Source organism: Rutidosis leptorrhynchoides, chromosome 10 (genome assembly GCF_046630445.1).
Source record: "Rutidosis leptorrhynchoides isolate AG116_Rl617_1_P2 chromosome 10, CSIRO_AGI_Rlap_v1, whole genome shotgun sequence".
Taxonomy (NCBI): Eukaryota; Viridiplantae; Streptophyta; class Magnoliopsida; order Asterales; family Asteraceae; genus Rutidosis; species Rutidosis leptorrhynchoides.
In genome coordinates this window covers 146,033,141-146,177,319 of record NC_092342.1, presented here as the reverse complement: position 1 = coordinate 146,177,319, position 144,179 = coordinate 146,033,141, and the positions used below count along the sequence as shown (strand labels likewise).

At 34.5% G+C, this 144,179-nt stretch overlaps 1 long non-coding RNA gene across 3 annotated transcripts; it reads left to right on the top strand.

Annotated features, from left to right (window-relative positions):
• Window positions 1-23,416: 23,416 nt before the first annotated feature.
• Window positions 23,417-24,986, top strand: LOC139873406 (uncharacterized). Of its 3 annotated transcripts, XR_011767334.1 has the most exons (5): window positions 23,417-23,693; window positions 24,237-24,287; window positions 24,384-24,426; window positions 24,542-24,624; window positions 24,726-24,986. It is a non-coding gene; the product is annotated as an uncharacterized lncRNA (long non-coding RNA). The 3 variants fall into 3 exon arrangements; XR_011767333.1 differs by lacking the exon at window positions 24,237-24,287; XR_011767332.1 differs by lacking the exons at window positions 24,237-24,287; window positions 24,384-24,426.
• The last annotated feature ends 119,193 nt before the right edge of the window (window positions 24,987-144,179 follow it).

Genomic DNA, 144,179 nt, shown 5'->3' with positions numbered 1-144,179 from the left:
CGGCTATGTTTGAAGCTAGAAAAGTACGGAATTCCTCTTCATTCATATTCACGGTGTGTCGAGTAGTCGGTGCCATTTCCTTCAAAATAGTTAAATGGAACAAGTTAATCATACAGAATATTAAGAGTAGTTAATAGTATTTCGTAGCATAATATGAACTCATTTATAAAAGCTTTTTCTTCATATTAGCGTTTTATAAGTTTAAATTCGGGTAGTACCTACCCGTTAAGTTCATACTTAGTAGCTAATATACAATTCAACTACTACAATTCTATATGAAAAACTGATTATAATAATATTTCGCGTTCAAACTTTTACACAATATTTTACAAACTTACAATACCGCTTATTTTACATATAGCATGAAATATAGCACACAATAAATTTGATACAAGATGGTTGTGAAGATAATTCTAGCTAGTACACAAGTCATTCAGCAAAGGCAATAAAGACACGTAATTCATACGTCCAGAAACAAGTCATGCATTCTGGTTTTACTAGGACTACTTCCCATCCTTGGTCTTGTGGAACATAACCGTTATGGCCGTTGATAAGACAGCGTGTTGTAACGTCGTCAAAGGGACGAGGGTTACGTAATGTCCAACAGTCCCGTAATAATCTAAAAACCTCATTTCTTACCCCAATTACCGACTTCGTCACTTGTGGAAACGTTTTGTTTAATAGTTGTAGCCCGATGTTCTTGTTCTCACTTTGGTGAGAAGCGAACATTACTAATCCGTAAGCATAACATGCTTCTTTATGTTGCATGTTAGCCGCTTTTTCTAAATCACGAAGTCCAATATTCGGATATATTGAGTCGAAATAATTTCTTAACCCGTTGCGTAAAATAGCATTTGGGTTCCCCGCAATATATGTGTCAAAGTAAACACATCGTAACTTATGGGTTTCCCAATGTGATATCCCCCATCTTTCAAACGAAAGTCTCTTATAAACCAAGACATTCTTGGAACGTTCTTCGAATGTCTTACAAACTGATCTCGCCTTAAATAGTTGTGCCAAGGAATTCTGGCCGACTCTAGACAAGATTTCATCAATCATGTCTCCGGGTAGGTCTCTTAAAATATTGGGTTGTCTATCCATTTTGTGTTTTTAAACTGTAAAATAGACAAGAGTTAGATTCATAAAATACTTATTAATACAAGCAATTTTTACATATATCATAAAGCATAAGAACACTATATTACATATATTACACTACACGAATACAACTAGCTTATTCTGACTCGCTCGTTTCTTCTTCTTCGGTTTTGGTTCGTTTTGCCAAGTTTCTAGGGATATATGATGTTCCCCTAATACGAGCCGTCGTTATCCACATTGGTTTAGAAAAACCTGGTGGTTTAGAGGTTCCCGGGTCTTTGTTACAACTTAAGGACTTCGGGGGTTGACGATACATATAAATTTCATCGGGGTTGGAATTAGATTTCTCTATTTTTATGCCCTTTCCCTTATTATTTTCTTTTGCCTTTTTAAATTCAGTTGGGGTAATTTCTATAACATCATCGGAATTCTCGTCGGAATCCGATTCATCGGAGAATTGGTAATCCTCCCAATATTTTGCTTCCTTGGCGGAAACACCATTGACCATAATTAACCTTGGTCGGTTGGTTGAGGATTTTCTTTTACTTAACCGTTTTATTATTTCCCCCACCGGTTCTATTTCTTCATCCGGTTCCGATTCTTCTTCCGTTTCCGATTCTTCTTCCGGTTCCGACTCTTCTTCCGGTTCCTCTTCGGGAACTTGTGAATCAGTCCACGAATCATTCCAATTTACATTTGACTCTTCATTATTATTAGGTGAGTCAATGGGACTTGTTCTAGAGGTAGACATCTATCACATAATATCAAACGCGTTAAGAGATTAATATATCACATAATATTCACATGTTAAAAATATATAGTTTCCAACAAAATTTGTTAAGCAATCATTTTTCAAGTAAACACGGTCGAAGTCCAGACTCACTAATGCATCCTAACAAACTCGATAAGACACACTAATGCAAAATTCTAGTTCTCTAAGACCAACGCTCTGATACCAACTGAAATGTCCCGTTCTTATTGATTAAAAACGTTCCATATTAATTGATTTCGTTACGAGGTTTTGACCTCTATATGAGACGTTTTTCAAAGACTGCATTCATTTTTAAAACAAATCATAACCTTTATTTCATAAATAAATGTTTAAAAAGCTTTACGTAGATTATCAAATAATGATAATCTAAAATATCCTATTACATAATGGTTTACAATACAAATATGTTACATCGAAATCAGTTTCTTGAATGCAGTTTTTACACAATATTATACAAACATGGACTCCAAATCTTGTCCTTATTTTAGTATGCAACAGCGGAAGCTCTTAATATTCACCTGAGAATAAACATGCTTTAAACGTCAACAAAAATGTTGGTGAGTTATAGGTTTAACCTATATATATCAAATCGTAACAATAGACCACAAGATTTCATATTTCAATACACATCCCATACATAGAGATAAAAATCATTCATATGGTGAACACCTGGTAACCGACATTAACAAGATGCATATATAAGAATATCCCCATCATTCCGGGACACCCTTCGGATATGATATGAATTTCGAAGTACTAAAGCATCCGGTACTTTGGATGTGGTTTGTTAGGCCCAATAGATCTATCTTTAGGATTCGCGTCAATTAGGGTGTCTGTTCCCTAATTCTTAGATTACCAGACTTAATAAAAAGGGGCATATTCGATTTCGATAATTCAACCATAGAATGTAGTTTCACGTACTTGTGTCTATTTTGTAAATCATTTATAAAACCTGCATGTATTCTCATCCCAAAAATATTAGATTTTAAAAGTGGGACTATAACTCACTTTCACAGATTTTTACTTCGTCGGAAAGTAAGACTTGGCCACTGGTTGATTCACGAACCTATAACAATATATACATATATATCAAAGTATGTTCAAAATATATTTACAACACTTTTAATATATTTTGATGTTTTAAGTTTATTAAGTCAGCTGTCCTCGTTAGTAACCTACAACTAGTTGTTCATAGTTAGATGTACAGAAATAAATCGATAAATATTATCTTGAATCAATCCACGACCCAGTGTATACGTATCTCAGTATTGATCACAACTCAAACTATATATATTTTGGAATCAACCTCAACCCTGTATAGCTAACTCCAACATTCACATATAGAGTGTCTATGGTTGTTCCGAAATATATATAGATGTGTCGACATGATAGATCGAAACATTGTATACGTGTCTATGGTATCTCAAGATTACATAATATACAATACAAGTTGATTAAGTTATGGTTGGAATAGCTTTGTTACCAATTTTCACGTAGCTAAAATGAGAAAAATTATCCAATCTTGTTTTACCCATAACTTCTTCATTTTAAATCCGTTTTGAGTGAATCAAATTGCTATGGTTTCATATTGAACTCTATTTTATGAATCTAAACAGAAAAAGTATAGGTTTATTGTCAGAAAAATAAGTTACAAGTCGTTTTTGTAAAGGTAGTCATTTCAGTCGAAAGAACGACGTCTAGATGACCATTTTAGAAAACATACTTCCACTTTGAGTTTAACCATAATTTTTGGATATAGTTTCATGTTCATAATAAAAATCATTTTCTCAGAATAACAACTTTTAAATCAAAGTTTATCATAGTTTTTAATTAACTAACCCAAAACAGCCCGCGGTGTTACTACGACGGCGTAAATCCGGTTTTACGGTGTTTTTCGTGTTTCCAGGTTTTAAATCATTAAGTTAGCATATCATATAGATATAGAACATGTGTTTAGTTGATTTTAAAAGTCAAGTTAGAAGGATTAACTTTTGTTTGCGAACAAGTTTAGAATTAACTAAACTATGTTCTAGTGATTACGAGTTTAAACCATCGAATAAGATAGTTTTATATATATGAATCGAATGATGTTATGAACATCATTACTACCTCAAGTTTATTAGGTAAACCTACTGGAAGTAACAAGAAATGATCTAGCTTCAAAGAATCTTGGATGGCTCGAAAGTTCTTGAAGTAGGATCATGACACAAAAACAAGTTCAAGTAAGATTTTTACTCGAATTAAGATAGTTTATAGTTATAGAAATTGAATCAAAGTTTGAATATGAATATTACCTTGAATAAGAAAGATAACCTACTATATATAACAAAGGTTTCTTGATCTTAGATGATTACTTGGAATGGATTAGAAAGCTTGGAAGTAAATTAGTAAACTTGAAGGGATTTTTGAAGTGTTCTTGAAGTGTTCTTCCTATGATGATTATAGCTTGATTATTGAAGTGATTTTTGATGAAGATGATGATTAACTACTGGAAAAATACGTTCATAATAGTGTATGTGTGTTGAGAGAGAATTAGAAAGAGAATTGGAAGTGAAATGGAGTGAATGATGAGTGGTAATTGGTGAGTGGTGAGTGGGGTTAAAAGGAGTTCTAGTTAGTTGACTAGCTCATGGTAGAAGTTAAAATTGATTAGTCATACATGAAATAATCAAGAGTGGAATCCCATGCTAGTTCCTATTGGTATATACACATAGTAAGTACGTTTTGAAACTGTGTATAATACGGGTAAGAATACGACTAGAATTCTTGATGAAAGAAAAGAATGGGAAAGTAACTGTAACCATTTTCGTTAAGTATGAGTGTTTTGATATATGTCTTGAAGTCTTCCAAAAGTATTTTAATACATCTAAATACACTACATGTATATACATTTTAACTGAGTCGTTAAGTCATCGTTAGTCGTTACATGTAAGTGTTGTTTTGAAACCTTTAAGTTAACGATCTAAATTAATGTTGTTAACCCATTGTTTATTATATCTAATGAGATGTTAAATTATTATATTATCATGATATTATGATATATTAATATATCTTAATATGATATATATACATTTAAATGTCGTTACAACGATAATCGTTACATATATGTCTCGTTTCGAAATCCTTAAGTTAGTAGTCTTGTTTATATGTATATAACTCATTGTTAATATACTTATGGAGATACTTACTTATCATAATCTCATGTTAACCATATATATATATCCATATATATATCGTCATGTCATTTTTACAAGTTTTAACGTTCGTGAATCGCCTGTCAACTTGGGTGGTCAATTGTCTATATGAAACATATTTCAATTAATCAAGTCTTAACAAGTTTGATTGCTTAACATGTTGGAAACATTTAATCATGTAAATATCAATCTCAATTAATATATATAAACATGGAAAAGTTCGGGTCACTACATATGAAATCAAAGGACAAATTCTACACATGGTGACTAATCAATGCCAATTTAGTGGTGCGCCGAAGGAAGATCCAAATGAACATCTTCGTACCTTTAATAAGATCTGCACTCTATTTAAAATCTGAGAAGTGGAGGATGAACAGATATATCTCATGTTATTTCCCTGGACTTTAAAGGGAGAAGCCAAAGATTGGTTGGAATCGTTACCTGAAGGGGCGATTGATACATGGGATGTTTTAGTTGAAAAATTTCTTAAACAATTCTTTCCGGCATCTAAAGTCGTAAGACTTCAAGCAGAAATTGTTACGTTTACACAGAAACCGAATGAAACTCTATATGAGGCGTGGACAAGATTTGGAAAGTTATTGAGAGGATGTCCGCAACATGGTTTAGACACCTGTCAAATAGTACAAATATTCTACCAAGGATGCGACATCACTACAAGGAAAGACATAGATATAGCAGCTGGTGGTTCTATTATGAAGAAAACCGAAACTGATGCTTACAAAATTATTGATAACACTGCTTCCCACTCACATGAGTGGCACCAAGAAAAAGATATCGTTAGATCATCTAAAGCAGCTAGAGCCGATTCTAGCCATGACTTAGATTCCATTTCCGCAAAGATAGATGCTGTCAAGAGACGAATGGAAAAGATGACTAAGGATATTCACTCAATACGAATTAGTTGTGAGCAGTGTGGAGGACCACATTTGATAAAAGATTGTCTCAGTATTGAATTAACAATGGAACAAAGAGAAAATATTTCATACATAAACCAAAGGCCTGGAAATAATTATCAGAATAATTATCAACCGCCAAGACCGATTTACAATCAAAACCAGAACTATAACCGAAATATTCCATACAACAACCAACAAGGTCCTAGCAATCAACAAGTATCTAACAATACTTACAACCAGCAAAGACCTAATTTTCAAAACAAACCACCACAACAAACCGATGATAAAAAGCCGAATTTAGAAGATATGATGACGAAGCTAGTTAAAACTCAAACGCAGTTTTTCACATCTCAAAAACAAACCAATGAACAAAATGCTCAAGCATTTAGAAATCAACAAGCTTCTATTCAAAATCTGGAACAAGAAGTAAGTAACCTAGCAAGGTTAATAGGTGAAAGAAAACCGGGAAGTCTACCTAGTGATACAAATGCTAACCCCCGGAATGAAATAGCTAAAGCCATTACCACAAGAAGTGGTACAACACTTAAACCACCTGAAATACCTGTAACTTCTGATGAAGCTATTCCTACTCCACAAGAACCACAACCTGATCAAGATAAGGAAAAAGAACCGGTAGTTGAGAAGGTTAATGAAGATAACACAGTTAAGGCTAAACCTTATGTTAAACCATACCAACCACCACTTCCTTACCCGAGTAAAATGAAGAAAGAGAAACTTGAAGCCGAGCAATCCAAATTCTTGGATATGTTTAAACAGATAAATGTAAATCTTCCTTTCATTGATGTAATTTCAGGAATGCCTAGATATGCTAAATTCTTGAAAGATCTAATCTCGAATAGAAAGAAAATGGAAGAACTCTCGGCTGTTACTATGAACGCTAATTGTTCAGCAGTGCTGTTGAATAAGATACCAGAAAAATTATCTGATCCAGGAAGTTTCACAATTCCATGTTTTCTGGGTAGTCTTAGTTCAATAGAAGCATTGGCAGACTTAGGTGCTAGTATAAATCTAATGCCGTATTCACTATACGCTAAACTAGACCTTGGAGAATTGAAACCAACAAGAATAAGCATACAACTAGCCGATCGATCAATAAAATATCCTAGAGGGATAATGGAGAACATGCTAGTTAAAGTTGGTACTTTAGTATTTCCAGTAGATTTTGTTGTTCTGGACATGGAAGAAGATTCTCAAGTTCCTCTCATATTAGGAAGACCATTCTTAAACACGGCTAAAGCAATGATAGACGTGTTCGGTAAGAAATTGACCCTAAGTATAGAGGACGAGAGTGTTACCTTTTCAGTTGATAGAGCAATGCAACAACCACAATCTGCAGATGATACATGTTATTATATTCAAACTATAGATTCACATGCAGAATTGTTAGAAGAATTTCCAGAATTACAAGGAACAGGAGAATGTTCTTTAGGAGAAGGTAATGAACCAATTGATGAAGCTGAAATGTTAGCTACACTTATAGCTAATGGATATGAACCAACAATAGAAGAAATTCAAATGCTAAAAGAAGAAGACAGATATCGATACAAATCATCGAGAGAAGAACCTCCGAAATTAGAGTTAAAGCCACTTCCAAACTATTTGGAATACGCTTATTTACATGGTGAATCTGAATTACCTGTAATAATATCGTCTTCTCTTACTGAAAATGAGAAATCACAACTCATTTCTGTATTGAAAGCTCATAAACCAGCCATTTCATGGAAGATTCATGATATTAAAGGAATAAGTCCTTCATATTGCACACATAAAATCCTTATGGAAGAATGTCATAAAACGTATGTGCAACGCCAACGAAGACTAAATCCGAATATGCAAGATGTAGTTAAAAAAGAAATTATTAAACTGCTAGACGCAGGTCTAATTTATCCAATTTCTGATAGTCCATGGGTAAGCCCAGTTCAATGCGTGCCTAAGAAGGGTGGCATGACTGTCATTACAAATGAAAAAATGAGCTTATTCCTACTAGGACTGTAACAGGATGGCGTGTATGTATTGATTATAGAAAATTAAATGACGCCACCAGAAAAGATCACTTTCCCTTACCTTTCATTGATCAAATGTTGGAAAGATTAGTCGAAAATAGTTACTATTGTTTTTTAGATGGATTTTCCGGATATTTTCAAATTCCAATAGCACCCGAAGATCAAGAGAAAACCACATTCACGTGCCCTTATGGTACTTTTGCTTACAAACGCATGCCATTTGGACTTTGCAACGCCCCTGCAACCTTTCAAAGGTGCATGATGGCGATTTTTCACGACGTGATAGAAGAATGCATTGAAGTTTTCATGGATGACTTTTCAGTCTTCGGTGATACATTTGAATCATGTCTAGTTAATCTGGAACGAATGCTTATTAGATGCGAACAATTAAATCTAGTACTTAATTGGGAGAAATGCCATTTCATGGTTAAAGAAGGCATCGTTCTTGGACATAAAATTTCAAAAGAAGGAATTGAAGTGGATAGAGCTAAAGTAGATGTAATTGCTAAACTTCCACATCCCACCAATGTTAGAGGAGTTAGGAGTTTTCTAGGGCATGCCGGTTTTTACCGACGTTTCATAAAAGATTTTTCTAAAATTGCCACTCCTACGAATAAACTCCTAGAAAAGGATGCTCCATTCATCTTTTCAGATGAATGTATCAAATCTTTTAATATTTTTAAAGAGAAACTCACTAATGCACCGATCATGATAACACCAAATTGGAATCTACCGTTTGAACTAATGTGCGATGCAAGTGATTTTGCAATGGGACCCGTTTTAGGACAAAGGATTGAAAAACGATTTCAACCTATATATTATGCTAGTAAGACGTTACAAGGAGTACAAACGAACTATACAACTACTGAAAAAGAACTCCTTGCTATTGTCTTTGCTTTTGACAAATTTCGTTCATATCTCGTTCTAGCAAAAACGGTGGTCTATACCGACCATTCTGCTCTTAGATACCTATTTTCAAAACAAGATGCCAAACCAAGATTAATCCGTTGGATCTTACTCTTACAAGAGTTTGATATTGAAATCCGAGATAAAAGAGGAGCAGAAAATCTCGCCGCTGATCATCTTTCTCGTCTTGAAAATCCCGAATTAGAAGTTCTAAATGAATCGGCCATACAAGACAACTTTCCTGATGAATATCTATTGAAGATAGATTATAATGAAATTCCATAGTTTGCAGACTATGCAAACTATTTAGTATGTGGATTCCTTGAAAAAGGATTATCGTACCAAAAACGAAAGAAATTCTTCAGTGGTATAAAACACTATTTCTGGGAAGATCCACATCTGTTTAAAAGTTGTCCCGATGGAATAATACGCTGATGTGTATTTGGAGATGAAGCTAGTAAAATTTTAAACCATTGTCACACAGGACCAACAGGAGGGCATTATGGGCCTCAACTAACAGCAAGAAAAGTTTACGATGCTGGATTTTATTGGCCTACAATTTACAAAGACGCACACCTTCTTTGCAAATCCTGTGATGCATGTCAAAGGGCCGGAAAAATAAGTCAACGTGATGAAATGCCACAAAATGTCATACAAGTATGTGAAGTATTTGACATTTGGGGTATTGAATTTATGGGTCCATTTCCAAAATCTCATAATAATCTCTGCATTCTTGTTGCCATTGATTATGTATCTAAATGGGCGAAAGCACAAGCTCTCCCAACTAACGATGCACGAGTTGTAGTCAACTTTTTAAAACGTCTTTTTGCAAGGTTTGGAACACCGAAAGCTTTAATAAGTGATCGGGGAACTCATTTCTGTAATAATCAACTTGAGAAAGTTCTTAAAAGATATGGAGTAACTCATAAAATCTCCACCGCATATCATCCACAAACAAGTGGACAAGTTGAAAATACCAACCGAGCTTTAAAACGTATTCTAGAGAAAACTGTAGGATCAAATCCGAAGGAATGGTCCATTAAATTGGAGGATGCACTCTGGGCTTTTAGAACAGCCTATAAAACTCCAATTGGAACCACACCTTTTAGACTTGTTTATAGAAAAGCATGTCATCTTCCAGTAGAAATTGAACACAAAGCATTTTGGGCTTTGAAGACATGTAATCTTGATATACATGAAGCTGGACGTCTACGATTAAGTTAACTAAATGAATTAGAAGAGTTAATACATGAAGCATACGAAAATTCATTAATCTATAAAGAAAGAACGAAGAAACGGCATGATAAAAGAATCAGAAGTTTAAAAGAATTTAAAGAAGGAGACAGAGTTCTTCTTTTCAATTCACGATTCAAGCTATTTCCTGGAAAATTGAAATCAAGATGGTCTGGACCATTCATAGTCAAAAGAATTTTCCCATACGGAACGATAGAATTAATAAATTCAAATGGGATTGAATTTAAAGTTAATGGTCACAGAGTTAAACACTACATAGATAGTCCAATGGAATTCGACAATGAAGTTAATCACAATTTCGATACCACAGCTAACTAAGTGTGGGCAGAATCAAGTCTTTAAAAGATAATATGTATTTCTGTTAGAGTTAGATTGTCTGTTTTCGTGTAGTTCTCGAAAATGGAACTCGAATGGTCTTTCCCTAGCTGACCCTAAAGAACTAGTCTTCTCCCCCCATTCTGAATTTTTATTTTTTTAGGTTTTTACGAAATGAAGACTGCCTGTGAACTAAACCATGGTCTAATGCTACACGCTTTGATCACTAAACGTAATAATGACACACTACCGAGTGAAATAGTATCAGTAATCAGAGAAAGATTGGACGGAGTAAGAAAAGAATCCATATGCGAAGATAATAAGTTACAATTTGGTAAAGGAAAATCAAAATCCGCAGCGAAAAGAAGAGCACGACACCTAGAAAGATGTCACAAATGCGAAAAATGGTCACATGGAGGTAAATGTTCAAATAATCAAACCTATTCAAACACCGAATTTGTTACTTTATGCAGAGACGGACCATTCATATGTTTAGAAGAAAAAACACTGAATGCTCGAGGTTACGCCTATGTAGCCATGGAAAACCAATTAAACCGACTATCTTATGAATGGGATAGATCATATAACTAAGAATACTATCTCACAGGTAAGTCTGTACAGTTTTTATTTTTATTTTTATTTTTAACCTTTTGATAATAAACGCTAATTTGTTCGCTATAAAGTATTAAATTGGTATTAAATAAAATTAGGTTTGGCGACCGAAATTATTGATATCATTCAAAAATTTATTACATCACTACAAAATTTAACGTTTATTCTTAAGGTATAAATATCTTTAATCAATCAACACAAAATATTTCAAAAATTCGTCATGAGTTAAATTAGGTCATGGAACCGAAATTACTTTACCGAAAAGATGGGCGTATATTTTTGATAATATTTGATTGATTAAAGTGGGATAAAAGCCAAAAAGATTTTTAATTTTAATTTTACCATGTTTTTAAAATTAATATATAAATCTTAAATTAATATTGTAAACTTTGTAAGAATAATATATTTAAAATTGTAAATATTTGAAAAATTAATATAAGTTTGGTGTAATTTTATAATTTGAATTTTTAAATTAAGTTTGGTGTGAATTTTTAATTTTTAAAATATGAATTTTTAATCTTATGCATTTCAAATTTTAAGTTTGGTGTGAATTTTTAATATTAATTTTGAATTTTATGTATTTTTTTAAGTTTGGTGTGAATTTAAAAACAAAAATTTACTTTATCTCATTAAGCTAAAAATATGATTTTTAAAATTCGTCGTAAGTTGAAGACTAGGTCTTTGAACCGAATTTGCTTTACCCGAGGGAGGGACGAGAACTTTTATTATCATTATTTTTAATCTTATTGAATTAAAGTATGACAAAAACATTAAAAAAACCCAAAAATCTTTACTTTTAAAAAACCGCACTTTGATTTGACAAATTTAAAAATTTTGTCGAGGGACAGACTAGGACAACGATCCGAAACGCCCTCGCTCCTAAAGGAAAACAAAATTTTTAAAATTTAATTAATTATAAGTTTTATAAAGTATAAGATTTTATAAAAAAAATAATAAAAAAAAATAAAAAAAATAAAAAACTGAAAGTATTGTAGCCGGCACCCCATGCGATCGCATGGGGTTTGCACTTGGACCCCATGCGATCGCATGGGGACCAAATGCAGGCCTGATACATACAGCCTATCTGTTCTGCCTCACACCAACACACACACAAAACATACGAAAATACTCCCAAATCACCTCTAAAATTCGCCATTTTTCACCGTAATTCGTCATTTTCTTGCTCTAATCATGCCTAGATTCTAATTCTTCAGCAAATTGGTAAAAATTACACCCCTAAACTCTATAAATTCCTAGTTTTTGTGATAATTACTAATTTTTTTACCTAATGCAATTTTGTTAATTTCTAGTGTAATTAGTGTTAAATTGTTAGTATTTTATGCATATATAACCTAGATTGATGCTATTTAACATGATTTGAAGCCAAAAACTTCAAAAATTTTAGAAATCTAGGGTTTGTGTTCTTGAGCAATTTGGGGCTTTTTGATATAAACAGGTTATGGCCGATTTTTGTCATGAATTATTGCTAAATTGAGTAGTGTAACATGTTTAGATAGTTAAATGATCCAAACATTGAACCTAAACATGATTTTTGGAGATTAAAGTGGACTTTTTAAGTCCAAAATTCATGAACTTGATTAATTTGATGTAATTGCCATTTGAGACTTGTTTAATTATTAGTAATGACTATTTTGACATGTTATTTGAGTTAAATGCTTATGAACTTTGTATACATTTTCATATGTGCTTATTTGAAAAGTGTAGAATTGTGAAAAATTGTGAAAATGTGTATAAGTTTAATTTTGATTTAACATGTTATAGTGATTGTTTTAAGTCGTTATTTTGCTAACACTAATGCATATTTGGATGCACAAATTTTGTGTTTAATGTGTTTTGCAGAAAGCCGATACTGGAGGTTCAGGAGCATCATCATCTAGACGACCAGCACCAGCACCAGCACCAGAACCAGAACCAGAAATGCAACACGAACAGGAATCACAACAGGAACAACAACAACAGCCTGATCAGCACATACCTTATTATGATCCGGTACAGTTTGTTGATTAATTCATAGTATTCCCAATGAGGCCGCCAGTAGAATTCCCAACGATTCCTGAGCACACTATGTATCCTAATCTGAGATTTGATAGGAGATGGAGAGATTACGAGACATATCAAAGGAACAAATTCAAATTGGTAACAAAAAATGTAGAGGTGCCAAGGGTAATCGATTGGGCCCCTTTGGAAACGGTCCATCTAGCTGACAGTGTTAGACAACTTTTAGTTCAAAGGTATGGCAGTTCTTCTTTTACAGATTGGGAACGTCTTTTCACCATTCGTAGACCTGTAAATAAGGAATGGTGTGTTGAGTTGATGAGTACTGTATCACTTGATACAAATATAGTTAGAATAGATGATAGAAGATTTCTTAGGTTTATCCTTGGCGGTAGGATGTACAGAATTTCCATGCTGGACATGGCCAGGGTCTTAAGATATATACTCCTGGTGAGTTGCTATTAACCGATTGTACAAATTTGATTCATTATGGTGAAAGGGTAGATAGTAACTTTGACGCTGACGCCATTTGGAGGCGTATGTCACATTTTGATGTTTTTACACGAGCAGGGGGACACTCCTATACACATATTGACAGAGCCGAACTTCGTATTACCTTACATGATTTATTCTACCTAAAGTGTATTCGGAATCCTAGAAGCTTTGTCAATATCCCTTACTGTGTTGCTTTTTATTTATCTAAAATGGTAGAGGGAATGCAGGACGGGAGTATAATAGGAGGAGGTATTTTTGTTACTCTCATTGGAGAGTATTTAGGTGTTGATAGGAACCAAGGGGGTCCATTACAGCTTTGTAGAGAATAGATTAAGCCCTTAGGATTGAAAGCTTATGTGGGTGCTAAGGTATTAAAAAGTAGACGTAACCAGGCAGTACCCTATGAGGGATCTCATCCTCAGGTAGAGAGAGGCTCAGACGAGGAAATGGAGGAGGCGGAAGACATTAGGGATGTCTTTTGAGATGCTATTCTTGACGTCCACGTTCGTATAGATGAGGAAGCAATGACGAAAGCGGCCAGACATAGTATGTATGAGCAGTGGAACTCTGAGCGAGTATACGAGGATTATAGGTGACGCCAACACGATAGCTGGTTAGTTCATCAGCACCAAATCATGAGCCAGCTATCATATCAGGTACCAAATAACTATGTACCTACTCGACCTGCTCATTTTCCGCCACATAGCCCTGATATCCGACCACCCTTTAACCGGTATGACTATAACCAAGCCTATCAAAACACCTATAACCAACAATGGAACCCACCTGAAGAGATGAACTGGAACCCATATCCAGACTGATTTAGTTCCATTTGGTTATTTATATGATTTTTATGTTTTTATCTTTTTACTTATTCATGTTTAAACTTATGTTATTGAATATACTTATGTAATCTTTATCATTTTTATTATTATTGTGTACTAATATTTCACATTTAGGATTTGAAAGTGGGATATTAAGTCCCATTTCAAATTGCCATGCATGTTTATATTTGTATGTATGTATATTGTAAATTGTACAAAACAGGGTAAAACAGCGCATTTTCAAAGACTGGCATTAAGTTCAGCAAAAGCTACTAATTTTGACGACAAGATAACAAATAAATGTGATGTAACAACAGACGAAATGAACAAATGATATGCACCATTTATCATTCAGCAACCAAACGCCAATATGTTTGGAAACTTTGGTAAAATTTAATCATTTTTACGCTAATCACCCTCAATAATTTAAATTGTTACTGATTTCTTGCAAATAAGGACATTGCAAGATCTTAAGTGTGGGAAGGGGTTAAATTCTTTCAGATTTTTAAAATTTTTATCTTAAACACTTGGTTACCATTAAAAATACTAGTAACGTAGTAGTTGTATTAGAATCTAGTGCTCCTTGATGATAAAGAACAGCCCTAGTCTTATATACTGACTACCCAATTCTAGTAAAATTTTTCAAAAATTTTCAATTAAATGAACTCAAAATCATGTTTATACATATTTATGAACGATAAAACTAGGTGTTAACACCGAAATTATTGTTACCTCAGAAAGGACATAAATTGAGAAACAAACCAAAATCTTAAAATTCATTTAAAATGGAATAGAGGACAATAAAAAGGAAAATAAAAGCCAAGTGTGGGAAATATTACCAAGTTATCTTAAACATATGTCACATATTTCTGTAACAAATAACTGAAAATACTTTTGCTTTGGACAAAACTAAACTATTTTACCCGATAAAAGAAAAGAAGAGATTGATCTACACGATGAATCAATTCCATCATTAAAAGGAAGTAAAGTCTTCCGAAAAAGAAACGCGCTTCTTGATTTAGGTCATGAAGTTGTCGTCCAGACCAGCTGTAGGTTGACGAAAAACCTAGAAAAGTCATCACTAAAATCAGCAGGAAATCTACGGACCTCAGCATTAAACAGAGTCGCCAAGTGGTCAGATTTATCCTAACCTTGAGAAGGATTTATCTCATAAAATGGGGGGGCACCATGCAAATTAGCTGGATAAGACTAATGAATCAGATCCCCAGAAAGGATAATCTCCTTAAAGATTAAAAATCAGCTTTTAAGACTGATATTACTCAATCCTAGAGATTGACCTTAAAGATTGAGAATTCAAACTCATGGAATTCAATGATATCTAAACTCGAGCTTGAACGAGAAAATATTTTGATAAAATTATAAACCGATTTGTTTTCTGAAAACCCATTTTCAATGCGTTCATTACCATTGAACGTAAAATCCTAGGAATTCACCTGAAATTCATTAGGTCATCTGAACCAAATCGGGTGTCAACCGTAAGAACGGTGTTTGCATAGCATGGTCGAACACAGGACCTTGTGCCAGACCTAAAAATCATAAGGGTGAGCTTTACTATTGCTCCTACAAAGGATAGTAATTGCGTCCGACACGTTATAGACCATAATTAAAAGCATGTCAGGGGACATTGCCTTAACAGTTGCTTGTTCAACGCTTTCCTTTATAACCGGACGGTAGTTTACCGAAAGGTAATATACGGAGCAAGTATACTGGATGTGTTGCTTTCCTAATACAAGGTTAGCAAGTGGGTGACACAAAACCACAAGTTTTGAGCTAAAATTTTCAAATCTGAAACCCACCAAGCCCACAAAAATATTTTGCAAACACCGGTGAAGGATTATTCCGGAAAACTTATCTAGGGTAAAAAACTAGATTTAATTTTCAAATGATCAAATGTTTTCATAAAGATCCAATTTCCTTAATGGATCTAAATTTTATAGTCATGTGGGACTGTAAACCACATCGTTACTACCATTGTTTATACCGCCGTATTGAAATCACTGATGTACAAAGTGTGAAGAATAAAGAAGTGATTCTTATATCTCAAGACTATATTGCTTGAGGACAAGCAACGCTCAAGTGTGGGAATATTTGATAATGCTAAAAACGAACATATATTTCATAGCATTATTCCTCAAGAAAGACAAGCTTTTAGTTGCAACTGTTCTATTTACAAGTGATATTCGTTTAAATAATAAAAGGTGAAGACAAAAGACAGATTCGACGAATTGAAGATGCAAACGACCAAAAATCTCAAAAGTACAAAATACAATCAATGAGGTTCCAATTATTGATAAGAAACGTCTCAAAATTACAAGAGTACAAGATTCAAAACGCAAAGTACAAGATATTAAATTGTACGCAAGGACGTTCAAAAATTCGGAACCGGGACCAGAGTCAACTCTCAACGCTCGACGCAACGGACTAAAAATTACAAGTTAACTATGCACATAAATAAAATATAATATTTAAATAATTCTTATAATTATTTATATATTATATTATTATTTATAAACGTCGGCAAGAAAGAAAACAAAGATATGTGACTTCTCCCAGCTGGCCATGCGATCGCATGGCCTGGAGGCACAAAAGCCATGCGATCGCATGGCTCTGAAATCCAGCCCAGGTCCTATAAATTCAACGCGTTTTGGCCAAAATAAGCACATCTTTTTCTTCTTCACTCAACGTAATATTTATATTTATATTTATATTTTAATTTTAAATTTAATTTTAAATCCTAATAATAAGGGTATGTTAGCGAATGTTGTAAGGGTGTAAGTCGAAATTCTGTCCGTGTAACGCTACGCTATTTTTAATCATTGTAAGTTATGTTCAACCTTTTTAATTTAATGTCTCGTAGCTAAGTTATTATTATGCTTATTTAGTCCGAAGTAATCATGATGTTGGGCTAAAAATATTAAAATTGGGTAATTGGGCTTTGTACCATAATTGGGGTTTGGACAAAAGAAAGACACTTGTGGAAATTAGACTATGAGCTATTAATGGGCTTTATATTTGTTTAACTAAATGATAGTTTGTTAATGTTAATATAAAGATTTACAATTGGACGTCCCTATAAATAACCATATACACTCAATCGGACACGATGGGCGGGATATTTATATGTACGAATAATCGTTCATTTAACCGGACACGGGAATGGATTAATAGCCACTAGAATTATTAAAACAGGGGTGAAATTATGTACAAGGACACTTGGCATAATTGTTAACAAAGTATTAAAACCTTGAGTTACACTCAGTCGACATCCTGGTGTAATTATTAAACAAAGTAATAAAACCTTGTTACAGTTTAAGTCCCCAATTAGTTGGAATATTTAACTTCGGGTATAAGGATAATTTGAAGAGGACACTCGCACTTTATATTTATGACTGATGGACTGTTATGGACAAAAACTAGACGAACATATTAAATAATCCAGGACAAAGGACAATTAACCCATGGGTATAAAACTAAAATCAACACGTCAAACATCATGATTACGGAAGTTTAAATAAGCATAATTCTTTTATTTCATATTTAATTTCCTTTATTTCATATTTAATTGCACTTCTAATTATAGCACTTTTATTTATTGTTATTGTATTTAATTTTACTTTTAATTATCGTACTTTTTAATTATCGCAAGTTTATTTTATCGCACTTTTATTATTCATAATTTCATTATCGTTATTTACTTTACACTTTAAATTAAGTCTTTTATTTAATATTTTACATTTGGTTTTAACTGCGACTGAAGAATTAGAATCGACAAACCGGTCATTAAACGGTAAAAACCCCCCTTTATAATAATAATATTACTTATATATACATTTATATTTTTATAAAAGTAAACTAATATAGCGTTAAGCTTTGTTTAAAGATTTTCCCTGTGGAACGAACCGGACTTACTAAAAACTACACTACTGTACGATTAGGTACACTGCCTATAAGTGTTGTAGCAAGGTTTAAGTATATCCATTCTCTAAATAAATAAATATCTTGTGTAAAATTGTATCGTATTTAATAGTATTTCCCTGGTAAAATTTAAGCTATTTTATATACACCTCGCATAACATCAGTATTATAATTATTTTATCATCTTAAATAATATTTCGTATTACTAAAATACTGTTTTAACAAACGAATAATATAAATATATTTATTTCATATAACATAACAAAAATTTATACCTTTATTTAAAACAAACAAAATGAAAATATAATGAAGTAAATAAGTTATTGATATAAATATTATATCAATAATAATAATATATCAAAAGTACGATTATATGTATTAATATATATACAAATGATATAGGTTCGTGAATCCGAGGCCAACCCTGCATTGTTCAATTGTTCAATATAGTCATATGTATTTTTACTACAAAATACATTAGGTGAGTTTCATTTGCTCCCCTTTTACTCTTTACATTTTTGGGGCTGAGAATACATGCAACTGTTTTATTAACTGTTTTACAATATTTATATGCGTGAGTTTCATTTGCTCCCCTTTTACTCTTTAAATTTTTGGGGCTGAGAATACATGCAACTGTTTTATTAACTGTTTTACAATATTTATATGCGTGAGTTTCATTTGCTCCCTTTTTACTCATTACATTTTTGGGCTGAGAATACATGCAAATGCTTTATTAACTGTTTTACAATATTTATATGCGTGAGTTCATTTGCTCCCTTTTTACTCATTACATTTTTGGGCTGAGAATACATATAAATGCTTTATTAACTGTTTTAAAATATTTATATGCGTGAGTTCATTTGCTCCCTTTTTACTCATTACATTTTTGGGCTGAGAATACATGCAAATGCTTTATTAACTGTTTTACAATATTTATATGCGTGAGTTTCATTACTCCCCTTTTTAATGCTTTTGCAATATATATTTTTTGGACTGAGAATGCATGCGCTTTTATAAATGTTTTACGAAATAGACACAAGTAATCGAAACTACATTATATGGTTGAATGATTGAAATCAAATATGCCCCATTTTATTAAGTCTGGTAATCTAAGAATTAGGGAACAGACACCCTAATTGACGCGAACTCTAAAGATAGATCTATCGGGCTCAACAAGCCCCATCCAAAGTACCGGATATTTTAGTACTTTGAAATTTATATCATGTCCGAAGGAGGATCCCGGAATGATGGGGATATTCTTATATGCATATTGTGAATGTCGGTTACCAGGTGTTCAATCCATATGAATGATTTTCGTCTCTATGCATGGAACGTATATTTATGAGAAATGGAAATGAAATTCTTGTGGTCTATTAAAATGATGGAAATAATTATTTATGTTAAACTAATGAACTCACTAACCTTTTGGTTGACACTTTAAAGCATGTTTATTCTCAGGTATGAAAGAAATCTTCCGCTGTGCATTTGCTCATCTTAGAGATATTACTTGGAGTCATTCATGACATATTTCAAAAGACGTTGCATTCGAGTCATTGAGTTCATCAAGATTATTATTAAGTCAATTATAGTAATATATATGGCGAAGTGGTATGTATGTTGTCAACTTTCGATGTAATTAAAGATTGTCTTTTCAAAAACGAATGCAATGTTTGTAAAATGTATCATATAGAGGTCAAGTACCTCGCGATGTAATCAACTGTTGCGAATCATTTATAATCGATATGGACTTCGTCCGGATGGATTAGGACGGGTCTTCACATTGGTGACCATCCTAAATATATCTAAGTGTATTCTAGGATTACAAGTCTTTACTAGTTACATTTGAAAGTATTGTTCTTCATTTAGCCTTAATTAATCACAAAGTCATCTTTGATTGTAATTATTATTCTAGTGACATTAGCTTAAGTGTGTTGGTACTTGGTGATCATACAAAGGATATCTAGATAAGTTTTAAGATCACAAGTTATTGATTAACACTTATGTGTTATGCCTAATCTTGGTTAATTTGTCATTAAGATGTAATTAAGCGTAATTAACCAGGATTAGTGTTTTTATGACCAAAACTCAATTGAGTATGGAAAGGACATCTATTCTAAGCGTATTGAAAAAGGTTTCATGAATTATAGATATCGGGAACTAGTCAAACTAAATTTGATCAAAAATGGTGAAAGAGAAAACTGCGGTCGCACTGCGGTTGACCGTGGTGGCGACCATGCAACTAGTTTTCACAAAACTGCATTGCAATTCAGTCTGGGCTTCTACGACTGGGTATGCGGTCGACCGTACCTTAACCGTGTATTTTACTGACCTTTATTTTCATTCTTTAAGTTTTGTTTGACTTGATCATTTGCAAGATCAAGTATGGATTAGTGACCTTGCTTGTTTTATGTTAAGATGTCGATCATCACTTATGCATATGTATGTGTCATCATCAAAACATATTCTTTGGTTAAGTATCATACTTAACTTTGTCGTTTAGTCCATTAACCAACATTCAACCAACATCATTGATTACCGTTAATTGAAAAAAGTGACGATCAGAAACCGTTATTCATTACCACAGATTGATGATTTATTTGATCAACTCCAAGGAGCAAGATTTTCTCAAAAATTGACTTGCACTCCGGGTTTCATCAAGTGAGGTTCTTGGAAGAAGATATAGAGAAGACAATGTTTCGTACTCGATATGGGCATTATGAATAAGTAGTGATGCCCTTTGGGCTTACGAATGCGCCGACATCATTTATGGACATAATTAATCGGGTATGCCAACCTATGTTATATCGGTTGGTTATTGTATTCATTGATGATATTCTTATTTATTCTTGCAATGAAGCGCAATATGCGAAGCATTTATAGGAAGTTTAGGAGACTTTGCGTGTGGAGAAATTTTATGCGAAATTCTCGAAGTGAGAATTTTGGCTAAGAAGGGTTCAATTTCTCGTCTCATATTGTGATGGTCGCGGGTACTCAAGTAGACCCCGAGAAGATTTCAACAATTGAGAGATGGGAATGTCAGACCACACCGACATAAATTCGTAGTTTCCTAGGTTTGGCTGGGTACTTTCGAAGATTTATTCAAGACTTCTCTAAAATTGGTTCCCCTTTCACTAAGTTGACTCATTAAAACGTGAATTTTGTGTGGGTAAGTGAACAAGAGATGGTGTTTCGGATTTTGAAAGAGAAGTTGAGTAGTTGATAGTACCGGAATTATACATATTTTTATACCCTTTTACGGAGCTATCTTCCTCAAATTCGCACAACTATGACCTATTCCTTTGCCTATTGGAGGGAAAATGACCAAAGGCTACTAACCGTGTGAAAAAGTTGTTTTTGATCTTTACAGGTACAATTATGGAAAAAATAAGCCTAAAATACAATAAAATGAAGAAGTCAAAGAATACCTGAGAAACTGCCTAGGACGGCGGCCTTATCTCCCAGGCCGGTGGCCTCACTAAAGTCAAACGAAAGTCAATTTAAATTCAAAAACAGCAACAGAATAATTCCCGTGCAAAGCTCAATACGACGGCGTAGATCACCAACACGACGGCCAAATTAAATAACAGATATTCAGGTTTAATGAAAAAAGTTCTTGAAGTAGCTCAGGATGGCGGCCAAGAAGTCAAAGCCAACGAGGTTATTTACGAAAAAGATTTACGCGTCTCAGTAAAAATGGAAAGCATCTCTTAGGACGGCGGCCTTGATTATTAAGTCGCCGGCTGAGCGTGCTAGTTAACATACAGAATACATTTTCCATAACTGAAGACGACGCCCATCAAATTCAAGATTTCGGCTTTAGTCCCACCGCCATTCCAGACTGACGGCGTGCTAAGCTAGGTCGACGCCCATATAAAGAGACCTCGATTCTATTTTTCAGATAGCAAAAGATTTAATGTGTTTTAGATTAGGTTTAGTTTCTGTCAAAATTATGTTCTAGTTTCTATTCAATTTACATTATCAAAGTTATTTTCAAGTATTCTTATTTGATGATTCAAGTTATTTTTCGGTGCAAAACCGAGTTTTGTACTTTTCATTCAAGACTATTAAAGTTATTTTCCAGCTTATCTCCTTTGGTCATCTTTATTTAAGGTAGAATTCTCGTTTACTTATTATTGCTCTTAATGAATACTTTGTTTTTTTGCTTTATTAACTGTTTTCATTTAATGAGTAGCTAAACACTCTTAAGGTGTTATTTTGAGTGAAAAGGGGATAAACTGTAAACCAGATTTGACACTTAGCTGGGTAGGGCCGGCGACCTGAATGACGAGGCCAGCGGACCAGGACCTTTAAATTAGAAAACTATTTTGAACACTGTCTATGATAATTAGAACTAGTTTCTGTCTATGAACAATCCAAGTCTGCGGCTGTCTATGTCTAGCTGGTGGCAGAACTAAAGAACAATAAGTTACAAAAGTATGGTAAAGGCTTGGTTGAGCCGGCGGATGTCTATGGCCAGCCGGAGACAGGATAACAATAGCCGGCGGCCTGGTCTGGACCAAAGACTGATACTCTTTTTTTAAAATCTTTTTGTTAAGAACTCTTACGGGCTTAGTTAAATAGACCCACTATTCTAAATTGATCCCTTAGATTGGCTTAGAATCGTGATAATGGTCCATTAACGAATTGGACCACTTAATGTATTCGGTATGCGCGGGTGCAACTACAGGTTTAAGTCTCGTAGTGTAATCATATGTTTAACCTTAGTGGCACTTATGTGACACTTAGGTACATTTCGCGAATAGAGGGATTACCGACCTCGATGTTCATGTTCAAACACTCAAAGACATTTGAAAAGACGCTCTTAAATAAGATCTGTTTACATATAAAATCCCCAACCGAACCAGCATCCTTTCTTTCCTTTATTTGACGTAAATCCACATTATCTATTGCTCTTGCAATACAAAACCCCCATTTAACACACACACACACACACACACATATATATATATATATATATATATATATATATATATATATATATATATATATATTAAAGATCAAGCGCTAAGCAGGTGTCTTGGAGCTTAGCGGATATGTAATCATCCAGCCACACATCTCAGTCATCAACCTCCGCTCCACCTTCTTCCCCACCTTCTTCCTCTGGTCTGCGATGTATTCTGTTTACTCGGAATAAGGGTATTCTGGTCATTTTTTACTAGTTAACTTGCGTATCTTCTCTGACTCTCATAGAATTCATCGATTATCACCGCTACAAATCCTCATCTACAGTTAATAACCTAATTCTCGTGCCCACTCTTTTATGATTCATCGATTCTTATTTTTGAAATCAAGTTCATTATCAATTCCAGGTTAGTGAATTTCTAATTGCTACAAAACTGATTTCTATGGCTTCCTCCATTCAATATCACACGCCTTCTCAAACAATCAATTGTGCACTAATTATTAGCACCATTATTGTATGTAATAATTAAACTCAAGTTTGATATTTATTTGTTGGTGTTTCTGATCCTTTATTGATAATACTCTCTCTATTGCATCTATTATTACCGACCTTAGAGCTAGCATATAAATTAAAATTTATACTCATTCATATTATTAGGTTTATGTATTATGTATGTATGTTTTAAAAATATAAGGGTTTGTCTGAGTACAAATTGTGAGTATATTTTCTTATTTAAGTAAATCGAGATTTATGAATGCATTTATCCATATTATATGCAGTTTATGCTTGAAAAATATTGTGTTAAATTAAATCACTAGATTATAATATCCGTCCTAAGTTTTTTCTCATTGTGCTTTAAGTTTTTTCTCATTGTGCTTATGATTTGATCAGCTTGCATCAGCTTGCATTTTTTGCTTAGCATGTATTTGTTTTTTGCTGTTATGTCCAGATTGACTTACTAGTTTTGACATTTGCATTATTCTGCATCAATGTATCTTAAGTCAGTTTTGTAACTTTAAATGCTTGTTGTACTTACGGACAAACTCTGAATCGAGCTTGAGCATTTTGTTTTTGATTGGTTGATTATTGTTGATAGGTAATAGGTAATTTCTAGTTTGCTTCAGAAGCTTTAACATAAGGTATATATAGCTATGTATTCTTATATTGGTGTACTTTATGTTTCTTGATCTTGTTGGATTTGTTAAAGATGACAAGTTATAATTCTCACGGCATATACTTTATATATGGTCTTAGCCAAAAACTTGTTAGTTGCAAGATTGTACGTCATGTTGAGAAGAAGATGGTTGCTCCCCTGCTGTTATCTGGTTCAAACAATGGTATGCTCCCCTCCATCTTACTTATGTTTTAATCTAGATTTCGCATTACACAATTAGGGCAAATTTGATTTAAAATACTAGGTTTGGGATTTGATTCGTAGGCTATAATTGAAGGAGCATAAAATTGTGAAGTCAGAGGCGGCTGCATACCAGAAGCTTCTTGCGAGTAGGTTGAAGGAACAAATGGAAAAGTGAAGTGAGAGCTTGGCTAAAAAGAGGTCTAACTGCTTCTAAGCCATCTATTATTGCTTAGGCTGCAACAGAATGGAATTGCATTATTATGATGCTTATTTCTTCAGTATTTTATTGTTTAATGTATGTTGCATTTTTTATTTGCTATTATCATAATGATGAATGATGAATGATGAATGATGAATGATAATTGTTTTTCAATCACCAGGTGTTTACACATGTTAATACATATAGTTAGTATTTTATTCTAATTTCTTATTATCCCGTTACAATTTGTGTTTCAATTATTAGGTGTTTGTACATGTTGATTCATACAGTTAGTTTTTCTTCTAATTTATTATAGTTAGTGTCATAGTCAAAGATGTATTCAGATGAGGTCTTTTTTGTTGTGTTGATCTTGATTTTGTCGTCTTTGACGTTCGAAAACATACGTTTGAAGACGAACGATAACATACATTCGACGAAGGATAACATACATTTGAAGATGAATGATAATATACATTCAACGAAAGGTAACGTACATTCGACGGATAGTAATACATTTCATGAATGCTAACATACATTCGACGAACGATAACAAGAATGATAACATACATTCGACGAACGGTAACATACATTGGATGAACGGTAACATACATTCGATGAAGGGTAACATAAATTCGGCAAACGGTAACATACTTTCGTTGAACCGTAACATCGATTTGACGAGTGGTAACATGCATTCGACGAGCGGTAACATACATTCGGCGAACGATAACATACATTCGGCGAACGCTAACATACATTCGGCGGACGATAACATACATTCGGCGAGCGATAACATACATTCGGCTAGCGATTACATACATTCGACGAAGGATAACATACATTTGAAGATGAATGATAATATACATTCAACGAAAGGTAACGTACATTCGACGGATAGTAATACATTTCATGAATGCTAACATACATTCGACGAACGATAACACGAATGATAACATACATGCGACGAACGGTAACATACATTCGACAAACGGTAACATACATTTAGCAAACGGTAACATACATTCGATAAAGGGTAACATACATTCGATGAAGGGTAACATATCTGCAAACGATAACATACATTCGTTGAACCGTAACATCGATTTGACGAGCGTTAACATGCATTCGACGAGCGGTAACATACATTCGGCGAACGATAACATACATTCGGCGAACGCTAACTTACATTCGGCGAACGCTATTCTACATGTCTCTCTAAATGAGTGTTTAATTTTTAAATGCCAAGGTTGCATGATTAACAACCAAGACCAATAGTAAAATCTCTCAAATGTACATACGATAGTAAAAGTATTGATATTAAAATGTAAGGAGATTTAGCTTTTATACTAGCTATAATGGCAATTGCAAAACTGTTTTGAATTACAAACTGATCTTGTATTGAATTGAAAATATTTGATACAATTGAATTGGTCTTTTTACATGCTGCTATGAGTGTTTTTAAACACCTAAACTACAACAGCTATTTCTACTTTAAGTAGGCTCCATAACACTTTTTGGAACCACTTTTGTATAAAAGGAAAAGATGCTGTTTTGTGGTCAGATTTGTATCCGTTGGTCCAGCTGTAGATGTTCCTTGTGAATTACTAATTTGGGAGATGATGAAGTTTGCAGCTTCTGATCCTAAAGTCAAATTACCTAAAAAAGGTAATTTGACCTTGTTGACTTTTGATGCTACATTCTAACACTCCCCTTCAAGTTGAATAGTGGGATTTCCAATATTCAACTTGCCAAGTACTTCACTGAAGAGTCTCCCATTGACAGATTTGGTGAGGATGTCAGCTAGCTGATCTTCTGTTCTGATTGATGGAAGAGAAATGATTTCGTCATCTAATTTTTGTCTGATAAAATGTCGATCAATTTCAACATGCTTAGTTCGATCATGTTGAACAAGGTTCTCTGAAATAGCGATTGCTGCTTCATTGTCACACAGGATTTGAATAGCTTCTTGTGGTGGGAAACCAATCTCTGTCAGTAGCTTTTTGATCCATAAGGCCTCCACTACCCCTTTTGCTATTCCTCTGAATTCGGATTCTGCACTTGAAAGACTAACAACCTTTTGTTTCTTACTTCTCCATGCAACCAAGTTACCCCCGACAATTGTGAAGAATCCGGATGTAGATTTTTTGTCCCCTTTTTCTCCACCCCAACTTGCATCTGTATATATTTTAGTCTTCAGGTGCCCATGCCTCTTAAAAACAACTCCATGGTCTGCTGTTTTCTTCAAATATCTGAGAATTCTCATTACAGCCTCCATGTGATGGACCTGTGGTTGGTGCATGAATTGACTCACAACTCCAACTGCATGTGCTATATCAGGTCGAGTGTGAGCAAGATAGATTAATTTTCCCACTATTCTTTGGTATTGCCCTTTATCAGCCAGATCACCTTCTTCTTCCATATATAGTTTTTGATTTGGAATCATTGGTGTATCGGCTGGTTTGCAATCAATCATACCTGTTTCTGCAAGAAAATCGAGAACATACTTCTTTTGACAGATAAATATTCCCTGTTGGGATCGTAAAACCTCAATTCCCAAAAAGTATTTAAGTCTGCCCAAGTCTTTCATTTCGAATTCTTTAAATAAGTTCAATTTTAAGTTTGAAATTTCTTCTTTGTCATTTCCTGTTATTATCATGTCATCAACGTAAATGATTAAACATGTAATCAGATTTTCTTTTCGTTTAAAAAAGAGAGTATGATCCGAGTTACTTTGTTTAAAATCGTATTTTTTCATAAATAACGTAAATCTCCCAAACCAAGTCCGTGGGGATTGTTTTAGCCCATATAAAGATTTTTTAAGACGACAAGCTTCCCCATTTTTTAAGTTTCCGGAGAATCCTGGAGGAGCTTCCATATAGACTTCTTCTTTTAATTCACCATGTAGAAAGGCATTCTTTACATCAAATTGGTAAAGTGGCCATTCTTTATTTGCAGCAACTGAGAAAAGAACCCTGATGGTATCAATCTTCGCAACTGGAGAGAAAGTCTCGGAGTAATCTATTCCATATGTTTGAGTATAACCCTTGGCAACTAACCGAGCTTTGTATCTTTCAATGGTACCATCTGGTTTGTATTTTATTGTAAACACCCATCGATTCCCTACTGGTTTTTTTCCTTGAGGAATGACACATTTTTCCCATGTATCACTTTTCTTGAGTGCTTCCATTTCTTCTTCCATCGCCTTCCTCCATTTTTCAGATTTTAACGCTTGTTCAACCGTGTTTGGGATTTTTTCAGAGTATAGGACAGAGTTGAATTTTTGTGCTTCACTTGATAGGTTTCCTAGTACTATATTGGCAATAGGATACCTTGATCTTTGATTTTCTTTTTCCGGAGAGTAACGTTTAGGTGGGACACCTCTATTTATTCGTTGTGGTAAAACATATCTTTCGGTGGTTTCAGCGGAAGTGGATTCATTATTGAGTGGTGTGTCATTAGTCTGAATATCTTCCTCATCATTTGAGGGAATTCCATTAGGTTCAATTCCATTAGGTTCAATGTTTGGTGATTCGGGACTTGGATTGGGTGATTCGGGACTCGGATTGGATGATTCGGGAGTAGAGTTAGGTGATTCGGGATTAGGATTAGGTGATTTAGGTGATTCGGGACTAGGATTAGGTGATTCAGTTTGGATATTGTGGGGCTTAGGTGTCCATGTTACCCAACTTAGAGTGTCATTACTCTCTTTCTCCCCCTCACTCGTAGGTTGGGTGTTATAAAAATATTCAGTTTCGATAAAGTCACAGTTCATTGTAGTGAAGACGTGACGCTTCCTTGGACTATAACATCGATATCCTTTTTGGTTTACTCCATAACCAACCATAACACATTTTTCAGCACAGGGGTCAAGCTTAGTGCGTTCAGTCTTTGGAATGTGAACAAAAACCGAGCACCCAAAAATACGTGGTTCGATGCTTAGAGAGGTTGGTAGGGTGTGAAATTGAGATAGGGTATCTCTAGGGGTTTTTGTGCCCAAAACTTTTGTAGGTAATCGGTTAATAAGATAGGTAGCGGAAGCAAGAGCTTCAGGCCAAAAACTTTTTGGAACTTTAGATTCAATTAATAAGGCTCTTGTCATTTCTAAAAGTAACCGATTTTTCCGTTCGGCTACTCCATTTTGTTCGGGAGTATGGGCACAAGATGTTTGGTGAATAATACCATTACTTTCGCAAAAAAGTTTCATGGAAGTATTGACAAACTCACCTCCATTATCAGATCGTAAAATTTGTATGTTTTTATTAAACTGGGTTTGTATCATTTTATAAAATTGAGAAAAATTTTCAAACACTTCAGATTTATGAGTCAAAAAATAAATCCATGTCATTCTTGTATGGTCATCAATAAATATCACAAAATACCGAAGGTTTTTTCCCCCATTAACTGGAGCTGGACCCCATACATCAGAATGAATAAGAGCAAAAGGCACATCTTTCCTAGTATTACTAGGTTTAAAAGTACTGCGGTGGCTCTTAGCCAAAATACAAGTTTCACAGTTCAAAACAATATTTGATGGAAATAAACTAGGAAATAAAGCATGTAAATATCCGGCTGACGGGTGCCCCAATCTCCTATGCCATAACCAGGCTTCTCTCGTAGGTGTTCCGTGAGCTAGTCACACGGTACCTTGTTGAGAAACCTCGTCCACATAGTACAATCCTCCCTGTTCAGTGCCACGTCCAATCAACAGTCCTGTCCGGATATCCTGCAAGATGCAGAACGTCGGATACATGAGGACTTTACAGTTTAATTCTTTTGTAATATGACTTACCGATAACAGCTTATGAGACAAAGCTGGAATATATAGACAATTAGGTAATTTAATAGTTGGTGAAATCTCAATAGTACCCCCACTTTTAACTTGAATAATTTCCCCGTTAGCCGTTTGAATTTTATTTTTCCTAGGTTTTGTTTTAAAACTAATATCTTTTTCGTCAAAAGTCATCGTGTCGGTTGCTCCACAATCTAGAATCCAAGATTTAGACTTCAAACTGTTTGAAATGATATTTGTTTCGGAAAGGTCGGTTGGTATTTTAGTTAAAAACGAGTACTTATTTTGACATGAAATAGGGTTATTAAATTTTGTTACATCTTTTGGCCTATTTAATAAACTGCCTGACCCACTAACATTTTTAACCAATTTTGGGCTGCCTAGCCCAATACACATTTGATCAGATTTATGTGTTGGGCCTTTTTTAACCTTGATCCACCCATCCCTTGTGGGCTTATTATTTTTTTTCGGCTCAATTTTAACATCCTTAAGTGGGTAACCCATATATCCATTCAATTTATTCGGTGTTAGATGAAAGGGATATCCTTTCCCTTTTTTCCAGTAATCTCCACCCACTTTTTTATTTTCCCAAAAAATCTCTTTTGATTTTGGATATCCTTTCCCTTTTACCCGGTTCCCTCTTACCCAGTTATCACCACCCACCTTTTTATTATCCCAAAAAATCTCTTTTGATTCTCTCACCGTTTCATGATCTCTATGTGTTTTCATCGGTTTATCAACTCTATGATTTATTATGCTTTCTATGTTTGAAAACAGAGAGATACACGGTTTTAGTGTTGTACCTGTGGTGGTTGCTATACCACCGAAGCCTTGATCCGTGGTGGTAGCAGTAGCTTGATCGGCGGTGATGGTGGTGGTTGGCTTGTCCACGGCTGCCGCCGCCTTTCCAGGTTTAATCCACCACTCCGGATACCCTTTGATCTCAAAACATTGTTCTATGGTGTGTCTCATCTTTCCACACCTTGAGCATTTAAGTTTTGATTTATCTATTCTTTGCAAGTTACTGTTCCGATTGGCATGGGTTAGATGATGAGGGTGTCTTTTGCCGTCATTTGCAACTAAACCAGTTGCAATATCTTGACCGGTTGAAGGACCACCCGATGATAACCCCAAGATTTGCCTGTGGGCGGCCTCTTTTCGCACAGCAGCATATGCCTCCTCCGCCGTCGGTAACGGCGTTAAACGGAGGAGTTCTCTTTTGATGGCATCATGCTTTTTGTCAAGTGCATTTAAAAATTGAAAAAGCTTGTGTTCAGCACGAATTTTGTTGTACCTTGTGATGTCGGCTGCACATTCCATGGGATTTGGATCTTTGATTTCGAGGTCTCCCCAGATTCCTTGCAACCGTATCCAAAGTTCTTCGAGATTCATGTTGCCTTGCTTGATTTCGGTAGCTTTAACATATAAATCATATATTTGTAGCTTGTCACCACCGCTACTATATGTTGTAATAAGAGCATCCCACAATAGTTTTGCTGTTGAGAAGGATGTTAGGTTGCTAGCAAGATTTGGTTCAATGTTTTGAATCAACCATGAAAAAACGATTAAATCTTCCTGTTCCCACTGTTCATAAGTTTCATGGTTGTTTTCAGGTGGGTTATGTGTCAAATGAGCAAGGAGAGCCTTGGATTTGCCTCCAATGGCTACCTTCATCATTCTTGACCATAGAGAATAGTTGGAACTGTTTAAATTCAGGCTAATTTTCAGGGTGTCTGAGATTTTGGGTTGTTGGAAACTCATATTGTTTCTCAACAAGCTAGCAAGTTGACTTGTAAGATCATTGATTTGGCTTGTGTGGGTGGATTGGACAGATGGTGGGCTGCCGCCTTCATTAGGCATGGAAGTCATTTAAATTTTGGTAGATGATTGAGCTTTTAAGAGTGTATGCTATGATCCCAGATCAGCAACACCGCTCTGATACCATGTTTTGAATTACAAACTGATCTTGTATTGAATTGAAAATATTTGATACAATTGAATTGGTCTTTTTACATGCTGCTATGAGTGTTTTTAAACACCTAAACTACAACAGCTATTTCTACTTTAAGTAGGCTCCATAACACTTTTTGGAACCACTTTCGTATAAAAGGAAAAGATGCTCTTTTGTGGTCAGATTTGTATCCGTTGGTCCAGCTGTAGATGTTCCTTGTGAATTACTAATTTGGGAGATGATGAAGTTTGCAGCTTCTGATCCTAAAGTCAAATTACCTAAAAAAGGTAATTTGACCTTGTTGACTTTTGATGCTACATTCTAACAAAAACAAGATATATAAACTCTATATGACGATATCTATAATCTGGTGTGATCCTCAAACTTAAGACAACTTTATGGTACACAGAGGATATATTCAGTAAGTAATAAATTATAAAAGAAGTGACTACCCATCAAGAAACCATGAAGCAATTAAAAGTTTTTGACCAACCATTTGATAAATCAAATGAAACAAACAATATTATAATGAATTAATGATAATCGCTCTTACCAAAACATGACTGATTATTGCAACTTTGAGGGCCAACAATAAGCTTAAATGCCTAGCCAACTGTCCCTGTGTGAGATTGTAAGCCAAAATCCATCTTGGATGATCCAATTATGACCCAAATTAAGACCACTAAGCAAAACTACTTTGCTTTCTTATCCCATTTTCGCATCATCTGTGCTTATACATGGTTCAACCTTTTTCTATAATTCACATATATGTTATAATATTAAATACTAACATCTATCATGAATGTTGCAAAACCACACTAATATTATTCTACATTTGCATTTTAATTCCCTGCATCTATGATTATGATTTCAAAAATCATTCTTACTAAAATTTTAAAATTGCTCAGCACTGACTTTTATTAAAAGGAAAGCTAGATTTAAACCTGAAAAATCCATGCATAAAATATAAAAATACAGTCTATAGTTCATATATCAACAACTACACAATCTCTTAAGTGTATGTATATGTGAATGTGTAATTACCTCAATAACACCGACATAATAATCATCTTCACTCAATCTTCAAACTGAATTCAAATTGAATCTTGACAAACTGAATGTTCAAACCCAAGGATCACAGTTTGAATTGATTTCGTAGGGCAAACTGAATTCAAATCCCCATAACGTTTGCAGCCATTTATATATCAAATCATATTCTTTATCTATTTGTTTATTGTTCCGTTTATTGCTTATCAATGATTCTTCCTACGTTCAGTTGAATTTTACGAGAACATTCGATGATCGCTGACTTTAATGATGCTTTAGATCCAACATTTTGATAAAAAACCCTAACACCTGAATGAACCAAATCATCGCACCAAAGATGAATCTTCCTTCATTTTTCAGTCGAAATTAGCTTTTTCTCAAAGATAGATGAATATTCTGCATTGAACGATGAATTTGATGATGTTTTGCGAATCCGTTTTTGGATTTGAACCCTAATTTCTCTATGGCTGTAAGGTTGATTTTGTAACACCTGTCCTCTCGGGCTCTATGTCTAAGCGTAAATTTACATCGTTGTACAGCGGAAGCACTAAAAAATTACATTTTTATTTAAATACAATCATCTCTACAAATATATGATTTCTAAACTCTTCTTTCTTGTCCTTAAGGCATCTCTTCGACTTAAGTTCTCGAACATTTAAACATGAGATATATGCAATAACTGTAAGCCTAATGCTTAGTGAGCACGTGAGTTTTGCTATAAAAATAACACATACATAATGACATGACAATACTCTTTCATATGAAAATGCATACTGAGATCTATAAGTTAATGTGTAACCGAACCGTAACTATTTCTCTGTATTTGGACCAAATCTTAAAGATATGGATCCCATTCTCTGAACAACGTGTAGCCTGACGCTAATACGTGTTAAACTGTATACTTTCGTATCGTACCGGTCGATACACATCAACTATTCATAATACATATACATATATCACATGTATAAAAATGTAATATAAATGCATACAAACATTTCTAGCATCTCTTATACAACATTTAGCATATAACATACATACTAGCATATATCTCAGTTCTCTTAAATAACACGGTACTCACAATGATTTTTAGCATATTAACAATTGAAGATGATGCTTCATTGACTTGTACTATAAGCATTTTAAGATATACCATTAACCCTTTAACTCTTAGATTCTCGTTCACAATAAAACTTCACGTCCTTTACATTTTGGCATTCATGAATTTTTGTCTAACAATTTGAATATTTACTCTTGAAGTATAATAACACTTGCTTCCACAATTACACAAACTTAACCATATGAAGAGGTGTTGGAATGGAGGTATGAACTAACGAAATATAACGACACTTGATCGATGTGGTTATATTACGATAAGTCATACCAAAGTCCCAATGGCTCAAAATGATGGTGGGTAAAGAATTCAAAATCTATTTAATACCTCTAGACCTAGAAAACTTCGATGTAATTTAGTGTGGATTGGCCAGCCAAGGCTAAATCCAACGTCCCTTGTGATCTCAAAACCATTCGTATCCCTATCGAGACCGGTGAACCCTTGATCGTTTATAGCAAAAAGTTGCACCGGGCTCCACCTCATTTCATGCCTCAACGTTGAAAAATACCTTCGTATGGGTTGTTTTGCGATTCTAGCTCACGTTAAGAAAGTCGAGACCGATGAGAAGCATGTCGATGATGTGCCAATTGGTAGTGACTTTTTCCGAGGTATTTCTCGAAGAATTTCTGAGTCTTCCACCTCATAGGCCGTTAAATTCCAAATCGATCTTATCCCGGGAGCCGTACCCGTAGCACGTGCACCTTATAGACTCGCTCCCTTCGAAATGCAAGAAGTACAAAGTCAACTCGAAGAAATACTCGACCGTGGTTTTATCCAACCTAGCCATCCACCATGGGTAGCCCCGATCATATTCGTTAAGAAGAAGAATGGTTCCCAGAGAATGTGTATCGATTATCGTGAACTAAATAAATTATCGATTAAGAACCGATATCCTCTTCCCCGTATCGATGACCTCTTGATCAATTACAAGGATCTCGTGTGTATTCCAAAAATTGACCTCCATTCCGTTTATCATCAATTGAGGGTTAAGGGAGAAGGTGTCTCCAAAACCTTTTTCCGAACACGCTACGGTAGTTATGAATTTTTTTTAGTGTCGTTCAGTTTAACTAATACCTCGGCCGTATTCATGGATCTTATGAATCGCGTATGCAAGCCTTATTTAGATAACTTCGTCATCGTATTCCTCCACGACATCCTAATATACTCCGAAAGAGAAAAGAACACGAACAACGTCTTGGTCTTACGCTCGAGCTCTTGAGAAAAGAGCAACTCTATGCCAAATTCTCCAAGTGTGAATTTTTGGTTAAACGAAGTCCAATTTCTAGGCCATGTTGTTGCTGGTCAAAGTAGTAAGTCGGTCCCGCAAAAATCGAAGCCGTTAGTAAATGTGAAATGTGACAACCCGGAAATTTCCAACCAAATTTAAACTTTAATCTTTATATGTTTCCGACACAATAAGCAATATTTGTTAAGTTAAATTGCAAGAATTTTAAACTATGTTCATACATTCATTCAACCTCGACCAAGTTCCAACTATTCACGAACCATTAAACGAATATGATTATATATGTATATGTGTATATATATTATAACATGAAACGTAAAAAAAAATATTAGATTAAATACTTTATATGATTGTATCTGTTTCAAAATGTTTATCCATGGAATTAGAAGATAAGATCAAATGATTGAATTATCAGATATATTGAATTATGATTACAAGTCTCGGTTGAAAGGCCCACGTTGATTTGAGAAATCTTTCCATTTTAACAATATTCGGAAAATGGTAAAGTGATTTATAAATAAGAACAAATTGTCAATCATTGAGAACTAGACAAAAGATAGTGGAAGATTGAATCTCATAAAGACTCGATTGATCTATTTAGTTTCAAACGTACAAAAACGTTTTCAGTTTAAAAAGAACTTTATTATTAAAACGTATATAACTTTTATAAATATCTAGAACCATTTTTGACAACTCATTACTTAACTAGTATGATAAAGATAACGATATTTATATTTTATTTTATTAAATATATATAACGATTTAAATTAATATTATATATATTTATACGCGTATTATACGTACATAGTTTTATACTTTTACTATACTTAAACTTTACCTTTACTTTATTTTTACTTTACTTTAACTTTAATAATTCACTTTAATAATTCATACTTTAATAATTCACTTTAATAATTCATACTTTAATAATTTACTTTAATAATTCATACTTTAATAATTCACTTTAATAATTCATACTTTAATAATTCACTTTAATAATTCATACTTTAATAATTCACTTTAATAATTCAAAAATCTATTATAAATAGAATTCAATAGGTTTCATTATTTCATAGAAACTTGAAAATATTTTTCTCTAAACTCTCTCAATCGATTTACATATATATATTTACTCCGTATTATTTCAAGATATTATTAGTATACATAAAATATTACGTCAGAGTGCTGTCCGAGTGATTTTGAAATTGTTTTTAGAGTGGGATTGGATTAAGGAAATTATGGGTTATAGCTATGGAGGTGATTGGGTATGGTTCATGGGTATGCTCGTGAGGTCAATATAGTGTTTATCATCTCCGTTGTGTCTACGTACCTTTCCTGCAATATTGAATCTCAATATTGATACGTGAGTACTCATAATTTAACTTTTACATACTAATAGTGTATCCTTGACTAGTGCTCGAGTATATAGGATTATGCATATTTGTACTTTTGATATTGCCTTTAGTTAGGTTATGTTGAATCCTGAATTAGTTATATATGCGACTGAGATAAGGTATAAGATATGCATGTCGTTGGAAAGCTAACGAAAAATTAAGAACTTTTCATTTAGATATCGAATGATTTCGATGAACGGATTTGAAGTTATAGTCCATCGAATTTTTGTATTATTATTAAAAATGATTATTATTATCGTCGTTATTATCGTCGTTCTAGTTTTATCTTATTATTATTATTATTATCTTTATCAATAAAAGGATTTATCATTAAAAAAATTGTTATTTTTTATTATTATTACTATCGTTATTATCGTTAAAGTTATAATTAGTATTATTATTATTATCCAATTATTATTATTATTATTATTATTATTGGTATTATTATTATTATTATTATTATTATTATTATTATCATTATTAATATATATATCATTATTCAAAAATGGTTATTGTTATTGTTAATATTATTATTACTATATTATCATTAAGATAATTCTTAGTATTATCGTTAATAATGTTATAGTGACTATCATTATTAATATTAGTGTAATTAAAACAAATATTTGTAACACCTAATTATTTTGATTACTATTATTATCATTATTACGAACACGATATAAAAGACGATTAAAAGCAATTAAACGAAACTATTATGAAATAATGGGTAAGAGTATCATGATGAAATTAAAATATTATAAGATATTGATTTAGATAAAATTATCGTTCTTATTATTTTTATCATTACTATTATTATTAAAATTATCGTTAGTATTAAAACTATCATTTTAACAAAAATTATCATTTTAATAGAAATGTCATTGTTACTATAAAATATCATTATTATTATTATTTTAAATAGAATTATTATTTTAAAGATAATATTAAAAATTATCGTAAATATTAAAGTTATCATAATTAGAATTATCGTTTATCATAATGTCATCTTAGTAATTATAAATATTGATATTTTTATAATAATAATTATTATTACAAAATAATACAACTTTTACTTACTATCATTATAGATATTATTTTATCAAATAAATATTTGATACAAGCATATTTTACTACGTGTAATAACTTACTTTAATAATACCTATCATATTATCTTTATAATATTAAATGAACCCTATAAATTTTATTACTTAATATATATAAAAGTATATTTTATTATATAAATATAATATAAAATTTTATTTATTAATAAATAAATTATATTATTTACTCTAATAAATCTTTTAAAAATATTTAAAATATAAAACGACGATATTTAAACTATATATTAGTTATGTATAGATTTTTAGAAACTATTTTGAGTCAAATTTACTTTTGTTGACTTTTGCATATTAGTCTCGAGCATTAGGATTGTGGTACACTATGACTTGACCTAATTTGTTAGACAAATATTGACCAACACATAAATATATATAATTAATTTAGGTTCGTGAATCCGAGGCCAACCTTGCACTTGTTCAATGACGTTATATGTATTTTTACTACGAAATACAGTATGGTGAGTTTCATTTGCCTTTTTACCCTTTATATTTTTGGGACTGAGAATACATGCGCTTTTATAAATGTTTGACGAAATAGACACAAGTAATTGAAACTACATTCTATGGTTGAATTATCGAAATCGAATATGCCCCTTTTTATTAAAGTCTGGTAATCTAAGAATTAGGGAACAGACACCCTAATTGACGCGAATCCTAAAGATAGATCTATTGGGCCTAACAAACCCCATCCAAAGTACCGGATGCTTTAGTACTTCGAAATTTATATCATGTCCGAAGGAGGATCCCAGAATGATAGGGGATATTCTTATATGTATCTAGTTAATGTCGGTTACCAGGTGTTCACCATATGAATGATTATTTTTTTGTCTCTATGCATGGGACGTATATTTATGAGAACTGGAAATGAAATTCTTGTGGTCTATTAAAATGATGGAAATAAATGATTATGATAAACTAATGAACTCACCAACCTTTTGGTTGACACTTTAAAGCATGTTTATTCTCAGGTGTTAAAGAAATCTTCCGCTGTGCATTTGCTCATTTTAAAGATATTACTTGGAGTCTTTCATAGCATATTTCGAAGAACGTTGCATTCGAGTCATTGAGTTCATCAAAGATTATTATTAAATCAATTTATAGTTGGATAGTGAATATTATGAAATGGTATGCATGCCTGTCAATTTTTGATGTAAAGAAAGATTGTCTTTTAAAAACGAATGCAATGTTTGTAAAATGTATCATATAGAGGTCAAATACCTCGCAATGTAATCAACTATTGTGAATCGTTTATAATGTATATGAACGGGTTCTTTCATGAAACCCCCACTACTCCTATTCATATTCGTCAAATTTTGGATCTCACTGATTATTACCGAAGATTCATTTTCGACTCTTCTCGTATTGCTCGTTATTTAACCTCGTTAACTCATAAGGAAAGAAATTCGTTTGGTCCTCCGAAGAAGAGTCGGCACTCAAATCTTAAAGAAAAAGTTAACCACTGCATCGATCTTATCTCCTTCCGAAGGCGCTGATGATTTTGTTGCATATTGTGACGCCTCCAAACAAGGTTTTGGGTGTGTGTTAATACAACGAAAGAAAGTTATCACTTACATTTTTCGACAATTGAAATTTCACGAACGAGGCTACACGACACACGATCTCGAACTTGGAGCCGTTGTCTTTGCACTTAAAATGTGGATACACTATCCTTATGGAACCAAAAGTACCGTTCTCACTAACCACAAAAGCCTCCAACACATTTTCGATTAAAAACAACCTAACACGAGACAACGACGGTGGACTGAAACGTTGAATTATTATGATTGTAAACTTCGTTACCATCCGGGCAAGACAAATGTTGTAGCCGAAGCCTTGAGCCAAAAGGAAAGAATTAAACCTCTCCGTGTTCGAACCTTAAACGTGATTATCCACACCAACCTCGCTAGCCAAATTCGTGCAGCACAAAATAGAACTCAAATATGAAAATATTTCTAAGTGAACACCTGAAAGGCATCCTCTCTTGACTCGAAATCAAGGAAACTGAGATTCGTTATTTTTTCTGGAAGAATTGGGGTACCTAATTATGGGCCCGATCAACTTTCTCATCACCACGTACCATGTTACATAACTCTATTATTTTCACCGTTGCCATCTGATATTACTGGGACCCAAGATAACACACAACCCAAGGATACCTCTTCCTTCATTGACTTACCATCCTTATGCTTCCGATAAATGGCCAATTACTACTCAACTCCAAAACATATATAACTACGTGTACTATCTCGCTTCGCAAAGTTTTATCGACGAACTACAAAATGCTTGATATGCTCACATCGAGGCGGAAACTTCTCTCGCATTACACTCGTACTTCCGTATGAGGAAATCTTTTATCTAAATTCTCAATGGAGAGAGAGACTCTTCACGTTATACTAGTATTCACCACGAGGGTGAATAGTCCTAACAAACGTTTTCAGAAACCGACATGACGGGAAAAACTTGTACAACTATACATTATAGGAATTCTATCTCGACACGGTGTGCAATTGCCATTTAATTCGGATCGAGATGCTCGTTTCACTTCTGGACTTACAAGAAGTCTTGGGGACACGTTTAAACATGAGTACCGCGTACCATTCACAAACTGACGGATCAAGCAAACGTATGATACAAACCTTGGAAGACGTATTACGAACTTGTATTGTTTCTTTAGCCGATTCTTCATACAATGATAGTTATCATTCGAGTATTAATGCCGCAACCTCCGAAATTTTATATGACTGAAAACGTCGTTCTCCTTTTATCAAACCAAGTAAATGATAATCAATTCACCGAGCCCGAGATTAGTCATGAATGACCGAGAAAATTTATTCATATTCAAGAAAGACCCAAAACGACCCGTAGTCATCGAATGAACTAGGCCGATGATTAGACGTAAACCTCTCAAATTCCAAGTGGGTGACCGCGTAATGTTAAAAGTCGCACCTTGAAAAGGTGTAATCCGTTTCGAGAAAACGTAAAAAGCTAAATCCGCGATATTTTGATCCTTTTGAAATCTTGGAGCGTATTGGACCCGTTGCTTACCGTTTCAAACTCCCAACTCAATCGAATTTCGTTCATCCTACATTCCATGTATCGAACTTAAAGAAGTGTCTTGCGGAACAAGAACTTGTTATTCCTTTCGATGATCTTACTATTGATGAAAAACTCCACTTCATGGGAAAACTAGTTGGAATTATAAATCGTGAAACCAAACTTTAAAACAACGTAAAATCCCGATTTTCAAAGTTTGTGGGAATACCAAAAGGAGGACCCGAGTTTACGTTGGAAAGGCAAGATCAAATATAAACGAAGTACCCTCACTTATTCGTAGAATTGGCAACGCAAGGTCTCGAGGAAGAAACAACTACTACTTCCAACTGAATTTCGGGACGAAATTTCTTTTAAGGAGTGGGTAATGTGACAACCCGACTTTTTTCGTTAACTCATTTTAACGCCCGTCTTTTTTTTTAAATAATCTTTCGTCATCTATATTCGTACCTTTCGTTAACTAACATTCTTAACATTCCCGTTATTGGATTATAACATCTTCCGTTTACTCTCGCGTGTTTAAAATAATTCGTTCGGTTAACTCCCGCACCCGACTCCAAACTTGAGGGACTAATCTTGTCACTTGGCCAAATTTGGTTAACTAGTCACCCACCCCCACCACCACCACTCATTCATTCATCGCCTCCTCATCTCTCATTACTTCCAATTTTCCTCTCAAACCCCAACATCAAAGAATCATCATCTAAATTCAATTTAGGAAGCTCATCACAAAACAAATTGCAAATTTGAAATCCTCTCTTCATCCTCTACAACTTGATACCAATTTCATCTCGTTTGGGTAACTTTTCTAAAACTCTAGATTTCTTGTTCTTGATGTTTTGACTTAAAAGTGTGTTAATTAGTGTCTATGGCTCATTGTGATGTCGTGTATGTAATTTGTATGCTCGATCTTGTTATTTGACATAACTAGCATGAACTTGAAAAAATGTTTGTTTAATCCTTGGTTTTGATTGATTAAATGTTGTTATATGTTAAAAGTTCATGTATTAAATGTGTTACTAGCATCATTAGCTTCAATTTGATGTGTAGGTTGATTTGTAAAACTTCACTAACATGATTATTGATTTTGTGATTTTTGGTTAGGGTTTGATAGAATTAAAAAATGAACTTTTGATGCCTTGAATGCTATGAGATGTTAGTGGTATGTGTTTAGTTGTATTGTATGCGAAATTACCTACGAAACGCCATATCATATGTGTGCATTCATTTCCCGAATCATCAAATTGCAAAAATGAACTTGGAACGTTAATAATGAACATTAAATGATCATTCGATGAGGATTCGGTTATTATAAATGATGTTTTTGTTTGATGAAATGTGTTTAGTTATATTCCTCATTAAATTACCTTTTTAACGATATAAGATACGTGTTTTGAATGTTTACGGTTCATAAATTGTGTTGATTGAAGTTTGGCTCGACACTTAGAAAATTTTCAGCATTCAGCAACCCAGGTGTTTTTGGACGCCTTCCAACGCCTTGGACGCCGTCCAGGCCTTCTTTACTGGACGCCGTCCAGCCAGCCTGTCAGGGACTGTCCAAATTTGCGTTTTCACATTTAATTCTAACTATGCTACGCACCTCCGATTAACATGAAACTTGGACAACATGTTTATATATGACTACTAATCAAAGAAAAATTGTAGGATACCCGACCCGACCCCGTTGACTATGACTTTGACCAAGTTTGACTTTTAGTCAAACTTAATCAAATACTTATGCAATCGTTCCAACGTGCTTTTATACTTATATCTTGCATGAAACTTGACAATTTGATTCACATGCTATATTAATCGAATCGTAACGAGCCATAGGACTAATTGAACACATTTCGACTGACCTTGTGTCGTAATCGGTAATTGATACGACTTGTTTGTTTAGGTCAAGGCTAAGCAATTTTCATTTGCACAACATTTAATTTCAAGTACTTTGGCATGCAACTACGGTGAGATCATAGTTCTACCTTTTCAACAACTTTTACGCTTTAAATTATTCGACGAGAAACATATACGTATCATACTTTTATGCTTTGAATACAAGTACAAAAACAAACATTCCACGTGGGGTTAGAACAAAAAGCCTCAATTCAATTATCATTAGTTACACTTGCAGGGTGTAAATGTGAACTTATGTTATGTGATCACATGGGGTTGACGAGCCCTCATTCGGACGGTTCGCTACCGTTAGCTGATGAAATATATTTTCGGGTATAGGGTAGGTTCTAACACTATGATAACGGGGTTCGTATACAGTCAAGTCTTGATAATTGGGTGCTCCACAAACGTACAACAACTTTAGAATGCAAACGATTTGGATAATCAAACTATACAAAATCTTGTGGTTTAAAAACAACGATTACAAATACACCTATGACTTTTCACCAATGTTTTTCGTTGACAGTTTTCTATATGTTTCTCAGGTTCATACTTGGCTACTTGATACATTCTTCCGCACAGTTTGATTACTTGCTTGGGGTCAAGTATACATGCATACGCTAGTGATAGCACCTTTAGATTCAAACTTAATGTTTACATGCATACGCTATTGATAGCATTCGTGATTTCAACTTATATTATGTCGCAAGTTATTTCATTTATACTTTATAACTTTTGTAAACTTAAACTCTTTGTCAAACCATTTGGTAACCTAAAACTTGCAAGTCATACACGTTTCAAATGAATGCGACATAATTTTGGTCAAACGCGTCTCATTTAGGGACTATGACCACGTAACGGGACCTAAGTTAACGGCGCCGTCAATGGAGATTTCGACGGGTCGTTACAGTATTATTCTTTTCCATACTCAATAGTACATGCGCCGATCTAAGAACTTCAAACTCATGGAACTATTATCCGATGCCGACAAGATCATACGTATTGAAAACATGATCTTGAATGTAATGTGGTCAAGTTATATCTTACGCATCAAGATAACTTAAGGAAAATGAAAAGCATTACCCCACTCATGATCTTGAATTGACGGCGGTGGTGAACACGTTGAATATCTGTTGCCATTATTTGTATGGTGTTAAATGAAAAATCTAGACCGACCAAAAGAGTTTAAGGTATTTCTTCGATCAAAGAGATTTGAACAATCATCAACATAGATGGTTGGATCTTCTAAAGGATTATGATTGTGAGATAATTTATCATCCGGGTATAGCGAATGTGATGGTGGATGCATTGCAGAAGAGTAGGTATCCAAGTATTTAGATTGAATCACTATGGTTGATAATTGCCAACTATTTTATTTGAAAGGTTTAGAAGGCTCAAGCCCAAGCCGTATGGACATGAAGTATTAATGATGAATGTATGAAAGGTCAAGGTGAACCTCTCATGGAGAATGAGAGTGGTTTGTTAGCCATGCATGAAAGAGTGTGGATTCCACGGGATAGTGAAATATAGCAACACTTGCTTGATGAGGCTCACAAATCTAAATATTCTATTCATCCCGGTACTACCAAATTATATCATGATCTTAAGGAGGAGTGTTGGTAGCTGGGTATGAAGTAGGATATTGCAAGTTATGTGGAGAAGTGTGTGACTTGTTTGCAAGTGAAATCCGAGCATCAAAAGCCGTTTGGTACGTTGCAACCAGTAGAGATCCCTACATAGAAGTGGGAACAGATTAACATGAATTTCATTACAAAGTTACCAAGAACGGCAATAACCCAATTTGACACTATTTGGGTTCGTGGATTGATTGACAAAAAGTGCATTATTTCTTCATATCTGAAAAACGACTTCGTTGGGGTCATTGGCCAAATTGTTTATGGAAGAGGTAATTGAGAGCATGGAGTTCCGGTATCGAATATCTCGCATATAGACACTCGTTTCACATCTCGATTTTGGAGTGAATTTCATGAATACATAGGTACACAATGAAAGTTGAGTAGCACTTATCATCCTCAATCGGATGCTTAAAGTGAATTCAAACTTTAGAGGATATGTTATGTGCGTGCGTGATTGACTTTGGCGGGAGTTGGGATGAGCATTTCCCTTGCTGGACTTCTCGAATAATATTAGTTATCGTGTGATATGGTCAAGATGGATTGTTTTATTTATACGGTGTCGTTAGGTCGCAAAACGTCAGAATTAGTTACCAAAAGAGAGTAATGGTTTTATTATTTATAATTAGCTGGGTTTCCTAGCTATAATTCACCTACTTATCTTCTTTTTAATGAGTAAGTGGTAAGTATAACTCAGGTTCGTATTTTTGTATGTTTGCTCAGTAATGTGGGATAAAAGTGCCTAAATAGTTAACCCTAGTTACAAGTGGTGATAAATTAAGATTAACTAAAGGTAAAACAAACTATAAAGATAAAAAAGGATATGTATGAAGAATAGAATAATGATGGGGAACTATTCAAGAGTTCAACTTCCTAGAATAAACACTAAACCTCAATCAACTGGGCTATGATCCAAATCGATTTGTCACTAAGAGTTTAGGCTTTGAAGATTCTGCTAAGACGGATATCCCTACTCCCAACGTTAACCATAGAAGGCTTAAACGACCTTGTGGATAGAATACTAGGTACATGAATAAAGTGGTATATCAATAAAGGAAAGTCTCAACTTTTCTTAATCCCAGTTAGTTTAACTATAGTAACGTTCGGCCACTTAATACTACACTATGCCTTAACATCAACAAATGTGCAATCTTAGATATTCTAAGGTACTGCTAATTGGATTAGAGGTCTCTCCTTTGCGATCACTTACTCAACCCCGGATCATCTTACAACATCTGAAGAATGTTGCTTCTGATGCGAATCAGGCTTTTGAGTAAGCCAGTGTTCACTGAGCTCTATATTTCCTCCTCTAATCATAGCCTAAATGGGTAGCTTTTCTTTGACGGGCAAATGATTAACCGTACGTAGGTATTATTGTGGCGTTAAGCACACATAACTACTTACCTCGTATCCTAGGGTTGATCAGGTCCTAATACTAGGTTATAGCCACATGAATAAGTGGAAAGGGTGATCCGTAAATTAGACTTCTAAACCGTCAAGGTTTTAGCATAACAATAGCATAAGTTTCAAACAAAATATTTAACGTATAATAAACATTTGCAACGGATAGATAAGCATGCAAGGTGAAAGCAACTTAAAGTAAAAAGATAACTTTATTATAGTAAGGAAGGCGTTCACCATTTACAGACGAGATCTGGACCATTACAAGTGTTGACATCCTCTAGACGGCTCCTAGTACAATCTTCGGCGTTCGCCTCCAGTTATTTAATTTCCCGCTCGGAGGTGAGAATGCCTTGAAAGCTCTAGTGTGATAAAGTGTATTGTAGTGAGTGAGTGAAAAGAGGTGTGTTGAAAATGAATGACAAAAAGCCTTTAAATAGAGTTGAAATTGGCCTGTATACGGCTGGCAAGCCGTATGGCAGGCCGTTTTTGAAGGCCGTTTGCACTGGTCAGCCGTTTTTCCTGGCCGTTTGCCTGGGCCGTATGGCAGGCCGTTTTCCCTACTGGCAGGCCGTATGGCAAGCGGTATGGCCTGCTCGGGTTTTCTGATTTTACTGGATCGTAACTTGATTTCCTTGATCGTAGGTTGGTTTTTTTGTCTTTCACCGTTTTCGCTCTAGAATTTTTGTTTTAGCTCCGATTCTCTCGATTCTTTTTGTATCGTCTTTGTAATCACATAATTTATAAAATTAATCGAAAAAGTGATTATTTTCACGACAAAGTTTGGAACTTTATGGTTTTGTGTAACGACCCGGCGTTTTCGACTTGCTTTTGTGCTTTGTGTTTTCACGAAACTGCGTATATGTGCGTACTGAGCTAGTTTTGCTTTGGGATCTTATTTAATGATTGGTTACTTTCATTAATACCTTACAACGTACTATTAAGTGTGTAATCACTTAACTTGATCCCCGAAAGCCTTTATGACCGTTAGTGTCACTTGAGGTTTTGAACGAACTGCGTACTGTGTACACGTTTAACTTTTGTCGTAACCGGAATATTACGACTACGAAACACTAATTGTTATTTTATAATAACAATTACTTGGGTTTTTGGATGCTTAATTACGCTTAGTAATTTACTAGAGCACACTAGTTAGTCTTGTTGGACTTTCTACCTTGTTGGACCTTAGCCCACCCTACACTAGCTAGTGGACTATTTAATTAGCCCAATTATAATAAGTTAGTGACCCATAATAATGAAAGACAAATGCCCATTTATTAGAGGGAACATACTAGCATTTTTGTTAAGCATTATCCTTAATGTTGCATGGGATTCTAACATAATCACCAACTTTAGACAACCATTAACCAAAAAGCAAAAGTTTGTCCCCCTTGTCCCCCTTGAAAATCAAGGCCACACCACCACCATCCCACTATAAATACCAAGCAAACCTCACCTATTTTACACTTGATCTCATTCACAATTTACACAAACTTACTCTCTAATTCTCTCTCTAGTCTTTCTCACTCTAAAAAGTGTAAGTTTTAAAGTTTCTTCTTCTTCTTCTTCTTCTTCTTCTTCTCTTATCATTTTCGACATCATCATCATCATTTTATGGATCTAGCTTTTAGCTTCTGATCTTGTTATACCTTATAGATTCAAACTTGGGTTTGAATCCTTCAAAGAACATGGAAGAATCAAGCTTTCTAGCTTTGAATCTTCACTTATTTTGTAGATCTAAATCTTTTTAGCTTTAATCTTGTTATTTTGTTATAAAGATTCAAACTTGTGTTTGTAAACTTCATGTATCTTAAAGATCCAAGCTTTATGTTTCAAGATCTTCAAGAACACTAAAGATCCAAGCTTTTAGCTTAGGGTTTCATTATTATGTTAAAGATCTTAGCTTTTTAGCTTATGGTCTCATTACTTTCATTATTTTGTTAAAGATCTTTGCTTTCTAGCTTATGGTCTCATTAATCTTGTAAAGATCCAAGCTTTCTAGCTTAGGGTTTTCTTAATACTTGAGATCTAAGTTATTATTGTAGATCTCACTTACTTGGAACCTTTTTGTGTTTGTTATGATGATAAAGATCAAGCCTTCATCATCACATATGATATAGATGCATGAACTTGTGTAACGTTGTGCTGAAATTTCTGACCTACTCGCACTTAAACCTTTGCCACGGTCAAACGAAGACTAGTTAGGTTCTGAAAATTGGTCAGCGGTTAGAGGACTCACATACGGAGCCATAGTCACTGACTACGCGTCTTTTCGATTTGTATAGAGGTCATAACAGCTGTCTGAAGTCAGCCTTTTGTTTCGATCTCTATTCTTGTTAAACTTACCTTAGTATTGATGAATGATGATGATAATGATGATGTCGATGATGACACTTAAACTTAATTTATTCACTTTTAACCTTTTGGGACAACATACTGTCCTAGTGACCTTTGACTTAGGTTGACGACCTTTCGGACCGACTTACTACCTGCATACGTTTCGTATCGACTTTTACTGCTTATTCACTGTGAGTTATAGCTCCCCTTTTTACTCATACTATTTTTGGGACTGAGAATACATGTGCTTTTAATGTTTTACTTACTTTACACGAGTACTTAAACTTTACATATGTGTGGGTTATATAACGGCATAAACATTCCCCTTAGCACGGTAACTTTTAATCATTGGTTTTAAACCAGTGAACGCGAATATTAGATATGGATCCATAGGGTTTGATATCCCCACTCGGGCTAGTCGCGCTAGTATTTAACGGGTGTTTGATACTTCGAGGACATACGCACTCGCCAAGTGTACTTTTAGGGGGTATTACTATTACGTTAAGTTAGTTACCGGGTGCCCACTGATAAACATATACTTTATCATACTGATTTGAATTACTGATTTAAACTGCTGGTTGAAGCACTGAAATCTCGTGGTCTACATTACATTACTGATTAAAAAACAAACTATAGCTCACCAACATTCGTGTTCACTTTTTAAGCGTGTATTTCTCAGGTGCTTAGACGATGTTGCTTCTGCTGATAGAATTGCTGTCTTGGTATTATAGACTTGCTGTTATGGACCTGCTGTGTTAGATTTCCGCTGCATTACTTAGAGATGTCTCAATCATGGAACTTTTATCTTGCATTCGTAACTTATGTTATTTTCAAATAATGACTTTGTACCGACCTTTGTGTCACGTTATCTTTTGTAAACGCTGTCTTTTTATGAATGCAAAACTGGTTTTCAAAGAGCATGTAGTATTTGACCATGTAAAGATCATGTTGTTGATGAATCGTATACAATGGTTTTGTACGGGGCGTCTCTTTTTGGGGCTCAATATCAGGGGTAAAAACGTGACTTTTTAGCCGATATCAAATATCCTACACTAAACTTTGCTTTTCCTCAAGAAAACTTTCGATCTTTTAGCACAGAAGATTTCTATTCGCAGTGATCAAGCGATCTTTGTTTCGCAAGACATAAGAGCGAAAAATCAGTTTTATTCCTCTTGTTATTCTCGAACCTTTTTCAGCAAGCATGAGAGGAGGTTACATAACTGAGGCTATCTCATTCGGGTCACGCAATTCACTAAAGTGTATCGGGTGTCCTATAGTTCTAAGAAATGAAATCCCTCATAGCCAGTCATGTTTGCACTCTTCGTCATAGGCTTGATCAAGACTCAAATCTCCATCACTTATTTGAGAGAATATTAAGTTTTAGACTCAGCTTATATCGTGAAGATATGGTGATTTAGAGGTTTGGGGGTGTAAAAGGGTTTGGATAGATATGAGTTCTTTTAAAGATCTATTTTGATGATCCTTTCGGATTTTTGTTGGAATTTCAGGACGAGCATCCTTCTTTTTGACTGCCAGGAGTTCTTTTCTAGAATCTTTCTGGTTCCGCTCCTTTTCTTAGAACCTTTATTCATCAATTTTTTCTTTTTGGCAAGCATTTTTTGCTTTTCTCTTCGAGGTCTCCCTTTTTTGGCGGTCTCCTTGATACTTGACTCGGATGCTCGCATTTTTCTATTGCGGTTTTATAGAGGATTTTCGGGAAATTATGATTTCTTTGGGATTTTATTTCTTTATATATGAAGCGAATGAAACGAATAGGTAGAAAATCTGACAACCCGGAAATTTCCGACCAAATTTAAACTTTAATCTTTTTATGTTTTCAACACGATAAGCAAAGTTTGTTAAGTTAAATCTTAAGAATTTTAAACTATGTTCATACATTCATTTAGCCTTGACCGGATTCTGACGATTCACGAACCATTATATAAATAGATATAATTATATAGATATGTATATACTATAACTTGAGAATATTAACAAAGAATTAAACGTATAATACTTTACATGAACGTATTTGTTTCAATATGTTCATCGATGGAATTAGAAGATAATATCAAATGATTGATTTATCAGATACATTGAATTATGATTATGAGTCTCTGTTGAGAGGTCCACATTGATTTGAGAAATATTTCCATTTTAACATTATCCGAAAAAATGGTGAAGTGATTTACAAATAAGAACAAATAGGTCAATTAACGATAACTGGACAAAGATTAGTAGAGATTAACTTTCAACACAATGATTTCCTCGAGTCTTTTGATAAAATAATTATTAGTTTTCATAATATTGAAAACGTTTTATGACATAGTTGAAATCATTTAAGGAATGAATTTGAATATATACAATAGGTCGAAACGTTAATTGTTAGAACTAATTGTATATAAATAACTTGCAACGTGTATTTAAAACGTGTTCATTAAATATATATGTTTTCAAATTAGTTAAGTACTCGATAGTAACACTCGCTTAGTGATGCGATGGATATTTAAAACGTTAGTACATAAATAAATTGTATCTATTTAAGTTTTAAAATGAGAACGTTACGTGTTATAATATTTTTCTAAGTGATTTTAAAACAAACTTTAAAATATAATTAGTTTGAAAAACTAAATATTATATTATTAAATAAATATTTCAAATACATACAATACGTACAAATTTATATTTTTAATGAATATATATATATTTTACAAAATGATAGATATAATATTAACTTGGTCATAAAACGTTAATTTAAAATATACATTTTGACAAACAACGAAACATTGATTTATAGAAGCAAATGACCACAACACTCAAATGAAAAGATTATACTTTAGATAATATAATCTATCGAGGTTTAAGTCTATTTATTTTTAAAGGTACACGTCGCGAAACATAAAGTACTAGTTTTCTAAGCGTACGAAAATGCGTTCGAGAAATCGGAACTAGGACATAAGTCGAGCATAAACGTACGAGTTAGTGGAACTAAAATTACAATTTAACAATGCACTTAAATATAATATAATATATAATTAATTATATAAATTAAATATATTATATATAGTATTATATAAATCGTCGGCAGCCTTGAAATCATTGGGAATGAGCTGGACAGGGGACCTCCGCGATCGAGAAGCATATGGCCAAGATGGGCGGTTTTATATATGCGGTGTCGTTAGGTTACAAAACGTCAAAATTAGTTACCAAAAGAGAGTAATGGTTTTATTATTTATATTTAGCTGGGTTTCCTAGCTATATTTCACCTACTTATCTTCCTTTTAATGAGTAAGTGGTAAGTATAACTCAGGTTCGTATTTTTGTATGTTAACCCTAGTGACAAGTGGTGATGGATTAAGATTAAGTAAAGGTAAAACAAACTATAAAGATAAAAAGGGATAGGTATAAAGAATAGAATACTGATGGAGAACTATTCAAGAGTTTAATTTCCTAGAATAAACACTAAACCTCAATCAACTAGGCTATGATCCTAATCGATTTGTCACTAAGAGTTTAGGCTTTGAAGATTCTGGCTAAGACGGATATCCCTACTCCCACCGTTAACCTTAAAGGGTTTAAATGACCTTGTAGATAGAATCCTAGGTACATGAATAAAGTGGTATATCCCTAAAGGAAAGTCTCATCTTTTCTTAATCATAGTTAGTTTAACTATAGTAATGTTCTGCCACTTAATACTACGCTATGCCTTAACATTAACAGATGTGCAATCTTAGATATTCTAAGGCACTGCTAATTGGTGTAGAGGTCACTCCTTTGCGATCACTTACTCAACCCTGGATCATCTTACAATCTCAAGAACGTTGCTTCTGACGCGAATCATGCTTTTGAGTAATCCAATGTTCATTGAACTCTATATTGCCTACTCCAATCACAACCTAAATGGGTAGCTCTTCTTTACCGGTTAAATGATTAACCGCACGTAGGTACTATATCCCTATTGCGACATTAAGCACACATAACTACTTACCTCATATCCTAGGGTTGATCAGGTTCTAATACTAGGTTATAGCCACGTGAATAAGTGGAAAGGGTGATCTGTAAATTAGACTTCTAAATTGTCAAGGTTTTAGTATAACAATAGCATAAGTTTCAGATAAAATATTCAACATATAATAAACATTTACAGCGGATAGATAAGCATGCAAGGTGAAAGCAACTTAAAGTAAAAAAGATAACTTTATTAAATTAAAGAAGGCGTTCACTGTTTACAGACGAGATCTGGACCATTATAAGTGCTGACATCCTCTAGACCGCTCCTAGTACAATCTTCGGCGTTCGCCTCCGGGTACTTAATTTCCCGCTCAGAGGTGAGAAGGCCTTGAAAGCCCTAGTGTGAGAAAGTGTATTGTAGTAAGAGAGTGAAAAGAGGTGTGTTGTTAATGGATGACAAAAAGCCTTTAAATAGAGTTGAAATTGGCCTGCATACAGCTGGCATGCCGTTCTTTACAGGCCGTTTGCACTGGTCAGCCATTTTGCCTGGCCGTTTGCCTGGGCCGTATGGCAGACCGTTTTTCCTACTGGCAGGCCGCAGGACAAGCTGTATGGCAAGGCGTATAGCCTGCTCAGGTTTTCTAATTTTACTGGATCGTAACTTGGTTTCCTTGATCGTAGCTCGGTTTCCTTGTCTTTCATCGTTTTCGCTCTGAAATCTTCGTTTTAGCTCCGATTCTCTCGATTCTTTTTACATCGTCTTTTTAATCACTTAATCTACAAAATTAATGAAAAAGCAATTACTTTGCCGATAAAGTTTGGAACTTTATGGTTTTGGGGCTCAATATCAAGGGTAAAAACGTGACTTTTTAGCCAATATCATGGTGCTAGTATTGAAATGCCACCATACGATTAAAAATGGCCTAAGATAAGCACAGGTCATATATGCATAAGCGAAGAAGACCGATTGAGTTTGAAGAAGGGATATGGTGATGCTTAAAGTCTCACCATGGAAGGTTCAGATATGGTTCTGGAAACGAGTCAAGCTTGGTCCTTGGTTTATTGGACATTTTAGATTCTAGCTTGAGTTGGTGAAGTTGCATACCTTTTAGAGTTACCCGAAGAGCTTGCGGGCATCCATAGCACATTCCTTGTTTCCTATCTTTGCAAGTGTCTTGCGGATGACTCGATGTGGGTGCCATTGGAAGATATTTCTCTAAATGATAAATTGGAGTATGTGGAGGAATCGATGGCGATTTTGAATGAGAAAGTGAAGGAGATCCGAAATAAGCATATAAAAACCTGTAAGGTGCAATTGTGAAATCAAAAGGGTTCGGAGTTCACATGGGAATCAAGAGTTTGTAATGAAATATCTTCTTTCTTTTTATTCGTCTTGGTTTGCGAGGATGCGAGTCAGTTCAGGTGGGAGAGAGTTGTAATGCCCATTGGTCTTTCTACCAGTGTTCCCATGGGCCGCACATTAATTTTGCGCCGTGCGCAACATAACTGGTACTTACGACAGATTTTGTCAGCTTTTTTGTAACTCGAGGGGATTATGTGTAAATATGATATGAACGTGTTTAAGACCAAAAAGGGGGTCTAGAACTTCATTCTTCTTCTGAAAAGTTCCAGAGAGCTCTCACCTAATTAGTAAGAAAAACCTTAGAGAAAGAAAGCTCAAATTAAATAAGAAGTTAGTGATTTCAACCCTTTTTGGTTTGCATCTTTGTGACTCCAGCTACTAGAATCTATTTTGTTTTTAGGTGAACCCTAAATTCGAATTTTAAATTAGTAGTTATGTTAGGGTTTGGGTTGGGATGTTAATAAACCTTTATATCTTAAAGATTTAGGTTTATTGGGCCTAGTAATTGGGTAAGTAAACCTTGAATATGGGTTATGGGTTGGATGATTGATTTTTGGTCTTGTACTTATGTAATTGGTGGGATTCTCATATGCATTTGGGTGTTTGACAATCAAGGTATTCATAAGAACTTGTTGTTGGTCAAAATCCAAATGTTGACATTGAAATGTGTCAAAATAGGGTTTGAGTCTAGTTTTGATGTATTGGGATATAGTACTTAGATTTATGATGATTATTGTGTCAAGTGTGTTTTTGAAAGCATTATAACTAATTCACCAGTGATTATGGGTAACCCTAGGTTGGTTATTTGGTGTCAATTGTAAATGAGTCAAATTTTCTCTTAAAAGAGTTATGGGATGTAAGAGTTGGTTGAATAGCTAACTTGTTTAATTTAGTTTGATATTGGGTTAATTCAATAGGTCCATTACATTGATGACTTGTGAAATTCGGGAATTTTTTGCTAGAGGAGATAAAGTGAGTGTAATAATTGTATATGTATGTGTGCATAAATTGTATGTGTGATGTGTGGATAAACCGGTGAATATTTGTCAACATGGAGAAGTGCCTGTGTGATCGGTGCACTATATTGTCGTTCGTCGACGGATATACGGTGATTATGGCTAACCATGGATGTCGTGATTGAACTATTATTCAATTAACGTGAAGCGTGACTTCGTGATTGATCTAATGTTCAATTATCTTCTCGGTCTTTACTATGGTATTTCATGTTCGACATGATCTTATTGATTGATGGTTAGTGTGCTTGTTTTTATATGCGGTATATGTATAATTCATGTGTACATATTTATCATTATTATCCTTACTAAGTGTTAGCTTACATTCTGTAGATTCGGCAACAAGCAAAGAGAAAGGTAAGCTTAGCGATTAGCTTATGTGTTGATGATGCTTTTGAGACTAGGGGAACACTCTTGCTTTGGGATGATACTTTAGAAGGGTAGTAGTCCCGGTCATCATGTTTATACCGTGGTGTCTATTGTTAAAAGCGTTTTGGTTGAAATTAGCACTTGGCTATTTAGCGGGTCGTGTAATACCCGATATTTATAAACTCGTATATTTACATTGTTATGTTAGTTGATATTGCATTATCTCAAAATAGGTTTCAGTGATATGAAGTAAAATGCTTGATTTGTTAAAGATTTGGAATGGTGTCAAAATGTTTTCAAAGTGTAGGTCTGGAGCAGCGTTACAATGTGTCACGCAGTATATCAGTTTTCAGAGATGGACTGCATATGTGCCTGTTTTACTTTGTGTTGCACGCCGTTCAAGGACATGGGCGAAGCACATGATGTTGTAGAAAAAAATGGTCATTTTCTTAAAACAGTTCAAGGTTAATTTCAAATCCTCAGAATGAGTAGATCGTGTTCCAAATGGTCCTATAGACGAGGGCTATATATAGGACCATAGAGCTCCTTAGTTAGTGTTGATAGCCATAACTTTATATAATGTCCAAGAGAGCCTTGGAATATAGTTTGACTATTTGAGTTATGCTCTCTACATAATTTATGGTTATTCATCCACATTCATCGACGTTCTTGCATATTGGGTCCTAAAAATTGGTATTAGAGCTTGACCTTCGACGAACCGAAGGAGATCCTTATGAATATCGATAAATGCTCACCATATATCTTCAAACCTTCATCCGTCTGAATATTCACATCCGTCCAAAACTCTAAAACATATTTTCAAACAACAAAACTAAAAATAATAACACAAAATCATATTAACAACGCACTTCACTGATTCTTATCTTTATCATTTCAGAATTGGAAAACAAAAATTACAATTTCATATTGATGAGCTCAAATTACATTTTCAACAATTGATTATTGTTAACATGAATTAACTGTAGATTTGTGATCCTAAACTGAATCATAATCTTTGAAATCAGTAAGATTCGATCAACACTTACATATTTTGGGAGATTAATCTCGTGTTCATCATTTAAGCGAAAAGTCAATGATATTTGGCCTCCGGATTAATCTGAGATGAATTGGCGAAAAGTAAAAAGCATAAGTGTTTAAATTCATCTCGTGAATCTATCTGCAAATTTTAGGATCTAACGCTTGGTATTAGAGCCAGGTTCGTAATGATAAATGTTAACTCGAAGAATCAAGCTCGAATTCGAAGGTCAAAATTCGTATTCAAAAGTCAACAGAATTTTCAATTATCAAATTCGGACGTTGTGATCAGTTAACTTGATAAAATCAGTTGATGAGTGTTAATTTTTGGATGTTCAACAAGTTTTTTTTAAGAATGTATGGACTAATAACACCTAGATCTTGATTTTGATGTTTGGGTCAAAGATATCAAAGTCACTACCTATCCTTCATACCATCTGGAATTTTTAATCATATATTTGTTGCTATGTCTCACCAATACATGTTCAATGATGATACAGAAAGAGACTACAATCGGTTTCAAGATTCTTTCATTCAAAATTGATCGAATTAAAATTTTGAAATCCATTAGATAAAGATTTCGGACAGTCACTGCCATACGGATTTGATTGCAGTTGTTGTTTCTAGATTTTGATTTTCGAACATGAATGTTGTTTACAGTTGAAGCTCCAAATTTCAGTACGTTGAAATACCATATTTGCAGTCAGATCCTTGCTTCAATTTGTTTCCCGAATTTCGTGTTGAACCTAGATACGATTGCAAGTTGAAGAAGATACAATTTGTCCGATTTTGCATATGAACGTTTTCTGATGATACATTTCTTATTTTAAATCCAGGTTACACTACTCGAAAATTGGATTACTCCAAGCCTTGTTCGAAATTAGGCTATTCAACCTTATGTCCAAAAATGGGCTGTCCGAAAAAGGCCTTAGCCTGCCCTCAAATGGACTTGTCTGAGAGTTATAGGCCTGCCCTCAAATGGGCTCATTGTTATATCTAATTCGGTAAATAGCAACCGAATCTCTTAGTCACCGGATTATTTTTTGAATTTGGAGATATTGCTACCAGATTTGTATTACGCGATTAGTCTCGACTTTTCTATACACGATGATTTACACACATTTTGGGTTTGCCGACTACATCAACCACATTTGCGATGACGTTTTATTTAAACATCATTGAGGGGGGATATATGGATATGGTTGATATATGTACGAGTTATTATTTGATTCGAAGAGAAGCAAAGGAGAATTCAAAGAAAGGCCCGCATCTTATAGTGACTTAAAGATAAAGATTGGTTTACTCTCCCCTTACAATCTTTGAGCTTTGAACATTAAGCCCATATACTTTGAGATGGGAGTTTCTAGAATTCAACGGAGTTTCATATTCAAGTCAAGTGATAATATTATTACGACTTCTATACATGTACGATATAGGACTCGAACTTCAAAGAAATAATTGCTTTGATGTGATTCAATGGAGTTCCTGAAGTGATTGTTGTGAATACTTGAGGAAGACAACAATATTATATGGGGAAATATTCGGATCACACTATCAAATCCAATAGCCACTGATTCAGGTCATGCTATAAAACCAATAGCTACTGATCGAGACTTTAATCTGAGCCCATGTACTTTGTGAGGGAGCTACACGAGATACAAAATGACTTCTCAAATACAAGCAATATATATAGCTCACCATAATGGATATCTAGGGAGGAATTGTCTAGAAATTAACATAGATGAACTTTGGTGAAAGCTCGATACATATCACAACTACTTCAAGGGGGAGGTTATTGTATAGAAATCAAAGGTGACGAAGTTAGTGATGTGATCTACAAAGACCATTGAAGATCAAAGAAGTTCAAGATTCGAGATCTACTTCAATGGCACATACATGATTCGTGAGGGGAGTTAGTTAGCGATAGAAAATTCCATTTCATGTTATTTTGTATGTTTTTCACTAGAAAGCTACTTTTGAAACACAATCAACTCATAGGGAAGATTGTTAGAACCCTTAGAATGAGTAAATCGTGTTCCAAAGGGTCTCATAGGTGAGGGCTATATATTGGACCATATAGCTTGATAATTAGTGTTGATAGCCTTAGATTTGTAATATGTCTAAGAGAGCCGTGGAATATAGTTTGACTATTTGACTTATGTTCTCTACATTTATTATGGTTATTCATCCATATTCATCGGTGTTCATGCATATTGGGTCCTAATAGTTACAAGGACTCGGGGATAACTTAATAAATGGAGTGTATCGTGGGTTTAGTGTTACAACATGTAAGGGATGGAAAACGGTTGAAATAGAAGTCACGTGACATGCATGTCCTATAACTTAACCCAGCAAACTAACGATTGTTATCTATAAGGACTATCATTGATGAGTTTTCAAACCATAGGAGATAGGACTATCATTACTGGGAAAAAAAAAGTTGAAGGACTAGCAGTAATTTTTTATACAAACCACAAAGACTATCTTTGTTGTTATAGACTATCTTTGATGTTATGTTATAATCCTTTTCATGATGGACACTATATAACTTAACTTAAGAATCTCAATAGTCAAAAATAAGTCGCAATTAAAATTGTAATTTTATGAATTGTGAGCATAAAAATATCATAGAAGAGATAGATGTTGAACTCAAGTCTGTGGCGTCGGGTGCTAGTTGAGATTTTTGGGTCTGACATTGGAATTAAACATGCGCATCCCACTGGGTCAGGGTGTATTGGATGATATTGCTAGATCCTTAAGTTGGGTAGATGATAAAAACTTATCAGGTGGAATACTTTATAAAATAATTGGTGATGGGAGAAATACTAAGTTTTAGAAAGATCTATGTCTAGGTGATGTTCCTTTATGTGATAATTACAACCGGTTGTATCACCTCAAAACTAATAATTTTTTTTTTGAAAAGCCTCAAAACTAATAATTACTGGGTGTGTGGGACATCCGGAAGGAATTAAGTGGAACTCGATAATTTAGTGAACGATTTAGATGGTTTTGTTGAGTCAAATAGAGAAGACGAATGTATATGGAGATTGTCTAGCGATGGAGCATTTTCAGCAAAAGAAACAAGGTGGCATCATGATGATAAACTGTTTTCGACAACGAACATATATGCTAGATGGAATAATATGTTTCCATTGATAACAACATCATTATATGGAGATTAGCGCAAGATGAATTGCCTCATAGATTTAATCTTACGTTAAAAGGTGTGGAGATGCTTGATATTGTAACATCCTATTTTTTTATAAGTATTATTTTATATTGGTGGGTGTAGTTAACTTGACTATGTTAAAAAGATGGACTAGTCATGCAATAGAATAGGGACCGGGGGCAGGGTTAAAAGCGTAATTATGTGTTAAATTCACTTCCTTAAAAAAATTGAACAGCGGCTCATTTCTATCAAATGCTGAAAAATTAAGAGTGCAAGTGTGTGGAGGGAGAATGGCGATTTTTGAAGAAGAAGCTCAAAACTCTTGAATCTCTAGCATGCAACTTGATCTAGGAGTATTATCTACATCACTAACACTTGCTAGTATCATAGGAAGCTTTGTTTCTTCATCTTTTCTTCACCTCTATTGTGTTAAATTGGGGGTTTCTAACCCTAATTAAAGGTATGAACTAATTGTCCTTAAAACTTGAATTAATATTGTAAGATAGTGTTATTATTGTGGAAATCAAGAGTTTTGATTCCCTTAAAACCCTAATTCGAAAATTAGGGCTATGGTTCATCAAATTGAGGATTGTAAAGAGGATGAACTAGTCAAAATTTAAATTAGTAAATGGTGATGTGTTGATTAAGTCAAGAAACTAATTTTATTATGTTGTCTAGGTGTAAGTGATTTTATAAGTTATGAAAGTTTTAAGTTTTTGAAATTGTGTTGAAAGACTTATGTAAATAAGTCTTGGTTTTGGTTAAAGTGGGTGTCATAATGGTGATTTAGGGGTCTAGTAGAGTTGTAGCTAGACTTGTTAATTTTGTATAATCTAAAGTCAAATGAGAAGGTTTGTAATTTTCTTGAATGTTACTTTAATGAACATTTAGTAATTGAGATTTTAGATTTGGTAAGGACTGAAGACATAAGTCTTGTGTTTCGTCAAAATGGGTTTTGTGTGTTATAATGAGTTTAGTAACTAAACTTGTCAAATTGAGTTTAAAAAAGACTTATGATTATACATATAGGTCTTGAAACTGAAAGGACCCGTTCATATCGATTATAAACGATTCACAATAGTTGATTACATTGCGAGGTATTGACCTCTATATGATACGTTTTACAAACATTGCATTCGTTTAAAAGACAAACTCAATTCAAAACATATCCATTTGATACAAATAACATATGATTCCCATGATATGATTGACTAATCTGTCATTGACTTATTAACAGTCTTTATGAACTCAAACGACTTAAATGCAACGTCTTTTGAAATATGCCATGAATGAATCCAAGTAATATCTTTAATATGAGCAAATGCACAGCGAAAGATTTCTTTCATACCTGAGAATAAACATGCTTAAAAGTGTCAACCAAAAGGTTGGTGAGTTCATTAGTTTATCATAATTTTAATAGACCACAAGATTTCAATAATAAATTGTACACATAACCTGTGTACAAAAATCATTCATATAGTGAACACCTGATAACCCATATTAACAAAATGTATCAAAAATATCCCCAAGGATAAACAGAACCACTCGTCTGTGGAGTATAGATCGACAGAACAACTCGTCTGTAGAGATTTGATTGACAGAACCACTCGTCTGTAGAGAATTGATCTATCTTTAAGATCCATGTAAATTAGTGGCAATTATAATAAACACTAATTTTTATGTTACCAAACTACTAGGGTTGATATCCGGTATAATAATCCAAATATAGAATGTAGTTTCATGTACTTGTGTCTATTTTGTAAAACATTTATAAAAGTAGCGCATGTATTCTTAGCCCAAAAATATATATAAAAAGGGAGTAATGAAGCTCACAATACTGTATTTCATAGCAATAATGTAAATGACGGCACTGAACAAGTGCAGGGTTGGCATCGGATTCACGAACCTATATCAAGTATATGTATATATATGTTGGTCATTATCTGTCTAACAAATTAGGTCAAGTCATAGTGTATCACAATCCTAATGCTCGAGACCGATATGCAAAAGTCAACAAAAGTCAATTTGACCCAAAATGACTTCCAAAATTTATACATGTTTATTATATAACTTAAATATAGTCGTTTTATATATTTAAATATATTTATCAGATTTTATTAGAGTAAATAATACAAGTTATTTATTAATAAATAAAAAATTTATATTAAAATTTATTTATGATAAAAATATACTTTTATATGTCTCAAGTAGTAAAATTTATACAGTTCACTCAATATCATAAAATATAGTGGTATGTTTTATTAATGTAATTATATTACGTGTGGTAAAAATATCTTTGTATCACATATTTATTTGATAAAATAATATTGATAATAATAATAATGAGTAAAAGTTGTATTATTTTGTAATAATAATAATAATTATTATTCTACTACTACTAATAATAACAATATTTATTTACTAATGATGATATTAATTATGATAAAATGATAATTCTAATCATGATAATTTTAATAATAATGATACTTTTTAATATTAACTGTAATAATAATATAAAATAATAATTCTATTCAAAATAATAATTTTTAATAATAATACTAAGATGATAATAATAATAATGATATTTTATAATAACAATGATATTTCTAATAAAAATGATAATTTCAATAAAAATGATAGTTTTAATATTAATGATACTTTTAATAATAATAATAATGATAAAAATAATAAAAATAATAAAAATGATATTTTTTTCTAATTCAATATCTTACGATATTTTAATTTCATTATGATATTTATACTTATTATTTCCTAATCGATTTGTTTAATAGTTTTTAGTTCTCTTTTATAATGCATTCATAATAATGATAATAATAGTAATCATAAATATTAGATGACACTAATATTAGTTTTAATGATAATGATACTAATAACAATAATTATAATAATACTAATGATAATACTAATAATTATTATAATGATAATAATAATGATAATAATAATAATAATAATAATAATAATAATAATAATAATAATAATAATAATAATAATAATAATAACCTTAGTGATAATAACGATAGTATTAATAATAACAATAACAATTTTAATGATAATACTTATATTGATAACGATAATGATAATAATAATAATAACTATTAGATAATAATAATAATGATGATAACAATAACGACGATAGTAATAATAATAATAATAATAATAATAATAATAATAATAATAATAATAATAATATTAGAATTAATGATAATTCAGTTGACTATATCTTTTAATTTGTTCATCGAAACCACATGATTTCTAAATGAAAAGTTATCAATTTTTCACCAGCTTTCCAACGATATGCATATCATTTATACTCAAGCACTAGTCAGGGTTACACTATTAATTTATAAATGATAAGATATGAATGCTCACGTATCAATATTGTGATTTAATATTGCAGGAAAGTACGTAGACGCAACGGAGATGATAAACACTAGTTTGACCTCACGAGCAATACCCATAACCTCCTTAGCTATAACTCGTAATCTCTATAGCTTAAACCCAATCGAAAACCCATTTTGTAAATACTCGAACAGCACTCCGTCGTAGTATTTTATGTATAATACTATTAATAATAATACTACTAATATTAATAATAAGATTAATAATAATATTAATCTTAATAATATTAATAATTATTATTATAATTTATGTATATATATATTTTGAGAGAAATCGAGAGACAGCGGAGGAATGAAATGAATCAGAAGCAGAAATCGATCAATTTAAAGGAAGTGATCTGCACCTAACCCTCATGCGATCGCATGGGGTTTACTCCTTGTAACCATGCGATCGCATGGTGCTATTTTTTTTAGACAAACAACACCTCTGCGATCATGGGGTGTTTGAGGGTATAGGCTCCGCGATCGCGGAGCAGTCTCCTCTAGCTCACTCCCAATTAAAACGTGGGCTGCCGATGGTTTTTAATATATAATAATATATTTATTTAATTTATATAATTATATATATATATATATATATATATATATATATATATATATATATATATATATATTATATTCTCGTGCATAGTTAACTTGTACTTATAGTTCCGATGACTTGTACATTGATGCTCGACTAATGTCCCGGTTTCCCTAACGTCCTTTCGTACTCTGAGAAAATTTGTACTTTATGTTTCGTGACGCGTACCTTTATAAATAAATAGACTTAAATTTCCAATAATCTATATTACTCTAAATGTAACTTGAACGTTCGAGTGTTTTGGCCATTTGCTTCATTAAATCATCATCTTGTTATATATATATATATATATATATATATATATATATATATATATATATATATATATATATATATATATATATATATATATATATATATATATATATATATATATATATATTAGTATTCTTTGAAATCAAAACGTTTTATATCTGGTTAATATTATATTTAATCACTTTGTAAAATATATATCTATATATATATATCTTCATTTAAAAATATAAATTTGTACATATTATTGAAATATTCATTTAATAATATAATATTTAGTTTTTCAAAGCTAATTATATTTCAAAGTTTATTATATGATTTAAATTCTTTTTGAAATTATTATTTAGTGATGCTTTTACCTTTATGAAAATATGTTTGCAAATTTATAATACAAAGCTTTAATTAAGTTCTTCAAAATTCATAAATAAATTATCTTATAAAATGTTTTAATAATCAAGTTCTTTTTAAACTGAAAAAGTTTTGTACGTTTGAAACTAAATCAAATAAATATAATAATTTTGTTTTCCAAAACTAAATACAATTAAGAATCATTTTGTTAAAAGGTTAAAATAATGAAAATCGTTTTATAATAAAATATTTTAGAAAATAAAAATATATATACTCATAATAAGTTTCAAGTTTTCAAATTACCGTTTGATGATGAAGCGTGGGATAAAGTCCAATGGTTAAATAAGCGCATAAAATCATTTTAATGTAAAATGTTAATTTACTTAGCTTGTCGATATCCAACATCTAAGTTAATTACATTCCACGTTCTTACTTTCTCATTAAATAAAATGAAAGCTAAAATATTTATCTTATCAAAGTTACGATGAAAATATTGTAAAGCATAAATTGGAAATTAAACAGGAATCTCCACTAACCCTTGTCTAGTTCCCGTTAATCGACACATTTGTTCTTACATGTAAATCACTTTACCATTTTCCGAATAATGATAAAAAGGACAGATTTTCTTAAATCATAATGGACCTCTCAACAGAGACCCGTAATCATATCCCAATGTAACTAATAATTCAATCATTTGATATTATCTTATACTTCCATTGATAAATATATTAAAACAAATACGTTCCTATAAAGTATTATACATCTAATACTTTGTTAACATTTTCAAGTTAATATATATATATATATATATATATATATATATATATATATATATATATATATATATATATATACATATATACATATATATATATATATATATATATATATATATATATATACACATATATATATACATCTATATTCATATCCAATTATATAATGGTTCGTGAATCGTTGGAATCTGGTCGAGGTTAAATGAATGTATGAATACAGTTTAAAATTTTTGAGTTTCAACTTAACAAACTTTGCTTATCGTGTCGGAATAATATAAAGATAAAGTTTAAATTTAGTCGGAAATTTCTGGGTTGTCACAGAAACTAGTCATATGATGTTAGAAATGTGTTGTTTAGGGTTAGGAGTGAACCCTAGGCGTAGTTGATCTTGTTTGACCAAAAGTGAATGTGTTGTGATATATATATATATATATATATATATATATGTGTTGTATGCCTAATTGTTTAGGTGAATTTGTGCTTGATGACGGTTGCGTTGACTTCATGATTGGAAGTGCTAATTGAATGGCTTGCTTGGAATTTGATTGTGGACGTTGATGTTTATTTCCTTGGATGTGTTTGCTCATTTTGTAATTGATTTCTCAATCAAGGTGAGTACAATAAATATGTATATGTATGTGTATGCGTTTAGGGCGTCCGGGACGCCGGGTATATTGTTTGATTGTGGAGGAGTCCTTAGGACAATGGTTACCTATTTAACGTTATGCATTAAGTTTGAGGTCATGCATCCGGGATGCAGGTGAGGCCTTTAGGTGTGCTCGGTATGGGGCACACTAGAGTGTCCAATTTGTTAATTTGATGTATTATTGGAAGTCTCTATATTAGTGCTCGGTACGGGGCACTTCTGGAGCCGGCATCCGGGATGCTGAGGGGGTGTGTATCATGATGATATGGTCAAACCTCGGGATGACATAAGTTATCCTTGGTTGATGTATGAGATGGATTGATTGTGGTTGACGATATACATACACATATATATTTGTTGTATTCACTAAGCGTTTCGCTTACTCGTTGTTGTTTAACCATTTTATAGGTTTGCTTGAGGATAAGGGTGTGATAAGATAAATTATTAGCTTGATGATGCAAATGTATGCTTTGTGATGCGGAAATGTTTGATTTGCTTGTTATGGATACTTATTGCTTTTGGGTAATTGCCTTTGGGTGGGATAGGTATATCCCGGAGACCATGCTTATGAACTTGTTGTCATTTTGTTAATTGGTCAAAAGCTTGACACATGATGTGGTAACTAGTCGGTTGAATATTAAATATTGTAGATTGTGATGTAAACTTGTCGAAGAGTAAGCTTAAATGTATTAGAAATGAAATGTGTTTTGGTTAAACAACAGGTGTCGAATTGAATCTTGAAAACGGGTCAAAAAGTTGAAAACTGGTCTGGGTGAAGTGTGCATCGCGCACATGCATGTGTGCAGCGTGCACAACCAAAGAAAATTCGGACAGAATGTGGGACAGCATGCTGCGCGCCGTGCACCCCCTGCCTGCACGCCGTGCGGTTAAATTTTGTGGGACCGTGTTTGATGTTATGACCCGAACTTGTCATTGTATTTTGTGTGGCTTGATAAAAGCTTAATACATGTGGGATATAGGTAAGTAACTAGCATGCTTATGTGATGATTGTTTACATGGTTTTGTATGCATGTAATTGTGTTTGATCTTGAGGATGGGTAGGAAGTGAATGCCTATAGCGATTAAGTAGATTGACGAGGAATGACATGCTGATATGTGTCATTCGAATATCATTTGTTGACAATGTATGTGTGAATATGTATGCATGTAATTGTGGATGTGAAATTATATGTGTAGATTTGTGTAAAGGATTGGGTGAATGTCACCTTACTCCACGTAAATTACTTCTTACGTCATGTAAATATGATAAAGTACATGTTTGTAATAATGACTGATCAACATTATTACAATCGTGTATCTTGTCACATGAACACGATATATTGAGTATCGAATGGAGGAACGTGGCATGGTTAGGAGTGGTCATGATGACTAGAGAATCACGTAGGGATTCCTTGTTCGAGATGATTTTGTGAGGTAATATACTAGCGGAATCGTTGGATCCTAGAAAATTCTTTAGAGTGGAGTTCGTTTGACGAAGAGAGTTGTAATTCGAGATTTTAGTAATGAGTCTTGTAAGGACTCGCCATCACCCTTATGGGTTTGAATTTTGAGGACGGTGGGCGTCAATTGAGATAAGTTCATGGAAAATGCCCGTCTCGGGGTCATATGAAGAGGAGAGATGCATGTCTGAGGACATGTATTGAATATAGGGGAGTGAATTAACGCAGTAGTACGTCTCTAGTGATGAGCTTGTTGTGCTCATCTGCCGGACGAGACCGATAACTAGCAAGTGAGTGTATGTTAGATCATTGTTAGTGAGTAAGTCCTTCCGTCTTAAGCAATGATGGTCGTAAACAAAATCCAATACGTAAATGAAGACTTGGTAAAAATAAGGTTGGATGAAGACGTCTGTTGACATTACAACAAATCTGACGTATTGCGATATCCATTGATGTTGAGAAGACTTGTGTTATCCATGTCTTCAAATGTGTAAATTTTGAGAACAGCTAAGACGTTCTGAAGAGACAACGAGGAAGGTACCATTGTTCTAAGTGGGGAAGTGGGGAAGTTAGGAACCTCGGGAAGTGTGGACTGAAGACCGAGTTCCTTAAGTGACACTAGATGGTAGGGGTCAACATGATGTGGCGTCAGGTGCCTCACTAAACCAGCTCACGTATTTTTCGACTCTGGTTACATTAAGTTAATTGCGGTGTTATCCGTTGGCATGCAAGTGAATATGTAAGGGTGTTGTCAAAACCCTTTGTAGTAGCAATAACTAACAATGTGCTGATGATTGTTAGTGTTTTATCATAGAGTAGAAGATGTCAAAACAAATGAAGGGGCAATAATAATTCGATAAGTGGCGATGGAAAGAAATATGACTTAATGTCATGTGCAATTGTTAGTGTACGATCACTAGGTGATGAAAGCTTGAGTGGATATGGTGAATTAAGGAGACGTGTAAATCTCGTTAATCTTATATGCCTGGGAACATCAACAGAGTGAACCTTTGGTGAATAAAATAGGCTGGGTAGACTAATGGTCATGAATTATATAAGTAGAGGAATTATGTGGGGCAATGAAGAAAGACCATACTTTATGACTTTAGTGAGAAGGTGTTAGGACTAACGTGAGATTCGGTCACATGTTACAATGAGAAACTGACATTGTGAGAGATACGTCTATTGTTAGTGAATAAATGCCAGACTCCGTAATAGATTATTAATTGTTGGAGTTAGGTCAGTTGAGTTGATGCAAAACATAGAATTGTTACAGACCTTGGTGCAAAGTGACACTTTAAATATCAAACTGTGGATCGATGTTTCAAGGGTCAGTCGTGAAAGTGGCTGGCCTAACAATGTCAATGACTTGTCTTAATAAATTTGACAGATACCATGCCAGTTGACGTTGAGTATGATGGTAGTCGTGTAATCACTGCCACCTTGTTCATGACACTGGTGGGGAGAATCGTGCATTCTTCTATGTAGAGGTCGATCTACACCTTACGCTTAGATTTACCTGAGAATGAGGAAGATACATCGGTGTAATGTATCTTTTCCGAATATAATCGATGAAAGCTGAGACAAGTTACCCCAGTCCTAAGAGTGATTCAGTGGTAATGGTACTTGCTTTAATGATATGATATCATTGCGTATGTAAAGCAATGTGTGTTACTTGAAATAACTGTATAAGCTTGAAGTAATTCTTGATCATGAAGATCTGTGTAACTACACGCGGGGGTGGCAAGGTTTTCTGTAAATCAATGATCGTGAAACGCTTTACCATTTGGGTAAGGAAAATGTTGTGGCAGATGCGCTGAGCAGAAGATTCGACAAGACGATCAACTTTGGGGTCCTTATGAGTTTCAAATGGTCGTTTCATATAACTATCTTGACTAGATGTGTGTAGCTTGAGTTAGAGCTTGGTTAGTGGAAGGTGGAAGGACGGATAAGTAAAGGACTCCGTGTAAGAATCGAGAAAATTATTATAATAATATGTTAGAATGTAGAATTCGAATTTCTAAGTAAGGCTAAACGCGACTAGCTTGGGGAGGAATGTAAGCCTTAGGACTTAAATTGTTTGGGTACAACCTAAATGTACCATGCGCTGGAAAAAAAAATTTCTATGTAGGATCAATGGAAGGAGGTATTGAGAAGTATGGTGTATCGCGTGTCGCATACTTGAGAGTAAGAACTATAAGGGGTTACGACTGCCTAAATTTTAAGTGTAGAAATTGAAGCACGTGAGCTCAATATGACACCATTTGGATGAATGGAGATTTAATGACTAGCGCTAAGTTATTCAGATCAACTTGGGAAAGATCCGTGTCTAAATCATTAATGGAAATCTAGTGTAAAGAGGAGATCGCGAAGCGTAGTGTTAATTTCAATTTTTCATGGGTAGAATAGACTGAATTATTTCAGAACAGTTCGAAGTGGCTCAAGATAGACGAAAGTCTTATGAAAATGAGCAATTACGACTGATTGAGTTTTGTATGTTTAATAGTGGTGTATAAAGTATCACGTGGAAAAAATTTCTTTTCAATTTAAAGTTGAGAAGGTTTGGTTCCTGTTATGTCGATAAAAATCTGATTGATGTTTTGGAAGTGTGTAACGACTCCAAAACCGTTTACTAGAAAACACACATTTTTTTAACAACAAACAGATTCCTGTCTGACCATATGTGCGACGCGCGTATGGGTGCGCGGCACGCGCTATAACGTAAAACCAAATCAGAAGTTGACAACTGACCTGAACACCAGCAATTGCCCGTTTGCGTGGCGCGCAGGCCTATGCGCGGCGCAAGTTTCAACTGAAAAATAGGGTCAGCCCCTTTATGACACAAAACAAACCATTTCTCACCCAACCCAAGTTTCGTTAGCCCAAAACCATATTCGACACTTTTTAAACATTATACAAACGGGTATTAACGACATAAGTGTAATATGACCCTTGAGGCTCCAACGACCCATAATTACATGAACATGACAATATCGACTTGTTTCGTTTAAACACAACAAAAGACCGAGCATGGTGATTGGGATTGCACTACCCAATCCTAATTCTTATCCAAAAGCAAAGTCTTCTAAAGCAACCCGTTCCCACGCTTACCCGAACCACCTCCTTGCGAACCTATAAAAATAATATCAACGAGAGGGTAAGCTAATGTTTAGTGAATGCAACGGTATTATATACATACATATGCATAAAATGAACACGGATTAATAACATAAGTAATAAACACATACCACATTCCAAGTATAACTAAGCAAAGCTATACATAACATACCACTAAGCCAAAACCGTAAGATTAGCTACAACACAACAGTATATATACATAGATATATGTGTCTACCCAAAATCCCAAGGTTAACCCCTTAACCTCAAACTCATGAAGGCCGGTCAAAACCACACGCGCCCAGTGAATCCGAAACCACACGCGATTCACCACCTTCAGCTCAACGACGATAAGGTTGGCCGAAACTACACGCGCCCCAGTGAATCCGAAACTACACGCAATTCACTACCTTAAGTCAACAACAATGGGAATGTCCGAAACCACACGTGACATCGTGAATCCAAAACCACACGTGATTCACTAGTGAAGCCGAAACTACACGCGAATCACTACCCACTCATCTCAATAACATCAACGGGGTTGACCTACTTGTCAATGTGAATTCTTAACTCCCGAGATTCACTACCCCATGGGTGGTAACCCAAACGCACAACCGTGCCACAAGGACCCAAAACTTATAGAGTCCATCATCTCATACACATGTAAAGTGAATCCGAGCGTCAAGGATCACTCTACCCCACCCGCACCCATCCTATGCATACATACGGATATAATAAAATTACACTCACCTTAGCACCTTGATGAATGCGACCCAAATCCACAACACGTCAATGGAAAGTGCCTATTCCATTTATAACATAACAAACAACACAATTAGGGTGGATTACAAACCATCCCAAATTGACACTTAGTGCAATATTGACCCAAATGCACTTCCAAGCACAAACTGTGCCCAAACTAACCAATAATCACTAACACTAGTGAAAATGGTCCTAATACATCAATTAAACCAATTCATAAGTGTTAAAAACTCGTCTTCCCCAATTTGACTCATAAACCCTAATTTTGACCCATTTCAAAATTAGTCTTTCAAACACACCCAAATGGGTTCCAATACATCCATAATTACTAATCATAGTGATTAAACCCACTTTACAAGTATTAAACATGTCCAAGTCGGTTTCCAACCCAAAACCCACCAACAACGACATTAAACCCGATTATAAGCATCAATAAACTCACTTCATAAATTTAAATGGGTTACTCAACAAATCAAGTTCAAACCCTATCTTTGAATATTAAATCAAACAATGAAATTCGGAGTTAGAGCTTACCACCACTACCAAAATGTAGCCAAGAACGAGATGAGCAACTTTAACACTTGGACTGTGGTGAGAATCCAACTCCTTCTTCTTCAATCAAGCTCTCTCTCTCTCTCTCTCTCTCTCTCTCTCTAAGCTCTTATCTCTCTCTAGATGAAAGTGTGTGAAAAGAGGTGCAATGAGGATAGGATAAGCATTGGGTAAGTTTTGTGGCTCAAAAACTGACCCTCAAGTGAAAAGACCCAAATGCCCCTTTTAAAATGTGAAAATCATGAATGGGTCTGCCAGCTCGATTTGTGTGGCGCGCACTACAACATAAAATGAAGACAGCACAGTTTTTAGAAATACTGAAACTGTCAGATTCTGATTCTGATGTAAAATCTGAAAATGCATAAGTGTTAGTTTCACTTTTAGTGGCACTTCTGAAAACACTCTCTGGTGACACTTTCTAGTGACACTTTCTGATGTATTAAAATTCAGGGTGTTACAACTCTCCCCCACTTAAACTGGATCGCGTCCTCGCGATCTAAACCCCATCGTGAACAAGGAAGGTACATATTCCTCTATTTTTTGAGTTCTCGCACAACCTGGACCCTTCGATGTCGCCATTGCATCCTATAAGTCCCACTTTTTCGGAACGTAATGTTCTATCCACACAACGATCCTTCCACGATTTCGTGGCACACCCTAATTTACAACTTAGAGTATCCTCGCCAACCGTCAACTAATTTGGGTCATCCACACCACGCACATGGTAATGGAACTTCTCGTAACCTTTCGGTAACTCCAACCGACACGCAACTTGCACAATTCACCACTCGTCCACCATTACCCTTTGAACATTGCTTCAACCGTCCATTAAGGATGATCTTATCACAATTCGCACGTACAAGTCCTCAATACTCTAGAGAACTCACTCTTGAACGCACTCTACACTAACATATCCCTACACGAGACAGTCAAAATCCACACTTTACCTCCTGAGTTCGCTCACCAAACGGGACGACTTCTGACAAATCGCTCGAACACGCCTACCACACCGAGGCAACACCGTACCCTCCGGGTACATACTCCCCCACTTAGGGTCTTAACCTCATACTATTACCTCTAAGATGATAACATCCTGCGGAATTTCAACATTCCGCAATACACATGACCGGTCTCAACGTTGGTCATACACAACAATTCTTCGTGGACTTACAACAAGGTATTCGAACCTCGACCTTTCAAATCTGTTAAACGTTAACGCCACTAAACACCACCATAAACCACCATTGTATCTTCGGGTTTCTCACCGGTACCCAAGTACAAAGTAATCACACCATCGGAGTCAAACATTACACTAGCAGGTATAAGGAGGCACCTGACGCAGTGCTATGTAATTCTCCCACTACTACCACCGAGACTCCACACTTGACCCTCACGGGGACTACTCCCGGTATCACACGTCACCTGACTACTCAAAGTCACACCAATCTAGTGAACCTTACGGCTCACGCCCACAACTTTCTAGTGACACCCGCTAGTCACCATCCACCCAGGCCGCACAACTAGCCTATTTACCTTTCAACACATCACTAAGGAGATGCTTGGGATCACCAAGACTTACACCCTTCTAACTTCATCATAACCATTAACAAGGTTACCTACACACCTCAAAGATAGTCAACAACCATGACTCTACTCGTACACGTACGTGGCCGACGAAAGCGCCTCCCAAAATGGCACTACCACGCATACACTCACGAAAAAGTGGTCAAAAAAGAGTGAACAACACTCACCACATAACTCACACGCAAAAGTGGCCGACGTAGAGTGAACAACACTCGCCACACACACATTAACCGCAATCGTGGTCAATCGAAGAGTGAAATATCACGGAATCACTCACCACACTACATCAAGTGGCCAACGAAGAGCGAATCCTTACGCCAGGATGTCACTCGCCACGTAACTCACAATGAGCATCAAAACACAACACTCTAGATAAGATGATCACACGTCACGTACCCTCTCATGGTGATAAAACACCCGGTACACACTAACCCAATAACACGCGCACACAAGGGAACGATACTCGCACAATGACCGAAAGTGTACATACACCTTGTAACACTAACCCTTAAAGTGGTCATGCTCACTTGCTGCAAAGTAACCGATAAATCGATCACACCCACCTATTACACACACACACCGTCATGGTGCCACCGGCTCCGTAGTTCATACCATATGCAATTGTCAAGATGCTACCGGCTTCGTGGTTCACATCATAACTCGAGTCATACTCACGTTAAGGCGCTACCGGCTTCATGGTTCACACCTTAGCAACTCGTGCTATAGTGCTACCAGTTCCGTGGTTCACACTACAACATACGTACCATGATGCTACCAGCTCCGAGGTTCACATCATAGCACACTCGCACATGCTATGGCACTACCTGCTCTGTGGTTCATATCATAACACAACAACACACGCTCTTTTGGCCTCAATCACAACGAGTAGTGTAACATCGCGCACTGCTACACCATAGTGAATCCTGACAGATAACACTAACCGTCAACATCGCGAACAATTTAAATTTCATACATGTACGCAAAATCGTTCCACTCACTAGGACACTATCGCCTCCAATGTCCTACGGGTCTCACTCAAGCGAGTTTAACGACCCTAGCACCTCCCAAATGCCTAAACAATAAGAGACTCGCACAATAGAGTCAAGACACAACACCCTAATTATACATTCTACCGAGTGCAACATGAAACCGCAAACGTAAGCCGACCGCTCGCCATAAATTATCTCTAACGGAGAATAAAGTCTAGCCAAGGCTTACACGCATACCGCATGCTATAAAATAATGTACAATATACGAATACCACATTAAAGTACCTGAATGTCTCCACGCGACGCCCTCCCCTGCTAGCTTGGGACACTCCACCTTGCGATGTCTTTCTTTACGAAAATTGAAACACACAACGCCATTACCTCTCGATACCGGGCACTCCCAGCACTCGTGCCCTCTTTCTCCACAATTGAAACATCCGAGGCACTAGTATCCGACATCCTTTCCTCCCGCTGCCCGTGCTCTCAATAGCACTTCTAGCTTTCTTGCTCGGAGCACCATCCAAGTTAACCCTTCTCTCACCCGAAGTACCACCAACCATCGTAGAAGTATACGATTCATAACCCTTAGCAACGGCAAATAACTTAGCAAAAGAGATCACTTGCCCAATGCTAATTTTCCCACGCAAATCATCATTCAAAGTGTTAAAGAAGTCCTCCATCAGCATCCTATCGTTATTATTATACTCGGGGCAAAATCGAGTCTTAGACAAAAAGGTATCCCTAAGAGTATTTAGGTCCATAGACCCTTGTCGCAAACTTCGTAACTCATTACGCATCCGCGACAAATCGGCTTGCGTCCGGAACTCCTCAAAGAATTCCTTCTTAAAATCGTCCCACGACAACCTCATGAATGGTTCTTCGCCAACGATATCAATCTTACCATCCAACCAATTCTTCGCATTACCCCCAACAAACTAGTAGCGAGTCTTGTTTTCTTGTCCGGAGGACATTCACTTATACGAAAACACCCTTCGACATCCGAGATCCAATAGGTACTCACTAACGGATCGGGATCTCTGTAGTACATGGGAGGTTTAGTCACTCGAAAGTTCTTGTAACTAAACTCCTTTTCACCATCACCTCAAGGTTTGAGAAACCCCCTTTCAAACTCTTCTCGACGCGCACTTATTCGCTCCATAACCGCGGCTTCAATCCCAGCCGTCATCTCGTCATCGTCACTTCATTCTCCATTTGAAGTCCCGCTTCTCATAGTCATTCTAAACAAATAATGAAACGCAAATAAACCACACATAACACCGCCACATCTTGCTAAACACCCATCATACATCACTTGTTAGACACAATTTGCACTCGTAACAATGGTAGCTAGTCATTATTACGTGCACACGCCATCTCAACTCATTAGTACAACGACTATCTTGCTCGATGATATACACAAACACAAACTCCACGCGATATAAACACATGCAAGTATAATATCACAACACAATTACAATCCTAGTTAGTTCACCTACATGTTAAGGCACTAACCAAATCCCCATCTGACCCGTACTCTTACAAGTCCCGCAACAATTAAGCACACACAAAAGTCTAAATCTAGGTACCTATCTCAAGTCACCTAAATCCCATAGGCCATGCTCTGATACCACTTGTAATGACCCAAAACCGTTTACTAGAAAACATACATTTTTTTAAACAACAAACAGATTCCTGTCTGACCATATGCGAGGCGCGCATATGGGTGCGCGGCGTGCGCTATAATGTAAAACCAAATTAGAAGTTGACAACTGACCTGAACACCAGCAATTTCCCGTTTACGCAGCGCGTAGGCCTATGCGCGACGCGCGTTTCAACTAAAAACAGGGTCAGTCCCTTTATGACACAAAACAAACCATTTCTCACCCAACCCAAGTTTCGTTAGCCCAAAACCAAATTCGACACTTTTCAAACATTATACAAACGGGTATTAATGACATAAGTGTAATATGACCCTTGGGACTCCAACGACCCATAATTACATGAACATGACAATTTTGACTCGTTTCGTTTAAACATAACAAAAGACCGAGCATGGTGATTAGGATTGCACTACCCAATCCTAAGTCTAATCCAAAAGAAAAGTCTTCTAAAGCAACCCGCAAAGCAACTAGTTCTTATGCTTACCCGAACCACCTCCTTGTGAACCTATAAAAATAATATCAATGAGAGGATAAGCTAATACTTAGTGAATGCAACGGTATTATATACATACATATGCATAAAATGAACACGGATTACTAACACAAGTAATAAACACATACCGCATTTCAAGTATAACTAAGCAAAGCTATACATAACGTACCACCAAGCCAAAACCGCAAGATTAGCTACAACATGTAATGACCCGGAATTTTCTGACCAAATTATACTTATGAGATTAATATTTACATAAATTAAACCATACCAACATGATAAGCAATCCAAATTGTTGAGACTTGTGTTTTTGAAAAGAGTTTTACACAACGTTTGACCGTCCAATATGACCGATGATATCACGAACTATATAACATACGATAATTATATGTTTTTGTATGTATATGTATTTATATATATTTAACATGATCTAAGGATGGTTTAACATCTCATTGTGTACTAATGACAATGAGTTATAAGTATATTTTGAAACTACTAACTTAAGTTTTTCAAAACGATAACTATACGTAACATTCTTTGATATATATACTTATAATCTATAATGCTTATACATGTGTTGTATATATAATGTATTTAATCACTTTTTAAGGACTTAAATACATAAAACAATATAAGTATATTCACAAAAGATAGCTATATTTGAATTCTCGTTCCGTTTCCTCAAGATTTCTATACGTATATCTAGGGTATATGTACCCGTATCATACACAGCTTCTATACATATTTACTATTGGTATATACACATCAAATCAACATTCTAATCAACATTATTACTGCCCTAGATATGAGGTAACTAGAATTTGTCAAGTAGTATGAATTATTAGTAAGAAAACAAAATTAGAAATCCTTTTCTTTCTTTATAAACTAAAAACATTTTTATAAATGAACACCATTTCTTCACTCCATTTTCTCATACCTACACCCTCATTTCTCTCTCAAAATACTCCTAACTTCATACTTGATCATCTCCAAGCATTTTCTCCATCATTTAGCTTCAATTACAAGCCTTAAACACCATAAGAAAACTCTTTCAAGAACATATCAAAATAACCACCCATTTGAAGAAGTTTACTTCCAACCTTTTGATCTAACTCCACCACTCTTTGATTCTAAGATTATTTCTTATCTTTTGTAGTAACTTTGTCCAAGTAACTTGAGGTAGTAACCTTGTTCATAATCTTATTCAATTCATATTCATATAGCTATCTTATTTTGTGGTATAAAATTTTAACAATAAGAACATAGTTTGAATGATTTCAAACTTGTTCGCAAACTAAATAGATCCTTATAACTTGACTTTTAAAACACTTCAAGACCTGTAATATATCATAATGATATGCTAACCTAACAAGATATAACTTGGTTTTACAAAGAACATCTTAAAAACTGAATCTACGTCGTCGGAGTGCAACCGGGGGCTGTTTTGGGTTGGATAATTAAAAACCATCTTGAACTTTGAATTGGAAGTTCATGTTCTGGAAAAATGATATTTCTTATGAATATGTTAACACATAAAAATTTTATGGTTTAACTCAAAGTGTAAGTATTTTTAGAAAAATGATCATTAAATGTTGTTTTTATGATGGAAAATGATCACTTTCATAAGTTTCACCAAAGTTTGACCTATAATCTATGATTTTGAATACAAACTAAGGTATTTTCAGTTCATATTCTTAAAATTTGACTCGATCCAAGGAAGTGGCATGTTGAACCAATAAAAACGGAGTTGTAATGAAGAAACTACGACTAAAACAAGATTGAGTATCCGAAGCTAGTTTAGCTACGAAAATATTTGGAGAAAAAGTAAATTAATCATATCTTTTCTAATTAATATGATATTTTATATATAATTATTTATGATTTGATTTTTTTTTTCAGGACCACCCGTAAACAACACGAGAAGATTAATCATAAGACCTCATGATTGTACGAAACACGTCATTTGACAACACGGTACTTTATGTACGCAACACGTCATTTGACAACATGGTACCATGGGTCGAGATTAATTCTGATCAATACGAATACGATGGGGTCTTTATTTATTTTATTTAAGCAACTAATTGTGGACCACTAACATCGGACTGCTAACTACGGACTAAGAAAATATTAAAAGTATTAAAAGTATATATATATGTAACGATTACTTAAAAAGAAAATATGTTGATATATTATATATATGGTTAGGTTCGTGATATCTATCGGAGACCAAGTCGAATTAAATACCTTTAAGGCAAAAGTGAGTTTCATTTGCTCCCTTTTTAATTGCTTTTGCAATATATATTTTTGGGCTGAGAATACATGCGCTGCTTTTATAAATGTTTACAAAATAGACACAAGTACTTAAAAATATATTCTACGTTGAGTTGTTCCACTGGCATAATTCCCTGTAGCTTGGTAACTACTTTTACATGGGTATTGTAAACGCGAATCCTGTTGATAGATCTATTGGGCCTGACAACCCCAACCGGACTGGACGACCAGTATTCAAAGGTTGCACAGTACTTCATTTTGGTGACTACACTTGGTACGGTATAGTGAGATTTCATAATAAAGGGAATATGTGACGTTGATTAAATGTTAAGTATGGTTACCAAGTGCTCAACCACTTAGAATCCTTTACATACACTTGCGAGTGTATTATGTTTATGATTATGAAATCTTGTGGTCTATTAACATATTGAAATGATTGTTATGATAAACCTATGAACTCACCAACCTTTTGGTTGACACTTTAAAGCATGTTTATTCTCAGGTAAGAATTAAGTCTTCGCCTGTGCATTTGCTCAATATAAGGACATTACTTGGAGCCGATCATCGCAATGGGACCAAATGTTGATGACTTCGTCCAGGTGGATTAGGACGGGTCCTTTCAGTTGGTATCAGAGCGATGGTCGTAGCGAACCAGGTCTTGCATTAGTGTGTCTAACTAGTAGTTGTTAGGATGCATTAATGAGTCTGGACTTCGACCGTGTCTACATGTCAAAAGTTTTGCTTATCATTTCTAGTCGGAAATCATCAAATTATCATCCTTAGGAAATTACCTGCTTATCATTCTTAAGTCTAGACACGTTTTACTGCATTTACTACATTGATAGTGTATAGACGAATTCTTATCTTAGCATATCTGTTATTGCAAACTTTGACTGATATCTTTTCAAAGATTCTCCGTAATTTACGGGATTTTGGTATTATATATACATATGTAAATTATGTATTGAAGAGTACCAAATCTAACTCCTATAATCTATTCCATACCAAAAATTTATTTTCCCCATTATACAAGATGGATTCCGCATCTAGTTCGAATTCTTCAGATTCCGACAGTTATGCCGATATGGATTTCCATTCGGGCTCCGAAAGCAGCGTCACCGGAATGGATCAACCAATTTCCCATCATCTATTCTGGATGAATTGGGGATTGGTTCGTAATATACTAAATCACTGGAGACAAGAAGAAGGTGATCCATTTCATCCACCAAATTGCCCTCTTGGCAATGAACCAGAAGCACTTACCGGCGAACCTATTCGAAACACCATTTTATCTCTCATTTCTAGAGTATCTCGTCACGATTATATACTATCCCATATTACAAATCTTGTTCATTCGCTCGCTCCAACCGACAATCATCCCGGTGTACTAGCAGAAGTTAACGAACTTCGCGCTCGCGTGACGGCTTTGGAGAACATGGTGCGAAGGTTGCAAACACCAGCAGCAGCACCAGCAGCATAATCAGCACCACCATCAATAACATCAACAATACCATCATCACCACTAACAAACAACATCCGCATCACATGTCTCGACATCATAATCTGTCCCACAAACATCAACATCATACGCACCATAGATACCAAGGAGTACCAACAATAATGAACGATGAAGTATTGATCCATAACTTCATTGATATTCTGCGAAGAATATGTGGTTTCAAAAAGTTTTAGAGATTTCTTATTCTAGCTCAAACCGAAAAGCAAATGAGATTAATATCATATTAACTCATTAAATTCATTATTTCATCTGAAGAAAATATATATGTTTTCATAAAGATTGTAATTAAAAGTTCTTTTGTACAAAATATTAATGGTGAAATTTTTTTTTAACGGGTAGGTAATACCCGAGGAATAATTAGATTTCATCTTAATAAGTTACATTGTACATTCGTCGAAACTGATTCAACAGTCATTTACTATCCTACTTACAACCACCGATATACGTATCCGTTCACCTCAGAATAACCATTTTCATTCAATTTCATATTTGGATTTTGACTTCCCAGAATCCAACAAGTGGCATATGAAGAAAACATATGACAAAATAAAATCTGTTAGAAACAAACAAATTAACTATGAAAAATTTTGTTAAGAATCCACGCTAACTGTTCCAGCTAACTGTTCCTAGCTAACTGATTACATTTTATTTATTGCAGTTTATTTATCGCAATTTAATTATCGCACTTTTATTTATCGTCATTTAATTTCTGTAATTATTTTACGCACTTTAAATATCGGGACACGTATACAATGTTTTGACATATCATATCGACGCATCTATATATATTATTTGAAATCACCATAGACACTCTATATGCAGTAATGATCGAGTTCTCTATACAGGGTTGAGGTTAATTCTACAATAATATATATAGTTTGAGTTGTGATCGAGTCTGAGACGTATACGGGTCACGACACGTATTAATTAATTCGTATATTATATATTAAACTATATATGAATTATTGGACTGTTACTGTGGACTATCGACTGTGGACTAATGACATTGGACAATTAAAATGAATTAAAATATTGATTATAACATATGAAACTAAACATTTCTTCAAGATTGCCACTTGATTTCATCTTAAACCTCATTGTATCTCGACGATTACAATCAGCGTTCAAATCTATCATGATTCTTAAAAACACCTCAATCGAGAGGATAAACTAACCGCACTTCATCTACGGAAGAAAAGATTGATGCATATAGTTATGCACCTGAAAAACCCTCGAAAACTGAGTAAACGTTTGACACGTATCTGTTCTAGTTCCTTTGACATTGTTATTACCGAAGATCGTTTTGCAATCCCTTTCCAAAGTAGCTAATTTTGTCACAGCTCCAGCAAGTCAACTCCGACTTTTCATCCGAAACAACTTTATTATAACCGCGATATATATGCGTACTCTTTATTGTTACTGGGGAACCTTTTATATTCCACAATATTACCATCAGTGATTAATCATTCTAAAAACATAATTCTCCTGAAACTACCTCGGTTTGATAACCGATGACCCAGATCAGTTAATTTTGAAAATGCTGACGAAGCAGCATGTTGTAGATGATCTTAATGGCCAAAAGTTTGATGATAAAGAAAGGAGTGTTAGGAAGGCTCGATAGAAAATTTAGTACCGAAAAGCGGATTATGCGAAACTATGAAGAAAGCCGTGGACAAATCACAAAGAATAAGTTTGCCTTCAAAGAATCCAAATAATTCTGTGCCTGCTGAAATCGTTAGCAAACATCTTATTTCTCATTCTAAACCTTCACAGACAAATCTTCTTCATCATCCATTGATATTAGAAATTCTAAGATATTCTCGTATGTTCTATTATAAATATCCTCCATATTTCTGGCGATATTTTCACAACTATTCTTATATGAGATCATTTATCTCTCCGTAATATCTGCAACATAAAAGAAACTGTGTTAGTTTCTAAATTCTGAAACCTTCGAGTTTAAAATATGAATGTTTTGAAGTAGTGTTGGGAACTGAAGCATGGATTCGTATAATATAATGACATTTGATCAACGTCATTATATTACAGTAAGTCATACTGAGTTTCTAATGAAGCATGATGATTCACAGTACCGTCATCATGTGCCATTTACACGACTCTTACATTCTATCTAATCTCTAAACATATCAAGAGAATATTTTTCTGGATGACTCGGTCTTCTCCAGGGTATTCTGGTAATTTAACAAATCAAAATCGATCTATTACCATTTTCTTCTTAGAGCATTAGCTATGTTCATTCTGAATTTCATATCTACGAATTTCGGACCATTACTCGCTTGACTCGAAGTCGGGAAGAGAAAACGAAAGCATGAAGCTCCGAAAAATAATGAAGAATATAAACTTCGATAATAACCCCGAAATTACAAACCGTGTATATCGATGCAGATAGCAATATAGAGACACGGGAGAATTAGAAACACTATAAACACAAGAGTATAGTAGAAGTAAATAGATTCTTCTGGTGATAGATGAAAAAGAAGAATGACAGATATAAAAGTTAGGAGTATATCAAGAATCAGGACTGGATGGAGCATATTGATGAATGCTTTAAAGTAAGAATCAAGGGAGAAAGAATAGAAGGTGTGAGTCGTGGAAAATAAGGAAACGAAGGGGTGAATTCATAGTGAAATATCCGACAGAGCAATCGAAACAGATTATTGCATATAATCAAAGAAGATCCTGATTTCCTTAATCACCGAAGAACCAAATCTTATTACGTAAGATTCTCTTTAAATCCCTTAAATCCCGAAAATCAATCATAACTACGTCATCGGTTAAGACGAATATATTTTACTCATCTAACTCTTTGACGATATTCTCATTTATATTCTTCGCATAATCAAATCGTTTTATCTACATTACTCAATGATGATAAAACTCCATTATCACCTTATATTTGTCATGAAAACCTTCTTATTGTTATCCATAACAACCTCTATCAAATTTCGGGGACGAAATTTCTTTAACGGGTAGGTACTGTAATGACCCGGAATTTTCCGACCAAATTATACTTATGAGATTAATATTTACATAAATTAAACCATACCAACATGATAAGCAATCCAAATTGTTGAGACTTGTATTTTTGAAAAGAGTTTTACACAACGTTTGACCGTCCAATATGACCGATGATATCACGAACTATATAACATACTATAATTATACGTTTTTGTATATATATGTATTTATATATATTTAACATGATCTAAGGATGGTTTAACATCTCATTGTGTACTAATGACAATGAGTTATAAGTATATTTTGAAACTACTAACTTAAGTTTTCAAAACGATAACTATACGTAACATTCTTTGATATATATACTTATAATCTATAATGCTTATACATGTATCGTTAATATAATGTATTTAATCACTTTTTAAGGACTTAAATACATAAAACAATATAAGTATATTCACAAAAGATAGCTATATTTGAATTCTCGTTCCGTTTCCTCAAGATTTCTATACGTATATCTAGGGTATATGTACCCGTATCATACCCAGCTTCTATACGTATTTACTATTGGTATATACACATCAAATCAACATCCTAATCAACATTATTGCTGCCCTATATATGAGGTAACTAGAATTTGTCAAGTAGTATGAATTATTAGTAAGAAAACAAAATTAGAAATCCTTTTCTTTCTTTATAAACTAAAAACGTTTTTCTAAATGAACACCATTTCTTCACCCCATTTTCTCATACCTACACCCTCATTTCTCTCTCAAAATACTCCTAACTTCATACTTGATCATCTCCAAGCATTTTCTCCATCATTTAGCTTCAATTACAAGCCTTAAACACCATAAGAAAACTCTTTCAAGAACATATGAAAATAACCACCCATTAGAAGAAGTTTACTTCCAACCTTTTGATCTAACTCCACCACTCTTTGATTCCAAGATTATTTCTTATCTTTTGCAGTAACTTTGTCCAAGTAACTTGAGGTAGTAACCTTGTTCATAATCTTATTCAATTCATATTCATATAGCTATCTTATTTTGTGGTATAAAATTTTAACAACAAGAACATAGTTTGAATGATTTCAAACTTGTTCGCAAACTAAATAGATCCTTCTAACTTGACTTTTAAAACACTTAAAGACCTGTAATATATCATAATGATATGCTAACCTAACAAGATATAACTTGGTTTTACAAAGAACATCTTAAAAACTGAATCTACGTCGTCGGAGTGCAACCGGGGGCTGTTTTGGGTTGGATAATTAAAAACCATCTTGAACTTTGAATTGGAAGTTCATGTTCTTAAAAAATGATATTTCTTATGAATATGTTAACACATAAAAATTTCATGGTTTAACTCAAAGTGTAAGTATTTTTAGAAAAATGATCATTAAATGTTGTTTTTATGATGGAAAATGATCACTTTCATAAGTTTCACCATAGTTTGACCTATAATATATGATTTCGAATAAAAACTAAGATATTTTCAGTTCATATTCTTAAAATTTGACTCGATCCAAGTTGAACCAACAAAAACGGAGTTGTAATGAAGAAACTACGACTAAAACAAGATTGAGTATCCGAAGCTAGTTTAACTACGAAAATATTTGGATAAAAAGTAAATTAATCATATCTTTTCTAATTAATATGATATTTTATATATAATTACTTATGATTTGATTTTATATATTTCAGGACCACCCGTAAACAACACGTGAAGATTAATCATAAGACCTCATGATTGCACGCAACACGTCATTTGACAACACGGTACTTTATGTACGCAACACGTCATTTGACAACATGGTACCATGGGACGAGATTAATTCTGATCAATACGAATACGATGGGGTCTTTATTTATTTTATTTAAGCAACTAATTGTGGACCACTAACATCGGACTGCTAACTACGGACTAAGAAAATATTAAAAGTATTAAAAGTATATATATATTTGTAACGATTACTTAAAAAGAACATATGTTGATATATTATATATATGGTTAGGTTTGTGATATCTATCGGAGACCAAGTCGAATTAAATACCTTCAAGGCAAAAGTAAGTTTCATTTGCTCCCTTTTTAATTGCTTTTGCAATATATATTTTTGGGCTGAGAATACATGCGCTGCTTTTATAAATGTTTACAAAATAGACACAAGTACTTAAAAATATATTCTATATTGAGTTGTACCACTGGCATAATTCCCTGTAGCTTGGTAACTATTATTTACATTGGTATTGTAAACGCGAATCCTGTTGATAGATCTATCGGGCCTGACAACCCCAACCAGACTGGACGACCAGTATTCAACGGTTGCACAGTACTTCGTTTTGGTGACTACACTTGGTACGGTATAGTGAGATTTCATAATAAAGGGAATATGCGACGTTGATTAAATGTTAAGTATGGTTACCAAGTGCTCAACCACTTAGAATGCTTTACATACACTTGAGAGTGTATTATGTTTATGATTATGAAATCTTGTGGTCTATTAACATATTGAAATGATTGTTATGATAAACCTAAGAACTCACCAACCTTTTGGTTGACACTTTAAAGCATCTTTATTCTCAGGTACGAATTAAGTCTTCCGCTGTGCATTTGCTCAATATAAGGACATTACTTGGAGCCGATAATCGCAATGGGACCAAATGTTGATGACTTTGTCCAGGTGGATTAGGACGGGTCCTTTCACAACACAACAATATATATACATAGATATATGCGTCTACCTAAAATCCTAAGGTTAACCCCTTAACCTCAAACTCATGAAGGCCGGCCAAAACCATACACGCCCAGTGAATCCGAAACCACACGTGATTCACCACCTTCACCTCAACGACGATAAGGTTGGACGAGACTACACGCACCCCAGTGAATCAGAAACTACACACGATTCACTACTCTAAGTCAACAACAATGGGAATGTCCGAAACTACACGTGACATCGTGAATCAAAAACCATACGTGATTCACTAGTGAAGACTAAACTACGCGCGAATCACTACCCACTCATCTCAATAACATCAACAGGGTTGATCAAACCAAAATCATTTTGTATAAATAGATTTCGGGTTTGAGTGCTTGATTTGGGAAAGAAGATAGACCGAATGTTTTAACTCCAATAATTGTGCAAATCCTGATTTGAAATCTGGATTTCAAGGGCGTAAAACAATCGATTAGATTAACCTTATTCGATCAGAATCAAATAAGTTAATATCTTAAAGTGAGGATTAATTCCAATAACGACCGGAGTGGTGATCGGAGTTGTATTGATGACTGGAGAAGTGTTTTTGCAATTAATTTGAGTAGAGTAACGCTGATGCATCCAGTGTTACTGAATAAATGATTTTGTTCACGTATTTATAGATGTTATGAGGGAATGGTGACGTGGCACATGTCCCTTTCATGGTTGTAACAAACATTGCCAATCCCGAGGGGTGACGTGGCACCCGTCCCTTTCATGGGAATAATTGAACAGATCCTAACAAACTTTCCTAGATTCATGGGCTGACGTGGTGTGCGACTTGTTTGTATGTTTGTTCTGGGATCGAGTACTCGTTTCAGGATGAAGTGTCTGCCCTGGGATGGTGCACTTTCTCTGGGATAGCGTGCTTGTCCCGGGACGGTATCTTTGTACCGGGTCGAAATACTGAACCGGGAAGCTGTGACAGTTCCAGTAGTGTGGTAGTCCCGACTAGGTTATCACGGGTGAACGCTTTTGATTAATCAGGAAGGTTTTGCTTTGTATTCTATCTGAGTGTTTCTTCACGGTGTCTGTCATGACCGGCTAGGTGATGCCGGTAGCGTGCATGCTTATCCGGGCAGGATTTTTGTATGGCCTTCCCGGCTAGCCATTGTCCGACGTGGTCCTTCCCGGGTGCATACATAAGTAACCTTCCGATCAAGTCACTAAAATGATGTCGGGAAGACATCAGGAAGATGTTCTTTTCCGCGACGGGCTAACCGGGTAAAACCTTAGCCGAGATGCTACTTATTAGTGTCTTCTTGAGACGGATCATTATGCGTATCATCAAGTCCCCCCAGTTTGGTGAGGTTAGCTGAGACAGCTGCGTTGCAAAACTTAAAGTAACATGCCCCACGCGCGTGATTTGACATGCAATTAATGCGCATTGCATGCTGTCTTAATCATAGTAAAGTGCTTCGTGTGTTTCGATGAACCTTTTTGAGTTTTGTGGGTCTCGTTTAGGATTTTTGCCTATATAAGTGACCACTTATTTTCACTTAAGTTTTTCCAATTTCGATAGTCTTCATTTTGTATAACACAGAGAAATAGTTTTCTTATCTTCTTTGATTTGAATCTTTCTGCATTTTCTTCTTCATTCAATATGCCTCCCAAACATGCTAACATTCTTCATGATGTATTACGTGTGCCTAGCAATGTTGATCAACCCTATCTTGATAGGGTTTATTATATATGCCCCCAAATACGAGGTTTAGGGTTGGTGATACTAACGTGTCAGACATTTTCTTCTTCATTCAAAGTGCAACACTAACATTCTTCATGATGTATTACGTGCGCCTAGCAACGTTGATCAACCCTATGTTGATAGGGTTTATTATATATGCCCCCAAATACGAGGTTTAGGGTTGGTGATACCCAGGTCGCAACAGCGTGCGTGTGGGCCCCCACCAAATCATTGTGCAATCTATTTGAGACCTTTTGAGGTTTCAAATCTGAGATACCCATTTACTCATTTCTTCATGAAGGTTCTAAATTTCTATTGCCTTAGTGTTGCACTTTTGCATCCGAATGGGGTTCGTGCAATTCTGCTCTTTGAAATGTACTTTAATGGTTTAGGGATGGTTCTAAGCTTAAACATTTTCAGAAGTATATTTCGCCTATCGTCGTATCACAAAGGGTGGTACACTTTTACTGATGAGATTAATTTTCTTGGAGAGGCACCGGTGGTTGAGGATAATTGGGTGCAATCATTCGTTTTTACTAAGTACACCGACTTTCTGTTAAGTCAGTTGTCTGAGCTGGGCGTAGAGATGGTTGTCCAATTAAGGGGCCTGATAATTCCTCAACGGACTTATGATGAGTAAGTGTTGGTAATGGCCAATGTTAGCAACAACTGGAGCCATTCTGATAGGATTCCGGTTGCTCGCAGGGGCAGGAGAGGTATTTATCCGTGTAATGCTCCTTATTCTTTTTACATAGTTATGATTTTTAGAATGACGTTTATGATCTGTGCAGAGTTGACCATGTCGGAGGTTCTGAGGGCGATGAGTAAAGTTGGCATGGTCTTTACCGACAATGTGGTTGAGGGTACAGCCCCGGCATCTATTAGCCACCGTCGGGAGCCGCCTCCTGAAGACTTGGAGTCTTCCAATGGCAGTTCTTCGGATGGCAGCTGATCCGTCGCACTAGGAGTCGGATTGAGCCGTCTACTGCAGCTGAAGGTATGCCTTTAACATATGCTCACTTTTGTTTGTCTAATAATAACTCGTGCTGACTACGTTGCTTTCTTTTTGTTTTATACAGGTCATGCTGGTGTGACTCCTGCAGGGACGGAGGCATTTGCTCCCGTGGTTCCATTGCTAGAGGGGGCTGCTCCCCGGGAGAGAGTTGAGCCGGTTGTGGAGGAGAGGCGGGTGGCTGAGGTAGAACAGGTTGTTGAGAGGGAGTCGGTTCAAAGGCACCGTCCCGGCAAAGAACCTTCCGTGGAGGCTTCAGATTCTCGCCCCCGGGTAACAACAAATGCCGGGAAAAATTTTTATGTCCTGCCTGACTGTAATGTCAGGCCATTCCGTGATCTTTTACACTGTGATTGTAATGACCCAACAAAATTGTCATTGACGGCGTCATTAACTTAGGTCCCGTTACATGGTCATAGTCCTTATATGAGACGCGTTTGACCAAAATTATGTCGCATTCATTTGAAACGTACAAGACTTACAAAGTTTTAAATTACCAAACAACTCGACAATAAGTTTAAGTTTACAAAAGTTATAAAGTATAAATGAAATTACTTGCGACATAATATAAGTTGAAAATCACGGTGCTATAAACAGCGTAAGTACGTAAACAAATATGCTTGAATCCAAAGGTGCTATCACTAGCGTATGCATGTATGCTTGACCCCAAGCAAGTAATCAAAGTGTGCGGAAACATGTATCAAGTAGCCAAGTATGAACCTGAGAAACATATAGAAAACTGTCAACGAAAAACGTTGGTGAAATCATAGGTGTATTTGTAAATGTTGTTTTTGAACCACAAGATTTTGTATTTCCATAACGTTGATTATCTGAATCGTTTGCATTCCAAAAGTATGATCGCGAGCACCCAATTATCAAGACTTAATTGTTTTGCACCCTGTTACGTAGTGTTAGAACATACACTAAACCCAAAAATATATTTCATCCGCTAACGGTAGCGAACCGTCTGAATGAGGCTCGTCAAGCCCATGTGATCACATAATATAAGTTATCGCTTACACCCTCCAAGTGTAAATAATGATAATTAAATTGAGGCTTTTTGTTCTAACTCGCTGTGGAATGTTTGTTTTCGTACTTGTGTTCAAAGTATAAAGTATGTAGTATAAAACCGTATATGTTTCTCATCCCATGATTTAAAAGTATAAAAGTTGTTGAAAAGATGGGACTATGATCTCACCTCGAGTGCACGAGTATAAATGTACTTCACAAAGTAAACGTGTACATGAAAGCTGTTTAGCCTTGACCTAAACAAGTAAGTTGTATCAATTAACCAGTTACGACACAAGGTAGGGTGAAATGTGTCCAGTTAGTCCTATGGCTCATTACGACTTGATTATATAGCATGTGAGTCACGTCGTCAAGTTTCATGTAAGAATCAAGTATAAAAGAAGATTAGAACGATTGCATAAGTATTTGGTTAAGTTTGACTAGAAGTCAAACTTTGGTCAAAGTCAACGAAAAAGTCAAGACGTTCGGGTCGGGTCTCGAACTATTTTTCTGAGGTTTTTATTCATATATAAGCATGTTAGAACAAGTTACATGTGAATCGGAGGTGCGTAGCATAGCAAACATTTTTTGTAAAAGTGTAAGTTTGATCAAAATCCAAACAAGCCTAATGCCGCGCCGCGACCAAAGATGGCCGCGCCTCGACACTCAACGGGAGCTGGTACCTGGGCTGGTGCAAGTGTTCAAGTCTCGAGCCAAAACTCATTTTAACACAACAAATGAACCGTAAACACTTAAAACGCATACCATACATTGTTGGAAAGGTACTTTAGCGAGGAATACAACTAAACACTTTTCATCACACAAAAATATTGTAACGACCCGACCAAAACCGTTATTGACGGCGCCGTTAACTTAGGTCCCGTTGCGTGGTCGTAGTCCCTATATGAGACTCGTTTGACCAAAATTATGTCGCATTCATTTGAAAGGTACAAGACTTGCAAGTTTAGTTTACAAAACCGTTCGACAACAAGTCTAAGTTTACAAAAGTCATAAAGTATAAATGAAATAACTTGCGACATAATTAGTTTAAAAACACAGTTGCTATAAATAGCGTAAGTATGTAAACAAAAGTTTGAATCCAAAAGTGCTATCCCTAGCGTATGCATGCATGGTAGACTCCAATCAAGTAATCAAAGAGTGCGGAAGCGTGTAACAAATAGCCATGTGAAAACCTGAGAAAACATAGAAGAATCTGTCAACGCAAAAACGTTGGTGAAATCATAGGTTTGAGTAAGTGAGTAAAAGTAAAGTAAGTCGAACCACAAGATTTGCAAAGTTGAAATAATAGTAGTACATTCTAAAAGTTAATATTCACGAGCACCCAATTATCAAAGCTTAACGTTCCGTCCGTTGAATACCCCATCAATTAGTGCTAGAACAACACTGTTCTCGAAAATATATTTCATTCGTAAACGGTAGCGAACCGTTTGAATGAGGGTTTGTCAAACCCATATGGCCATATAACATAAGTTCTCGCTTACACCATCTGATGTAACTAATGATAATCGGATTGAGGATTTTCGTTCTAAACTCGTATGTAGAATGTTTGTTTTCCCGTTCTTGTGTTCACTTAGTTCAAAAGGATCGTTTATGTTTTCTCATCCCAAAAATAAGTTCAAAAGAGTAAAAAGTGGGACTATGATCTCACCTCGAGTGCACGAGTATAAAAGTACTTCACAAAGTAACGTATGCATGAAAGTTGCTTAGCCTTGACCTAAACAAGTAAGTTATATCAATTAACCGGTTACGACACAAGGTCGGGTGAAATGTGTTCAATTAGTCCTATGGCTCGTTACGACTCGAATAGTATAGCATGTGAATCACGTTGTCAAGTTTCATGCAAGAATCAAGTATAAAAGCATGTTAGAACCATTGTAATAAAGTTTGAGTTGACATTTCAAAACCTTACCATTAGAAAGGAAATCTTATTACGTTTCCAACGATATTTGATTCATCGAAAACGGAGTTACGGTCAAAAAGTTATGGCCAAAACAAGTTTGCTGAAGTTCGGATGAAACAGGCAATTGTCACGGCGCGACAAATTGCTCCGCGGCGCGACAAATGCCTATGTTGAAGGTCAGAAAGCTTGAAAAACATGTTCTAAAATCACTCTTTGGGCCACGGCGCGACAAATTGCTCCGCGGCGCGACAATGGCCGTGGCCTGGTACCAGGTCAGTTTCAAATGTTCAAGTCTTGGTCAAAACTTCAAACAACCATAAAACGCAAACCGTAAACAACTAGAAGACGTATCTTATACCGTTGGAAAGCTCTTTTGACAAGGAACACAACTAAGCACTTATCATCAAACAAAAACAACATTTTCCATAACCGATTTCTCGTCAAGTGATCGTTTAAAAGTCCATTTTCAAAGTTTCAAGTTCATCAATTGCATTTTAAGTTTCGGGAATCCAATTCACACATATGATATGCCGTTTTGAAGGTAATGAAGCATACATTACTACTAAACACTTACAATTAACATTCCATGGCATTTAAACATCCAAATGTTCATGTCAAGAACTATCAAACCCTAGTCAAACATCACAAAATCATTAATCGGGTTTTTTTGAAGTTTTCTTAATCAACCTACACATCCAAACGAAGCTAGTGATACTAGTAACACAATTAAAACATGCACTTTAACAATCTAACAACATTAACTCATCCAAAATCAAGGATTAAGCAAACCCATTTCAAATGTTCAAACTAGTTACTCAAAACAACGAATCGAGCAAACAAAACATATATTCATGTTATACACGAGCCATAGACACTAACTAACACCATTTCAAGTCAAAAACACGAATTTATAGAAATCTAGAGTTTTTAGAAAGTTACCCAAACGAGATGAAGTTGGTATCAAATTGTAGAGGATGAAGAGAGGATTCCAAATACGTAATTTGTTTTGAAGTTTGCTTCCCGATCCGGATTTAGATGATGATTTATGTTTGTGTTCTTGAGAGAAAAAAAAAAGAAAGAAGGAAAAAGAAATGGATGAATGAGGGGTGGAGGTGGTGAGTGGTTGACTAGTCAACTACTAGCCACCTCTTTGGTCAAGTGGCGGAACTAGTCCCTCAAGTTTCAGAGCGGGTGCGGGAATTAACCAAACGAATATTTTTAAAACGCAAGTTAACGAGAGATGTTATAATTAAATGACGGAATTATTTTGAACGTTAGTCAACGGAAACTACGAATTTAAATAACGAAAGGTATTATTTAAAAGAAAAAGACGGTGTTAAAAATAAATTTAACGGAAAAACGCGGGATGTTACATTATCCACACCTCAAAAGAAATTTCGTCCCGAAATTTAGTTGGAAGTAGTAGTTGTTGAATCTTACTCGAGATCTTGCGTTGCCAATTCTACGAATAAGTGAAGGTACGTCCTTGAGTATTTCCACGAATTTTGACGGTCGGGATCATATGTTGTTTTAAGGTTTGGCTTCACGATTTATGGTTTCAACCAGTCCTCCTAGGAAGTGAGGGTTATCGTCGATAGTGAGTTCATCAAAGGAGGTAACAAGTTCTCGTTTCGCAAAACACGTCTTTGAGTTGATACATCGAATGTAGGATAAACGGGGACCCAAAATGAGTCGGAAAAGTCTAAACGGCTAGCGACGGGTCCAAAACACCCCAAGAATTTAAAGGATCAAAATATCGCGGATTTAGCTTCCTACGTGTTCCCGAAACGGATTGCACCTTTCCAAGGTGCGACTCCTAACGTGACGCGGTTTTCCCACGTGGAATTTGAAATGTTTACGTCTAACATCGGCGTAGCTCTTGGTGATTACGAGTCGCGTAGGGTTTTACCTGAATATGAATAAATTTTCTCGGTTGCTCATGAATAAACTCGGCCCCGGTGAATTGATCATCGTTTACTTTGTTCGACAAAAGAGAATGACGTTTCCGGTCACGTGTGGTTTCAAAAGGAGTGACGTTAAAACTCGAATGAAAATCATTGTAGTACGAGGATTCGGTTAAAGGAAAATACTTTTCTCAAGTAAATTTGAAGTTAGTAATACAACTCGTATTATTGATTCTAAGGTTTAAATCGTATGTTTGTTCGGTCCGTCGGGTTGCGGATGGTACGCGGTACTCATGTCTAAACGTGGTCCCGAGGCTTTTTGTGAGGCACTCCGAAGTCTAGAAATGAAACGAGGATCTCGGTCCAAAACGGAGTACATTCCGTAAGGTATATTTAGACAAGTTTGTTAGGACAAGTTTCTCAAGAAAATTCGCGTCGCGAAAGATTTATCAGTTTCCAAAAACGTTCGTCGGGGCAAGTCCTCATCGGTTTCTGAAAGAAAAACGTTCGTCGGAACTATTCACCCTCGAGGTGAATACTAGTATAACGTGGAGAGTCTCTCTCCATTGGGAATTTAGAATAAGGACCTCCTGAACCGGAAGTACGAGGGTGATGCAAAAGAAGTTTCCGCCTCGGCGCGAGCATAACGAGTAAATCGTAATTAGTCAATAAGACTGTGCGAGGACGAGATAGTATACACGTGTAACATACGGTTGAAGTCGAGAGGAATCGGTAATTCATTCGGAAGCATAAGTATAGTTCGACAAAAATCGAAGGTGTGTCCCCGGTATGGTTGTTATAAATATTCTCGGAGTTTTCGGATGTCCAACCATGAAAAGATGAAGTCATGTACATGGCACATGGTGGTGTTTAGGTTGATCGAGTCTAACCACTATCACGTGTCACTAGAACTTTGGTATGTCTTACCGTAATATAACCACGTTGATCGAGTGTCGTTATATTACGCTAACTCATACCTCCATTCCCACATCACTCTATAGATTCAAGTTCGTGTCATCGCGAAAATCTAAAATGAACAAAATGTAACGACGTCTCAAACGTGACTCGTATTAAATCGAAATAATTTCTGCAAATCTAAGGAAGCGTTTCCCCGTGGGAAGTGTATAAATGATTGTTCACGTCAAATCGGTTCGATTCAAACAATATTGTATTTAGGTATGAAAAGAGTAACGAGTCATGATAACAAGTAATACGCAACCGTAGCGATAAATGTTGATGACGATACTCACCTAGAGTAGTGATGGTAGTAACACCAAAAAGTAGATAGTAAGAAACACCAGTGGGAAACCGATAGTAAGTTGAAACGGTGGCAAATAACAATCCGGAAGACAGAGTTCCCGAACAAGTGTGACTAATGAAGTCATCGTCTTCCATACGTGTATGAATCATGAATTTACGTGTGTTACCAAAAAGTGGCGGAATACGAGTTCGTATGATGAAGGTTGGGTACCATTAAAAAGTTTGCCTAAGAATGATTCAAGTATAATGCACAAGTAGTCAAGTAAGTGCTATCTATAGCAAATGTATGTCAGAATGCAATGGCTAACTATCCGGTTGTAGTCTAGACTCACTAATGCGTCCTAACGACTCTGTTGGACACACTAATGCATCCTAGTTCTCTACAACCAACGCTCTGATACCACTTGTAACGACCCGACCAAAACCGTTATTGACGGCGCCGTTAACTTAGGTCCCGTTGCGTGGTCGTAGTCCCTATATGAGACTCGTTTGACCAAAATTATGTCGCATTCATTTGAAAGGTGCAAGACTTGCAAGTTTAGTTTACAAAACCGTTCGACAACAAGTCTAAGTTTACAAAAGTCATAAAGTATAAATGAAATAACTTGCGACATAATTAGTTTAAAAACACAGTTGCTATAAATAGCGTAAGTATGTAAACAAAAGTTTGAATCCAAAAGTGCTATCCCTAGCGTATGCATGCATGGTAGACTCCAATCAAGTAATCAAAGAGTGCGGAAGCGTGTAACAAATAGCCATGTGAAAACCTGAGAAAACATAGAAGAATCTGTCAACGCAAAAACGTTGGTGAAATCATAGGTTTGAGTAAGTGAGTAAAAGTAAAGTAAGTCGAACCACAAGATTTGCAAAGTTGAAATAATAGTAGTACATTCTAAAAGTTAATATTCACGAGCACCCAATTATCAAAGCTTAACGTTCCGTCCGTTGAATACCCCATCAATTAGTGCTAGAACAACACTGTTCCCGAAAATATATTTCATTCGTAAACGGTAGCGAACCGTTTGAATGAGGGTTTGTCAAACCCATATGGCCATATAACATAAGTTCTCGCTTACACCATCTGATGTAACTAATGATAATCGGATTGAGGATTTTCGTTCTAAACTCGTATGTAGAATGTTTGTTTTCCCGTTCTTGTGTTCACTTAGTTCAAAAGGATCGTTTATGTTTTCTCATCCCAAAAATAAGTTCAAAAGAGTAAAAAGTGGGACTATGATCTCACCTCGAGTGCACGAGTATAAAAGTACTTCACAAAGTAACGTATGCATGAAAGTTGCTTAGCCTTGACCTAAACAAGTAAGTTATATCAATTAACCGGTTACGACACAAGGTCGGGTGAAATGTGTTCAATTAGTCCTATGGCTCGTTACGACTCGAATAGTATAGCATGTGAATCACGTTGTCAAGTTTCATGCAAGAATCAAGTATAAAAGCATGTTAGAACGATTGTAATAAAGTTTGAGTTGACATTTCAAAACCTTACCATTAGAAAGGAAATCTTATTACGTTTCCAACGATATTTGATTCATCGAAAACGGAGTTACGGTCAAAAAGTTATGGCCAAAACAAGTTTGCTGAAGTTCGGATGAAACAGGCAATTGTCACGGCGCGACAAATTGCTCCGCGGCGCGACAAATGCCTATGTTGAAGGTCAGAAAGCTTGAAAAACATGTTCTAAAATCACCCTTTGGGCCACGGCGCGACAAATTGCTCCGCGGCGCGACAATGGCCGTGGCCTGGTACCAGGTCAGTTTCAAATGTTCAAGTCTTGGTCAAAACTTCAAACAACCATAAAACGCAAACCGTAAACAACTAGAAGACGTATCTTATACCGTTGGAAAGCTCTTTTGACAAGGAACACAACTAAGCACTTATCATCAAACAAAAACAACATTTTCCATAACCGATTTCTCGTCAAGTGATCGTTTAAAAGTCCATTTTCAAAGTTTCAAGTTCATCAATTGCATTTTAAGTTTCGGGAATCCAATTCACACATATGATATGCCGTTTTGAAGGTAATGAAGCATACATTACTACTAAACACTTACAATTAACATTCCATGGCATTTAAACATCCAAATGTTCATGTCAAGAACTATCAAACCCTAGTCAAACATCACAAAATCATTAATCGGGTTTTTTTGAAGTTTTCTTAATCAACCTACACATCCAAACGAAGCTAGTGATACTAGTAACACAATTAAAACATGCACTTTAACAATCTAACAACATTAACTCATCCAAAATCAAGGATTAAGCAAACTCATTTCAAATGTTCAAACTAGTTACTCAAAACAACGAATCGAGCAAACAAAACATATATTCATGTTATACACGAGCCATAGACACTAACTAACACCATTTCAAGTCAAAAACACGAATTTATAGAAATCTAGAGTTTTTAGAAAGTTACCCAAACGAGATGAAGTTGGTATCAAATTGTAGAGGATGAAGAGAGGATTCCAAATACGTAATTTGTTTTGAAGTTTGCTTCCCGATCCGGATTTAGATGATGATTTATGTTTGTGTTCTTGAGAGAAAAAAAGAAAGAAAGAAGGAAAAAGAAATGGATGAATGAGGGGTGGAGGTGGTGAGTGGTTGACTAGTCAACTACTAGCCACCTCTTTGGTCAAGTGGCGGAACTAGTCCCTCAAGTTTCAGAGCGGGTGTGGGAATTAACCAAACGAATATTTTTAAAACGCAAGTTAACGAGAGATGTTATAATTAAATGACGGAATTATTTTGAACGTTAGTCAACGGAAACTACGAATTTAAATAACGAAAGGTATTATTTAAAAGAAAAAGACGGTGTTAAAAATAAATTTAACGGAAAAACGCGGGATGTTACAAATATCATTTACAATAACCGAAATCTCGTCAAGTGATCATTAAAGGTTCGTTATCAAGGTTTCAAGTTCGTAAAACGTATTTTATGATTCGGGAATCCAATTTATACATACAATATACCGTTTCGAAGGTAATTAAACATACATTGCAACTAAACACTTACAACTAACATTGCAAAGCATTTATTGCATCAAAAGTTTGTTTTAAGATCTATCAAACCCTAACCAAGAATCACAAAATCAACAATCATGTTAATGTAAGGTTTTCATGTCATCCAACATACCAAAACGAAGCTAACGATGCTAGTAACACTTTTAATACATGAACTTTAACATAATAACAACATTTAATCAACCAAAACTCAAGATTAAGCAAACCCATTTCAAGGTCATACTAGTTTATGTAAAACAACAAGATCGAGCATATAATTCACATATTCATGCTAGACTCGAGCCATAGACACTAACTAACACCATTTCAAGTCAAAAACACGAATTAGAGAAATCTAGAGTTTTAGAAATGTTACCCAAACGAGATGAAATTGGTACCAAAATGTAGAGGATGATGAGAGGATCACGAATATGTAATTTGTTTTGTTGTAAGCCTCCTAGATTATATTAAGATGATGATTTAGTGTTGATGGAGAAAATGGGGTTTTTGTTCAAGTAGAGAGAAAAAGAAAAAGAAAAGAAAAATGGTGAAGAAAGAGGAAGAGTGGTTGACTAGTTGACCTAGTCACCACTTTGGTCACTTGGCAACATTAGTCCCTCGAGTTTAAAAGCGGGTGCGTGAATTAACCAAACGAATTATTTTAAAATACTAGAGTAAACGCGAGATGTTATAATCAAATAACGGAAATATTAAGAACATTAGTTAATGAAAGATACGAATTTAGATAAAGGAAAATATTATCTAAAAAAAAAAGACGCTATTAAAATATTATTAACGGAAAAACGCGGGATGTTACATTACCTACACCTTAAAAGAATTTTCGTCCCGAAATTTAGTTGGAGATAGTAGTTGTTGTTTCTTCATCGAGATCTTGTGTTGCCAATTTTCACGAATAAATGAGGGTACTTCCTTGGGTATTTCAACAAACTTCGAAAATCGGGGTTTTACTTTGTTTCAAAATTTGGTTTCACGATTCATAGTTTCAACCGGTCCTCCTAGGAAGTGAAGTTTATCATCAATAGTAAGGTCATCGGAGAGGATGACAAGTTCTTGTTTCGCAAGACACGTCTTTAAGTTTGATACACAGAATGTAGGGTGAACGGAATTTGTTTGAATTGGGTATTCGAAATGGTAAGTAACGGGTCTAATACGCCCCAAGATTTAAAAAGGATTAATGTATCGCGGATTTAGCTTCCTACGTTTCCCGAAACGGATTACACCTCCTCAAGGTGCGACTTTTAACGTTACACGGCTTCCCACTTGGAATTCGAGAGGTCTACGTCTAACATTTGCATGGTTCTTTTAGCGACTACGGATCATCTTGAGTCCTTCTTGGAATTGAACGATCATAACGGTTATTTCATGAATAAGTTTGGGTCCGGTGGTTTGCCTGTTACCTACTTCGGTTCAACAATTTAGAAAACGTCAATTGCGGCTATATGAGTTCTCGAAAGGTGTGGCGTTAATTGTGACAACCCGGAAATTTCCAACCAAATTTAAACTTTAATCTTTATATGTTTCCGACACGATAAGCAATATTTGTTAAGTTAAATTTCAAGAATTTTAAACTATGTTCATACATTCATTCAACCTCGACCAAGTTCCAACGATTCACGAACCATTAAACGAATATGATTATATATGTATATGTGTATATATGTTATAACTTGAAACGTAAACAAAATATTAGATTAAATACTTTATATGATTGTATCTGTTTCAAAATGTTTATCAATGGAATTAGAAGATAAGATAAAATGATTGAATTATCAGATATATTGAATTATGATTACAAGTCTCTGTTGAAAGGCCCACGTTGATTTGAGAAATCTTTCTATTTTAACAATATTCGGAAAATGGTAAAGTGATTTATAAATAAGAACAAATTGTCAATCATTGAGAACTAGACAAAGGATAGTGGAAGATTGAATCTCATAAAGACTCGATTGATCTATTTAGTTTCAAACGTACAAAAACGTTTTCAGTTTAAAAAGAACTTTATTATTAAAACGTATATAACTTTTATAAATATCTAGAACCACTTTTGACAACTCATTACTTAACTAGTATGATAAAGATAATGATATTTATATTTTATTTTATTAAATATATATAATGATTTAAATTAATATTATATATATTTATACGCGTATTATACGTACATAGTTTTATACTTTTACTATACTTAAACTTTATTTTTACTTTACTTTAACTTTAATAATTCACTTTAATAATTCATACTTTAATAATTCACTTTAATAATTCATACTTTAATAATTCACTTTAATAATTAATACTTTAATAATTCACTTTAATAATTCATACTTTAATAATTCACTTTAATAATTCAAAAATCTATTATAAATAGAATTCAATAGGTTTCATTATTTCATAGAAACTTGAAAATATTTTTCTCTAAACTCTCTCAATCGATTTACATATATATATTTACTCCGTATTATTTCAAGATATTATTAGTATACATAAAATATTACGACGAAGTGCTGTCCGAGTGATTTCGAAATTGTTTTTCGAGTAGGATAGGATTAAGGAAATTATGGGTTATAGCTATGGAGGTGATTGAGTATGGTTCACGGGTATGATCGTGAGGTCAATATAGTGTTTATCATTTCCGTTGCGTCTACCTACCTTTCCTGCAATATTGAATCTCAATATTGATATGTGAGTACTCATAATTTAACTTTTACATACTAATAGTGTATCCCTGACTAGTGCTCGAGTATTTAGGATTATGCATGCTTGTACTTTTAATATTGCCCTTAGACAGGTTAGGTTGAATGTTGAATTAGTTACACTTGCGGTTGAGATAAGGTATAAGATATGCATGTCCTTGGAAAGCTAGTGAAAAATTAAGAACTTTTCCTTTAGATATCGAATGGTTTCGATGAACGGATTAGAAGTTATAATCAATTAAATTTTCGATATTTTTAATAAAAATGATTATTATTATCGTCGTTTTTATCATCGTTCTAGTTTTATCTTATTATTATGATTATTATTATCTTTATCAATAAAAGGGATTTATCATTAAAAATTGTTATTTTTTTTATTATTACTATCGTTATTATCGTTAAAGTTATAATTAGTATTATTACTATTATCCAATTATTATTATTATTATTATTATTATTAGTATTATTATTATTATTATCGTTATTAATATATATATCATTATTTAAAAATGGTTATTGTTATTGTTATTATTATTATTACTATATTATCATTAAGATAATTATTAGTATTATCATTAATAATGTTATAGTAACTATCATTATTAATATTAGTGTATTTAAAACAAATATTTGTAACACCTAATTATTTTGATTACTATTATTATCATTATTATGAACACGATATAAAAGACGATTAAAAGCTATTAAACTAAACGATTAAGAAATAATGAGTAAGAGTATCATGATGAAATTAAAGTATTATAAGATATTGATTTAGATAAAATTATCGTTCTTATTATTTTTATCATTACTATTATTATTAAAAGTATCGTTAGTATTAAAACTATCATTTTAACAAAAATTATCATTTTAATAGAAATGTCATTGTTACTATATAATATCATTATTATTATTATTTTAAATAGAATTATTATTTTAAAGATAATATTAAAAATTATCGTAAATATTAAAGTTATCATAATTAGAATTATCGTTTTATCATAATGTCATCTTAGTAATTATAAATATTGATATTTTTATAATAATAATTATTATTACAAAATAATACAACTTTTACTTACTATCATTATAGATATTATTTTATCAAATAAATATGTGATACAAACATATTTTACTACGTGTAATAACTTACTTTAATAATACTTATCATATTATCTTTATGATATTAAATGAACCCTATAAATTTTATTACTTAATATATATAAAAGTATATTTTATTATATAAATTTAATATAAAATTTTATTTATTAATAAATAAATTATATTATTTACTCTAATAAATCTTTTAAAAATATTTAAAAATATAAAACGACGATATTTAAACTATATATTAATCATGTATAGATTTTTGGAAATTATTTTGAGTCAAATTTACTTTTGTTGACTTTTGCATATTAGTCTCGAGCATTAGGATTGTGGTACACTATGACTTAACCTAATTTGTTAGACAAATATTGACCAACACATAAATATATATAATTAATTTAGGTTCGTGAATTCGAGGCCAACCTTGCACTTGTTCAATGACGTTATATGTATTTTTACTACGAAATACAGTATGGTGAGTTTCATTTGCCTTTTTACCCTTTATATTTTTGGAAGTGAGAATACATGCGCTTTTATAAATGTTTGACGAAATAGACACAAGTAATTGAAACTACATTCTATGGTTGAATTATCGAAATCGAATATGCCCCTTTTTATTAAAGTTTGGTAATCTAAGAATTAGGGAACAGACACCCTAATTGACGCGAATCCTAAAGATAGATCTATTGGGCCTAACAAACCCCATCCAAAGTACCAGATGCTTTAGTAATTCAAAATTTATATCATGTCCGAATGAGGATCCCGGAATGATAGGGGATATTCTTATATGTATCGAGTTAATGTCGGTTACCAGGTGTTCACCATATGAATGATTATTTTTGTCTCTATGCATTGGACGTATATTTATGAGAACTGGAAATGAAATTCTTGTGGTCTATTAAAATGATGGAAATAAATGATTATGATAAACTAATGAACTCACCAACCTTTTGGTTGACACTTTAAAGCATGTTTATTCTCAGGTGTTAAAGAAATCTTCCGCTGTGCATTTGCTCATTTTAAAGATATTACTTGGAGTCTTTCATAGCATATTTCGAAGAACGTTGCATTCGAGTCATTGAGTTCATCAAAGATTATTATTAAATCAATTTATAGTTGGATAGTGGATATTATGAAATGGTATGCATGCCTGTCAATTTTTGATGTAAAGAAAGATTGTCTTTTAAAAACGAATGCAATGTTCGTAAAATGTATCATATAGAGGTCAAATACCTCGCAATGTAATCAACTATTGTGAATCGTTTATAATATATATGAACGGGTCCTTTCAGTTGGTATCAGAGCGGTGGTCTTAGCGAACCGGGTCTGCATTAGTGTGTCTAACTGATAAGTCGTTAGGATGCATTAGTGAGTCTGGACTTCGACCGTGTCTACATGTCAAAATTTTGCTTATCATTTCTAGTCGAAAATCATCTGCTTATCATCCTTAGGAAATTACTTGCTTATCATTATTAGTCTAAACACGTCTTGCTACATTAATTGCATGAGTAGTGTATAGACAAAATTCATATCTTAGCGTATCTGCTAAATCATATCTTATCGTATCTGTTACTTTAAACTTTGTCTGACATATTCCGTAAATTCCTCCGTAATCTACGAAATCTTTTTCTCTATATATATAGATATTCTATGTAATTAGAATACCATTCGATAGCCGAAAAATCATTTCATATCGAAAAATCCTTTATTCAATTTTACGAAATGGAATTCGTCATTAGTTCAAGTTCCTCAGATTATGAAATGGAATCCCACTCAAGCTCCGAAAGTAGTGTGACCGGAATGGATAAACCAATCAGTCATCACCTATTCTGGATGAATTGAGGATGGGTTCGTAGCCTCCTAAATCATTGGAGACAAGAAGAAAGTGATCCCTTCCATCCACCACATTGTCCTTTTGACGAAGAACCTGAAGCACTTACCGGCGAACCTGTCCGAAACACCATTTTCTCGCTCATTTCCAGAGTATCTCGTCACGATTATATATTACATCAAATTTTAGATTTTATTTATCCGCTCGTCCGAACCGACAATCACCCCGGTGTAATAGAAGAAGTCAACGAGCTTCGCGCTAGGGTAGTGGCTTTGGAGAATATGGTGCAGAGATTACAAACACCAGCAGCAGCATCAGCAGCATAACCAGTACCACCATCATCAACGCCAACAGTACCATTACCACCTCCAACCACAACCGCGTCGTAAACCTCAACTTCACAATCTGTCCCACGAGCATCAACGTCATACGCACCATAGATACCAAGGAGTACCAACAAAAATAACTGACGAAGTATTAATTCATAACTTCATTGGAGAAACATTCTGCGGCGATTATGTAATCTCTAAAGTCTTAGAGATTATCTAATCTAGCCCTAACCATAAATCAGTTAAGCGAACCAAAATGATAGAAGGAAGAGTAGAAACTCTGACAAAAATGGTGCGTGATTAACAATCTAAACTTGCTTTACCAACATCATCAACAGTACCGTCAGCGTTACCAGCATCGTCAATACAGTCAACATCCGAATCAACAACACAGATAACATCACAAACTCCGTCAGTTCAAGAATCACCGCGGACATCATTATGAATCAACAACGAGTATATTGTATCAACGAGTTATGAAGAATTAACTCATTTCCACTGAAGGATTTATATGTATATCTTATATATAAATCTTTAAACCATAATAAATCTTTCCGTACTAAGCTATTATGTGTGAATCTTAACTACTCGGTTAATTCATATTACAAATATGCAATAATGTACGTCCTTCGGCCGCAACTTAACTATCGTTAACTACAACCTCTGTCTCAATTCAATAAATTCCAATTCATAATAAATCAAGTGTATTATTCAAATATATGTTGATTTTACACTTTCGTCATCAATGTACTCGAAACTTTTCAGATAACATCATTCGTACTTTGCGAAGTTCACAAGAATTTAATGAAAACCAACATCATGCCCCAACAAATAACGAAGTATTGATTCATAATTTCAATATTATTGAAGTAATACTTATGTAATCTCTAAAGCCTTTAAGGGATTATTCAATTCTATTTTCAACCGTAAATTAAATGAGTTTAATTTAATATTAACTCATTAAATCGATGTTACATCTGAAGAAAAAATACATACATATATATATATATATATATATATATATATATATATATATACATATATATATATATATATATATATATATATATATATATATATATATATATATATATATATTCAAAAAGACTGTAATAAAAATTCTTTTATACAAAATATTAATTGTGAAATATTTTTTTAACGGGTAGGTAATACCCGAGAGATATATAAATTCACAATTAATATGTTACATTCTTCGAATCTGATTCAGCAATCATCAACTATACTCACTATTTTCTCAAACAATATATATTCTTTTATAGAAATTAAAACAACCATACTCATTCAAAATTTAATTGCATATTCTGATTTTGAAATCTCAGAATTCAACTCGAGATATGATCGAAATCATCACTCTTAGATCCTTACATCTTTCACAAGCTATACTTTGACTTCAAAACTGTGTTAGAACATCATATGTATATTAACGATTACAATCTGTGTTCAAAACCCTTCGAAATTCCTGAAGACACTTCAAATAATAAACAATCGAGATGATGATCCAACCACATAGTAACCACAGTCTTGCATCTGAAAAGCTCTCGAAACCAGAGTCATAATTTAACACGTATCCGTGTCAGACCCTTTGGTATTTATTAGCAAAAATAACTTTGCGATTCCTTTTCAAATTAGTCGTATTTGTCACAGCTTTAACAAGTCAACTTCGACTTTTCAGTTGAAACAGTCTTATTATAACCTTGATTTAGACGTTGCCCTTTCGTCATCGTTACCGGAGAACCTTTTATGTCTCACCACATTAAAAATAAACTTACCAACAACTTCACTGATCTTTGACTTTCCGAAAAGTCATTATATTTATCGAAACCCCATCATTTACTCATCCACATCTTGTAACAAGAATTGTCATGCCAATTACTGGGAATCAGCAATTAGTATTTTGAAATCTTGCAGCATGTCTCTGCCAACAGTTATAGGTGTATATATAACGTCTATCTCCTAGACTTATATACTTTGAATGTGAAGTTTCTGAAAAACACCCTAAACTGCGAACTAGTTCTCCGAAGTTTGGAAAATGCTGATGAAGCAGCAAAAACTGTAAACGACCTTAACAGTCAAAAGTTTGATAATAAAGGATAGTGTGTTGGAAAAGCTTAGAAAAAGAGAAGGTTTGGAACTGGAAAACGGATTAAACAAACCATGAAGGAGGCTATGGACAAATCACAAAGACTAAACCTGCCTTCAAAGAGTCCAAATGATTCAGTGTCTGCTGAAATTATTATCAAATACCTTACTCCTGACTCTAAACCCCTGCGGACAATATTCTTCATCATCCTCTGATATTAGAAATTCTAAAATATCATCATATCTTTCATTATAAATATCCTCCATATTTCTGAAGATATTTTCTTAATTTTTCTTATTTGAAATCATTTACCTCTTTGCGCTATCTGTATTACGTCATAAAAGAAACTATTTTAGTTTCTAAATTCTGAAACATTCAAGTTTAAAATAGGAATATTTTGAAGTAGTGTTGGGAACTGAAGCATGAATTAGTATAATATAATGACACTTGATCAACGTGATTTTATTACAGTAAGTCATGCTGAGTTTCTAAATGGAACGTGATGATTCACAGATCATAATATCATCATGTGCCATGTTATACGACTCTTGTATTCTATTTAACCTCTAAAATATCAAGAAAATATTTCTTGATGATTCGGCCTTTTCCAAGGTATTCTAGTAATTTGACAAGTCAAGATCGTGCCATCACAATTTCCTTCCTAGAACATTAACAATGTTCATTCTGAAATTCATATCTGTGAATTCTGGACCATTACAAGCGGTGCTTAATCGGAAGAAGAAGAAACAAAAGGAAAAAACTCCGAAATAAAAATTGGGGTATAAATTGCAGCAAATAAAAGAGAGCATTAACTGTTAATGATAATGATTATAGAAGACAGAAGCAGAGACTTTGAAATATAAGGGAACATATAAAGCCCAATATAAACCAGAAATTATAAACCATATATATCGATGCATATAGCAATATAAAGACACGGGAGAACTAGAAACACTATAAACCCAAGAGTATAGTAGAAGTAAATAGATTCTTCCGGCGGTAGATGAAAAAGAAGAATGACCGATATGAAAGTTAGAAGTATATCAAGAATCAGAACTGGATGGAGCATATTTATGAATACTTTAAAATATGAGTTGAGGGGGAAAGAATAGAAGGTGATGAAACATGACTAGGAACTTAGAAATCAACATATTTAACTCACACAATGGCGGAATAAGTGAATCAAACCCTCTAGTGAATAGGTTAATTTTTTTGATTAATTTAGTCAAACCACAACTAAATCAAGTGTGATTAGATCAACACCTAGAGCTATTATTCACCACCTGGGTGATTTGGACTGAGAGAAAATTGGAGGAGCTCACTAGATCTGAGTGTGTGTAACAAATGAGAGGCTTAACCTAAAATTGAAGAACATAAGACTTTATATACCCCTGTTGTTGACTCACCCATATGATTCATTCATCACACGTACGAGTTGGCTTCATCAGCCGTACGGGTGATCACTCACTCGTGTCTTCTCATTTAGGTTGTAATTGTGACTTAGCTCAGCATCAGCCGTACGTATGAGCCTGTCAGCTATACTAGTGAGGCTTCACTCATACGTCTGACTAAGTCTAACGTAGTCAAACATCTAAATCTCGTTCCTGCAGTTCTTGTAACCACATACAAACACGTATAGGATAATAACGAGCAATCATGGTGGCCTGTAAACTGTTGTACCTGCAATGGACATGGGTAGATGTCTAGGAACTTGCATAAAATGCATCAACAGAAGGTGTGAGTTGTAAGGAAATGAAGGAGGTGAATTTATAAGAAAATCTCCGACAGAACAATTAAAATGGACGATCGCATTTAAAGCGGATCCTAATTCCCTTGATTACCGGAGAGTCAAATCTTATTAAGAAGATTTGCTTCAAATCCCTTGAAATCTGGGAATCAATCATATCTACGTCAAATGATAAGATGAATCTACACTTACTCATTTCACTCTTCTATGTTAGCTTCATTCGTACTCTTCATATAAATGGATTGTTTATCCAAATTATTCGCTGATAATAAAACTCTAATTTTCAGCCCGTATGCATCATGAAAACATACTTATTATCATTCACGACCTTTCCACTCAAATTTCGGGATGAAATTTCTTTAACGGGTAGGTACTGTGACAACCCGGAAATTTCCAACTAAATTTAAACTTTAATCTTTATATGTTTCCGACACGATAAGCAATATTTGTTAAGTTAAATTTTAAGAATTTTAAACTATGTTCATACATTCATTCAACCTCGACCAAGTTCCAACGATTCACGAACCATTAAACGAATATGATTATATATGTATATGTGTATATATGTTATAACTTGAAACGTAAACAAAATATTATATTAAATACTTTATATGATTGTATCTGTTTCAAAATATTTATCAATGGAATTAGAAGATAAGATCAAATGATTGAATTATCAGATATATTGAATTATGATTACAAGTCTCTGTTGAAAGGCCCACGTTGATTTGAGAAATCTTTCTATTTTAACAATATTCGGAAAATGGTAAAGTGATTTATAAATAAGAACAAATTGTCAATCATTGAGAACTAGACAAAGGATAGTGAAAGAGAATCTCATAAAGACTCGATTGATCTATTTAGTTTCAAACGTACAAAAACGTTTTCAGTTTAAAAAGAACTTTATTATTAAAACGTATATAACTTTTATAAATATCTAGAACCACTTTTGACAACTCATTACTTAACTAGTATGATAAAGATAACTATATTTATATTTTATTTTATTAAATATGTATAATGATTTAAATTAATATTATATATATTTATACGCATATTATACGTACATAGTTTTATACTATCACTATACTTAAACTTTACCTTTACTTTATTTTTACTATAGTTTAACTTTAATAAATCACTTTAATAAATCACTTTAATAATTCACTTTAATAATTCATACTTTAATAATTCACTTTAATAATTCATACTTTAATAATTCACTTTAATAATTCATACTTTAATAATTCACTTTAATAATTCATACTTTAATAATTCACTTTAATAATTCAAAAATCTATTATAAATAGAATTCAATAGGTTTCATTATTTCATAGAAACTTGAAAATATTTTTCTCTAAACTCTCTCAATCGATTTACATATATATATTTACTCCGTATTATTTCAAGATATTACTAGTATACATAAAATATTACGACGAAGTGTTGTCCGAGTGATTTCAAAATTGTTTTTCGAGTAGGATAGGATTAAGGAAATTATGGGTTATAGCTATGGAGGTGATTGAGTATGGTTCACGGGTATGCTCGTGAGGTCAATATAGTGTTTATCATTTCCGTTGCGTCTACGTACCTTTCCTGCAATATTGAATCTCAATATTGATACGTGAGTACTCATAATTTAACTTTTACATACTAATAGTGTATCCCTGACTAGTGCTTGAGTATTTAGGATTATGCATGCTTGTACTTTTAATATTGCCCTTAGACAGGTTAGGTTGAATGTTGAATTAGTTACACACTTGCGGTTGAGATAAGGTATAAGATATGCATGTCCTTGGAAAGCTAGCGAAAAATTAAGTACTTTTCCTTTAGATATCGAATGGTTTCGATGAACGGATTAGAAGTTATAATCAATTAAATTTTCGATATTTTTATTAAAAATGATTATTATTATCGTCGTTTTTATCATCGTTCTAGTTTTATCTTATTATTATGATTATTATTATCTTTATCAATAAAAGGGATTTATCATTAAAAATTGTTATTTTTTTTTATTATTACTATCGTTATTATCGTTAAAGTTATAATTAGTATTATTATTATTATTATTATTATCCAATTATTATTATTATTATTAGTATTATTATTATTATTATCGTTATTAATATATATATCATTATTTAAAAATGGTTATTGTTATTGTTATTGTTATTATTATTATTACTATATTATCATTAAGATAATTATTAGTATTATCGTTAATAATGTTATAGTAACTATCATTATTAATATTAGTGTATTTAAAACAAATATTTGTAACACCTAATTATTTTGATTACTATTATTATCATTATTATGAACACGATATAAAAGACGATTAAAAGCTATTAAACGAAACGATTAGGAAATAATGAGTAAGAGTATCATGATGAAATTAAAATATTATAAGATATTGATTTAGATAAAATTATCGTTCTTATTATTTTTATCATTACTATTATTATTAAAAGTATCGTTAGTATTAAAACTATCATTTTAACAAAAATTATCATTTTAATAGAAATGTCATTGTTACTATAAAATATCATTATTATTATTATTTTAAATAGAATTATTATTTTAAAGATAATATTAAAAATTATCGTAAATATTAAAGTTATCATAATTAGAATTATCGTTTTATCATAATGTCATCTTAGTAATTATAAATATTGATATTTTTATAATAATAATTATTATTAAAAAATAATACAACTTTTACTTACTATCATTATAGATATTATTTTATCAAATAAATATGTGATACAAACATATTTTACTACGTGTAATAACTTACTTTAATAATACCTATCATATTATCTTTATGATATTAAATAAACCCTATAAATTTTATAACTTAATATATATAAAAGTATATTTTATTATATAAATTTAATATAAAATTTTATTTATTAATAAATAAATTATATTATTTACTCTAATAAATCTTTTAAAAATATTTAAAAATATAAAACGATGATATTTAAACTATATATTAATCATGTATAGATTTTTGGAAATTATTTTGAGTCAAATTTACTTTTGTTGACTTTTGCATATTAGTCTCGAGCATTAGAATTGTGGTACACTATGACTTAACCTAATTTGTTAGACAAATATTGACCAACACATAAATATATATAATTAATTTAGGTTCGTGAATTCGAGGCCAACCTTGCACTTGTTCAATGACGTTATATGTATTTTTACTACGAAATAAAGTATGGTGAGTTTCATTTGCCTTTTTACCCTTTATATTTTTGGGACTGAGAATACATGCGCTTTTATAAATGTTTGACGAAATAGACACAAATAATTGAAACTACATTCTATGGTTGAATTATCGAAATCGAATATGCCCCTTTTTATTAAAGTCTGGTAATCTAAGAATTAGGGAACAGACACCCTAATTGACGCGAATCCTAAAGATAGATCTATTGGGCCTAACAAACTCCATTCAAAGTACCGGATGCTTTAGTACTTCGAAATTTATATCATGTCCGAAGGAGGATCCCGGAATGATAGGGGATATTCTTATATGTATCTAGTTAATGTCGGTTACCAGGTGTTCACCATATGAATAATTATTTTTGTCTCTATGCATGGGACGTATATTTATGAGAACTGGAAATGAAATTCTTGTGGTCTATTAAAATGATGGAAATAAATGATTATGATAAACTAATGAACTCACCAACCTTTTGGTTGACACTTTAAAGCATGTTTATTCTCAGGTGTTAAAGAAATCTTCCGCTGTGCATTTGCTCATTTTAAAGATATTACTTGGAGTCTTTCATAGTGTAACATCCCGCATTTTTCCGTTAAATTATTTTAACGCCCGTCTTTTTCTTTTTAAATAATACCCTTCGTATCTAGATTCGTATCCTTTGTTATGTAACATTTTAAATATTCTCTTTGTTGGAAGATAACGTCTCCCGTACTCTCGTGTAATTTAAAATAATTCGTTTGGTTAATTCACGCACCCGCACCCGAACTAGAGGGACCATTTTTGCCAAGTGATCAAAGGTGTGACTAGGTCAACTAGTCAACACCCTTTCTCATCCATTCATTCATTTCCATTTTCATTTCCATTTTCCTTTAACACTTTCAACTTTTCTTTCAATCTTCATCATCAAGATTCATCATCCATTCATGATCTAGCAAGCTTCAATCAAAACAAAATACATATTTGGAATCCTCTCTTCATCCTCTTCAATTTGATACCAACTTCATCTCTTTTGGGTAACTTTCTAAAATCACTAATTTTATGTGTTCTTGAGATTTTTGAGTTATAAAGTTGTTAATTAGTGTCTATGGCTCATTGTGATGTCGTGTATGTAATTTGTATACTCGATTCGTTGTTTTTGGTGTAACTAGTTCAATATGAAAATTACTTGCTAAATCCTTGATTTTGGATGATCAAATGTTGTTAGATTGTTAAAGTGCATGTTTTAAAAGTGTTACTAGTATCATTAGCTTCGTTTTGATGTATAGGTTGATTAAGGAAACTCCAAGAACATGATTAGTGATTTTGTGAACTTGGATTAGGGTTTGATAAGCTTTAGATGAACTTTTGATGCACCAAATGCTATGAAATATTGTAGATAAGAATTTTGTTACAATGTGTGTTTGATCACCTTCAAAACGGCATATCACATGTGTGAATTGGATTCCCGAAACTTAAAATGCATTGATGAACTTGAAACTTTGAAAATGGATTCTTAATGATCACTTGACGGAAAATCGGTTATTGAAATTGATGTTTTTGTTTGATGAAACGTGTTTAGTTGTTTTCCTTGTCAAATTACCTTTCCAACGATATATAGTATGCATTTCGGATGTTTTCGGTTCATAAAATATGTTAATTTGAGTTTTGGTTCGTGACTTGGACCATTTTTCTGCAAACTGCATGTTTCCCAGGTATTGCGCGCCGCGCATATACCCGCGCGCCGCGCAGAATTAGAAATCCCAGATGTTTGCCTTCGTGGTTAAGTTCTGACCAGGATTTACACTTGGGTGCGCGCCGCGCAACCCATTGCGCGCCGCGCATATGCCCAGCTCATTTTTGTTTTTATTTTTCCTTTCACAAAATGTTTCCCGCTTAACCGTAACTCCGATTAACATGAAACTTGGCCATTCTGCTCATAAATGATTTCTCATCATGGGAAAATTGTCGGATACCCGACCCGACCCCGTTGACCTTGACTTTGACCAAGTTTGACTTTTAGTCAAACTTAACCAAACAATTATACGATCGTTCTAACATGCTTAGTTACTTGTATCGTGCATGAAACTTGACTAATTGATTCACATGCTATATTAATCAAGTCGTAACGAGCCATAGGACTAATTGAACATCTTTGACCGTTTGTGTTTACCGTTATTGATACAGCCTATATGTTTAGGTCAAGACTAGCTTTGTCTTTGCACGCGTCTACTTGTTGAAGTACTTTATTAACTCTGGCACTCAAGGTGAGATCATAGTCCCACTCTTACTCTTTTTGAACTTACATTTGGGATGAGAAAACATAAACATTTCTTTTACTAAGTGAACACAAGTACAGGAAAACAAACATTCTACATACGAGTTTAGAACAAAATCCTCAATTCGATTATCATTAGTTACACTTGCCGGGTGTAAGCGAGAACTTATGTTGTATGGATCCATATGGGTTTGACAAACCCTCATTCAAACGGTTCGCTACCGTTTACGAATGAAATATATTTTCGAGAAACAGTGTATGTTCTAGCACTAAGTGATGGGGTTCAATGGAAGGAAATGTTAAGCATTGATAATTGGGTGCTCGTGAATATTAACTTTTAGAATGTATTACTATTATTTCAACTTGCAAATCTTGTGGTTCGGCTTACTTACTTTTACTCACTACTTACTTAAACCTATGATTTCACCAACGTTTTCGTTGACAGATTTCTATGTTTTTCTCAGGTCTTGCACGATATGTGAAATATGCTTCCGCTTACTATTTGATACTTGCATCCGATGTCGAGTATACATGCATTTCATGGAGCGTCCTTTGTCTTTACTTTAAACCGTGTCGCCTCGATTTCAAGCGTACTTATAACGTTGTAACTTAACTTTTGGTTGAACAATTCTTGTAAACTTTGAAAACAAACTTTATTTTGAAATGAAGGCGATATATTTTGGTCAAACGTTATCTTAAAGACTTATAATCAGGTAATGGGACCCACGTAGCCGACGTCGTCACTTGACGATTTGTCGGGGTCGCTACAAGTGGTATCAGAGCCTTGGTTGTAGGGATTTAGAGTTCATTTGTGTCCACCCCGAGTCATAGGGTACATAGGTGAATCTAGACTACAACCGGCATATAGACTGAAGTAGGAATTATTTGACTAATTGTGCATTTATACTCGAACTCTTCTATCATATCTAACTCGTATTCGATCTTGATCTTACGTTGATAAATTTTGTTGATGCGCCACCTTGACTTTATGAAGTAATGTTAAATGCACATGAGAATCAGGGTAATATAATTTCCGGGATTATATTACGGTGATTCACATGGACGTTCCGACATTATGACATAGAGAATTTAAGGCGAGTCAAGGAAAATTTTCTCTCTATCCTTATTCCATGCCACGGTTAGTATTGTTGAAAATACTAACCAACGATATTCTTGTCTCATGAAGGAACAATGGCTCACCAAGGTCAACACAACACTCCTCTCGAAACTCTTGAACAAGCTCTTCAACGAATGATAACCACCGCCGTGGGTACGGCCGTGGCCAATCACTTTTCTAACAACAACAATCATGGAGCCGGTAATTCAATCGAAGGTTGCTCCTACAAGAACTTCATGAAGTACAATCCTCCCACTTTCGATGGAACCGGGGGACCGGTTACTCTCACCCGATGGTTTGAACAAATAGAATCCGTTTTTAGCATAAGCGGTTGTCAGGACCAAGATAAGGTCAAGTTTTCCACCCTCACTCTTACCGGTATCGCTCTCTCATGGTGGAACACGTATGTACAATCAGTGGGTATCGATGAAGCCCTTACACTCTCTTGGACCGAATTAAGAGAAAGAATGATCACCGAATACTTCCCGCGCGATGAGACTCGAAGGCTCGAGCAAGGGCTAAGGAATTTAAGAACGGTCGGGAATGACCTCGGAGCTTATAATCAACGGTTTACCGAACTAGTCTCAATGTGTCCAAATCTCATGACTCCCGAATCCCTAAGAGTCGAACTTTACATGGATGGCCTCCCTAAGAGCATTCAACACGGGGTAATGGCATCCCAACCCACTAACCTACAAGAGGCTTTAACCAAGGCCCGCCAAACTTTAGAAACGGCGAATGAAATGGAAGCACCGGCACCAATGATCGAGAACCACCCGAGTAACAACAAAAGAAAATGGGAAGCCTCCCAATCAAGCAACCGCAACAATAACAACTTCACCAAAGAGCCCTTTTTCCCCGGCGACAAGAAAGGGTATGCCGGAAAACGACCTTTTTGCAACAAATGCCACAAGCATCATTTTGGTGAATGTGACAAGCTAATTTGCCATCGGTGCCAAGGTAGTGGTCATATTGCCAAGTATTGTGGAAGTACCGCCCCCGTCACTCAAAAGGGGCCCGACGCACCAAAGCCGAGTATTTGCTACAAATGTGGCCAATCGGGTCATTTTAGGAATGGATGCCCAAAGAATAAAGCAAAAACCAACGCGCGCCGTTGAACTTACAACATCGACACCTAGGATGCCCGAGACGATGATGGACTAGTCACGGGTACGTTTCTTCACAACAAACCGTATATTTCATACTTATTCGATTCGAGTACCGTTAGACGTTTTATAACCAAGGATTTGACTCGTGCTCTTTATATTCCACCTCTTTCCCCCAGATACTACTTAGACGATTTAAGCGACCAACGGAAAAATATTGTGTACCTATAAATATTATCGGAGGATATACGTTAAGAAATTGAACTCGACACCAATAGAACTAAGGAACTCAAAACCTATTCATTAAGGAGAAATTGTTGCCCTACATTTATGTATAGATTATTGTGAACTAAGAAATTTTCGGTTGGAAACCGATACCCTCTCCCTCGCATCCATGACCTCATGATTATTTGCACGAATCCCGTATGTTCCAAATCGACCTCCGTTCCGGTTATCATCAAGTGGGGGTTAAGGGAGACGATGTCTCCTAAGCCATTTTCCGAGTTCGCAACGTTAGTTGTAAATCCCTCTTAGTACCGTTTGATTTATTTAGGACTCCGTCCGTATTCATGAACCTCCTAAACCACGTATGCAACTTATCTAGACAAATCTGTTATCATATTTATAGATGACATCTTAACTTATTCAAGTAAAGAAGGCAAACGAACAACATCATCATCTTACGCTCGAACTTTGAGAAAAGAGCAACTCTATACCAAATTCTCCGAGTGAGAATTTCTATTAAACGAAGTCAAATTTTCTAGACCATGATGTTAATGGTCAAGGCATTACAATCAATCTCGAAATCAAGCCACACGTAATCATGAAACTCTCTCAACTCAGACTTGTATTCGTAAAATCTTAGATCTCGCCTGTTATCACCGAAGATTCATTTCTGACTTTTCTCGTGTTACCCGACTTTTAAACTCGTTAACTCACTAAGGGAAAACTTTAAACCTCTCCGTGTTCGAACCTTGAGCGTGATTCTTCACACCAACATTTCTAGTTAAAATCGTATAGCAACAGATGGAACTCAAACATGGAAATATTTCTACATGAACGCCGAAAGGCATACTCTCTCGCCTCAAAATTTACGTAACTGAAATTCGTTATTTTGCACGAAGAATTCGAATACTAAACTGTAGATCCGATCAACTTTCTCGTCATCACGTACCACACACATACCTCTGTTAGTTCACCGTTACTGTCTGATATTACTGGAATTTAAGATAACACACAATCCAACGATGCTTCACTCTTCTTTGACTTAACGTCCTTGTGTTTCTGATAATCGGTCAACTATTATTCAACCCCGAACTATACAACTACGTGTACTACCTTGTTTCTCTTTCAGACTTCAACTTTTGACAACTAGAGGCACGTTATGGCAACCTCGAGATGCAAGCTCATCCTATTCTAAGTCCTCATTTCACTCCTATCTTTATCGCTCGCATTTCCGTTTAAAGAAATTCCTCATATTACCTAAGTAGTCGCCACGAGGGTGAATAGTCCTAACGAACATTTTTCGAACCCTAACTAACTTGTTCAAACATATCTTAAGAGATTCTATTCCAACACGGTGTATCCTTGTCAATTATTCCGTATCGAAATACTCGTTTCACTTCTAGTTTTACAAGAAACCTTGGAGACCCGCTTAGACATGAGTACCGCGTACCACCCACAAACCGACGAACCGAGCAAACGAACGATTTACGTCTTGGAAAGACATGTCACAAACTCGTATTGTCACCTTTAGTAGATCACTCTTACAACAGTAGTCACCACTCGTGTGTTCACACGCGCTTTCCGAAACCCTATATGACCGCTAATGTCATACCCCTGCTCATTTAACCAAAGCATCAACCACCGAAATCTGAACTCCATCAAGAAACAACAATTGAGATCGTTCAAGTCCGAGAAGGGCTCGAGATAACCCATTGTCGCCAGAAGAGTTATACCAAACTTAGAGGAGAACCTCACTAAACCCAGTGTGTAACCGCGTAATATTGGGAAACCGCACCTTGGAAGGGTGTAATCCATTTTGAGAAATCGAGAAAGACTATATCCGCAATATTGAACCTTCTGAAACCTTGGGGCGTATTGGAACCGCTTCCTACCGTTTAGAACTCCCGACTCAATTAAGTTTCCGTTTACCCTACATTTCGTGTAACAAACTTAGAAACGTGTCCTGCGGAACAGGAGCGTGCAATCCTGCTAGATACATCAACTATTGATGACAACTTCTCTTCATAGGGAAAACCAGTTGAAACCGGGGATCGTAAAACCAAACCCAAATACAACGTAAAACCCTGACTATCCAACTCATGAGAACACTCAAGGACGTACTTTCACTTATTCATTGCATGGACAACGTAAAGTCTCGAGTAAGAGATATCGACTACTACTTCCAACTAAATTTCGGGACGAAATTTCTTTTGAGGTGTGGATAATGTAACATCCCGCATTTTTCCGTTAAATTATTTTAACGCCCGTCTTTTTCTTTTTAAATAATACCCTTCGTATCTAGATTCGTATCCTTTGTTATGTAACATTTTAAATATTCTCGTTGTTGGAAGATAACGTCTCCCGTACTCTCGTGTAATTTAAAATAATTCGTTTGGTTAATTCACGCACCCGCACCCGAACTAGAGGGACCATTTTTGCCAAGTGATCAAAGGTGTGACTAGGTCAACTAGTCAACACCCTTTCTCATCCATTCATTCATTTCCATTTTCATTTCCATTTTCCTTTAACACTTTCAACTTTTCTTTCAATCTTCATCATCAAGATTCATCATCCATTCATGATCTAGCAAGCTTCAATCAAAACAAAATACATATTTGGAATCCTCTCTTCATCCTCTTCAATTTGATACCAACTTCATCTCTTTTGGGTAACTTTCTAAAATCACTAATTTTATGTGTTCTTGAGATTTTTGAGTTATAAAGTTGTTAATTAGTGTCTATGGCTCATTGTGATGTCGTGTATGTAATTTGTATGCTCGATTCGTTGTTTTTGGTGTAACTAGTTCAATATGAAAATTACTTGCTAAATCCTTGATTTTGGATGATCAAATGTTGTTAGATTGTTAAAGTGCATGTTTTAAAAGTGTTACTAGTATCATTAGCTTCGTTTTGATGTATAGGTTGATTAAGGAAACTCCAAGAACATGATTAGTGATTTTGTGAACTTGGATTAGGGTTTGATAAGCTTTAGATGAACTTTTGATGCACCAAATGCTATGAAATATTGTAGATAAGAATTTTGTTACAATGTGTGTTTGATCACCTTCAAAACGGCATATCACATGTGTGAATTGGATTCCCGAAACTTAAAATGCATTGATGAACTTGAAACTTTGAAAATGGATTCTTAATGATCACTTGACGGAAAATCGGTTATTGAAATTGATGTTTTTGTTTGATGAAACATGTTTAGTTGTTTTTCTTGTCAAATTACCTTTCCAACGATATATAGTATGCATTTCGGATGTTTTCGGTTCATAAAATATGTTAATTTGAGTTTTGGTTCGTGACTTGGACCATTTTTCTGCAAACTGCATGTTTCCCAGGTATTGCGCGCCACGCATATACCCGCGCGCCGCGCAGAATTAGAAATCCCAGATGTTTGCCTTCGTGGTTAAGTTCTGACCAGGATTTACACTTGGGTGCGCGCCGCGCAACCCATTGCGCGCCGCGCATATGCCCAGCTCATTTTTGTTTTTATTTTTCCTTTCACAAAATGTTTCCCGCTTAACCGTAACTCCGATTAACATGAAACTTGGCCATTCTGCTCATAAATGATTTCTCATCATGGGAAAATTGTCGGATACCCGACCCGACCCCGTTGACCTTGACTTTGACCAAGTTTGACTTTTAGTCAAACTTAACCAAACAATTATACGATCGTTCTAACATGCTTAGTTACTTGTATCGTGCATGAAACTTGACTAATTGATTCACATGCTATATTAATCAAGTCGTAACGAGCCATAGGACTAATTGAACATCTTTGACCGTTTGTGTTTACCGTTATTGATACAACCTATATGTTTAGGTCAAGACTAGCTTTGTCTTTGCACGCGTCTACTTGTTGAAGTACTTTATTAACTCTGGCACTCAAGGTGAGATCATAGTCCCACTCTTACTCTTTTTGAACTTACATTTGGGATGAGAAAACATAAACATTTCTTTTACTAAGTGAACACAAGTACAGGAAAACAAACATTCTACATACGAGTTTAGAACAAAATCCTCAATTCGATTATCATTAGTTACACTTGCCGGGTGTAAGCGAGAACTTATGTTGTATGGATCCATATGGGTTTGACAAACCCTCATTCAAACGGTTCGCTACCGTTTACGAATGAAATATATTTTCGAGAAACAGTGTATGTTCTAGCACTAAGTGATGGGGTTCAATGGAAGGAAATGTTAAGCATTGATAATTGGGTGCTCGTGAATATTAACTTTTAGAATGTATTACTATTATTTCAACTTGCAAATCTTGTGGTTCGGCTTACTTACTTTTACTCACTACTTACTTAAACCTATGATTTCACCAACGTTTTCGTTGACAGATTTCTATGTTTTTCTCAGGTCTTGCACGATATGTGAAACATGCTTCCGCTTACTATTTGATACTTGCATCCGATGTCGAGTATACATGCATTTCATGGAGCGTCCTTTGTCTTTACTTTAAACCGTGTCGCCTCGATTTCAAGCGTACTTATAACGTTGTAACTTAACTTTTGGTTGAACAATTCTTGTAAACTTTGAAAACAATCTTTATTTTGAAATGAAGGCGATATATTTTGGTCAAACGTTATCTTAAAGACTTATAATCAGGTAATGGGACCCACGTAGCCGACGCCGTCACTTGACGATTTGTCGGGGTCGCTACACATAGCATATTTCGAAGAACGTTGCATTCGAGTCATTGAGTTCATCAAAGATTATTATTAAATCAATTTATAGTTGGATAGTGGATATTATGAAATGGTATGCATGCCTGTCAATTTTCGATGTAAAGAAAGATTGTCTTTTAAAAACGAATGCAATGTTTGTAAAATATATCATATAGAGGTCAAATACCTCTCAATGTTGAAGGATTTTCTTGTGCCCGAGAGACATAATAAATTAATGTGGCTTACATGTTGTGATCCAAGTCGGGTCATACCCAATAACAAGCTATCAACACTTTATGTATTTGTTTTGACAATCGGATCATTAAAGCAAATACACGACACTTGAATTTTAGAAATTGGTTTTCTAAAATAAATGCTAGATATAATTATTTGGATAATTATAAGTTACTACATGTTGTATATTATTTATATAGGTTATAAATAATATAAAGTGTATGTAACATATGTGTGTTGCATTTTATTTTATAAAAGGCTTATAAAATAAAATACTTACAACTAAATGCATGTATGTTTTATAAATATGTAATAAAATATAAAATAAATGGAAGGGGTGGGGGGCCATTTTTTTGAAGGCTCCTAGGTGCCAACCACCCTTCCTTGATTACTCCATATAATTATGACTAATACACATGCATTGGTGCAACTTTTAACACACTCTTTGACTCTAGCATTTTGAAAATAATACTTGCAATTTCCTCTCCTTTCTCCTCCCCTTTTTGGCCGAAATTTTGGAGCTTCTTCAAGGGATTCTTGGTTGATTTTTGCAAGTAATTAAGTGTCTAAAATCCTAACCAAGTCTTGGGTGTTGATTATTGCTTGTGGGTATCAAAGATTTGAGGCTTCAAGTTAGAAGTTTTCTTCATCTACATCATCTTCTTCATCCTAGTTCTTCACCTCCATTTTGGAGTAGGTATAAACATCTAACTAGCTCTATTTACATTTAAGTGTATTTTCAAGACTAGATCTTTAATGGATTTCAAATTTAAAAGGGTTAAACTTTACATGCATAAACTTGAAATTGCTTCCGCTTTATATATACATATACACACGAATTTATATGTAACAAAATGGGTTTGTGACTTTGTTTATGTATTGAAATCCATCAATGGTATCTAGAGCCAAAGTCTTGTTAATATGCTTCTTGTTTTTGGCTAGTAAACTCACTTTCTTTACAATCTACCAACATGCATGAAAGTAGAATGTAAAAATATTGAGTTTTGGTGGGTGTATGGTGATGGCCGAAATATTTGGTCCCAAAAATGGGTTTGGGATTTCAAGTTTTGGCCATGTTTGATGTTATGTTGTTGTTCACAATCGAGCCTAGGCCATGTGTTTGTTTGGTTGATTGATTTGGTGATTATTCATGGGTGTAATATTCATTCATATGGCTTGTAATTATTTTGTAATTTTGGTTTGTAAAAGTTGTAATTAATCTTGTATTTTGTATGTAATTTGTTCTATTTTGGTTTGTAAAATAGAATAGGTTGTTATTTCATTTTCTAGAAAAATTGTATTAGGATATGATTTTGTAAAATGAAAGTGAAGATTCATGAAGAAGATTACAAGATGAAGTTTTGAAGATTACAAGATTAAGTGGGAGATTTTGGTAAAATCTCTTACTTTGGTTTAACCCCTTAGGTGACATTTGTTTATTGGCTAAACAAATGTCTACCAAAATGGCTCTTGATTGTGAACACTTTGCTATGCATGTTTGTGTATGTTTGTATGTTTGGTTGCTACAAGATCATCACATGATTACACTTGCATAATACATTATAAAATGGTTATAATAAAACATAACAAAATGACACTAATAATTGGTTATTAGACTTGAATAAAATGGTTTATTTAAAAAGGTAATGAAATGGTTAAAACTAGTAATTGGTTACTAAAAGGCACATGAAAATGGGTTTTTCATAAACATACTACACACCAAATGCATGTTGGTGTATAGCACTTTGTTTTCTAAACTAGAATGTAGAAAACCTAAAATCCCTTTACTAATACAAGATAAACAAGTTAAACGCCATCCTTTTGTGGAAACACTTAGACATATTAGGAATCTCATGATGGGATAAAGGTCACCTAACCGTCATGAGTGAACTAATATGAATAAAGTACACTTTGCATGCTTGTGGGATAAAGGTCACCTAACCACTTGTATGTTAAGTCTACATGTCTACACAAGTAGGACGACTTGATTTGGGAATCATGAACTTAGGGTCACCGAAGCATGAGGAACAAATAGGCGTTGATGGGATTAATATGCCATGCAAAAGGATTGCATGATCCCATAACTTAGAAGTTGCAAAAGGATTGCAATTGTCATTATGACTACCTAGCTAAATCAAATGACGGGATAAAGGTCACCTAACCGAAATTTGATTTACCGTTGGATTCTAATATTTAATAAAACAAATTAAAAGGGTATTGTTTATTAAATCCAAATCGATACATAAAAGAACTTTGTTGAATTTTGTAGATGGCCGCTAATAACAACAACAACATGAACAACGCACCACTTAACTTTAACAACCTATCGTTACGGTCTCTCCTCGAGAAAGACAAACTCAACCATACAAATTTTATGGATTGGTTCCGCAATCTTCGGATTGTCCTCAAACAAGAGGATAAAATGTATGTGCTTGAGGACCCCATTCCCGACCAACCGGATGAGAGTGATGTGGAGGCAATGGCCTCTTACGATAAGTATTGCCACGACTCCCTTCAAGTCTCATGCTTAATGCTTGGGACTATGATACCCGAACTCCAAAAGGATTTCGAGCATCATAGCGCTTACGACATGATAACACAATTGAAGGAGATGTTTCTCCAACAAGCACGTGTTGAGCGTTTCGAAACGGTTCGGGCGCTTCATGCTTGTCGTATGGACGAATCCCAATCGGTTTCATCTTATGTACTTAAGATGAAAAGCCTTATCGATCGTGCTAACCGTCTCAACCTTAACATATCTAATGAGTTAGCCACCGATCTTATCCTTAACTCCCTATCAAAGAGGTTTGATCAATTTGTAATTAATTACAACATGAATGGGATGGATAAGAGCATAGGTGAGCTTCATGGTATGCTTAGGACGGCGGAAACAAGCATGGGTAAAAGAGCTTTACCCGTGTTAGCAATCGATCAAGGTGGGTCTAAAGGTAACACCTCTAAGCCAAAGGTGGCTAAGAGAAAAGGACCCGTCCATCAAGGCAAAGGGAAGGGGAAGATGGTTACCCCAACCATCAACAAGGCCAAGAAGCAAAAGGTAGCCGAGAAGGCAAACCCCAAGGAAGACCCATGTTTCGGTTGCGGTGAGATGGGTCATTGGAAACGAAACTGTCCGGTCTATCTTAAAGAGTTGAAGGACAAGAGGGATGCAGGGCAAACCTCAGGTAATATATATATGGTATATATAGAGCTTAGTATTACTTCTTCTAATACATGGGTATTAGACACGGGATGTGGAACTCATATTTGCAATTCTTTGCAGGGGTTCAAAAGAAGTGATCATAAAGCGGGAACATCAAGTCTCTATATGGGCAATGGTGCAAAGGTGCATGTTAAAGCTCAAGGAGAATTTGTTTTGAAGCTTCCAAGTGGATTGGAGCTTATTTTAGAAAATGTTTTGTATGCACCGGATTTATGTCGAAACATTATTTCTATTTCTCGCTTAAGACAATGTGGTTTCAATGTTAATTTTATTGATAATGATATCCATTTTTCTAAAGATGATATATTCTATTTCAAGGCTACGCCTTCAAATGGAATTTATGAATTGGTTCATGATGATGCATCATCTAATAGCTCAATATACCATACTAGCACCAAGAAACTCAAAAGGGATTTGAGTGATTCCTATTTATGGCATTGTCGCCTTGGACATATAAACAAGAACCGAATGCATACACTTCAAAGGAATGGACTTTTGAAATCAAATGAAATGGATTCGTTTGATGTATGTGAATCTTGTTTACAAGGCAAGATGACTAAAGCACCTTTCAAAGGCACTCATGAAAGGGCTAAAGATTTATTGGGTTTAATACATTCGGATGTATGTGGACCCTTTAAACCCATAACTAGGAATGGTGAAAGATACTTTGTTACTTTCATTGATGACTTTAGTCGTTTCGGATATGTCTATTTACTAAGACACAAGGACGAAACGTTTAAAGCATTCAAAGAATATCAAAACGAAGTACAAAATCAACTCAATAGGACAATCAAGGTACTTCGTACCGATAGAGGAGGTGAATACCTAAGCGATGCCTTCCAAGATCATCTTAGGAGTTGTGGGATCATCTCACAACTTACTCCACCCGGAACACCCCAACTTAATGGAGTATCCGAAAGGAGGAACCGAACCCTAATGGATATGGTTCGATCTATGATGGCTAGAAGCTCGTTACCTCTATCATTTTGGGGTTATTGTCTAAGCTCCGCGGCTCGTATTTTAAATATGGCCCCAACCAAGAAAGTGGAACGAACTCCTCATGAGATGTGGTTTGGAAAACCTCCTTCTCTTTCATACTTGAAAGTATGGGGATGTGAAGCTTATCCTAAGCGTTATGTAGCAAATAAGCTACATGCTCGATCCACAAAGTGTATCTTCATAGGATATCCCAAAGATGACATGGGATATTACTTCTATGATCCATCCGAGCAAACGGTATTTGTAGCTCGGAAAGCGGAATTCCTTGAAACCAAGTTCCTTATGGAAGGTGATGGTGAAAGAAAAATAGATCTTGTAGAGGTACAAGATCAAGCCGATGATACACAATTGGTTGACACTAGCACTCAACATGAGGATGCTGAAAATGATCAAGTGGATGATCAAGGTACACAAGACGTTCGAAGATCTAGTAGGATTAGTAATCCTCCCGAGAGATATGGGTTTCTCGTGGATGGTTGCTATACGGTTGATTTGGATGAACCGACAAACTACAAAGATGCTTTATCAAGGATAGATAAAGATAAATGGCAGGAAGCCATGAACGCCGAGATGCAATCCATGTATGAAAACCAAGTTTGGGAACTTGTTGAGCAACCTCCTAGCTCTAAGCTAGTTGATTGCAAGTGGATTTTCAAGATGAAAACCGACATACATGGAAACTTGGATACATACAAAGCTAGACTTGTAGCAAAGGGTTTCACTCAAACTCAAGGGGTTGACTATGATGAGACCTTCTCGCCTGTGGCAATGCTAAAGTCTATTAGGATATTATTTGCCATCGCTGCTCATTATGATTACGAAATTTGGCAAATGGATGTCAAAACCGCTTTCCTAAATGGATATCTTGAGGAAGATGTCTATATGGCACAGCCCGAAGGTTTTGTCGATCCGAAAAATCCTAAAAAAGTATGCAAGTTAAAGAAATCAATCTATGGGTTGAAACAAGCATCGAGAATGTGGAATCATCGTTTTAATGAAGAGGCAAAGAAATTTGGCTTTATTAAAAATGGTGATGAAGCTTGTGTATACAAGAAGGCTAGTGGGAGCTCCATAATGTTCCTTGTGCTATATGTGGATGACGTATTATTATTTGGGAATGATATAACCACAATGCAAGAGGTCAAAACTTGGTTAAAAAGTTGCTTCTCCATTAAGGATCTTGGAGAAGCACAATATATATTGGGGATTGGAATCTATAGGAATAGATCCAAGAGATTGATAGGCTTAAGTCAAAGTACATACATTGATAAGGTCTTGAAAAGGTTCAAGATGGAAAACTCTAAGAAAGGTTTGGTACCTATTCAAAGAGGAACCGTTCTCAGTTCATCTCAGTGTCCTACCACGAAAGATGAACAAGAGAGAATGAAGAAAGTCCCATACGCATCTGCTATTGGGTCTATCATGTATGCAATGATATGTACTAGACCGGATGTGTCATGTGCTCTAAGCTTGACAAGTAGATACCAGAATAACCCAGGAAATAGTCATTGGACTGCGGTTAAATGTATATTGAAATACCTTAGAAGGACTAAGGATATGTTTCTAATATATGGGTCTGGTGAGGAGGAACTCGTTGTAAAAGGTTACGTGGACGCGAGTTTCCAAACTGATCGAGATGACTCTCGGTCACAATCCGGTTATGTATTCATGTTAAATGGTGGTGCAGTCTCTTGGAAGAGTGCGAAACAGGAAGTTGTTGCGTTATCCACTACAGAGTCGGAGTACATTGCCGCCTCATTGGCAGCTCAGGAAGCTGCATGGATGAAGAAATTCATCGACGACTTAGGAGTGGTCCCTTCCATTCAGGACCCTCTTGAGATCTTTTGTGACAACGAGGGTGCGATTGCTCAAATCAAGGAACCTCGTGCTCATCAAAAGACTCGTCACATTGAGCGGAGATTCAACTACATTAGGGATGAGGTTGAAAAGGGAAAGATATGTATTCACAAAGTTCACACAGATCAAAATGTTGCGGATCCACTCACGAAGCTTTTACATGGGCCAAAACATGAGGGACATGTTTGTGCATTAGGGCTTCGACATTCTAGTGATTGGAATTGATCTACTTTATGTATTGTAACGGAACGAATTAGTTCAAACTCATTAATATAATTATGGTATTAATTTAAATTATGAGTCATGTTCCAATTTAGCATATTTTATCCATGAATAAATTATTATTCTAAATTCCGTAGTTGATCACATTTGTGGGAACAAGTGTGAGGTCTAGACTATTATGAACTTGGATTGGTTAACATTCAAATGGTGAATGTAGGGCAAGGTTGCAACCAAGGTTCATAGATATTTGTGGGACACAAATATTGGAAGACCCGCTCTCAAGATTACTATATGGAACCTTTGTGGTTGATCACATGTAATCTTGAGTAAAGGAGAATATCATTATATCCTCTGACCTGAGACACATATTGGGTTCAGATATTCACCGAATATTGTGCCTTGATTCTTTCCTTCGCTATTCTGAAACATGGTAGTACATAAGGGAGGTTTCAGGTATGGTACGAAGTGTAATGTCTAGGACGTATGTAGTCAAGATGGAATTTGTCCCTCTTATTCGTTGAGAGTCAGATGTCTAAGGCCTGACAAAGTTAAATCTATAAGAGAGTGATCATTCTATGTCTCTTGGATTTAACATGACATCTAGGGCAAAAGGATATATTGAAAGATTCACCTAAATCATATTCGAAATGGAAACTCGAAAGGGATGATGTTATTGAATGGCACTAAGTCATAACATGTTGGGGGTGATGGACGGTCGTTAGGTGGTATCTGTCACTTGCATTAATTCCTTATGTTTCTCGTGCAAGTGGGAGATTGAAGGATTTTCTTGTGCCCGAGAGACATAATAAATTAATGTGGCTTACATGTTGTGATCCAAGTCGGGTCATACCCAATAACAAGCTATCAACACTTTATGTATTTGTTTTGACAATCGGATCATTAAAGCAAATACACGACACTTGAATTTTAGAAATTGGTTTTCTAAAATAAATGCTAGATATAATTATTTGGATAATTATAAGTTACTACATGTTGTATATTATTTATATAGGTTATAAATAATATAAAGTGTATGTAACATATGTGTGTTGCATTTTATTTTATAAAAGGCTTATAAAATAAAATACTTACAACTAAATGCATGTATGTTTTATAAATATGTAATAAAATATAAAATAAATGGAAGGGGTGGGGGGCCATTTTTTTGAAGGCTCCTAGGTGCCAACCACCCTTCCTTGATTACTCCATATAATTATGACTAATACACATGCATTGGTGCAACTTTTAACACACTCTTTGACTCTAGCATTTTGAAAATAATACTTGCAATTTCCTCTCCTTTCTCCTCCCCTTTTTGGCCGAAATTTTGGAGCTTCTTCAAGGGATTCTTGGTTGATTTTTGCAAGTAATTAAGTGTCTAAAATCCTAACCAAGTCTTGGGTGTTGATTATTGCTTGTGGGTATCAAAGATTTGAGGCTTCAAGTTAGAAGTTTTCTTCATCTACATCATCTTCTTCATCCTAGTTCTTCACCTCCATTTTGGAGTAGGTATAAACATCTAACTAGCTCTATTTACATTTAAGTGTATTTTCAAGACTAGATCTTTAATGGATTTCAAATTTAAAAGGGTTAAACTTTACATGCATAAACTTGAAATTGCTTCCGCTTTATATATACATATACACACGAATTTATATGTAACAAAATGGGTTTGTGACTTTGTTTATGTATTGAAATCCATCAAATGTAATCAACTATTGTGAATCATTTATAATGTATATGAACGGGTCCTTTCATTAATACTCGAATGAAAATTATTGTAGTACTTAGAATTCGGCTAAAGGCAAATACTTTTCTCAAGTAAATTTGAAGTTGATAACACAAATTCGTATTACGGTTTTAGAGATTTAAATCGTATGTTTGTTTGGTCCGTCGGTTTGTGGTTGATGTGCTGTACTCATGTCTAAACGTAGTCCCGAGGCTTTTTGTAAGGCACTCCGAAATCTAGAAGTGGAACGAGGATCTTGATATGAAACGACGTACATTTCTTTAAGGTATATTTGAACAAGTTTTCGTTTCTCAAGAAACTCACGTCGTGGAAGATTCATCGGTTTCCAAAAATGTTTGCTAGAGCAAGTTTCTTATCGGGTTCTGAAAACGTTCGTTAGGACTATTCCCCCTCATGGCGAATACTAGTATAATGTGAAGAGTCTCTCTCTCCATTGAGAATTTAGATAAAATATTTCCTTAAACGGAAGTACGAGTGTAATGCGAGAGAAGTTTTCCTCCTTGACGTGAGCATACCAAACATTTTGTAGTTCGTCGATAAAACTGTGTGAAAACGAGATAGTATACGCGTGTAACACATGTTTGAAGTTGAAAGAATTTTTCGTTCATTCGGAAGCATAAATATGGTTCGACAATAATCGAAGGTGTGTTGTTATCAGTATTCTCGGAGTTTTCGGATATCCAACAAGAAAAATGAAGTCATGTACATGGCACATGGTGATGATTAGGTTGATTGAGTCCAATCACCATCACGTGTCATTAGAGCTTTGGTATGACTTACTGTAATATAACCACATTGATCGAGTGTCGTTATATTACGCTAACTCATACCTCCATTCCCACATCACTCCATAGATTCAAGTTCGTGTAATCGTGAAGTTTTAAAATGAACAAAGTGTAACGACGTCTCTAACGTGACTCGTATTGAATCGAAAGAATTAGTGCAACTCTAAAGAAGCATTCCCCGAGGGAAGTGTATAAATGATTGTTCACGTCAATGAGGTTCAAGTCAAACAATAATGTATTCCAGTACGAGAGGTGTAACGAATCATGATAACGAATAGTACGCAACTGTAGTGATAAATAGTGATGACGATGCTCACCTAGAGTGATGATGGTAGTAACAAGAAGTGGTAGATAGTAAGGAACACCGGTGTGACACCGATAGTAAGTTGAAACGGTGATGAATAACAATCTGGGAGACAGAGTTCCCGAACAAGTATGACTAATGAAGTCGTCGTCGTCCTTATGCGTATGAATCTTAAGTTTACGTGTGTTACCCGAAAGTGGTAGATTAAATATTCGTATGATGAAAACTTGGTACCATTAAGAAGTTTGCCTAAGAATGATTCAAGTATAATGCACAAGTAGTCAAGTAAGTGCTATCTATAGCAAATGTATGTCAGAATGCAATGGCTAACTATCCGGTTGTAGTCTAGATTCACTAATGCGTCCTAACGACTCTGTCAGACACACTAATGCACATCCTAGATCCCTACAACCAACGCTCTGATACCATCTGTAACGACCTGAAAAAATCGTAATTGACGGCGTCGTTAACTTAGGTCCCGTTACATGGTCATAGTCCTTATATGAGACGCGTTTGACCAAAATTATGTCGCATTCATTTGAAACGTACAAGACTTACAAAGTTTAAAATTACCAAACGGCTCGACAACAAGTTTAAGTTTACAAAAGTTATAAAGTATAAATGAAATGACTTGCGACATAATATAAGTTGAAAATCATGGTGCTATGACTTGCGACATAATATAAGTTGAAAATCACGGTGCTATAAATAGCGTAAGTATGTAAACAAATATGCTTGAATCCAAAGGTGCTATCACTAGCGTATGCATGTATTCTTGACCCTAAGCAAGTAATCAAAGTGTGCGGAAGCATGTATCAAGTAGCCAAGTATGAACCCGAGAAACATGTAGAAAACTGTCAACGAAAAACGTTGGTGAACACATAGGTGTATTTGTAAATGTTGTTTTTGAACCACAAGATTTTGTATTTCCATAACGTTGATTATCTGAATCGTCTGCATTCTAAAAGTATTATCGCGAGCACCCAATTATCAAGACTTAACTGTTTTGCACCCTGTTACGTAGTGTTAGAACATACACTAAACTCGAGAATATATTTCATCCGCTAACTGTAGCGAACCGTCCGAATGAGGCTCGTCAAGCCCATGTGATCACATAATATAAGTTCTCGCTTACACCCTCCAAGTGTAACTAATGATAATTGAATTGAGGCTTTTTGTTCTAACTCGCTGTGGAATATTTGTTTTCGTACTTATGTTCAAAGTATAAAGTATGTAGTATAAAACCGTATATGTTTCTCATCCTATGATTTAAAAGTATAAAAGTTGTTGAAAAGATGGGACTATGATCTCACCTCGAGTGCACGAGTATAAATGTACTTCATAAAGTAAACGTGCGCATGAAAGCTATTTAGCCTTGAACTAAACAAGTAAGTTGTATCAATTAACCGGTTACGACACAAGATCGGGTGAAATGTGTTCAGTTAGTCCTATGGCTCGTTACGACTCGATTATATAGCATCTGAGTCACGTCATCAAGTTTCATGCAAGAATCAAGTATAAAAGAAGATTAGAACGATTGCATAAGTATTTGGTTAAGTTTGACTAGAAGTCAAACTTTGATCAAAGTCAACGAAAAAGTCAACACGTTCGGGTCGGGTCTTGAACTATTTTTCTGAGGTTTTTAATCATATATAAGCATGTTAGAACAAGTTACATGTGAATCGAAGGTGCGTAGCATAGCAAACATTTTTCGTAAAAGTGTAAGTTTGATCAGAATCCAAACATGCCTAATGCCGCGCTGCGACCAAGGATGGTCGTGCCGCGACACTCAACGGGAGCTGGTACCTGGGCTGGTGCAATTGTTCAAGTCTCGAGCCAAAACTCAATTTAACACAACAAATGAACCGTAAACACTTAAAACGCATATCATACATCGTTGGAAAGGTAATTTAGCGAGGAATACAACTAAACACTTTTCATCACACAAAAATATCATTTACAATAACCGATATCTCATCAAGTGATCATTAAAGGTTCGTTATCAAGGTTTCAAGTTCGTAAAACGTATTTTATGATTCAGGAATCCAATTTACACATACGATATGCCGTTTCGAAGGTAATTAAACATACATTGCAACTAAATACTTACAACTAACATTGCAAAGCATTTAATGCATCAAAAGTTCATTTTAAGATCTATCAAACCCTAACCAAGATTCACAAAATCAAAAATCATGTTAATGTAAGGTTTTCATGTCATCCAACATACCAAAACGAAGCTAACGATGCTAGTAACACTTTTAATACATGAACTTTAACATAATAACAACATTTAATCAACCAAAACTCAAGATTAAGCAAACCCATTTCAAGTTCATGCTAGTTTATGTAAAACAACAAGATCGAGCATATAATTCACATATTCATGCTAAACTCGAGCCATAGACACTAACTAACACCATTTCAAGTCAAAAACATGAATTGGAGAAATCTATAGTTTTAGAAATGTTACCCAAACGAGATGAAATTGGTACCAAATTGTAGAGGATGATGAGAGGATCACGAATATGTAATTTGTTTTGTTGTTAGCCTCCTAGATCGGATTTAGATGATGATTTAGTATTGATGGAGAAAATGGGATTTTTGTTCATGTAGAGAGAAAAAGAAAAAGAAGAAAAGAAAAATGGTGAAGAAAGAGGAAGAGTGGTTGACTAGTTGCCCTAGTCACCACTTTGTTCACTTGGCAACATTAGTCCCTCGAGTTTAAAAGCGGGTGCGTGAATTAACCAAATGAATTTTAAAATGCTAGAGTAAACGCGAGATATTAAGAACATTAGTTAACGAAAGATACGAATTTAGATAACAGAAGATATTATCTAAAAAAAAAGACGGTATTAAAATAAATTTAACGGAAAAATGCGGGATGTTACAGTGATGCTTCAGACTACCCAGTTTACATGGAGTATTTGGACTTCATAATTTTTCCTGCTCTGAAAGAGGCGTTAGCCGCTCTTTCCGCCACACAGGCATGTCACTTGCGTTCTCAGTTTACCGTGTTTGCTCAGCATCTTGCGACAGAAGAATTGAACAAGAGCGAAGCTAATGCTCGACGCATCCACGATCACAGTGTGATGTTTGAGAATGACAACCAGCGATTGGCGGAATTATCGGGGACGATTACTCGTCTTAAGAAGGAGCTGGCATCTGCAAAGGAAGCCTTAGAGCCCACCCAGGACGAGTTGCGGGATTCCTGGGAGGCTCAGGAAGCTTGGAAGGCGGCACTTGCCCAGGAGCAGGAAACAGTCGCCCTTCTTTCTAATGATAATAAGAAGTTATCAGAGAAAGTGTCGGCAACGTTGGGTCAACTTACCCGCCTTCAACATGGTATACCTGTACTTTTTTCCCGCCTACTGAAGTCTTCCATTGTTCATTAGCCATTCAATGCCTTTATTGAGGCTATCAAGAAGTTGACTACGTTTGAGGTGTTGAGGCGAGTGCAGTGCTTCTTGCTGTTTGGTAGCGCGGCCCAAAAGATGAAAAATGATTTAAGCGTTACCTGTGTTGAAGACTGCCGGCGAGTGCATGAGGCTCTCGGCCATATTAGTTTTGAGGAATTAGATAAAATATGTAGGGATGAGAACTCATCCATGGAGGATATTGTAAATTATCACCCGTAGAGATATGCACTCGGTTGTGTTTTTGTTATGAATGTAATGTTTTTACATTTTGTTATGTCTTGTGTGTAAACTAGTTTATTTTGGTTTGAGGTGCATGCAGTGTCATGACAAAAACGTAGATATCTAGACTACGCGTGAGTATGGTCGAGATGTTTATACGGTAAAACCGAACCATCATATGACCGTACGCCCTCATCATCCGAGAAGGTTCTTCGAGAGGTGTCCTCCTACCAACGAAAGCTAGAAGGAATTTCTTCTGGCGGTAGGTTTGAAATATGCCAAAATAATTTTGATCGTATTTGTGTCATATTCAGAGTCATTACAGTGTATAAGTATATAAAATGAAACTTTATTGATGACTAATACATAGAAATGATTTGAGTATATAAGTGTGCTGTATTGTTGCAATCCGGGTGGGTGATCAGTCCTCCCGGTTGTAGGTAAGTTACACATGGTATCGGAACTCCGTCTGGAGTTTCCAGGTGGTATGCACCATACTCAGTTACGCTGACAACCTTGTAAGGTCCTTCCTATCGTGGGCCCAATTTACCGATATCTTTCTGTCGGCTAGCCTCATTGCTCCTTAACACTAAGTTGCTTAGCTGAAAGTCCAGTGGCTTGATTTTTTTATCATAGTGCTTTGCAATTTCTTGCTTTTTTTCGGCTTGCCGGATATGTGCTAGGGTTCTCCGTTCTTCGAGAGCATCCAAGTTTTCTCATAATTCTTCGTTATTTTGTTGTTCATCAAATGTTGTTATTCGGTTGGTCGAAACAAGCACCTCAGCTGAGATAACCGCTTCAGTACCGTATACCAGAATGAAAGGTGTTTCATTTATACTTTCTTTTGGTGTTGTTTGGTGTGCCCATAGTACATGCTGGAGTTCGTCCACCCATCCTTGTCGGTGTTTATCTAGTATTGCCTTTATGCCTACAACGATGTCCCTGTTAGTGACCTCGACCTGCCCGTTAGCTCGTGGGTAAGCCACAGAAGTAAATGACTGTTGAATGTCCATGTCTGCACACCAGTCTTTAAAAGGATTGTGTGCAAATTATGTTCCGTTGTCACTGACTATCTCCCGTGGTCAACCGAAATGATGTCCTCCCATACAAAGGTTAAGATTTTTCTTCCAGTGATCGAGCTTAACAGTTTTACTTCGACCCATTTTGTAAAGTAGTCAATTGCAACTACTAAGAACTTAACGTTTCCGACACCTCTTAGGAATGGGCCGACAATGTCGATCCCCCATTTGCAGAGCGGCCAAGTGGCGTGTATAGGAACCATGTTACGATGAGGGGATCTGTTAACGAGAGCATGTATTTGACACGCCTCGCAATTTACAATTAGATCCTATGTGTCCCAGTACATGTGTGGCCAGAAATAACCCATTCTTTTGATCATGCTGACTATTGACCAGTAGCCGGAGCATGTGGAGCAGGCTCCTTCATGCATTTCTTGTATGATCTCTTTGGCCTGCGCTGGCCTAACGCATCTTAAATAAGGCTATGTGAATGATTTTCTACACATGACGCTATCTTTAAAGTTATACATCGGTGCCTGATAATGCTAAAAACGAACACATAATTCATAGCATTATTCCTCAAGAAAGACAAGCTTTTAGTTGCAATTGTTCTATTTACAAGTGATATTCATTTAAATATTAAAAGGTGAAGACAAAAGGCAGATTCGACGATTTAAAGACACAAACGACCAAAAAGCTCAAAAGTACAAAGTACGATCCAAGAGGTTCAATTTATTGATGGGAAGCGTCTAGAAATGACAAAAGTACAAGTTACAAAATGAAAAGTACAAGATATTAAATTGTACGCAAGGACGTTCGAAAATCCGGAACCGGGACCTAAGTCAACTTTCAATGCACGACGCAACGGAGCGAAAATTACAAGTCAACTATGCATATAAATATAATATAATATATAAATAATTCTTAAAATTATATATATATATATTATATTTATTTATTAAAAAAATTCGTCGGCAAGCTAGGAGCCAAACTTGGATGAGCTGTAATCCACTACTCCGCGATCGCGGAGATGTAAAGGAGAAACCCTTCGAGATCGCGGAGCACACCAAAACTGAAATGGGGCCTATAAAAGGCAACGCATTCGATCGATATTTTACACTTCTTTTTCTTTTCATCATACGTAAAGATATATATATATATATATATATATATATATATATATATATATATATATATATATATATATTAATTTTTATTTTAATTTTAATTTTAATTCTAATAATAAGGGTATGTTAGCGAATGTTGTAAGGGTGTAAGTCAAAATTCTGTCCGTGTAACACTACGCTATTAATAAATCACTATAAGTTATGTTTAAATTATTTTCATCAATGTCTCGTAGCTAAGTTATTATTATGCTTATTTAAGCCGAAGTAATCGTGATGTTAGACTAAATATTAAAATTGGGTAATTGGGCTTTGTATCATAATTGGGGTTTGAACAAAAGAACGACACTTGTAGAAATTAGACTATAGGCTATTAATGGGCTTTATATTAATTAAATGATACCTCATTAATTTAATATATAGACTTATAAATTGACGTATTTATATATAACCACATACGCTTGACTGGGTACGGTGGGCGGGATATCTATAAATACCAATAATTATTCATTTTACCAGACACGGAACTGGATTAATAGTTAATAGACTTGTTGAAACAGGGGTGGATTACATTCAAGGGTAATTGGTTTAATTGTTAACAAAGTAGTAAAACCTTGGTTTACACGCAGCCGATAACCTGGTGTATTCATTAAACAATGTATTAAGACCTTGTTACAATTCGAATCCCCAATTAGTTGGAATATTTAACTTCGAGAATAAGAATAATTTGACGAAGACTTTTGCACTTTATGATTATGACTGATGGACTATTATGGACAAATCCGTATGGACATATCGAATAATCCAGGACAAAGGACAATTAACCCATAGGAATAAACTAAAAACAACACGTTGAACATCATGATTACGGAAGTTTAAATAAGCATAATTCTTTATATTTCATATTTAATTGCACTTTTAATTATCGCACTTTTATTTATTGTCATTTTATTTAATTGCATTTTTAATTATCGTACTCTTTAATTATCGCAATTTTATTTTATCGCACTTTTATTATCGTAATTTACTTTACGCTTTAAATTAAGTTATATTTATTTTTAATATTTTACATTAAGTTTTAACTGCGACTAAAGTTTTAAAATCGACAAACCGGTCATTAAACGGTAAAAACCCCCTTTTTATAATAATAATACTACTTATATATATATTTTTGTATTTTTACCAATATAAGTTAAAAATATAGCGTTAAGCTTGTTTAAAGATCCCTGTGGAATGAACCGGACTTACTCAAAACTACACTACTGTATGATTAGGTACACTGCCTATAAGTGTTGTAGCAAGGTTTAGGTATATCTACTCTATAAATAAATAAATCACTTGTGTAAAATTGTATCGTATTTAATAGTATTTCCTAGTAAAAATATAACTATTTCCTAGTACACCTCGCACACATCAAGTATTTTTGGCGCCGCTGCCGGGGAAAGCCGAAGCGAAACGCTATAAATATATATATATATATATATATATATATATATATATATATATATATATATATATATATATATATATATATATATATATATATATATATATATTTATTTTTAAAAGTTTGTTCAAAATATATAATTTATAAAATTATAAAGTAATTTTATTCTATTTTAGTTTTTAAAATTAAGTTTTTATTTAAGTTATATAAATATTTTATATACAACAAAAAAAATAAAATAATTAAAACTGAGAATTGGGCCGAAACCCGTCGAAGCCCAACACTGTTTTTAATTAAATATTAAATTGGGCCGAACTGTTTTAGCCCAGTTTTTAATCTGGTAAAATTGCACTCCGCGATCTCGGAGGAGACAAGCCACAAAGCTACGAGATCACGTAGCACACCCTGACACGCATGGTTAAACCCTAATTCTGCAGTAATTACGGAGTATTATTTATTATTATTATTAAAACCCTAATTAGGGTTTAATTTTAAATTAATTAGTTTTAGTTTTTATTATTAATTTGTATTTTTAATTTAATTAGTTTTATTAATATATAAAATTAATAGTTTTATAAAATAAATAATATAAAAATATTATTTTTATAAAAATTGTACTTTTTACAACGTTAAGTTTATTTTTATATTTTGTATCTTTTTATTCGTTTTAGCGTAATTTTTGTATTTTTCGTATTTAGTTCTAAGACATAGTTTTTGCCATAGTTATTTTTATTTCTAGATTTTTTTAGGCTTTGCCGTAAAATCCCTTAAGTGCTTTTTCTTTAGACTAAGATTTAGGTGCTTTAAGAATTTTGCGACGCCGTTTTATAAAATTTAGTACCTTTTTAAGTTTTTGCCATTTTGGATATAGTATTCCTTTTAAGCTTTAATATTTTTAGACGCAACATTTAATTCTTAGTTTTTAGACTTTTTAAGTTTCGACGCGCTACTTTCTTATTTTTATTTTTCGACGCCTATTATTTTTTCGACGTTTTTCGACGCACTCTTTTTCTTTCTTATTTCTCGACGCTCTAGTTTATAGGACATAGAATTTTTTTCTATTTCTTCTCTAAAATTTCAAAACAAAAAATTATTTTAAGTGGTTAAATTGATAGACATCAAAATTTTCTCGTTCGTAGTAATAGTTGGATTTGTACGTGGATCGGGTTATTGGAGCCAAACAGTACTCAATTATATTGAGACCAAACGAATCCTGCCCCTCTGCTGCAACTTTTGGCTATTCGAAACGTGGGCAAAATCAGAAAAGTCTATTAATTTGATAACTTATATAATTTTTCTTATTTTTATAACTAATAGGATATTCAGTGAATGCACCGAGCAAAACGATCACCACCTTTTGTACGTTCACCACCTGTAACTCGATCAAGACATCTAGCAAATATTGTCACCGTTGATTTTTCGTTAGAATCGTCATCCAGTCGACCAAGTACTCCAATTCAAATTTCTGATAATCCATTTTTTGAACCCGACCTCACAATTGAGAATCCGGAGAATATTCAGGGACGATTTCGAGATCCTGAACCATTAATCTTTCCTCCGGAACCACCAATCATTCAAACGGAGATTGTCGAGGAACAACCCATTAAATCAGAATCCTCTAGTGATTCAGATTCAACAAATTCAATCATGGAAAATCTGGAACCTCTAAGTATGGAAGACCGAATGCGAGCTAAACACACTGGCCAAGGTCACGCAATTACTCAACCTGACATTAATGCGCCAGATTATGAAATCAAGGGACAAATCCTACACATGGTGACTAATCAATGCCAATTTAGTGGTGCGCCGAAGGAAGATCCAAACGAACATCTTCGTACCTTTAATAGGATCTGCACTCTATTCAAAATCAGAGAAGTGGAGGATGAACAGATCTATCTCATGTTATTTCCCTGGACTTTAAAGGGAGAAGCCAAAGATTGGTTAGAATCGTTACCTGAAGGGGCGATTGATACATGGGATGTTTTAGTTGAAAATTTTCTTAAACAATTCTTTCCGGCATCTAAAGCCGTGAGACTTCAAGGATAAATTGTTACATTCACACAAAAGCCAAACGAAACTCTGTATGAGGCGTGGACAAAATTTGGAAAGTTATTAAGAGGATGTCCGCAACATGGTTTAGACACTTGTCAAATAGTACAAATATTCTACCAAGGATGCGACATCACTACAAGAAAACACATCGATATAGCAGCTGGTGGTTCCATTATGAAGAAAACAGCAACTGATGCTTACAAAATTATTGATAACACTGCTTCCCACTCACATGAGTGGCACCAAGAAAAAGATATCGTTAGATCATCTAAAGCAGCTAGAGCCGATTCTAGCCATGACTTAGATTCCATTTCCGCAAAGATAGATGCTGTCGAGAGACGAATGGAAAAGATGACTAAAGATATCCACTCAATAAGAATTAGTTGTGAGCAGTGTGGAGGACAACATTTAACAAAAGATTGTCTCAGTATTGAACTAACAATGGAACAAAGAGAGAATGTTTCATACATAAACCAAAGCCCTGGAAATAATTATCAGAATAATTATCAAACGCCAAGACCAATCTATAATCAAAATCAGAATTATAACCGAAATGTTCCATACAACAACCAACAAGGTCCAAGCAATCAACAAGCATCCAATAATACTTACAATCAACAAAGACCTACTTTTCAAAACAAATCACCACAAATCGATGATAAAAAGCCAAATTTTGAAGACATGATGTCAAAGCTAGTTGAATCTCAAACTCAGTTTTTCACATCTCAGAAACAAACCAATGAACAAAATGCTCAAGCATTTAGAAATCAACAAGCTTCTATTCAAAATCTGGAACAAGAAGTAAGTAACCTAGCAAGATTGATAGGTGAAAGAAAACCGGGAAGTCTACCTAGTGATACTAATGCTAACCCCCGAAATGAAACAGCTAAAGCCATTACCACAAGAAGTGGTATTACACTTAAACCACCTGAAATACCTGTAATTTCTGATGATGCTATTCCTACTCCAGAAGAACCACAACCTGAGCAAGAAAAGGAAACAGAACCGGTAGTTGAAAAGGTTAATGAAGATAACACAGTTAAAGCTAAACCTTATGTTAAACCATACCAACCACCACTTCCTTACCCGAGTAAAATGAGAAAAGAGAGACTTGAAGCCGAGCAATCCAAATTCTTGGATATGTTTAAACAGATAAATGTTAATCTTCCTTTCATTGATGTGATTTCAGGAATGCCTAGATATGCTAAATTATTGAAAGATCTAATCACTAATAGAAAGAAAATGGAAGAACTCTCGGCTGTTACAATGAATGCTAATTGTTCCGCAGTACTATTGAATAAGATACCAGAAAAATTATCTGATCCAGGAAGTTTCACAATTCCATATTTTCTGGGAAGTCTTAGTTCAATAGAAGCATTGGCAGACTTAGGTGCTAGTATAAATCTAATGCTGTATTCATTATACACTAAACTAGACCTTGGAGAATTGAAACTAACACGAATAAGTATACAACTAGCCGATCGATCAGTAAAATATCCTAGAGGGATAATGGAGAACATGCTAGTTAAAGTTGATACTTTAGTATTTCCAGTAGATTTTGTTATTCTGGACATGGAAGAAGATTCTCGAGTTCCTCTCATATTTGGAAGACCATTCTTAAACACGACCAAAGCAATAATAGACGTGTTTGAAAATCCTGAATTAGAAGTTCTAAATGAATCGGCCATACAAGACAACTTTCCTGATGAATATCTATTGAAGATAGATTATAATGAAATTCTATGGTTTGCAGACTATACAAACTACTTAGTATGTGGATTCCTTGAAAAAGGGTTGTCGTACCAAAAACGAAAGAAATTCTTTAGTGAAATAAAACACTATTTCTGGGAAGATCCACATTTGTTTAAAAGTTGTCCCGATGAAATAATACGCCGATGTGTATTCGGAGATGAAGCTAGTAAAATATTAAACCATTGTCACACAGGACCAACAGGAGGGCATTATGGGCCTCAGCTCACAGCAAGAAAAGTTTAAGATGCTGGATTCTATTGGCCTACAATTTTCAAAGACGCACACCTTCTTTGCAAATCCTGTGATGCTTGTCAAAGGGCCGGAAAAATAAGTCAACGTGATGAAATGCCACAAAATGTCATTCAAGTATGTGAAGTATTTGACATTTGGGGTATTGACTTTATGGGTCCATTTCTAAAATCTCATAATAATCTCTATATTCTCGTTGCCATTGATTATGTATCTAAATGGGCGGAAGCACAAGCTCACCCGACTAATGATGCACGAGTTGTAGTCAACTTTTTAAAACGTCTTTTTGCTAGGTTTGGAACACCGAAAGCTTTAATAAGTGATCGAGGTACTCATTTTTGTAACAATCAACTTGAGAAAGTTCTTAAAAGATATGGAGTAACTCATAAAATCTCCACCGCTTATCATCCACAAACAAGTGGACAAGTTGAAAATACCAACCGAGCTTTAAAACGTATTCTAGAGAAAACCGTAGGATCAAATCCGAAGGAATGGTCCATGAAATTGGAGGATGCACTCTGGGCTTTTAGAACAGCCTACAAAACTCCAATTGGAACCACACCTTTTAAACTCGTTTACAGAAAAGCATGTCATCTTCCAGTAGAAATTGAACACAAAGCATTTTGGTCTTTGAAGACATGTAATCTAGATTTACATGAAGCCAGACGTCTACGATTAAGTCAACTAAACGAATTAGAAGAATTAAGACTTGAGGCATACGAAAATTCGTTAATCTATAAAGAAAGAACGAAGAAATGGCATGATAAAAGAATCAGAAGTTCAAAAGAATTTAAAGAAGGAGACAGAGTTCTTCTTTTCAATTCACGATTCAAGCTATTTCCTGGAAAATTGAAATCAAGATGGTCTGGACCATTCATAGTCAAAAGAGTTTTCCCATACGGAACAATAGAGTTAATAAATTCAAATGGGATTGAATTTAAAGTTAATGGTCACAGAGTTAAACATTACATACATGGTCCAATGGAAGTTGACAATGAAGTCAATCATAATTTCACCACCCAAGAAAACCTTCAAAATGAAAACATACATATGTTATCAACAGCATATGAAAAATAAAAATTGGAAAATAGGGAGGATTTAAATTGGAGTGATGAAGAAGAATTCTTATACAAACCTCCCATTCCAAGAAACGAAGAAAAATGTGAACAAGGAGTTCAAATAGAAGTGAAAGAACCAAGAAAAGAACACCCGAAAAAGGTTTACAAACCAACTCGACTTACTAAAGCAGGAGACCCGGGTGAATTTATCATTTCTTGCTTGCTTAATGATGGTGCTGTATATAATGGACTCGCAGATTTAGGAGCAAGTGCAAATATTATGCCTCTTTCCTTATACAAAAGATTAGGTATGGGTAAATTAAAACCAACCAAAATAGGTGTTCAATCATTTGACCTAACCATTAAACATCCGGTTGGAATAGCAAATAATTTACTTGTTAACGTGGGAAGTTTGACCTTTGTTGCAAACTTCATAGTGATTAATATGGAGAAAAACCTTGATATTCCTCTAATTTTAGGTCGCCCATTTTTAGAAACCACCGAGGCATTCATTGATGTAAGAGAAGGTAGAATGACACTTAGGTATGGTGATACATCGATCACCTTTGTGAACCGAAAGTTTAGATCTCCACCAACCAAAACTGTTAAACCAATAAAAATGCATAAGTGTGGGGAAGATGAAGAAACACTTAATGATGATCCGATCACAAAGAACCCCGTTGATGATAAGAAATTAGATGAACCCATTTTTAACAGTTCAACGAAGAAACTTTATAAACGGATTCATGATGCTAAGATTAAGGGAAACTTTAAGTTATGTAACCGATTAATATCCAATTTATCACCAAAAGAAAAGGCGATGTTAGTTGAATTTGTGAAAGTTACGGAGGAAATCAACAAATGGATTGAAGTAAAAGTCAAAGATATTCAAGTTGTTGATGATCCAATTGAAAATAACGTTAATCACAATTTCAACTAAGTGTGGGGAGGTTCGAATCTTTTTAGGGTAATATGTATTTCTGTTAGAGTTAGATTTTCTGTTTTTGTGTAGTTCTCGAGAATGGAATCCGAATGGTCTTTCCCTAGCAGACCCTAAAGAACTAGTCTTCTCCCCCCATTTTGAATTTTTATTTTTTTTAGGTTTTACGAGATGAAGACTTCCTATGAATTAAACCATGGTCTAATGCTACACGCTTTGATCACTAAACGTAATAATGACACCCTTCCAAGTGAATTGGTATCATTAATCAGAGGTAAATTGGACGGAGTAAGAAAAGAATCCAGGAACAAAAATTATAAGTTACATTTTGGTAAAGGAAAATCAAAATCCGCAGCGAAAAGAAGAGCTCGACACCTTGAAAGATGTCACAAATGCGGAAAATGGTCACACAAAGGAAAATGTTCGACGAATCAGACATATTCCAATACCGAATTCGTTACTTTATGCAGAGATGGACCGTTCATATGTTTCGAAGAAAAAACGTTGAATGCTCGAGGTTATGCCTATGTAGCTATGGAAAACCAATTAGTCCGACTATCTTATGAGTGGGCTAAAACAGGTCACTGAGAATTCCATTTCACAGGTAAGTATGTACCGTTTTTGTTTTTATTTTATTGCTTTTAACCTTTTGATATTAAACGCTAAATTGTTCGCTATAAAGTATTAAATTAGTATTCAATAAAATTAGGTTTTGCGACTGAAATTATTGATATCATACAAAAATTTATTACATCACTGCGAAATTTACCGTTTATTCTTATGGTATAAATATCTTTAATCAATCAACCCAAAATATTTCAAAAATTCGTCAGGAGTAAAACTAGGTAGTATAACTGAAATTACTTTACCGAAAAGAGGGGCGTATATTTTTGATAATATTTGATTAATTAAAGTGGGATAAAAGACCAAAAAGATTTTTAATTTTTAATTTTACTATGTTTTTAAATTTAATATATAAATATTAAATTAATATTGTAAAACTTTTAAAATCAATAGATTTAAGTTTGTAAATATTTGAAAAAATTAATATTTTTTATAAGTTTGTGTGTATAAAAACAAAATTATAATATAAATTTAGTGTGAATTTTTTTTAAAATTTTAATAATATGAATTTTTAATTTTATGCATTTTAAATTTAAGTTTGGTGTGAATTTAAAAACAAAAAATTTACTTTATTTCGCTAAGTTAAAAATTGATTTCTAAAAATTCGTCGTGAGTTGAAGACTAGGTCGTTGAACTGAAATTGCTCTAACCAAGGGAGGGACGAGAATTTTTATTATCATTATTTTTAATCTTGTTGAATTAAAGTATGCCAAAAACATTAAAAAACCCAAAAATCTTTGCTTTTAAAACTGAGCTTTGAATTGACAAATTTTAAAATTTTGTCGAGGGACGGACTAGGACAACGATCCGAAACGCCCTCATCCTAAAAAGAAACAAAATTTTAATTTTTAATTAATTATATGTTTTATTAGTATAAGATTTTTTTTATAAAAAAAACAGAAACTTCGAGATCGCGGAGCCAGGAGGCTATCCCCCTTCGAGATCGTAGAGTAACAGAAATCCAGAAAGGATAAACTGGTCGACAGACCAGTTTCTACACACACACACACCACACATATTCTGCGAAAAACCCACGAAAAAAGCACCCCAAAATCGCCATTTTGCACCTTTTTCATCAAATTTGTTGCTAAAAATTGATGTGGAGATTCCTACCTAGATCCCTTTCAAGAAGAATGGTAATTTCTACACCCCTAACACTCTTAAATTGGAATTTTTTGTGTTCTTGAGCTATTTTTTTAATTTAATTTTTGTTAATTTTTAGTGTAATTAGTGTTAAATTGTTGATATATTATGCATGTATAACCTAGATTGATGCTATTTAACATGATTTGAAGCCAAAAACTTCAAAAATTTTAGGAATCTAGGGTTTGTGTTCTTGAGCAATTTGGGGCTTTTTGATATAAACAGGTTATGGCCAATTTTTGTCATGAATTATTGCTAAATTAAGTAGTGTATCATGTTTAGGTAGCTAAATGATCAATACTTTGATCCTAAACATGATTTTTGAGAATTAAAGTGGACTTTTTAAGTCTAAAATTCATGAACTTGATTAATTTGATATAAAAGCCATTTGAAACTTGTTTAATTGCCAGTAATGATTATTTTGACATGTTATTTGAGTAGAATGCTTATAAACTTGGTAAACATTTTCATATATGCTTATTTGAAAAAGTGTATAATTGTTAAAAATATGAAAATGAGCATGAGTTTAATATGGATTAAACATGTCATGTTAGTTATTTTTAATTGTTATTTTGCTAATACCAATGCATTTTTGGATGCACAATTTTTTATTTTTTTGTTTAATGTGTT